The 144,179-nt window shown below is 38.7% G+C and overlaps 1 protein-coding gene across 4 annotated transcripts; it reads left to right on the forward strand.

Annotated features, from left to right (window-relative positions):
* The first annotated feature begins 7,681 nt into the window (after positions 1–7,681).
* On the forward strand, positions 7,682–56,193 carry TMEM144 (transmembrane protein 144). 4 transcript variants are annotated; one of them, XM_007184149.2, is made up of 14 exons: positions 7,682–7,757; positions 11,802–11,898; positions 12,993–13,142; positions 22,140–22,311; positions 24,416–24,538; positions 27,188–27,287; positions 28,920–29,000; positions 35,766–35,847; positions 37,694–37,770; positions 38,827–38,945; positions 41,855–41,974; positions 43,492–43,589; positions 47,923–47,976; positions 53,457–56,193. In XM_007184149.2, the coding sequence occupies exons 4-14, from the start codon at positions 22,203–22,205 to the stop codon at positions 53,538–53,540; spliced, it is 1,047 nt and encodes a 348-aa protein (XP_007184211.2). In that variant the 5' UTR covers positions 7,682–7,757; positions 11,802–11,898; positions 12,993–13,142; positions 22,140–22,202; the 3' UTR covers positions 53,541–56,193. The 4 variants fall into 4 exon arrangements, with proteins under 4 accessions (XP_007184211.2, XP_007184209.2, XP_057403008.1 ...); XM_007184147.2 differs by having other exon boundaries at positions 13,056–13,142; XM_057547025.1 differs by lacking the exon at positions 47,923–47,976.
* Positions 56,194–144,179: the final 87,986 nt, after the last annotated feature.

Below are 144,179 nucleotides of genomic sequence, written 5' to 3' on the forward strand. Positions count from 1 at the left end.
AACGTTTATAGCTTAAACGTTTCCATGCTATAAACATAGAACATTCTTGAGATCAAAGAGGAAGAAAATCGGTGTTTTTAAAATGAAATACACACAGATTTGGTTTTCTTTTGCTTTCCCAAAACCCAGCCTGTGCCTCTTATAATACAACAGTGATCAATAAAGTGTTTTTTCTCCTTAGTTGTATGACCGAGCAACGCTTAGTGACAACGACCAGCATCGCTTGAAAGATACTGAAAAACTTAAAATACTGAAGAATTTCCACAGCCTCCTTCCCAGTCCTCATTCTTAACGTATGACCTTATTTTCTACTTCACAGAGAATTAGGAAAAAATCAGAAGGGAATGCATACAAGCCTCCAGCGCATCTTCCCAACCTCCTGCAACTGCACCTGTGTACTTGTCCCTTGGCATCCAACAAGGATGCCTCCCTCTGCTCTGCACTAGGATTCCATCTGCTTGCACCCACACAAGGACATTGTTCCAGGAATTCTCTCCTCTCTTCTCCCTGGTGGTCCACCTTCAAGACAGCCCTGGATGATCCTCAACGCCTGGTACCTGCGCCGTGAGGCAGTCCCCTCTCACACTGAGTCAGGGATGGACTGTATAACCAGCAGAATTCTGCAGAAGCCCCAGTGTGTGACTTCAGATGCCAGGTCATAAAAGACAGTGGCACCTCTGCCTTCTTGGAGTTCTCACTGTGGGGAAGCCTCACCATGTCATGAGGACACTCAAGCAGTCCCCCGATGAGGCCCGTGAAGAGAAACTGAGGTCTCCCCCAAGCAGCGAGGGCCAACGTGCCTGGCCCATAAGCAAGCCTCCCCAGAGGTGGCACCTCCAGCCCGTCCACATCTTCAGATGCCTGGAGCCATGGCCAGCATCTCCATGCAGTTTTGGGGGAGACTCTGAGTGAGAACCCCACCCAAGATGCTCCCTAATTCCTGACCCACAGAAACTGTGAGAGAGGACAGATGTCCAGTGTCCCCCAAGGCATTGCATTTGGGATAATTTGTTACGCAGCAATAGATAACTAATACATCTCCCGTGATCACAGGACTTGAGCTGCTCCCCATCTTTCCCAGAGGAAAAGCCAGAGTCCCCTGCAGACCTTACAAGGCCCCTCCCATCCTGTTCACCCCATTCTCACCACCCCAGGTCCACCCACGGTGACCTCCTTCCCTTCCTCAGAGCCCTGAGATGGGCCTCAGGGCCTCTGTCCTCACTGTTCCCTCTCCCCTCTCCCCCCAGCCATCCCTCAATGTCTCCCTCTCTAGGAGGCCTTCCCTGATGACCCTTCCAGAAACACAGCTCCCCACATACACCCACACCCACATCCACACACATTTGTCTTTCTCCCTCCTTTATTTTTTCCTTAATACATATTACTGTTTAATAGACCACATGTACTGTTTATGATCTGGCTGCCCTCATAGCTGAGAGCTGAGCTGGTGCAGGGATTGTTGTCTGTCCCCAGTGCCTATAACACTGTCCAGTTTACTGTACCTCCTCCATAAAGATGTCTTGAATGAATGCATGAATGTTAAGGATGCAAAATTAATAGTACCTTAAAAATGCCTGACATAGGCCTTTGTGATCCGACTCCACTTTATAAACCTGCCTCTAAAATTTACCACTAGTTTATATAGCAAATATAAGGGTCCTTAGAATCCACACATTTTGTTTCATCTTGATTTTCTTCTAAGTTCTCTGTTTTTTAACTTTTATTCCTATTATTATGTCCTCATTCTACACTGCTTCAAAGACTTCATGAAATTAATATAAATAAATGAAAGTAAGTAAGTAAATAGTGTTAGTGTTCTCCTAAACTCAAAATAGGTGATTAAAACTATCACTGGTCCAGTACATTAGAGAATTGTAAACTTTTTAAGGAATAAAGATCTAATTTTTTGTGAACCCTATTTTTAAAAGTTAGCAAAAGGTAATAGTTTATTTTTCATTGAGGTAAACTTTATTGTGAAATAGTTTACATGAAAAATAAACTTTGGATCAGGACAGGGACATTTATTTTTAACATTTTGCCTCAATTCTCAGTATCACAGAGTATTTTTTCTAATGTCAGGTTATTCTTGGAAAATTTCGTTTGCTTTCGGGATATAATAAAACTCTTCTTGAAAATTATTTTTGATAAATTGATTCCTTCTTTTCCAAAGAACCCAGGAAGAGTTATTTTAAAGACTACAGTGAATGATTACACTATCTAGTGAATAAACAGGTTTTTTCTGCCTTCACACAATTCATAATTTCTCATTATGTATAGAATCCTCAAATTTGGGAGCAGGAGAGCACAGCCAGTAGGATCCTATACGAACATTTAGCAACTACCGGAGGGAGGGAGAGTAGCCTAGATTTTGGAAAGCCCTTACAGCCATACTTACCCCAAAGAGTCCTAAAATGATAAACATCTGCTCAATGATCAAAATGGGAAATAATTGGTTTTGATTCTAAAGGAAAGAATAAAATAGTACTTCTCAGGATATGTTTCACCTTGTAAGTACTTCTCTTATTTAGTGAATAGCTGAAAAAGACAATCAAATTAAAAATATATATATACGTATATACCTTATCATATTTATGTGATTGATAAATTTACCTGGCTGAGGAAATAGTGTAATTGCCATAAAATAATCACAAACTTAACACTTTTGTAGATTTTTTAAAATTTACTTTTGTATTGAAGTATAGTTGATTTACAATGTTTCAGATATACAGAAAAGTAATTCAGTTTTATATATATATATGTATATATATATATACACACACACACATATCTGTATATATTCTTTTTCAGATTCTTTTCCATTATAGGGTATTACAAGATACTTAATATATTTCCCTGTGCTATACAGAAGGTCCTTGTCATTTATCTATTATATATATAGTAGTGTGTATCTGTTAATCCCAAACTCCTAATTTATCCCTCCCCCCTCCAACTTTATTTTTTAGAACAGCTCTAGATTTACAGAAAAATTAAGCAGATAGGACAGAGTTCCCATATACCCTGTCTCTCCTCTCTCACAGTTCCCGTTAATAATATCTTGCATTAGTGTGGTACCTTTGATACAATGGATGAACCAATACTGAAACATTTTTATCAGCTAAAGTCTGTAGTTTAGAGTTCACTCTTTAGGCTAGTTCTATGGGTTCTGACAAATGTATAATGTCAAGTACTCACCATTACATTATCATACAGATAGTTTCACTGTCCTTAATCCCCTGTGCTTCACACCTTCATTTCTCCCCTGCTCCGCTTGAACTTCTCACAACTACCGATCTTTTTACTGTCTCCATAGTTTTGTTTTGTCCAGAATGTCATGTACTTGTAATCATAGAGTATGGAGACTTTTCAGATTGGCTTCTTTGACTTAGAAAGATGCATTTAAAGTTCCTTCATGTCTTTTTGTGGTTTGAGTCTTTCTTTTATTGGTAAATAATATCCCACTGTATGGATGTACTACAGTTTGTTTTTCCACTCACCTATTGAGGGATGTCTTGGTTGCTTACAGTTTTTAGCAATTATGAATAAAGCTGCTAGAAACATTTGTGTAGACATAAGTTTCCATTCATTTTTTGTAAATACCTGGAAGGATGATTGCTGGATTATATGGTAAGACTATGTTTATCTTTGTAAGAAACCACCTAACTGTCTTCCAAAGTAACCACACAATTTTGCAATCCCACCTGCAATGAAAGAGAGTTCCTATTGTTCCAAGGTGTTTCCATAATTTGGAATTGTCAGATTTTTGAACTGGAGCCATTCTAGTAGGTTGTGAAGTGTGATTTAATTTGCAAATGTTTTAACTTGTAATTGCCTAGTTACGTGATGCTGAGACTCCTTTCATATGATTATTTGCCATTTTTAAAACTTTTATAAGCTACCTGTTCAGATCTTGAGTCCACTTTTTAAGCTGTGTAGTTGGTTTTCTTACTGTTGAATTTTAAGAGATCTTTGTATGTTTTTGGATACGAGTCCTTTATCTGATATGTATTTTACAAATGTTTTCTCCCATATCAGGGTTGTCTTTTCATTCTCTTACTGTCTTTCTCAGAGAAGTTTTTAATTTTAGTAAGTTCAATTAATCAATTGTTTCTTTCATTCATTGTGCTTTTAGTGTTGTATATTAAAGCTCATCACCAGATCCAAAGTCACTTAGATTTTCTCCTATGCTTTTACAAGTTTTAAAGTTTCATATTTTACATTTAAGTGTATGATATGTGTCAAAATTTTGTGAAAAGTGTAAGGTCTGCATCTAGCTTAGTTTGTTTTGCACATGGATGTCTAGTTATTCCAGCACTATGTGTTAAAATACTGTCCTTTCTCCATTAAATTGCCTTCGTTTCTTTATCAAAAAGCAGTTGACTATATACATGTGGGTCTATTTAGGGCTCTCCATTCTGTTCCATGGATCTACGTGTGTATTCTTTCACCATTACCACATTGTCTTGATTATTGTACTTTCCAGTAAGCCTTCAAGTTGGGTAGTGTTTCTCTTTGTTGTTCTTCAGTATTGTGTTGGTAATTCTGGGTCTTTTGCCTTTTTGTATAAACTTTAGAATCAGTTCATCAATATTCACAAAATAAGTTTCTAGGATTTTGATTGGGATTGCATTCAATCTACAGATCAAGTTGAGGAGAAGTGACATCTTAACCATACTTTCTTCTATCCATGAACCTGGAATGTTTCTCCATTTATTTAGTTCTTTGATTTTGCTCAAAATAATTTTGTAGTTTTCCTCACATAGATCTTATACAAATTTTGTTAGATTTATACTAAATATTTTACTTTTTTAGTGCTAATGTAAACAGTATTTTGCTTTTAACTTCAAGTTTTATTGTCCTTTGCTGGCATATAGAAAACAATTGACCTATCTATTAACCTTGTATCTTGCAACCTTGCTATAATTGCTTACTAGTTCCAGGAATTCTTTCTGGCAATTCTTTGGGATGTTCTATATATACAGTCAAATCATTTGTGAACAAAAACAGTTTTATTACTTCCTTCCCAATCTCTGTAACTTTTACTTCTTTTTCTTGTCTAATTGTTTTAGCTAGGACTTCTAGTACAGTACTGAAAAGCAGCTGTGAGAGGGGCTATCTTTATCTTATTCCTGATCTCAGTGGGAAAGCCTTTAGTCTCTCACCATTAAGTATGATGTTAACTGTGGGTTTTTAATAGATGTTCTTTATCAAACTGAGGAAGTTCCCCTTCCTCAATTTCTAGTTTACTGAGCATTTTTATTCTAAGTGGGTATCGGGTTTTGTCAAATGCGTTTTCTATATCTATTGATATGATCATGTGATTTTTCTTTTTTAGCTTGTTGATATGGTGGATTATATTAATTGACTTTTGAATGTTGAACCAGGCTTGCATACCTGGGATAAATCTCAGTTGGTCATTGGGTGTAATTCTTTTAATATATTGTTGGCCTCTATTTGCTAATATTTTGTTGTGGATTTTTTGCTTGTATATTTGTGAGAGATATTGGTCTGTAGTTTTCTTGTAATGTCTTTATCTGGTTTTATTATTAGGATAGTGCTGGCCTCATAGAATGAGTTAAGAATTGTTTTTTTTGTTTCTTTTTTCTGCAAGAGTATAGATTAATTGGTATACATTTCTTCCCTAAATGTTGGTAGAATTCACCTGTGAACTTATCAAGGCCTGATGCTTTCTGTTTTGAAAGCTTATTAATTATTGATTCAATTTATTTAATATAAGCCTATGCAGACTGTGTGCTCCTCTTTAGATGACTTTTGTCACATTGTGTCTTTTTAGGGATTGGTCCATTTCATCTAGTTTATCAAGTGTGTAAGCATAGAGCTGTTTATAATATTCCTTTATTACCCTTTCAACATCCGTGGGATAAGTAGTGATGGCCTCGCTTTCATTTCTAATAATAGTAATTTGTATCTTTTTTTCTTCAGTTAGCCTAGCTAGAGATTTAGACATTTTATTGATCTTTTCAAATAAACAGCTGTTTCCTTTATTTTCTCTATTGTTTTGCTGTTTTCAATTTCATTGATTTCTACTCTAACTTATTTCTTCTGCTTACTTTGCATTTAATTTGCTCTTCTGTTTCTAGTCTCCTATAATGGGAAAATAGATTACTGATTTTAGATCTTTCTTTTCTAGTGTATGTATTAAATACTATAAATTTCCTTCTATGCACTGCTTTTACTGCATCCCATAAACTTGATAAGCAGTATTTTCATTTTCATTTTAGCTCGATATAAATTTTATTTTGAAAACTCTTCTTTGATCCCTTAGTTATTTAGAGGAGTGTCGTGTAATTTCCAATATTTGGGGATTTTCCAGCTATCTTTCTGTTATTTATTTCTAGTTTAATTCCATTGTGGTCTGAGAGCATACTTTGGGTGACACATATTCTTTTAAATATGTTAAGATGTGTTGTACAGCCTAGAATGTAGCCAATTCTGGTTAATGTTTTATTTGAGCTCACTGAGCTTCTATGTGAGGTTAGTGTTTTATGTGTTGTCTCTTGTGATTGAATGAAATACACAACTGTCTTTTAGATCCAGATGATAATGGCACTATTCAATTCAACTATATCCTCACTGATTTCATGCCTGCTGGATCTGTCCATTACCAATAGAGGGGTGCTGAAACTGCAAGTGTAATAGTGCGTTTATGTCTCTTTCTCCTTGCAGTTTTTTCTGGTTTTGCCTCATGTACTTTGATGCTCGACTGTGAGGTTCGGACACAGGATTGTCGTGTCTTCTTGGTGAGTTGACCCTTTATCATTATGTATCCCTGAAAATGTCCTTGTTCTGAAGTCTGCTTTGTCTGAAATTAAAATGGCCATTCCAGCTTTCTTCTAATTAGTGTTAGCACTGTGTATCTCTCTCCATTTTTAATCTGTGTCTTTATCATTAAAGTGGGTTTCTTGTAAACAACATGTAATTGGGTCCTATATTTTATTCACTCTGTCAGTCTTTATCTTTTAATTGGTGTATTTAGATAATTCACATCTAAAGTGATTATTGATAGAGGTGGATTAATATGTACCATATACTTTTTTCTATTTGTTGCCCTTCTGCTTTGTTTTCTTTTTTTGTCTTCCCTCCCTTTTTCTGGTTTTCATCAGGGATTTATATGATTCTGTTTTCTCTCCTCTCTTAGCCTATTAATTATACTTTTTAAAAGATTTTAAGGGTTGCCCTAGAATATGCAGTAAACATTTATAACTATTCTAAATCCACTTTCAAATAACACTGTACCTCTTCACAGGTAATGCAGGTTCTTTATAATAAACTATTCCCAGTTCCTCCCTCCCGTCCCTTATAACATTGCTGTCATTCATTTCACTTACCCATAAGCTATAATCACCCAACTTATGGTTGCTATTATTATTTTGAAGTTATCTATTAGATGAACTAAGAATAAAAAATAAGGTCTTATTTTTAATTTCATTTATTCCTTTTCTCATGTTCCTCCTTTCTTCATGTAGATCCAAGTTCCTGACTCTACCATTTTTCTTCTCTATGAAGAACTTCTTTTAACATTTCTTCCAAGGCAGGTCTACTCATGAAAAATCTCCTCAGTTTTTGTTGTCTGAGAAAGTCTATTTCCTCTCTACTTTCAAAGGATAATTACACTGGATACAGAATTCTACATTGGTGGATTTTTCTTTCAGCACCATAAATACTTCATTCCACTCTTCTTGTTTGCATGGTTTCTGAAGAGAGAAGTCTGATGTAATTCTATTCTTGCTTTGCCATAGGTAAGGTATATTTTTTCTTCCAGCTTCTTTCAATATTTTTTTTTTTTGTCTGATATTCTGCAACTTGAATATGATATGCCTACATGTAGATATTTTTGTATTTATCCTGTTTGGTGTTTTCTGAGCTTCTTGAGTCTCCGGTTTGGTATCTGCCATCAATTCTGGAAAATTCTCAGCCACTATTACTTCAGATAATTCTTCTCCTGCCTCTCTTTACTGTCTGGTATTCCCATTACTTATATTTTACACCTTTTTGTAATTTTTTCATAGTTCTCGAATATTGTTCCTTTTTCAAAAAAAATCTTTTTTCTCTTTACACTTAAATTTGAGAAGTTTCTATTGACATATCTTCAAGCTCATGGGTTATTTCTCAGCTGTGAAAAGCATTCTTCATTTTGCATTGTTTTTGTTTTCCAGCAGCTTCTTCTGATTCTTAGAGTTTTCATGTCTCTGCTTATATTACACATCTGTTCTTGCAAGTTGTAAACTTTCTCAAGTAGAGCTCTTATCATGTTAATTATTTTAAGTACTTTAAATTCCCAGTCTGATCATTCCAAAACCTCTACCATATCAGAGTCTGGTTCTGATGCTTGCTTTATCTCTTCAGACTGTGTTTTTTCTTGCCTTTTAGCAAGCATTCTAATTCTTTACAAGCCACACATGATGTATCAGATAATAGGAACTGAGGTAAGCAGGTCTTTAGTGTGAGGTTTTATGTTAACATGGCCAGGAGTCGGGCTGTGTTTACTGTTTGCTGTGTCAGAGGTTTCACTTTCCTTTAACATCCCTTGTTCTATCTGCTCTCGTGTCTTTGGGTTTACTTAGAAACTCCTTTCTGAATGGTGTCTGTGTCTGCAGCTCTCTCAGTTGTAATCCACTGTTACTGTACTGGAGAACTTTTAATACGATCAGGTATTGGGAAGGAGAGGCATTCTATAATCTTATGATTAAATCTCCCTTTTTATCCGGCCGGAATCCCCAGGCTATGTCCTTCAGAATAGTTGTTCAGGTTTTTTCTTGTTGTGATGACAGGCATGACAACTTCCAGCACCTTCAAATGTCCAAGTGGGAACCAGCAGTTCTTTTTTCCCTCTTGTGAGACAGGCTAGAAGAGGCACAACTTATCTAATTGTTCTCCCTGGAGGTCAGATGGAGCTCTGATATTGAAGTTTCCCTTGCGGGCTAGCCTTTGTTTCAGGAAAAGGAAGCTTTGGGTATATTTCAGAATGAGTGCTTTTTCCCTCCCCTTGCCAGAGGCGAGAGAGAATTTTTCTCTGATCTTCACAGGAGAGCCTGTGGGGCTCCTGAAGGTAAAACTCCTGAAAGTGTGGGTGCTCCCCTGAGGCTGGGTCCTGCTCCCCCAGAGTTTTCCATTCTCAATTAAGTCCACACTCAGTCTCCAGCTATTCACAGATTACTGCTTAAGTGTCCCCACCCATTACTGGCTCTTGTTCCTAGTCAGCTGGGATTGTCTGCATTCACCTATTTCTTCAGTTTTCAGGGAGGTGATTTGTCCTGAATTCTCTGGTAGATGTAAGAAGAATTGTTGATTTTCAGTTGGTTCAGCCTTTTTCTTGTTGTGATGGCAGCAGTGACAGTTTCCAAGATCTTCATACGTCAGAGTGGAAACCTGAAGTCCTAATAATAATATTTTATATCCATTATATGTTTTGATGACACGAAAGGGTGCCAATGAAAAATTAGTCGATCTAAGAAAGAAATGGAAAATTTTATTCAAGCTAATTTTGAGGATTATAACTCAGAAAGAGCATCTCAGAAAGCTCTAAGAACTATTGTCTCATTAGAAGTCAAGGCACAGTTATATAAGTTTCTTGAGACAGAGGGCTGTACATCAAATGACATGTTACTGGCAGTTTACATGATCCAGATCTAATTGGCATTGTGGCGGGTCATGTGATCCCCTACAAGATCAGGAAGGAATGTTGTCTTTTAAGGAGTTGTCTTGTTAATGCTGGGAGAATGTTGCTCGTTGTGGTTGAGCAGGTATTCCTACAAATGGGGGAGGTCTGGTCGATGCATAAGGCAGATACACAATGCATAGTGCCGGGAGAGAGGGGGCCAAAGGTCAGAGAAGGCTTTTTTATGTTTAAATTTTTCTTGTCTTGCCATTAAATACAAATCTTTATTTCACAAGTTACACAGATCTTATTATTGGCATTTAACCGACAAGAAAACTGAGGCTGAAGGAGATTAAATAACTTTCCCAAAGACAAAGGGCCAGTAGGTGAAGCTAATCTACATCTTCTGGACCCTGCCAAGACTCCTCCAACACAGACACGTATGTTCAGTCATTAATGCACCTGCAACAGTGTGAAAGGAAAACTTCCGTGTAAGAGAGGATTGCCCACATTTCAGTTGGCTCTGTGGCCTGATTATAAAAAGCCCTGCCCTGGGATATTCCATAATAAATGTCCTCAAGCCTGACTCAGACCCCAGCTCCCATTTAGATTTTAGGGGATTCACAACAGTGGGAGTCTCAGTTTCTCAGTATGAATCTGGAGCAAGAACTAACCACGTGATCATTCATTGAGGTCTCTTGCAATCACAAAATGAAGCAGCGCTAGGTTGTATTTAGGCTTCATATTTTTGGAAGAGAGAGTTGGTATATGTGTGTATCTGTGGGTCTGTGGGTATGGATATGTGAAAGAGGAAGTTATGTCTTTACAATTTTTCTGAACTGCTAAATTAAGCCTCTCCCTTAAGTGAAAAGCCTTAGCTTCTTTAATTCTTTAAATGATATGACACTTTACCTTCCCACCTGCTTAAATACACTATAGCTTATGAATGTGAATAATATTTAAAGCAGGACTTCCTTCCGGGATTTCCTTTGCCTTTGGATTGTCCTTATGTTTTCTCGTGGTAACTCCACAACCATTACCAACAGCTGAAATGTCTCAGTGTGCAATGTCACTTCCTCAGAGAGGCCTTCCTTGAACTCTTGGACAGGACAGAACCCAGCACTTCCTCTTTCTGAACCTACGTGTTCATATCTTTGTCCCTTGCTATTCTGGAATCTTCATGAGGGTGGATTCTGCATAAGTCACGGCTGCACCCCCAGGGCTGACAGTCTAGGATGGCGCTGTCCACTAGACCTTTCTGCAGGATAGAGATGTTCTATCATCTGCAAGTGATTGCTGAGCACTTGAAAAGTACAGGTGAACTACTGAATTTTTAATCCCAATTTAAATTTAAATAGCTATAAGCTGCTAGTGGCCCCGTATCAGACCGTGGAGGGCTAGAGCAACGTGTTTCAAAATCTAAATCAAGATGTCAGGAGTCTGCTTCTTGATCCATCCTCCAGGTAATTCTTACCAGCAGTAAAATGTCACAACTGTTGGTCTAGAATGGGATTCTCAATCCTGGCTGCACATTAGACTCGCCTGGAGGAGGTGTTAAAAGAGAACGTGTCCCAGCCACGCCCCTAGAGATTCTATTTCAATTGGTCTGGTGTGGGGTGCAGGTATTAGTATTTAAAAAACGAAACAAGACAGAAACTCTCCCCTGGGGACTGTTACGGGCAGTCAGGCTTGAGTGTCTAGAAGATCTGTTCTCACTCGGCCCTCAGAATAGACCAAATAAATATACAGATAAATGGTCTGGGGGCGTTTATAAAGGATTAGTGATTGCAAGTGAAATCTGGTGATGTCGCAAGAGATAATTAGTGACATTAGTGGTTCAGATGAATTTCTTGACGTTCCATGAAAAAAAAAAAAATCAGCTTTAGATAATCTCTAACGACTGTGTGAAATTCCTTGTCCTTTTATCCATAAACGGTACAAATCATACCAAGCTCTGCGACACCTGGAGAGGGTGACACGCTCAGAGTTCCCTAAGCAATCATCTCTTAAGATACACAAAAGCCTCTCTAGTTTGCTGGTTGATTGACAGAGGGCCTGGTGACTTCACATGGAGTCACGTGACCGTCCACTGCCCGGCAGCTGGAAGAAGGTGTTTTCCAACCTGCCGCTCCGGGCAGGTCCCGGGTCTCCTTTGCTAAGCCCTCCCCCCTCCTCCCCCCGCCAGGTGCGTCGGTCACCGTCTCGGCGGTCAGGAACGGCGCCCGGACTAGCGCGGGAACGTGGGTGCCGGAGTCCCGCCCTCCCCTCCGGCAGGTGCACAGGTAAGGGTCCCGCAGGAAGTCCAGGCTGGCCGGGTGCCCGGCGCAGAGGCAATCAGGCGGGTGCAGGCTGGGCGCCGGCGCGGGGGAGGCGGCCGCGCGGGTGCAGAGCCCAGGGAATTTAAGCCCCGGCCCCGGGCGCGGCGAGGACCGCAACTCAAGGAAACCCGAGCAGCTTTGCAGGGGAGTGTCTGATAAATTTTCAAAACATGCTCCTGATTGAAAAGAAAAAAAAAAAAAAAAATCAAGGCTCAGAATAAGTAGGTTCAAGCACTGCTAATTTTAGCCAAGACACCGGAGGAGCTTGCCAGGGGATTTGAGGAAATTAACACGAAACTAAAACCGAGTCTTAGGTGAAGCGGAGCAAGGAATATTGATCAGCACATACTAAATGCTAACAAAAGGTCTCCAGAGAGAGCGGTTCACAGGAAAAAGCTTAAACTACTACGAGAGATTTAAGGGAGAAGTACTATTCAATGAGACAAAAGTACTAGAACAAAAAGAAATGAATATAGTTTAACAATATATCAGCATATACTTAAACATGTGAAAACCACTTTAGTCTAAAGTATATTAAGTTAATTTAAATATTATTCAAAAGTAGTCTGAGCCTTGTTAACTCAACAGGTTTGCATTTTAAAAAACTGGGTCTAGAGTGTGCTGGAGTGATATTTTTTTCCTTTCCACAGAACTTGATTGATTTAGAATGAGGTAGATTCTTCCTTAAAGATAGTAAACATTGCCAACCCACAGTGAAATTAGATCACATGCTTTCTGAAATGTCCCAGAGGGGCATGCAATAAACTTCATTTATCTGCAGGTAATAACTAAGTAACACTGGTTAATGTTCACTCAGTAGTCAAAATGCAGTGTATGCACCGTGATTAGCACGCCATATTATTCTTTCAGGGAAACCTGAGAAGTTTAGGGTTGTCAGTATTCTTCAGTAGACACATCGTTTTGCTCATGTTGCTATTTTTTTAAGGGTAGGCATTCTCTTCGCAATGTGCTTATAAAGGGAATTTTTCGCTTAGCTGATTTTAGTTAAAATGGAAACAAAATTAGTTTCTTAGCTGAACTTAATCATGTGTCCTCAGTCGTGTGATATCCTTCCTGGATACCTCCTGCTCCTCTGACCTATTGCAGCTCTGGTATTTTAGCAACAATCCACCAGCTTGACCCTTGAGCAAAACCCATGGAAGCCATTGATGGAAGTCACAGGGCTGAAACTTTCTTTGCATCTAATAGTAAGACTATTATTATTTTTATTGAAGTAGTGTTACTGTGTCAGTGTTTAAATGTCTTAGCATCTCTTCCTCAACTACGGTCCCATGGAGGATATTGTCTGAACAGCATTCTGTTTTATTTTAAGAAAACACACAAAATTTTAAATAGATATCTTTTTTGCTAAAATTTATTCATCAATTTGAAGTTATTCCTGTTTTGGGTTAAACTATGTTTAATAATACCAAAGAAGATATATTGTAGGTAGTTGTATATTTGATAATTCTCTGCAAAGAACACATAAGGAACAATACGTGAAAAAAAATGAAACACCTTAAATGTAAAAATTTATCATTGTAAAATAAAATAATAAGGAAAGGTAATTTCAGATGTACTTTGTTCAATACATATCCACAAGACGTTATCACTATAATATTAAATTTGGGGGGAAAAAAACCACTGGATTATTTTAAATTCCATTCCAGAAGATTTATATAGAGAAGTGAATGAATCAAAAGGTCAATGTGCAAAATGATTTCAAAATGGTATTGTGGTATGACTCTGGTTACCTCCTGTGTTAAAAATGACTGTGTTATTTTTTTCTCATGTAGCTTGTACAACTAAAACAGTGAATTATGTTCAACACCCTTTTCCAGATGTTATCTTATGAAAAATGTCTGGTTCTTAGCTATTTGGGTTTTGGTCCTTTAGGAAACTAGAACTTTCTAATAAGCTTAGCAGTGTTGCCCAGTAGAATTTTCTGCAATGATAGGCGTGTTCTACATATAATCTGCTCTGTCCAGTATGGTAGCTGCTGATTATATGTGGCCATTGAGCACTTGAAATGTAGTTAACTTAGCTAAGGAACTGAGTTTTTTTCTTTTACTAAATTTTAATTGATTTTAATGAAAATTTAGTTACCCATATGTGACCAGTGGCTACCGGATTGCACAGATATCTGACTAGCTGCTCGCCTTTGTTCTGCTGGCTGGTTGATAGTATTGCGCAAGACACAGCTGCTGACCTTGTACTGTCAGGGAGTCCTGAAGGTATTTTTCAAGAGCCTTAATCTGGAAGGGATTTAAGAGATATGTTTTTTTCATTTCATTTTTGATGACATTTATTGCTTTGTTTTCATATTACGAGCAATACATGTTCACTGCACACTACCAGAAACACATAAAAGCATAACGTAAAAATTTGCAATCTCCCATAATCGCCACCCTCCAGAGATAACTATTTTAGCATTTTGACACATTTCCTCCCAGTGTCTACCTATTTTTTTTTTCAATTGAGGTATAGTTAACCTACATCACTCCGTTATTTCCAGGTGCACAATACAGTGACTTGATATTTCTATGCATTACAAAATAATCCCTGCAATAAGTCTAGTTACCATCTGTCACCATACAAAGTTACTACAATATAATTAACAATTTTCCCCATACTGTACATTTCATCTTTATCCCTGGGACTCATTTATTTTGCAACTGGAAGTTTGTCCCTCTTAACCCCCTCACCTATTTCACTCACCCCCCGACCCTGTTCCCCTCTGGTGACCACCTATTTGTTCTCTGTATCTATGAGTCTGTTCTTTGTTATGTTTGTTCCTTTGTTTTGTTTTTCAGAGTCCACATATTAGTGAAATCATACGGTATTTATTTTTCTCCATATGATTTATGTCACTTAGCATAATACCTTCTAGGTCCATCCATGTTTTCACAAATGGCAAGATTTCCTTATTTTTATGGCTGAGTAGTATTCCATGTTTTGTGTGTGTGTGTGTGTGTGTGTGTGTGTGTGTGTGTGTATATATCACATCTTCTTTATCCATTCATCTGTTGCTGGGCACTTAGGATGCTTCCATATCTTGACTGTTGTAAATAATGTAATGAATAGAGGTGTGCATACATCATTTTGAATCAGTGTTTCAGTTTTTCTTCAGAATGATACCAAGAAGTGGATTTTCTGGATGATATGACAGTTCTATCTTTAGTTTTTTTGAGAAACCTCCATACTGTTCTCCATAGTGGCTGCACCAATTTACATTCGCACCAACAGTGCAGGAGGGTTCCCTTTCTCCATACCCTCTCCAGCATTTGTGATTTGTAGACTTTTTGATGATGGCCATTCTGACAGGTGTAAGGTGATATATCATTGTGGTTTGATTTGCATTTCTCTGATGATTAGTGCTGTTGAGAATCTTTCCATGTATCTGTTGGCCAAGGGTGTGTCTTCTTTGGAAAAATGTCTATTCACGTCCTCTGCCCATTTTTTAATTAGGTTATTTGTTTTTTGATATTGAGTTTTATGAGTCCTTTGTATATTTTGGATATTAACCTATTATGAGGTATATCATTTGCAAATATCTTCTCTGATTTAGTAGGCAGCCTTTTCATTTGATTGGTAGTTCCCATGCTGTGCAAAAGCTTTTTAGTTAGAGTAGTCACATTTGTTTTTGTTTTTTAAAGATTTATTTATTTATTTATCTATTTATTTTTGGCTGCGTTGGGTCTTCGTTGCTGCGTGCAGGGTTTCTCTTGTGGCGGTGAGCAGGGGCTATTCTTCATTGTGGTGTGCAGGCTTCTCATTGCGGTGGTTTCTCTTGTTATGGAGCACGGGCTCTAGGTGCGTGGGCTTCAGTAGTTGTGGCACATGGGCTCAGTAGTTGTGGCTCGTGGGCTCTAGAGCGCAGGCTCAGTAGTTGTGGCGCACGGGCTTAGTTGCTCCGCGGCATGTGGGCTCTTCCCGGACCAGGGCTCGAACCTCTGTCCCCTGCGTTAACAGGTGGATTCTTAACCACTGCGCCACCAGGGGAGTCTACCATTTGTTTTTTAATTTTGCTTTTGTTTCCCTTGTCTGGAGAGACAGATTCAGAAAAATATTGCTGAGGCCTGTGTCAAAGAGTGAACAGCCTATGTTTTCTTCTAGGAATCTTATGGTTTCAGGCCTCACATTTAAGTCCTTAATCCATTTTGAGTTTATTTTTGTACGTGGTGTGAGAAAGCAGTCCAGTTTGACTCTTTTTCATGGAGCTGTCCAGTTTACCCAACACCATTTATCAAAGAGGCTTTTTCCCCATTGCATATTCTTGCTTCCTTTGTCATAGATTAATTGACCATATGTGTGTAGGTTTATTTCTGGGCTCTCTATTCTTTTCCATTGATCTATGTTTCTGTTTTTGTGCCAGTACCATATTGTTTTGACTACTGTAGCTTAGAAGTATGCAATCAGGGAGCATGGTAACTCAAGCTTTTTTCTTCTTTCTCAAGATTGTTTTGTCTATTTGGAGTCTTTTGAGTTTCCATACAAATTTTAGAATTATTTGTTCTAGTTCTGTGAAAAATGCCATTGCTGTTTTGATGGGAATTGCAGGAAATCTGTAGATTGCCTTGGGTAGTATGGTCATTTTAACGATATTAATTCTTTTGATCTATGAGCATGGTATAGTTTTCCACTTGTTTGTATCATCTTCAATTTCATCAGTGTCTTGTAGTTTTCCAAGTTCAGGTCTTTTACCTCCTTGGTTAGATTTATTCCTAGATATTTTATTCTTTTTGATGCTATTGTAAATGGGATTGTTTTATTAATTTCTCTCTCTGATAGTTCATTCTTAGTGTACAGAAATACAACAGATTTTGTATATTAATTTTGTATCCTGCAACGTCACTGAATTCATTTACTAGTTCTAATGATTTTTTGATTCATTTTTAGGATTTTCTATATATAGTATCCTGGCATCTGCAAACAGTGACAGTTTTACTTCTTTCTTTCCAATTTGGATTCTTCTTATTTCTTTTTTTGTCCACATTGCCATGGCTAGGACTTCCAATACTGTGTTCAATAAGAGTGATGAGAGTGGACATCCTTGTCTTGTTCCTGATCTTAGAGGAAATGCTTTCAGCTTTTCACCATTGAGTATGATTTTTGCTGTGGGTTTGTCATCTATGGCCTTTATTATGTTGAGGTAGGTTCCCTCTCTATCCACTTTGTTGAGAGTTTTTACCATAAATGGATATTAAATTTTGTCAGAAGTTTTTTCTGCATCTGTTGAGATGATTATATGGTTTTTATTATTCAATTTGTTATGTGGTGTATCACACTGATTGATATACAGATATTGAAATATCCCTGCATCCCTAGAATAAATCCTACTTGATCAGGATATGTGATCCTTTTAACGTGTTGTTGAATTCGGTTTGCTAATATTTTGTTGAGTATTTTTGCATCTGTGTTCATCAGGGATGTTAGCCTCTAATTTTCTTTTTTTGTGGTGTCTTTGTCTGGTTTTGAAATCAAAGTGATGCTGACCTTGTAGAAAGATTATAGAGCATCCCTTGTTCTGCAATTTTTTGGAATAGTTTGAGAAGGATAAGCATTAATTCTTTTTAAATGTTTGGTAGAATTCACCTGTGAAGCCATCTGGTGCTGGATTTTTGTTTGTTGGAATTTTTTTTTTAACTGAGTAAATTTCATTTTCATAATTGGTCTGTTCATATTTTCTATTTCTTTTTGATTCAATCTTGGGATATTGTACATTTCTAGAAATTTGTCTATTTCTTCTAATTTGTTTATTTTATTGGTATATAATTGCTTGTAGTAATATCTTATGATCCTTTGTATTTCTGTGGTATCAGTTATAACTACTGTTTCATTTCCTTTTTTTTTTTTTTTTTAAAGGAATTCCTTTTTTATTTTTATTTATTTATATTTATTTATTTATTTATTTTTGGCTGTGTTGGTTCTTCGTTTCTGTGCGAGGGCTTTCTCTAGTTGCGGCAAGCGGGGGCCACTCTTCATCGCGGTGTGCGGGCCTCTCACCGTCGCGGCCTCTCTTGTTGCGGAGCACAGGCTCCAGACGCGCAGGCTCAGTAGTTGTGGCTCACGGGCCTAGTTGCTCCGCGGCATGTGGGATCTTCCCAGACCAGGGCTCGAACCCGTGTCCCCTGCATTGGCAGGCAGATTCCCAACCACTGCGCCACCAGGGAAGCCCTGTTTCATTTCTGATTAATTTATTTGGACCTTTTTTTCGTGATGAATCTGACTAAAGGTTTATCGATTTTGTTTATCTTTTCAAAGAACAAGCTCTTAGTTTCAGTGATCAAATCTTAGTTTGATTGGTTTTTTTTTTTCAGTCTCTGTTTCATTTATTTCTGCTCTGACATTTATGATTTCTTTCCTTATACTAACTTGGGGTTTTGTTTTTTATTCTTTTTCTAGTTCCCTTAGGTTTAAGGTTAGGTTGTTTATTTGAGATTTTTCTTGTTTCCTGAGGTAAGTTTGTATTGTTATAAACTTCCCTTTTAGAACTGCTTTTGCTATATCCCATAGATTTTGGATCCGTGTGTTTTAATTTTCATTGGTCTCCAGGTATGTTTTGATTTCCTCTTAATTTCTTCAGTGACCTATTCGTTGTTTAGTAACATATTGTTTAGCTTCCAGGTGTTAGTGTTTTTTGCAATTTTTTACTTGTAGTTGATTTCTACAATCTCAGAGCATTGTGGTTGGAAAAGATACTTGATATGATTTCAGTTTTTTAAATTTAATGTGATTTATTTTGTGGCCCAGCATGTGATCTATCCTGGAGAATGCTCCATTGCACACCTGAAAAGGATGTGTATTCTGCTGCTTTTGGATGGAATGGTCTATAAACATCTCTCCGTTTGTCTATTTATCTAAATCCATCTTACCTAATGTGCCATTTAAAGCTTGTGTTTCCTCATTGATTTTCTGTCTGGATGATCTGCTGATTGATGTAAGTGGAGTGTTAAAGTCCCTTCCCATGTATTTAGGTGCTCCTGTGTTGGATGCATATGTATTTACACCCAGTATCTTCTTGTTGTATTGACCCATTTATCAATCTGTAATGTCGGTCTTTGTCTCTTGTTACAGTCTTTATTTTAAAGCCTATTTTATCTGATTTGAGTATTGCTACTCCAGCTTTCTTTCGACCTCCATTTGCATGGAATTCCTTTTTCCATCCCCTCACATTCAGTCTGGGTGTGGCTTAAGATCCGAAGTGAGTTTTTAGTAGACAGCATATAGATGGGTCTTGTTTTTTTAATCCATTCAGCCACGCTGTGTCTTTTGATTGGAGCATTTAGTCCATTTACATTTAAAGTAATTGATGATTAGGTATGTACTTATTACCATTTTAAAAATTGTTTTGGGATTGTTTTTCAGTTCTTTTTTGCTCCTTTTTTTTTTTCTTTTGCTCTCTTCCCTTGTGATTTGATGACTACCTTTAGTATTATGTTTAAATTCCTTTCTATTTTTTTTGTGTGTGTGCATCTATTATAGATTTTTGGTTTGTGGTAACCATGAAATTTATATATAGCAACCCATATATATATATATGTGTGTGATTTTTTTAAGTTGATGATCTCTCAACTTTGAATACATTTTAATAACCCTGCATTTTAATCCCCACCAGATGTTTAATGTTTTTGACATCATCAAGCTTTTTCTGCATCTTTTGAGATGATCATATGGTTTTTATTCTTCAGTTTGTTAGTATGGTGTATCAGCTATTATTTTTTTAAATATGTTTTCTGCCCCTTTTCTCTCCCTTCTCATTCCTACACCCCTTCATGTGAATGCTAGTATGTTTGATGTTGTCCCAGGGGTCTCTTAAGCTATCCTTATTTTTTTTAATTCTTTTTTCTGTTTGGCTTGGGTGATTTCCACTGTTTTGTCTTCCAGTTCGATGATCCCTTCCTCTATATCATCTAATCTACTGTTATTTTTTTCTAGTGTATTTTTTATTTCAGTTATTGTGTTCTTCACCTCTCTTTGGTTCTTCTTTGTATTTTCTAACTCATTGTTAAAATTCTCACTGTTTCATCCATTCTTTCCCCAAGTTCGTTGAGCATCTCTCTGATCATTACCTAAACTCTTTATTGGGTAAATTGCTTATCTTCACTTCACTTAGCATTTCTTGTGGAGTTTTATCTTGTTTTTTCATTTTGAAAATATTCCTTTGTCACCTCTGTTTTTCTGGTTCTTTGTTTTTGTTCTTCTCTGTATTAGATAGGCTGGTTATATCTTCTGATCTTGGAGAAGTGGCCTTAAGTAGTAGACATCCTATTCATCCCAGCAGCACACTCCCCCCTGGTCACCAGCCATGTATTCTTTAGGGGTGCTTCTTGTATGGGCTGCATGAGCCCTTTTGCTGTGTTAGGGCCAACTACTGTGGGTACACTGTTAGGTGTGCCTGGCCCTCAGCCCAGTTGATTGCCAGGCCCTGCCTAGTGCAGTGGCTGCTGGCCACCGGTGGAAGGGGCCAAGTCCCAGCATGGCTAGCTGTGGGGACCATGTTGTCCCAAGGCTGGTGCCCACTCACTGGTTGGTGAGGCCAGCTCCTGAGGCAGCTGGCTGAAGTGCACCAGGGGGTCATGTGTCTAGTGCCAGCCCAGTGTGGAAACAGAGACGCCACTCTTAAAGAGAGAATGCAAAATCTCACATGCTGTACTAGTGGTCTAGCACTAGTTCCATGACCCCCTAATGCAGAATCAAGTCCTGCAAGCCAGGGGGTCCTGGAGCTAGTCTTGGCCTGCTGATAGACAGGACCAGGTTCTGCGGATACTGGGGACTGAGGGGGGCTACCTATGGCTTCTGCTGGCTTGCTAGTGGGTTGGGCTAGTCTCTGCGTTGCTGGCTGCTTAGCCTCGGGCATCACAGGACTGGTGACAACTGGCCTTTGGGCGAGGCCAGATTCCAGTGCCAATAGGTTAGTGGGAGGACTTCAAAATGTTGCTTGCTAGCACCAGTGTCCTAGTGGCAGCATGAGCTCCTGAAAATGGCTGTTGCCAACATCTGTGACCCCAGGGTGAGAATTGCTTGCCTCCTGACTCTCCAGGCAACTCTCTAAGATCAGCAAGAGGTCTGACCCAGGCTCCTTTCATATTACTGCCTCGGCCCTGGGTCTTGGAGTGTGTGAGATTTTGTGTGCGCCCTCTAAGAGCAGAGGCTCTGTTTCCTACAGCCCTCTGGTTTTCCCAAATGCAAGTCTCGCTGGCCTTCAAAGCTAGACGTTCTGGGGACTCATCTTCTCTGTGCAGGATCTCCGGTCTGGGGAGCCCAATGTAGGGCTTAGACCCCTCGCTCCTTGGGGAAATCTCTGCAATTGTGATTATCCTACTGTTTGTGGTCACCTACCCATGGGTGTGGGTCTCGACTCTACTGTGTCTTCACCCCTCCTCCCATCCCCTTGTGGTTCCTTCTTTATATCTTTAGTTGTAGAAGATCTTTTCTGCTAGCCTTCAGGTCATTTTCATTGATAGTTTCTTTGTAAATAGTTGTGATTTTGGAAGGAGGTAGGCTCTGGGTCTTCCTTCTCCACCATCTTGGCCACCTTCAAGAGATTGTTAAAGAGATCTTTAGGAGATTCTTCTATCTGTTCAGTTTTTTAAAAAGTCACAAATATAATTTCATGAGCTATTTAAACTAGTACACACCGAGGTGGTGCTACTGTTGAAGAAAAGGGCCTTTAGCTCTAGGGGATCCTGAGTATGTAGCAACAATACAACTTAAATGTGCCCCTAAGCTCGTGTTAAATAGTAGAACAGCTTGTGCTCAGAAGGCACTGGTAGTTTGCAAAGTCTTCACCTGTGCTCTGTCATTTACTTGTCACAACAACCAATTGAACTGAACAGGATCCTGGTACACAAATCTTCATTATACAATCTACCCACACAGAAGAATTTCTTTACAATGTCATACAAATTGTACCTAGGTCTTGGAAGAAGTTAGGTTTTCAAGCTCTGAAGACAAATTTTGCTTGTTTTTCTGTTTGTTTTGTAGGTCAGTGATCAAAAAATATTTGTTGACAAAACAAATGAAAAAATGAATGAATGAACATGGGGTGTGAATGTAATACATAATTTCATAATGTCCTAACTTTTTATCTGGAAGAAGGACTCTTACCATACTTTTCAAAAACTCAATAAGTATCATGTATTGATCACAATTTGCTCACAGATTCACAACTTTTTGTTTCTTTTTTATTCCTTTCATTTCAGAAGCTCTTGAAAAGTACAACAAGTTGAAAGTGAACCAGCTTGCTCTCGGGCAGGACCAGAGCCATGAGCAATAACGGAACAGACCTCACCACTGGTTTCATCTCCTCTATTGCAGCCATCCTTTTGTTTGGCTCAAACTTTGTACCACTTAAAAAATATGAGACTGGCGATGGTAGTTATGTTTCCTTCATTGTTAGTCTTAAATTAATTTTAAATGTGAAGTTCACTTTTTCGGTCTTTTATAAATGATGGCTATAAAAATGAATTTTGCTGTACCTGAAGCCAAATGAATAGAGCTTAAAAAAAAATCATCTGACAATGCCTATGCCACAGGTTATCTGACTGCTAGTCAGTATAGGATAACCTTAAGATTGTGTTTCATCATAAAGCCAGGATGGGGAAAGCTTTTTAACCATGTCTGTTATGTTTAGAAAAGAAGGACGTTAGCTCTACTGATAACACTTGTTTTGCAAACACAAATTGCCAACACAGTTGATATAATAGAAAACAATTTGCACATCACACGACATTTGTTTGCCTATGAGCAATTTTGACTCTGACAAACATTAGGTGAACACAGAAAACTGCACCCAGATGAACAAAGATGCACAGTAATGCACAAAATATGCTCACACACACCCCTTCACACAACCACCAGGTCTGTTACACCACACCCATACACATCTGGTGTTCAAACCCTCATTCACCACCTTCCCAATAATTCACAAGCTACAACACTTCTGACATCCATTTGCATAAGCCAACTTCAGATCTTTTTTAAGGTAAAGTTCCATATTTATTGCAGCATTTGTGAATGTCTTAACCACTTAACCAGTGTAAAACTGCACTACCATTTTTTTAGGCTCCTATCTTTTCTTAATAAGTTGTTGATGAAGCTTCTGAGTGTTGTGTCCTTAGCCCCATTTTCCCCCTAAGCTCTGCAGGTTTTATCACATGACTTTACACAGTGTGGTGATGTTTAGGAACACACTTGTCGCATTATGGTAGAACTGACTGTAATGTGAATTTTAGGGAAGGAGAAGCAGTAGTTGTTTTTATCTACCTGCCTTTCCTGTTAAAGCCAGGAGAAGGAATTGGGGTTGTTATGGTGAAAGCCTGGTGGGAAGCATTGTGTTTTCACTCCAATTTATGTCTTTTGTTTTTCAACTTTATCTCAGGCTTTTTTCTTATGTCTTTATACCACTAAGACAATAGAGTTACAAATCTTTTCCCTCCAGAGCCTTTCTTCTTCTTCCCTTTGGAGTTAGAACAGGAATGAAAAGTACTAAAAAAATAACAAAAAACATACTAAGGGGTAGAGGACCTGACTTTTGGGTGTTCTACAAGAACTGTGTGATCCCAGACAAACCTTATCCGCTCTTTTGTTCTCAGTTTCTCATTTGTAAAATGAAGTTCCCTTTCATCTCTGTGTTCTTACTTTTTTTGTCTTAGAGGTTAACAGCCTTTTTTTCCTCTCCTCCACCGTGAGATTGAATAGAAATAGGCAAAATTTTCCAATAGAGTCAAAAGTGCTACACTAAGTTATAACTACCTTAGTATTTTTTCCAATGTCGATGTTTTCTGTATCCTTTTAATCCCTAAACACTCTTTCTAAGCCTCAGAAAAGTACAGATCCACCTCATATCACCATGTGACCTTCAAGTAACTGGCAGATGGTAGCCCAGAGCATAGGAAGGGGAGTAGCCCTGACCTAGAAGGGTAATTCTCAGGTCTGGAATGTCTGACTCATTGCAGACACTCAACTCCAAGTGCATGAGACCTACATATGGCCATAAAGGACTTTATGTTTATCCCAAAGTGGCACATATGATCCCCAAAGGTTTAAATTACTATCATGCTATTGTGAAGTTCTTAATGCCATGTCTTTGGTGAGGAATGGCACTAAGTATAGCATCTGAATAAAAATATATGGTCTTGGTCTTGCCAACATTCTTTGGTAGAAAACTTTTGATCCCTGTTAAGCAGGAATGCACAGTGTAGAGCAAGCTTTGGAGTCAAGTTAAGTTTAAATTCCAATTTTACAAACTGTTAGCTATTTGGACACGTTGCTTCATCTCAGATTCATTTTCTGTCTTTGAATTAGCGTTAATTATGATGCATAGTAGTTACAAGAAATATAATAAACATGTAAAGTGCCTGGCATATAGGCATGCAATAAATTGTGACCATTACTGTAATAATTCATTGATATTCCTAAGCACTAATTTCCTTAGATCAGTTTGAACCAATGACACCAATTTTTTTTTTTTTTCCAGGAATGTTTCTCCAGTGGGTACTTTGTGCTGCCATATGGTTGGTTGCCTTGGTGGTCAATCTGATATTACATTGCCCTAAGTTTTGGCCTTTTGCAATGGTTGGGGGCTGCATTTGGGCAACAGGTAATATTTGATATAATTTATTCTTTAATCATTTTGTGCTATGATCAAAATAAATCTGGTTCATAATAGAAGGAAACTAAATGAACAATTTAGTTTCTTTCATTTATATGCTCCATAAATATTTTTGGTACGTTTCCTGACTCTTTCCTTTTAATGATTTCTTTCTTAGTTCCTGGTAGATAATCATGATAGTAAAATTATTACTATATATTATATATATAATTATATAAAATTATTATAGGAAAAATGTTTCACTCGCTATCTGTTCAAGCATAACTCATATATAAGTTTAAGTGTTCTGGTCTTTCTTTCTTTCTTTCCCATTATGTTTGTCAGAAAATATTTATTAAACAGTCATTTCTACTACTATCATTTTTAGGACTTGTCCTTAAAAGTAGACAAACACAGACACATGATCATTTCAAAAGCACCGGCAGAAAAACAAAAGCAAACAAAAATCTTCCCTCTGTTGCCTTCTCACTGTTGCCTGAAGTTATATAACTAGAACTCACACCTTTGCTTGGCCAGTCAGGAATGTTTTTCTTCTATTAATATAAATACACCCCAGGAGAGTTTTCTTCTCTTTAGCAAAGAGAGTCCCAAGTATCAAGGCTCTCTAGAGGCCATTTGATTAAAAGCAAATAAATTTTTAAATGTTAAAAATGTATTGGGTAACTACTTAATTTGAATCTCTACAGAATTAAGTGATTTAGTGAAGATGATGAGTTGGAGGACAAAAGAGTTAACTTTTAAATTTCCACTAGAGTTGTAATTATTATAGCTCACTTATACCTTAGTATGCTTATGGTTGTCATGTCTAATGGGAGAGGGGAACAGAGAAAGCAACCATTCATCCTGCAGATCTTGACAACCGCCATAGTATCTACATTCACCCAGCAGGTCCCACTGGGAGTCGGTGGGTTAGAGTCTAGTTTGAGAACTGCTGCAGACGGGGATGCTATAGGTTACAGTAGCTGATTGGATGTGGGGAGCAGAGGAAAGGGAGGAGCCAATGGTGATGTAGGGGTTTTATCGTAAGTGATTAGGAGAGTGATGGTGTCATTGACTTGGATGAGGAAAACAGGGAAAAGAATGTGTCTGAAAGGGAAAATAATGAGTTCAGTTGGGAGCTTTTTAGCTGAAAGTTCCTGGTGTTGGAATTTCTTATTGGCACTAAGACTCTGGAGAAGGTCCAGGCTAGCACTGGGAGCATGTGACTCTAGCTGATAGCTGAAACCATGACACTAGTCAAGTACGCAAAGAAGCATACAGCAAGAGGTGGGGTGTGTTCTAGGGAAAATATTCAGAGGGCATCTAAATCCGGAAGGTGTGATGAGAAAGAGCAGCCAGAGAAAGAGAGAAACAGGAGGGAACTGGGAGATGGAGAGATCTTGGAAACCAAGAGAGGGAACCTTTCCAGAGGAGACTGACTGAGACCAGACAGCCAATCAAGAACTGGAAAGAGCAACCATGAATTTCGTCCTGAGAACGAAGCACTGGGTGCAGGAATCCAGAAGACAAGTTGGTGAGCACAGGAGAGCCAAGTCTGGGGCCGCACTGGCACAGGGACATCTGCCCGTGGTTGGCCCTGGTTCGAGTCGGAGGGGATGGTCACTAACGATTTTATCATTGACCGGCTTCTGCAAAAAGACACAAAACAGAGACCTACGCTAAGGATGAAGAGCATTGGTGCAGTTAGGCAAGGAGCTAATTCAACATTTTCTCTGTAGGATTTTGCCCTAAGCTTGGCTCTTTTAGCAGTCATAATCATGAGTTTAAATGCCAAAACATGTGGCTGTTTTATTTTTAAAATGATGAATTGCATTTTACTAAGTTTGTCCAAATCCCATAAGCTTTTTTTTTTCATTTTTATTAAATCTTTATTTTGTTTTATTTTTTTTAATTTTTATTGGGGTGTAGTTGAGTTACAATGTTGTGTTAGTTTCTGCTGTACAGCAAAGTGAATCAGTTATACATATACATATAACCACTCTTTTTTAAGATTCTTTTCCCATATAGGTCATTACAGAGTATTGAGTAGAGTTCCCTATGCTATACAGTATGTCCTTATTAGTATCTATTTTATATATAGTAGTGTGTATGTGTCAATCCCAATCTTCCAATTTATCCCTCCACCCCCCTTACCCCCTCATAACCATAAATTTATTTTCTACATCTGTAACTCTATTTCTGTTTTGCAGATAAGTTTACTTGTAGCCTTCTTTTAGATTCCACATGTAAGCAATATCATATGATATTTGTCTTTGTATGACTTACTTCACTTAGTATGATCATCTCTAGGCCCATTCATGTTGGTGCAAATGACATTATTTCATTCCTTTTTATGGCTGAGTAATATTCCACTGTGTACACATACCACATCTTCTTTATCCATTCCTCTGTTGATGGACATTTAGGTTACTTCCATGGCTATTGTAAATGCAAATCAAAACTACAATGAGGTATCACCTCACACCGATCAGAATGGCCAGCATCGAAAAACCTGCAAACAATAAATGCTGGCGAAGATGTGGAGAAAAGGGACCCTCCCATGAGCTTCAGTTGAAATTAAAATAAAAATTAATTCAATTGATAAACATGTTTTCTGTATTGGAAATAACACCTTTCTTCTGTATATTTCATCTACAGGAAACATTGCGGTTGTCCCAATTATCAAAACCATTGGTTTGGGCCTTGGAATCTTAATCTGGGGATCATTTAATACCTTAATCGGCTGGGCAAGCTCAAGGTAACACAAAACAAAGTGTTTCAACTATGATTCTCTGCACTCACACTCTGTGTAAGGCCAGTGCTAAGAATGGGACTAGCTGAGAGGAATAATGCTTGGTTCCTACCCTCACAGAGGTCACCACTGGTAAGGCATACACATAACATATGCTACCTTGAATTACCATTTCCCTTAAGTTCTAAAGAAGTGATCTAACACTCTGATCAAGATAGTAAAGAATTGCCTCTAGGGAACAAAGTAGGGAGGGAGAAAGGACACTGATATTTATGTTCCCTTTCTATGTGTGGCAATTTGCTGGACATATTATATACATTATTCCCATCTCAATTTCACAACTATATGAGGTAAGTGCTATCTTATAAGAGAACTGACACACAAAGAAGATGAGGAACTTGCTGAAGTTCACAGAGCTAATCAGCCAGATTCAAACCCAGGCCTGCTGGTTCTAAAGCCCACATTCTTCCCTCCAGGGTCTGAGCCAGTGTCAGCAAACCCTGGTCCAGCTTCCCAGCCATTTTTGTAAATAAAGTGCTATTGGAACACAGTCAAACACATCCGTTTAAGGAGTGTCTGTGACTGCTTGTTCCCTATAATGGTAGAGGTGAGTAGTTGCAAGAGACCACCCAACCCGCAAAGTCTAAAATATTTACCCTCTGGCCCTTTAAGGGAAAGTTTGCCAACCCCCAGCTCTAGAGCTGAGCTCTCCAGATAGGGTCACCGCAAGCCACATGTGGCCATGTGTATTTAAATTAATTAAAATGTGATAAAGTTAAGCATCGAGTTCCTCGGCTGCACTGGCCACGTGTCAAGTGCTCCATCGCCGTATCTGGCGGAAGCTGCCCTGTTGTCCGGTGCAGCCTGGGAACAGCCTTATCATCTGAGAAGATCCTTTTGGATTGCACCACCCTCACTCAGCATTAAGATGAACATTCAAGTTGAGTTTGGGAAACTAAATAGAAAGGGGGCTTTTACTCTAACCTTGCTTTCCGGGCTCCTCTTCCCGCTCAAAGCACTACAACGACCTCAGTTATAACAAAGCCAACTAACTTCCAGTACATTCTTTCCTGTCCTTTCCTCATCCCCACCCTGCTTTTTACAAGTGCTATTTTCTTTTTCCTGTCCTTGCCTCCTTTCTCTGGCCCTGGGTGGTTCACAGTGACTGTCGGTGATAATCACTACAACCTCAAGGCATGGAAAAAAAAAAAAAAAGAATTTAAAGGGATGCCAAAGAGCAGGGATCTTTAACCAAGCAGTTATTGAAGTCTATTTCAAGTATTATACAAAGTAGCCGTCAACTCATCAGCATTCGATTATCCACTTAATCTATTTTTTCTTCCTTCTTCCTTAGTCTTAACGAGAAAAGGACTTTTCTTTTAGACAAGTACTTTTACATATACTAGCTCATTTAATCTTAAGAAACCTGTACGTGAGGTATAATTATAGGTATAATTGTCCCAGTTTTAAACATGGGAAATTGAGGCACAATAAAGATAGTTGACTTATCCAAGTCACACGTAGGTAAGAGGCCTAGGATTTCAGTCCAGGAATCTGACCCCGAGTCCATGGCCTTAAACACTGTGATGAACACATATTCAACAATATCTACTTTGATATGACTCTTTCAATTTCCAGGTTTGGCTGGTTTGGAATGGATGCGGAAGAGGTGTCAAAACCACTGCTCAATTACATCGGAGCTGGGCTGTCAGTAGTAAGGTACGCGGCCATTTCTTATGATTTAACTCTTCTTCCCAACATTCAGAACACTTGTTAAAGATCCTGATGTGTTTACATTGCTTGACACCCACGTCTCATCAATCAACATGGTTTTTTCTCAGATTCTTCATTTACATTGACAGGCATGGCTTCAGAGGACAGAAAGTATCAGGTCTGGGGTTAGGGGCCCCAGTCTCAGTGGTCAAAAGCTCTGAGACCCTGGGAAACCTTTTAGCTGCTGTGAAGCTCATTTTCATTATCTGTAATATTCAGAAAAATCATAAGACATAGCTTATAAATGAGGATTGAATGGAATTAAAGTATTTTGTGAACTAGAAAATGCTATAAGTCAATGTTATTCTGGCTTCTTGATGCTCTGAAATAGCCACCGATTCTCTCTTATTACTCATGTATTCTTTGCCACTCACTTTCCACTTTCCTGTCACGTCACTCAGCTCTTCTCAACCCGCTCAGATAACCACTCTCTCACCTGTGACAACACACACTCATGTAAATACCTGTTTGGGGATGTCTAGTTATATTCACTGTATGAATGAGGATGAAAATGACTTTGAATCTCTGAATGGCAGTGTTCAGTCCATAAAACCATCACTGAATTAGGTCACCTTAGATTCGGTCCCTTTTCCTCTCTAGACTCCATCTGTATTTCCCGTCAGCACCTCTCGTAATGGATAGTATTGCCTGCGAAGATTTTAGTACTTTTTTATTCTTCAGGGAAAGAACACTATATTTCCCTTCCTCCTGTGGTTGATGGCTTTTCTCCAGCCACATTCAGGAACAATCTCTTTGTCGCTGAAACGTTAGAGAGTTCTTAGAGAGTTCTTCCAGGCCAATCGGAGAGGAAATAACATTGATTATTCTAAAATAGCAGATTCTTGACATTTTTGGTTAGAGGCAATTTTGTATATTTTGTACAATTCACATAGCATTCGAGCTCTGAAGAGCTCTCTCAAAAAAACATTTCTTTACACCCCAAAATTGGAATGTAGAATGCCTTAGTCTTGACTTAATGATAATTTGAGGCCAATTTATCCAGTCCACCAGGCTTTGTTTTTCTCCATATTCCTTCTTCCTTTAGAAAGTGTACATTCTCTAAAATTATAAATTATTCACGTTCTATCACTTCTACTTGTGTGACCTTGGGCAAATCACTTAACTTCTCTAAACCTTGGTTTCTTCATCTGGGGATAAGGTGGGGATAATAATTGCACCAGCCTCATAGGATATTTTGAGGATTAAATAAATATGTTCAGTGCTACGTATAGTGCTAGACACATGGCTAACGCTCTATATGGTGGGTAATTTTAATTACAATAGTCACTCTTTTAATTAATAACTATTTCATGTTCGGTTACTGTTACTCCTTTGGGCCTATGTTGTCCAACTCAACAGTTAACTAGCCAGCGTGTCTGGGAGTCACCCAGCTTAGTCTGGATCTTGGTCTGAGGCAGGAAAGTGCAGTGGTCTCTACTGTGGTGCAGCCTGGCTCTCTTCTAAGTTTCTTTTGTTGACCTGAAACAAATAGACAGCCAGATTGTCCCCAGCAAAAATGGGTTTATTCAGGATCAGCAGAGAATTGCAGTTCGGGGTCTGCAACCATGGCGAGCCAGTACAAGTCCCTCACATCAAGGGAAGGAGAACGCTTTTATAGAGGACACAAGGAAGTTGGGAGGGTTATAGCAAACAAGGAGTCCATGGCTGTCGACCGGCTGAGGCCTGGCCAGGAAGGAAGAGGGGGTCTTTCTCTTTCCTGTTGGGCTCTGCTATGATCACAGGGCATGTGAGCTCCCCATTCTGGTCTCTCGACTCGATTTAACTGAGGTTTCTGTTTGTTAATATTTTTTACCTTTTACTAAAAGGAATTTCTGGAACCTTTCCATTTTAACTCCGTTAAATCAGTTTGTTCTTAAGGGAATTCATTGAAATGACTTGGAGTTTCATAGCCACTATAAGGAAACTTGGAATCTGGTTACATTGGTTTAGGATGTTGCTTTTCTTTTTAAAATGGAAACAATCGCTCCCATCCTCTGTACAGTCAATTGTAGAGCATTGCTAAGGTCATGTCTAGCCTTATGTCTTCCCTACGAGTTATCGAGGGTAAGTATCCGTCAGTCTCCATATCCAAGACCACCCCAGGCGTCTTAAGCAGCAGAGGGTTTAGCACAGGGAATTGTTGACAAAAAGTGTTAATAAGCCCAAAAGAGCAAAGGGAGAAGGTGGCATCACCCAGAGCCCCAGGGCACCCACCCCAGCTGGCACTGGGGGGAGAAATGTGTCTGCCCTGAGCTGCTGACACGCCTGCAGCCAGCCAAGGCAGGATGATGCCCGCCCCCCCCGCCCCCCCCGCCACCGCTGGCAAAGCCGACATGAAGCACAGTTTGGGCAAATGTAGTTGTCAGTCTTCTGGTCCCCGTGGTTCAGGGTGGAAGTGGAGCGGATACCAAGAAACAAAGTGCAGGACACTCTCTTAGACACACTTCAGTGAAGATCCAGGAGTCAGAGTTCACAGGAAGACAGATTTCCTTTTCTATTAAAGAAAGGCTTTGAGGACTTCCCTGGTGGCGCAGTGGTTAAGAATCCGCCTGCCAATGCAGGGGACACGGGTTCGAACCCTGGTCCGGGAAGATCCCACATGCCACGGAGCAACTAAGCCCATGTGCCACAACTACTGAGCCCACGTGCCACGACTACTGAGCCCATGAGCCACAACTACTGAGCCTGCGCCCTAGAGCCCATGAGCCACAACTACTGAGCCTGCGTGCCACAACTACTGAAGCCCACGTGCCTAGAGCCCGTGCTCTGCAACAAGAGAAGCCACCGCAGTGAGAAGCCCGCGCACCGCAATGAGGAGTAGCCCCCGCTCGCCGCAACTAGAGAAAGCCCGCGCGCAGCAATGAAGACCCAACGCAGCCAAAAATAAATAAATTAAAATTTAAAACAAAAAAAGGCTTTGAATTATCCTTGAATCTACTCTCCATTCTTTTCTCTACTTCCTTAACTTGCTTCCTCTGTAGAGTTGCGTTGTGAGGAAACCCAGATCTTTGGTCCTAGCGGTTAGCTTTCTTCAGAGCCACAGTCCTTACATAGAACTGCGGACCAGGCTAAACATCTCGACGTGCATGCCCCCCGGGTGCCTCCTGCTCCATCTCAGGTGGGGCCACCTGTGGAAGGGGACCCTGCCAGGTCAGGCACAAGGTCAGCCCTGCACATACCCTGGGCTGGTGGTTCCTTTCTATCTGCCTTCAACATTTCCCAATCAGAATTACTTTTCTTACTTTAGCCTTCCCTGAAAACTGGTCCCTCTTCCTGCGTTCCTTCTCTCTGTAGAAGGTATTAGCCACAGTCATTCAAATTCAGAACCTCAGGCATCTTAAATTTTTTTCCTTTGTACCTGACCCCAGATCAAATCCTGTAAAATTCTTTCTGAATCTTTCACAGGTTCCTCCTCTCCTTTCCCTCAGTCCCATACTACCTACCCACCTGTATACAGTTGTAAAAATCTCACATCTTATTTCCCTAGTTCCATTCTTTCCTGTTGCCAGTATGACTTGCTTGTATCTGCTCTCAAATCAGGACATCACTCTTCTATTTAGGAACCTCTGAAGGCTCCCCACTGGATTCAGAATAAATCTGTCTCCTTAATCCAGCATGTCCTCCACAGTTAGAGATTCAACACTTCTTCTTAGCACAGTTTCGCCCTGGGTTGTCAGTTCACTGACCCAGGATTACTTATCATACCCGACACTTCCCTCAGCCCCAAAAGCCCTTTCCTCTGCCTCCCTGAAATATCAGTTAAGATTTCCCATTCTGTATGATGTTTTCTTGATTTTCTTCTTCCTAATTATCAATAGAATGAGTCGCCCCTAAACTCCCATTGTATTTTGCACTTCTTCTATTACCCACATTCTCAGGGTCTGTGTTGTATTATTCAGACAACCCTCTCTATCCTTAAACTATGAGATCCTGAAGGACAAAGTCTGTTATTTTCTTTGTGCACCATTTCTCCCACCATCACTATCAGACTTCGCTGCACAGTGTTTGACATATAATAGATGCTTGTTGAAATCAGTTGTCAGTGTAAACACACACATGAGTTTTACTAATAGTAATGTGTGTAGGGTTGCAAATCTAGGGAAATTGGAAAGGTTGAATGTATAGAGAAGTACCCTTGCGTATAACATATTGATTTATTTTTAAAGTTTCCCATGCTTTTGAAAGCATTCACAGACTCGATCATGGAACTTTGTGTTTGACACACTGTACCAAGTTCTTCAAGTCTGTAGCCCAGAAGACCTTGTGATCTATTTGGCTTTATGTTCATATCCATAAGATACATCTCATTACCTTGTCCTAACTCAGCACCACCAGATCCCCTCTTGACCTAATTGAGCTGGATTCTTCTTTCTGGCTCACCCATTTTGTGTCAAGTACACGGGCTCAGACCACTGATTCCTTAGTTTTCATTTCTTCCTCTTGCTCAGCACCCCGTCTCCCATCCAATTTGCAGTTAAACTTCTCAACTGACTAACATATTTTGAGATTTTATCTCAAAAAGTACCAAAAAGTGCCAAAAAGTACCCTGAGAATTTTGTAGCCATTATTATTTAATTCTCATCACAGTTCTGTAAAGTGGGTATATCTCCATTTATTTATTTATTTATTTAAAAAAATTTTTTTGGCTGCATTGCGTCTTTGTTGCTGCATGTGGGCTTTCTCTAGTTGCAGCGAGCAGGGGCCACTCTTCTCTGTGGTGCGCGGGCTTCTCATTGTGGTGGCTTCTCTTGTTGCAGAGCACGGGCTCTAGGCGTGTGGGCTTCAGTAGTTGTGGCTCGGGGGCTCAGTAGTTGTGGTGCACGGGCTTAGTTGCTCTGTGGCATGTGGGATCTTTCCAGACCAAGGCTTGAACCCGTGTCCCCTGCATTGGCGGGCAGATTCTCAACCACTGCGCCACCAGGGAAGTCCCTCCCCATTTTTTAGATGAAAAAAGTTGAGGGTCAGAGAGGTTAAGTGATTTGTTGGAGGGTCACACAGGTGTTTGAAGAAGCACTCTAGGGCTTTTCTCTGTGTCCTTCAAGTATATTTCTAACATATCATCCTCTTGAAAAACAGACGGGTCTATACAAAGTAGAGGGTTTTCATGGTAACTTTGAGAAAAAAATGCAGTTGCAGTGTCTAATGTTAGCTTTGCAAATTAACATATATATGAGCGCACACACATGCCTATTTAACAATTAAGATAGACACATATAATCAGGTTTTATGCATTCAATTTTACTGAGTGTCAGGTACTTCAAGGACCTTGAAGCAGATGGAAAATGTGGTTCCTATCTTCTATTGAATTGGAAAGTCTTTAGAGAAAAAAGATTACATGGACCTGTGGCAGATGGTCTGGACCGTGTGATGACGATTCCCAGTGTTTCGGGAATTCAGAGAAGAGGAAGATAGGGGAGCACTGGCCGGGGGTGGGGCTCCCTTCTCACAGTCAGCACTTCACATCTTTTCTAGTTTGGGTAAGAGGTGAGGACACGGTGTGTCCAGCTAAGGAAGGCTCACAAACAGGACACACAAGCTTGGAGCAGGGACTGGTCAGGGAAAAAAGTCCATGGGGGGATTATGTTGAGAAAGGTTGAATGGGGCATGAAGCAGAGAGCAGTAAAAATCAAAGCGAAACTTGAATTTCCTATGGAAGGGAATATGGAACCATTCAAGTTTATAAAGCAGCCAAGAGACTGAACTAAGGAAGCTAACTCGACATTTTTAATTTTTGTATAAAAGATAGCATATCTGGGTTCACTAGTCTGCACTCAGCTACCCATACTATTTCAGTCTCATGTGTGCTTTGAAAACTTGTTATATTGCTTTAACTTTTGAACCATGCAAATGTTTTTAAAAAGGAATATCAAAAGTATACCAAAGTTGTTAGTTTCCTTAAGTTAATTTAATATTTTAACACATTTTAGCATTTTTGCATGGTTCAAAAGTCAAGGTCAGTGAGGCATTTGTTACAAAGATACTGCACATGAACAGTCAGTGCCTTAGGAGAGAGAGGCATTAGGCTTAAGCGTGTGTTTTTATCTCTTAAAATATACTCTGGAGGTCTTTCCATGTCAGAGCACAGAGGGCATCCTCATTCCTTTTTTATGGCTGTGTCATATTCCACTGGACGATCATGAGGGTCGGCTCACCTGAGTGTGGCCGTACTTGTGTTAGAGGTCCTGGACCAGGACCGGTAGGATTACGAGTGGACACACCTGTGCCTTTGGTCCATGGCCCCAGGGTCTCCTCTGTAGGGGTCGCACAGTTCTGCACTCACACCAGTGGTACTTATCTCCTCGAGTTTGTCCAATTGAGGATGTTAAGCTTTGGGGGGGTTTGTCAATAGAACAGGTGAGATATATTATTTCAAGGTGTTTCCATTTGTGTTTTCTACCATGTGATTCCAGGGTTAAGCATGAATAAAAAGAAAGATGGGACCATTGAGTGAAACAAGAAAATCAGGAGAAAGATCTGATTTGGGAGGGAAGCTTATGAGTCTAGCTTTTAAGCTGTTGTAATTAAGGACAAGGAGAGATGTCAAAGAGAACGGCAGCGCTGGAGAAATGGCAGGACCCCTGAAGAGGCAGTTTGGAAGTAACCATCGTATCGTTAAAGACTTAATTTAAGCTGTGTTTTCCCTTAAAATTCAGGCAACTTAATGTGAACCAGGGTTATGATAAATGTCACTAAAATTTATTTTCTTTGCAGTGCTTTCATATTTTTGTTCATCAAAAGCAAAATACCAAATAACACATATTCTGTGGACACCACACCATTAATAACAGAGCATGTGAGTAGAGAATGAGAACCACTTTGATCTGAAACATATAATTAAGATAAAAGGATTTGAACGCAGATAGGAGGGTAATGGGGTATTTTTTTAAATCAGAGCTATCTGAAATATTTTAGCATATTAATTATGGCTGGGTCTATGTAGCAATCCATATTTCCACAGTAAAGATGCTCAACAAACACAGAGGTCTACTTATTTTTATTAACGGTAGATCCCTACTAGGAGGTGTGCACACAAGCCCATATTCTGGAACAACTTAAGGATTTCCACAGTACGGGAACGCTAAATACTGAAGAGGAACATGACAGTGACTTTAGAAAGGGGGAGGAAGGAGGTTTTAAAGTAGGATTGGGGGAGGGCAGGGGCCACAGATAAGACAAAGCCAGTGAAAGGGCAAATCAAGTCACACAAAAGTGGGAATTAGACTTGACTTTCCTCTATTTCTCTTTTCTGCCGTATCCCATTCCACTCAAGGGTGAAGACGGGAAATATGTAAGGAGTCACTGTTTTGACCCTGAAGAACATAAATTAGTCTGGAATAGCAAGTCCAGGTTAAACAGGGGCAACCTTTACAAGACAGCCCGCAGCACTAGCGCCAGTGGCTCTGTATACAGACGTGGTTCCCGGGCAAACGGCCACGGCCGTGAGCACAGACTCCGGCGCCTCGGATGCTGAGTGTCCCGTGCACCTGCCGAGCGCCCAGTGCTGGCTGCCGCCCTTGAAATCCCACCTCCCACCCACACACTGAGGCGCTGCCTCTACTCCTTACTTCAAAATGAATCGTTTCTTCCCCTTCCTTCTTCCCCTATCAAAACTCTTATCAACTAAGGTGACAGAAACCTTAGTTAAATCGACACTAAAGTCAAATAATAAGTAGCTTAGGTGTAAGAGGAAAGAGATGTATTGATCCATAGGCCTCTCTGATCAGGGAGATGTTTCAGAGAGAATGAAGGAGTGAGACGGGGAGAAGGCGTCTGATGTTCCTTGCCCACTTTAGGGACCCAGATACCTCCTAACCAACTTTCCTGCAAACAAAAGGGGAAGAAAGGAAAATAAATGCAACTTGGTAAAAGCTACAGAGTAGGCTAATGGCCTTAGATTTTTCCATCAAGATGGAAGTATGTAAGCAAACTGAAGTTTAAGGATACATAAAAAGTATTGGTTACCATGCTGCCATACATCACGAGCTGCTCGTGGGGTGAGAAAGCATGATTGCCAAAGGAAAGCTTGATTTAGCACATAACGTAGAATTCAAATGTACAATAGTTTCTCATCTCTTACGAAAGCATTAGGAGTATGGCATCAAGGAAACATCAGCTAAGAGACAAAGATGATTACATTCAATAGTAGAAATATTATGAATTTGCTTATAACTTTTCCTGACTTAGAATATTAGCTAATCTTAAAACAAGGCTGGAAATGTTTCATTAACTAATTTAGTTTAAAAATCTGGATAAAAATATGCCTGTTGATCTTAGGTATTCCATAGTGGAAGAGCCTAAGTTCTAATTTCTTTACAAGTTATTAAAATTTGCAAATAAAATGCAAGCATTAATAACTTTTGTTAGCTTTGACAGGTGTATCAAAATAGCCATTTAATAAGCTGTGAAAAACATTTAAACAGAGAAGTTGCCCACTGCCAGACCATTCTAAGTGAAAGAAAAACAGAATCAGAAACATTTGAGTCTAGAGATGCCCACAGAATCAGAATGCAGGGTGACATGGTCATATTTTAAAGAGTGTTTGAGAGAGAAGAGAAAAACACTGAAAATCTTCTTGTCACCAGTGTGGTTATCAATTGAATGCTGTTTTCCTTTTGATTTTTGCTTTTTGTTTTCAACAGGTGATTAACAAAACTCAAGATCCCGATCCTGATTATTCCTGGGTGGATAAACTTTCTACAGTGCAAAACCGCTTAGTGTAAGAAGAGGTTCTCTTATTCTGTTTCATATTTGGTTAAAGCAAGAGTGAAGTAATATTCATCTGAGTTCAAGACGAAAATGGTAACACAAGCTTTGACTTCCTAGCTCCATGGTAGAGAGACTTTCAGGTCGCTTGCTGAATTTTAAGGTACAGAGGGTCTTGGTCTCAGTGCTCCAAGGAATTTCTAAGCCACTGCAGTGTCTCTGGCCAATAAGTAGCTGACAAAAGCAATCTCATTTTGCAGGACTTTCGTGCCTAAAGTAAAAGTAAAGTTAAAAAAAAAAAAAAAGCAAAGTAAAGTAAAACTATAGGCCACAGAGTATAATGGCCAGTATGCTCCCAGCAATCACAATCGAATTAGGTCCGCGTCTCCATTACATTACCCAGGATGCTCTCCACTGGAAATCCCTCCACTCATGTGTCAGACAGTTTTATAATCCCAAGATATTTATTGTCAAATATAGTAGGATATTTTGTGTCCATGTAGGTCCTAGCGCCCACCCCCAATTCTTTGTATCAAGACCAGGAGAGTTAAGCTCAATGACAGCCCTTATATTTTAGGGTTTTGGGGGCTGGCAAAGAAATATGAGAATATTTATGTTTTATGTGTGAAAATGTATATTTTATGTAAGAAATATGAATGTGTAATAGTATGTAGCTTGCATTTTTCAGTTGAGGGCTGTTTTAGACTTTCTGTGGTGACACCTCAAGGATAGAAGGCATGTCCTCTGTTAGTGTATACAATGACCTCACAGTGGGAAAGAGGCAGTACTGGGCACATAATAGATGCTCAATAAATACTTGAATCATGTCCTTCCACCATTAGACGGTGGAGGACTGACGCTGCATCACAGCAAGGTGGCATCAGGTACCTTGACCCTGCAGGGCACTCCTGGGACTTTTGCTTGTCACCCCACTTGAGATAGATGGGTGATTGCTACATAATGCCTTGTGATTTCCACTTTGAAGCATGCTTTTGATATGATTCCATGTGTGCGTTTGGCAGAAACATTGCTTTGGGCCCAGGTGAATAGTGATTTATTTGTTTTTAAGGGGCTGCAGTCTCGCGGTAATATCTGGAATACTCTATGGATCTACATTTGTGCCAATCTTTTACATCAAGGACCACAGCAAGAGAAATGATAGTATATATGCAGGGGCAAGTCAGAACGGTGAGAGGAAAAAGTTATTTTACTTTATAAATAAACTCAATACCCATGTTTCTAGTTAAGACTATAAAAAGAATGGGACTGTGGTAGATATTGGTACATAGATTTGTCGATGAAAATTCAATTAACAGTCAAGTTCAGAAGCGAAAAAAGGGAATTTTATCTGAGCCAAACTGAGGATTATAACCCAGGAGACAGACCCTCAGAAAACTCTGAGAACTGTTCCGCCTGTTAAAAGGCAAACGCACTGTCATATACTTCTTCGAGACAAAGGATCGTACATCAAAATGACATACTGATATTTTACATAAAGTTCACCAAGGATACATAGTCCAGGTAAGCAGCTACAAACCTCTGTAGCAGGTCACCATGACCTGCTACAGAGCTGGGAAAGAACACTCTTCTTTTAAGAAGTTATTATACATTGGTAGCATCCGAAGCAAAAAAGAAATTGATCTTTACGGTCAAGCAAGCACTCCCATTTTGAGAAGCTCCAGTTAAAGTGTAATGCAGATGCACACCTCACATTAGGGAGGAAGGAAGCCCAGACAGACCCAGAGAGAATTTTATGTTTAGATTTTCTTGTCGCGCCTTAAAGTAAAATTTCATTTCATCAGATTTGATCTTACTTTGTCATTGCAAGTGGTGAGTTAGAAGGGCAAGGGAAACTAAAAAAAAAAAAATAAAGGACTGTTTGAATATTTTCATGGAATCTTTAACATACAAATAGAATCAATTTTAGTCAGGATTCATTTCAGCTACTTGGATCTTAACACATGGTTCCTGGCTTTACTGCAAGATTTGGAGATTATTTTCCAGTTTGATGATCTCTAGGAAAATATGTATTCCTCTCCTCTTTAAAAAAAAAAGACAAGAAAAAAAAAACCTGAAGTGTAGCACATAGTACTTTAAAATCAAATAAAGGTCAAAATATAGCCTGCTTAGTATATTATTTTTCGAGCACAGAGTAACGCATTGAAAGGCCCAATGTAATGCTGCCAAATTATCTCAGTTTCTAGCGCTAGAATTAATCTCTCAAGATGTCACTTCCACATACTGTGCAACAGCCTTCTGCAGGCTCTGAAGGAGGTGAGAGTGTCTAATTCAGGATTCTGTGATTATACTGAAACGTGGCTTACACCCACGAAACGATAAAAGAACGATGTCGTGGTTAAGACAGTTCTACATCCATGGCACAGGAAATGAATGTCATCTGTGATCAGATAAGGGAGACTTCTGGAGGGCAAGCCATGAGGGAAAGATTGATGGAGAAGCTGGGATTTGAACTCTAAATGAGCAGATAGACTTTGAGTGACTACCATGGTCTGTTTCTTCCTTTTTATATTCAGCCCCACGAACAGTACTCAAACTTTTATTAATTTCTGTCTTTTTTTAAAGATTTTATACAAATACCTTTTGTATTTTTATTCTTTTCATTTTAAAGGATAAAAACTAATAAAAATAGAATAACATAGGATAAATTAAGAGAGAAGGAAAAAAGAGTGACAAAATAAAACAGAGCCATGAATGAGTCGAAAAACTGTGCTACACTTGTACACTTGCTAGTAATGAGTCATAATTTGGCTCTAAGATTCCTTACAGCCACAAAGGAAATCAGATCAGCCCCAGAATTCAGCAAACACAAGATAAAAACAACTAATTGTTCAGGAGTACAGTTGTTCTTGGTACTGGGACATAATAAACAAGGTCCTCAACAATCTCTTCCCGTAAATAGTACAATCAGTTCTTAGGGATCTTTCTTATGACAACTCAAATGTCGTCTGATAGAGATACACTTTATTCCAATTTATTCAAAAATAATTCAAGGGGGGAATATTTTTTTAATCTCACTTATTTAACAATCACATAAATAGTATATGCTCTGTGCTGGCCACTGTTCTAGTTACAGTAATAACTCAAGTGACCCTCCTAGCAACCTTACTGGTTGGATACCATTATTATTCCGGTTTTACAATTGAGAATATTAAGACAGAGAGAGATTAGGTAATTTACCCAAGTCTCCAAGTTAGCAAGTGGTGGATTGATGAGTCCCACCAGGTTGTCAGTGTTTTAATCGCTAGATTATGCTGCCTTTTCTGGTGGTCTTTGGGTGGATGTGTTGTTGTGATATGACTCAGAAGCAGGATTTAAGACTTTAGAAGAAGAGACAAACCCTTTGACTTTCAAGATTTTCTGGCTAAACAGGGCCACTCATCTTTCTCCAAATTTAGTTGAGAAAAACACTGAGCCCAATGTGACCTTCCCAGCCAAGAACCTGCATTACACCCATCTGTTTGGCCAAAGGACCCTCTTCTTTAAATAGTCAGTGGAGTTGGGTTTCTCAGATATTGGGCCACCATCTGTGTTATTAACTCCCCCCGTGTAATTAGGTTTATAGAAAACAAATAAAATCCTCTTTGGAATAACTTCCTGAATATCCTTCTGTATAGCTGCCGGGGTAGCTGTCATCTGCAACCTGGAAGCTGGTTTCCAGACTGATCAATACACCATATAAAATTAGCACTTCTAAAATTTTTTTACACACCATCCCCCAACTACAGTCTACTTGGAGATTTGCTACAATGGCCATAGCCATCAGTAAAATTAGGTCTGATACCTGTTCTTAAAAAAGGAGATATTAACGTGATATTCACATAATGTTTGTTGTTTCCTTTTTAGCTTTCCAAGATAATCATAAAAGCCAGTCTTTTAGATTTGATTATAGTAACTAACTTCTTACTATTTTAAGTATGTTAATTAAAATTCTATGTAAATAACATGTAGATGATAGAATTAATGCTTCCTTTACATTTAAGGTTGATTTGAGTGAGTTTGTTTTATTCTTAGAACTCTAGATGTATTTGAAATGACTAAACTGATATGCTTGAGAGTTTTCTAACCTGTATTTCCAGATTTAGACTATGTTTTTGCACACTTCAGCGGCATCTTCCTCGCAAGTACAGTCTACTTTCTGGCCTACTGTATAGCCATGAAAAATAATCCTAAACTATATCCCAAAGCAGTCTTGCCAGGTAAGAATATTAACGACAGAAACTCTTCTTACTCCGTGAAAGTATCATGCCCTATTCATTTAGCTTGAATAATCGTCTTCTGGAAACCAAGCCATTCTCTGTGTGTGTCCGTTTTTGTGTGTCTGTGTGCGTATGTGTTCATTCCCTCAGTGACTTTGGCCCAGTTCACCACCAAATATGAAGGATTTAGAAACCATGAAACTGGGTTTGAAATGCGAAGTCATTATTACAGAACCTAGAACTTGAACAATGAATCTAAGATTGTTTCCTGTGCTGAAACATCTTGTGTATTGAGAATCAGACTTTAGTATTTCTTCTTCACCAGCTAAGGATGTATATTAAAAGCCAGAGTCCTGGGGCTCTCCCTATATTTTTATTTATCTATCTATCTATCTATCTATCTATCTATCTATCTATCTATCTATTTATGGCTGTGTTGGGACTTTGATGCTGCCCTCGGGCTCTCTATTTGCAGTGATCGGGGGCTACTCTTCGTTGAGGTGCATGGGCTTCTCATTTTGGTGGCTTCTCTCGTTGCAGAGCACAGGCTCTAGGCACGTGGGCTTCAGTAGTTGTGGCTCGTGGGCTCAGTAGTTGTGGCACACAGGCTTAGTTGCTCCACAGCATGTGGGATCTTCCTGGACCAGGGATCAAACCCATGTCCCCTGCATTGGCAGGCGAATTCTTAACCACTGCACCACCAGGGAAGTCCTGTATATATTTTTAAAGTGTCAACAAATACGAATCTCCAGTCACTTGGGAAATAAACATTTTCTCCAAAAATTTAGGGGAAATTATTTTAAAGTTTTAAAAAGTTATGTTAAATGCACATGCTTTTGGATTTAATCAGTTAGGCATTGGTTAAAAAAAAAAGTGTATATATAATGAAAAGTTATAATTTCTCATTTAAGAGTTTGCTATAATTCGATATGGAATATAGGTCCACAAGTAAAGTTTTTTAAAGAACAAAATAAAGCATGTGTCAGAGATTCACTCTGAGTGCCTAATTCATTGAAGCCAAAGTGTGCCACTGTACCACTATACCAGTTTAGAAAATGGTAGAATATTTACTGAATGCCTAGCTAAAGTATCAAACATTTTAGCTGATATTTTTATTCAAATTCTAGGAGTCTTTTTCCCCTTAGCTAAGCATCATGCTGAATTTCACAGATTTTTATGGTCATGGTTTAGAGTAAATGGTGTTTGCAGAATATGTTCAGACCCAGTATCTTCCCTAGGTCCCCCTCCACTACCCAATCTTTACCTCAACTACTAATTTGGGTACTTGATTTCATGTCAATAAGGTAAAAGGTGATCTTTATACCTACAGCAGTCAAGAAAAGAGAAATCATTTCGTTTCCAAAATGGTCCTAAAACATGGCTAAAAATCCCATGTTGGCCGTCAGTGTTGATAGGAGTGTGTTGGTCTGAGCACTTTAACATTCCCACTCTACCTGGCGTGTGGGTTTTTCAGGAGGGGAGGTGGTTGGTAAACGTGTGGTGTCTGTGTGTTTCAGGATTCCTGTCTGGAATACTCTGGGCCATTGCTACCTGCTGTTGGTTCATAGCGAACCACTCCCTCAGCGCTGTGGTCAGTTTTCCAATCATCACTGCTGTAAGTAGCTGAACTGCTTTTCCAAATTTTTGTTTTTCAAACGTAAATCTAATTTTTCTCAAGCATTCTTAGTGAATCACTGAAGCCTGTCATGGAGTTTGAGTTTTCAGGAGTATAATTCGTATAACAGATTCATGTAGATAAACTGATACCCTCTAATCTCATGTCCTTGATCTCTAAGGGAATATTACTAACCTCATTTTAGCAGGTTTGTTCATCTTTGATACCCTTGCAGTTTTTGTTTGGTCGTTTTACCTAATTTCGTTTGGGATACATTGTAATTTGCTATTGATAACAATATTCGTCTCTATATAACAGTTTATTGATGTAAACAATGCTTTTGTGTGTATTATCCCACTTGAATCTCATGACAGCCTTGTGAGACAGAAAGTATTTCAGCCCCTGTTCACAGGGCTCGTCGATATTTTAAGGAAGGCTTTCAGAAAGTGCTGAAGCAAAGTATTGTCTCTGGAGGGTACCATCTATCACGCATTCATAATGCAGTTGGCTTCATCTGACTTTTTTAGGTGCCAATCATGTAGCGCATAGGTAGCAGAAAACCAAAAATGTTTCTTTTGACATAGGCAGGACAGGTATTTTCAGGCTTGTCCCCATTTTGAAGACGAGAAAATTGAGGCAATAGCTGACAGAGTCGTCTGAAAGAACATGGCTACGTGGATATCTCAGGGCTTCTCAGGAGAGAGTTTCTTTTCTGCAGGGCTACCTTTTGCCTTTAGTATAGAATCCAATTTAGAATGTTTCAGGTTCCTTATGGTACTGGGACCGAGACACACACACACACACGAGTTAATTGCTTTAACGTTGGGCTCTTACTTCTACTCTAGTATCTTAGATTGTTAAGTTGTTTACCTGCCTCCCTGCTTCCTAAATCATCATCATAAACAAAATTTGCCTAAAACATTTTAGCAGCACACCTGTGCAAGCCTACAAAACTGATATTTTTAAACACATTGTCTGGTCTAAAATACAATTGCATAAAAGTTTGAAACATCCTTAAATTTTAATTTAAATTCTGGGTTTTAAACAGCATATTTTGACAGTTCTGTGTTCATAAAACTGTTGGCTTTATTTTTTATTTGAATTTAGTGGTACACTAAAGTGAACTATTTTAATAGGTTAGTTTTTTTTAATTTAAAGAGCTCACATTTTGACATTCTTAATTTCTATTGAGGGAAAATGTTATCAAAATTGAGCAAGTTATAAGGAATATTTTTAAGTTTAAGTCCTCATCATTGGAATGGCAAAAGACCCAAATTTTTTCACAGAAAAGGTTTGTTTCTCATTATTTCAAAGATATTTAATGCTAGAAGTGACCATATAACAGGAAAATGTAATGGGCAATGGGATATATCACTTACCAGTGAAATGCTTAAAAGTAAATTTGTAGAGCAAAGTATACAGTATGATATGCACCTCGACTAGGGATGCAAATGTTATTTGACAGTCATATCCCACTACGTAAGGAGGAATGACACATTAAAATAGATGCAGTCATTAATCACATCAAATTTAAACGTTGTCACATGATAGTGATTTTGTCTTTCAATGAAATTATATTCTTGAATAAATGTGGATTCTTCAAAACGAGTTTGAAGCAACTTTTTGTATAAAATACACAGATAGAATTAAGTCACACAAGACAAACAGAAATACAAACACAAATAGAAAATGAAAACTATGATAAAAGTGAGAAAGTAAGCAAATAACACAGAGAGTAAATAGTTATGTGATTAAACATTGTTTTGCTTTTGCTTGCAAAATGGGGTGAGACAATGTGATAACTAATTCTTTTTAGCTGGTAACATTATTTCCTCAGAAAAGACCAGTTATTTTCTAACACTAATATTTTTTTGCTTTTGTTTTTTAAACACTAAATTCTTAATAGAATTTATCCTATGGGGCCTTATACAGGGGACGTGGAACAATAATAAATAATATTCTTCACAAAAATTTTATAGTAGATAGAGACATGGTTTTCCTCCACTGTTTCTTGTATTAAGTTATGGTAAAGACTTAGGACAAGACATTAAAGCCTAATTCAGTGGAAATAAATGGCTGAGGCAGGTGGGGTGTAGGCGAAGGGCCGGTGGAAGTGGTCACTGTGGCATTTGGAGACTCGCCCATCAGAAGGATGATTCTCAAACACTGTGATGAAATCAGGCGCCTCACCCACCAAGTGTGGCTTCCTCTGGCCCCTGAGGATTGTTTCCAGGAGGGACAGGTATTTCTGGGAGGTGAGGGCCTAGGTCTTTATTGCTACTGGGCTCTTGCTTGGTTTCACTGTCATTAGTTCAAAGACAGCCTTATCTGTATGCAGAAAAGATTTGGCCCTGCCCTTCAGGATCTTACCTTCTTCTTTATTTTATTTTCATGGCAGAGCTAGATTGGTTTTAATTTTAACTTTTTTTGCTGGAAAATTTCAAAGACACCCATCACCCAGCTTTAACAATTACGAATATGGTCAGTCTTGTTTCATCAAGAGTACATTTTTCAAATCCCAGCAGCATACCCTTCTTCCCTAGGACATGTATTTCCATTCTTAGGACCCATTGGTGACTAGACCAAGAGTTCCTTGAAAGCAGCACCTACATTGTTTATTGGCAAATGTTCAATTAAAAAGAAAAAAAGAAAAGGAAAAGAGAAAGAAAGAAGAAAAGCCCACGTAGCAGGACAGAGGGCTGGGTACCTCTGCTCCCAGTCTTCCTCAAGGAATTGAACGGCCGAATCAGCTTCTCAGGAAGGTGAAGCCTCTCCAGGTGGCTCAAGCTCACCTTCTTTTCCAAGGCTGATTTATAAATGTGTAATTTGTACTCACTTACAATAGAAAAATACGCAATCCCAGCGCCAAAAGAGTTGTGACTCTCATTTAAGATGCCCTTCTTCGTTGACTGTCCTTTGCCAAACCAGGGTCCGTACACACTTTGACTTCTGCTTGGGTTACATCTAGCAAAGCACCGCTTCCAGTAACCACAGTGCTCCTTGAAATAACTCTGAGGCCATGTCTAAACTCATATTTAGAAAGTCATCAGCCAGAAAGCTTCAGAGGTCAGTGGTACCTCTTGGTATTGTCTTCTCCCGTGTACTCTGAAGGGATTAAAGAGGATAAAATTCTTGAGCGATTGGCATGATAGCATTAATATTTACACCCTATTCTATCATTTCCTCCCATCCTGCCCCAAGTCACTATGAAACTGCTAAAGGGCCCAGGTGCTTCTTGTTCGGTTTGGATTTTGAGGCTTAGGACCATACGTCATTGGTAGAAGACAGTTCCTTTGACCTATTTCTCTGGCTCTTTTGATCTTGACTTTTCCAGATCCCAATAAACAGAGAGTAATGTGTTCCTATTGCGTTGCTCACCTGCCAGGAGTGAAGTCCAGCTTTGCTGAACCAGGCATGTAGACAGTTGGAGTGGTGGAGGGGAAAACAGGCTGGGATTGTTTATTTGAAACTCTTCCAGAGTGTGTGCAGGGTTTGACAAGGAATCATCAAAATGCTGATACAGTACGCCTTCTACACAAAGACTGCAATTAATCTAAATTCCAATGTTTTCCTTTCTCAGTGAAAAAAATTAATAAACTTGAATAGCTTAAAGTTTTCAGATTGCAGAATCATCCTTTTTCCATCTCATTTCTTCTCTTTTGTGCTATATTATCTCATTCCTGTCTTTGTCTCCTGCTTACTAACCCGTTGTTTATTTTTCCTTTTTCCATCTTCCCATAATACTATCTGTAGCATTCACTAGAGCATAATGTGAGACATAGCTGATTACTGTGCAGTAATATCAGCTAAAGAGAACTTTAAAGTACATGCTGCTCCCATATGCACATTATTTTTCAGGTCCAAAAGAACATACTAAAATTTCTTTAGTTATGATATTATCTAATGCCAAAGGAAGTTATAAGTTTATTCATACACTTTTTCCTCTTAAGCCCATTTCTAGAATCCTAAGGAAGTAGTTCACTAGAAAAAATAAACTACTTGCTTATTAAAATATTTTATTATAAATCACATTAAAGAAACACATTGTATGGCATAAAATATTATAGCATCATCAAAATAATAAAAATGAAAGCCATAAAGAAAATAAAGGAAAGAAGTCTTCATTTTTTCACCTAACGCTACTTAGTTTAACTCAATGTTGAGCTCAGATTGAGATTATGAATAGTTTTTCCTGACAATATTGTTATATTGTTTTTACAATAGAAATTTATTTGAGGAAAGTGTCAGGTCAGCTCTCCACCTCACTGTATTTGTGTAGAGTACAGTCACAGAAAAATAACCAATTTAAATAAAGTTCTTATTTTTATTTAAGGGTCCAGGATTTATAGCTGCAATGTGGGGTGTCTTCATGTTTAAGGAAATACAGGTATGTACACGAAAGGTGTAGGTCCAGTTGAGAAGGGTATTTAATACTATGCGTTATTTTCTGAAAACTGCATGCAACACGAATTAATTTGATAGATCAGATGTTCAAAGTGCTATTATCTCTAACTAGGAAAGAAAATATTAATGATATGACAATTATTATGAACATGTTTTTCTCCACCCCAACTTCAGGGAAAAATGCTTTAGTTGACTTTATTTTCCTGTAAGAGATTTTGGTTAAATAATCCAATAAAATATGATAGAGGGGAAATTTTATCTAGTGTAAAATATGGTAGATAAACAAGATGAAAGATTTTTTATCCCAAAGATTAAAATATCCCTGAGGGGAATTTGGGAATAGATTTTCTGTTGACTCTCATGCCTCCCAAGGTCCTCCATATCCAACGACCAACTTTACAGGAAAACAGTGTGGTAGCAGGTGACAACTGCCTCTTCCCTCTCGAGTGTAAATGGTGCTGACATTTTTTTTTTTTTTTTAATTTATTGGGCTGTGTTGGGTCTTTGTTGCTGTGCGCAGGCTTTCTCTAGTTGTGGCAAGCAGGGGCTACTCTTTGTTGTGGTGTGTGGGCTTCTCATTGTGGTGGCTTCTCTTGTTGTGGAGCACAGGCTCTAGGTGCACAGGCTTCAGTAGTTGTGGCACGCGGGCTTAGTTGCTCCGTGGCATGTGGGATCTTCCTGGACCAGGGCTTGAACCCATGTCCCCTGCATTGGCAGGCGGATTCCTAACCACTGCACCACCAGGGAAGCCCCCAGTGGTGCGGACTTAAAATTGCATTTATCAAATAGTTCTAGGATGTTTGTGTGTATTCTCATTCAAAATTGTTTTAGGATTTTTCCCCTTTACCTTTATTTGTGGAAAAAGTCTTCAGTTGAGCAATCTATGTGAATAGTATTTTGTAATAGTTTTTACTAAAAAATATATATAAACTAGAGACACTGTCAAGGCATCATAGGTATAATACTTTTTGTCTTAATAAGCAGCAAATAATTCCTATTTCTAAGAAGATCTGATGTTGCTAATCTCTGGGAGCCATAAAGTGAACATGTCACTGGATAATTCTTAAAATGATTATTCAGTTTTACATTTAAAACATCATTTCATTCATTCCAAATGAAATGTTTTGACTTAGAAAGCCATAAGATGTTAATACAAGTAAGGTTTTCAGATTGAAGAAGTAATAAATTTGTTTAGAAGATATTTGGATCGCGATCTTAATTTTTGTGTTTTTAAATTTACAAGACAATTTAAAACATTTATAGACCCATAAGTTACTTTTGTGCACATGTTTCTTACTTATTTTAGTTAGGGTTGCTTTCCACAGAAAGTAATTCTATGCCCAAGGCACACTGTAAATCTCTTTGCAAATATTTCATCTGCCTCATGAAGGATAATGATTTCTATTTAAGAATTGGGTATTATCCAGCATAACACTCTGAAGCCTTAGAAAAGAACAAGTAAGTAACCATAGCTTATTTACAACTATAGATATAAATAAGCACAAACTAAGAATCGATTTATTATGAAGCATTTAAAAATTATTTTAGTCACTACCACAGTAATAACGATACTGAATTTAAAATCTTCTTCCCTAGATACAAGAACGCCCTTGAGAGAGAGAATCCCTAACCATTGGGCCTCGTGTTAATTCTTCAGAGTCCTCTAAAAAGACACTAAGCACATTCAAAGAAATGTTTTTTTAAGACACCTTTTAAAAAAACAGCTCAGACCAAATAGAGGAGGAACTTTTAAAAATGATAGAACATGACCAAGTAGGGTTTAATTCAGGAATACAAGAATGGTTCATAATATGCAAGTTAATTAATGTAATTTATTATACTATTAGATAAACAGAAAGAAACTCTGTGACAATATATATTCAAAAGGCATTTACTAAAATTAAAAACCAGTTTTTAATTAAGAAAACAACCTCATACAATAGTAGAAACCTCTTACAAATAGGAGGAAGCTTTAGTTGATACAAGATGTCTATCAAAAAACAATAGCAAATACGTAACTAAGGTGAAACATAAGCGTTCTCTGTCAATTCTACCTCAATAGAACTGAAAAAAATAAGAGTTCTCTGTAAGTTGGAAGTCATAGATTTTCCATCATTGCTATTTTTCAGTATTTTCTGGAGATCCTAGCCAGTGTGATAAGATAAAATTAAGAAATAAGAGGACTAGGTATAGGAGAGAAAATTGTCATTTGCATATAGCATTCTCTTCTTTAAAAATTTAAGAGTATCAGCTGAAAATCTTGAGACCCACTAAGATCATTTACTAAGGCACTGAAATATAGGATAAATATTAAATCAATAGCTTTCCAATATGCCACTAAGAACCAATTAAAAAGAGGAAAATAAATGCTATTAATACCTACAAAAATTATAAAAATAAAAGAAAATAATTAACAAGAAATGTGCTGGATTTATAAAATCTTTTCCTTTACTGCAGAAGTTTACTACAAAACATAAAAGACTATCAGAATAGATAGGAGACTCATATATCCCTGATGGAAGAGCTCACTATGGCTTAGGCAGCACCTCCAATTACATTCAGTGTAATTCGGATAAAATCCCATTGTGTTTGATCTGCAGATTTGAGAGTGAGTGCAAAAGTTTGGCCAAGTATGTAAGTAAAAATAGAGAGAGGGCAAAGCTGAAAGCACAGTGAGTTTTGCTGACCTTTTAACTCTAGTTTAAAAAGCCTTACAAATCTGTCTACAAACAGAACTTAAGGTGTGTCCAGTGATACTTATTCAATGCAGATACTGAGTTGCCTCTTGACAGCAACTTTAAAGGAAAGTTTTAAATACTTCCCATGCCAAGGAGTTTAAGAAAGAGTTAGCAACTAGACAGTGATACCAAAATCCTATTTGAATTTTAAAAATTATTTTTCTTAAAAAGAAGATAAAACCCTAGAGGAAAACAAAACCAAAACGTTTATCTTTATGACTCATAGGTCCTATCAGCTATGTCTTGAAGCTGTCCTAAAAGACACATATTTAAAAGTCTACAACCTGGAGCAATAAGGACTTAATCGGAGATCCAAGCACTTTTTGTGTGAAAGAGTTTAACGATTTTATTTCATTTTAATGACATCAGTGCTCTGGTTTGTCCTCTTTGCCCTTGAGACATTCTTTTATATCTGATATCTGTTCTTCTTTGGGAAGTTTGTTTTAGAATCTTATATTTAGCTATTTTAAACTAGACAGACATTATATTTTTAGCAACACATTATAGTCAGTGTGTCCACAGTAATCCCAATGCAGGGGATTGTTACCACAGCAATTGACAGGTCCGTAGCAACACCCAGATAAAGAATGAGATGATTTGTCATTTTAGCAGCTGTCTCAGAAATCCAAGTTAAATACTTTTTTTGCTTTGGGAAGGAATGTTAGCATGATCTTTCTAAGAGTCAACATTCACCTTTGACAAACGAAAACTATTTTGCCCAAATATAATCATTCTTTTTATCTAAGACACTAGGCAGTTTGGACAGATTCTTAACCTTAGAAGGGAAAAAATTTTACCCCCTAAGAACATTGTTCTTCTGTCTACATAGACAATAAAATAGAGAGCTTATGAAGTATTCACATTATTAGGTGGTACAGTGCTGATAAATGAGGCCCCATATATTGTTTTTTCTTATTTCAGTGATTGCATCAATTGGCTAATTCACAAAGCACATTTGGAAATTGCCCTAGTGTATTGATTCTTTGAACAAATATTTATTGAGCGCCCACTCTGCACCAGTACTGGTATCTAGGCAAAGGCTGCAATCTTTAAGACTAAGAAAAAGATGTCAGGGACCCTTAACGCCCTCATGCAGGAGTGTGTGTGTGTGTGTGTGTGTGTGTGTGTGTGTAAATAGGCTGCCCTGTGCCTGGCAAGGATTTGTGCTGCCTTTCACTTGTAGAACTTGAATTAGAGTGGCTTCTGGTAGAGTTGGTGCTGACAGTGAATCAGGTAATTCAACCAGCCCAACCCGACTTGCAAAGACCACTGTGGTCATCAAACAGACGCAAAATCACCCACTTTAACCCAACTGTTTATTAAGATGAAAAAAAAGGGGATATACATTTTTGACTATATATTAATTGTCATTAATCTTAAAAAAAGCTGGTAATAGTATCATATGATTTGACTATCAGGAGATCTCAGTGTAATTGAGATCCTATATTACTTGCCTCAGAGTATTGGGTCTATATTTAAAGAGCTATATAGACAGCCTGGCAATCATTCAGAAGGGAACATCCAGGACCGTGCAGGAGCTTGAAACCATTCCATTTGAAAGATAGCCAAAGGAGCTAAAATATTGACCAGGGAAAAAGATGCTTCAGGGATAAAAGACATTTATTTTTCAATGTTTGAGGGTTTATCTTGTGGAAGAGAGATTAGAATTGATCTATCTGTACCCCTAGAGATGGAGCTTATGAGAAATACAATATTTCTACCGTGCACAGGATGGTATTTCTTTGTTAAGGTACAGATGGAGTGGCTGCGGTGGGAGGTGGTCCTCCGTGCTTCCATCTTTAAGACAACATAGCTGGGCGAGTAAACTCCATCTCTGTTTCTCCCTTGCGCTTTAGACTGGTCTCTGTCTCTCCATCTGCACTTCATCCTTTCTGCCCAGGAAGACTGCGATCACCTTCTCATTGGTCCTCTTGCATCCATTCTGGCCCCCTCCGATCTGTTCACCATCTGCAAAAGCGTGGGCTTTACAAAATGCAAATCCCGTCTTTTCGCCACACCCAGCTCTGGCCATTCCTCTGATGTTTTCCCACTGCTTGGAAAAATAAAACCAAAAGTAGAGCATGGCCTCTAAGATGCCTGTGTGCTCAGGACCATAGCTTCCAACCTCATCGAGCTCCACCTAACTCACTGCTGTAGCCCCTTGGACCTTCTTTTAATCCTCTCGGACCTTCTCTTAATCCCTGGCGAGTACCATGTTTCTCTTGCAGCAGAGCTCTGCACACACATTCCTTCTACCCAGGATCTCTACCTGCTGCCCTCCTTCCCTGCTCAGTTCATTGACACTTAGAAGCTCAACTCAACCTCAAACCTCCCTCCTTAAGATTCCTTGGTAACACACAAACAGCCTTGGGTGTTTGCTTATTAGCCTCTTTCTGGCTTTTAACATGCCTTTCTGCAATGATTTTATTCATTCCTGTCTCCCATATTATGTGAGTAGCTGAATAGGGGCACGTTTCTGTTCACCATTTTAACCCCAGCAAGTGTGGATGCATAGTGGGCGTGCACATGTGTTTACTGAATGGTTAAATGATGGAGGATCTCCGGGGTTTCCAGAGAGTCAGGGAGATCAGGCAGAGGGGTAGCGAAAAACATACAGGAGGTAGACCAGATGGTTAGTAAGGTCCGCAGCAATGTTGAGAGTCTGTGCTTTTTGCATATTTGGTTCAGGTTTTCTTAATGACAGTTATTCATTTTTATTACTTAGGGTCGACAAAACTACCTGCTGATGATACTTGCATTTTGCATCATCTTGGCTGGAGCCTTATGCACAGCTTTTTCTAAAATCTAACAACCACAAGGCCAGCAGATGGCAGCAGTGCTTGAGAACACGCCTCTCCTGGACACAGAGACTGTGCTGAGAACAGGGTTCATGTTCATACGGCAAATGGATCTCCATCCATCCCGGATTAGGGTAGATGATTTTTTTTTTCCCCACAAATGTGAGAATGAAGGAAAACACTTTCAGTCGAGCATAAAAATGAGAAATTCTTCTAATGAACTTATTTATGAAGAATTATATCTAAGGATGCTGCTTTAACCACAATTATGTATTTACTGGTGCATAATCTAGAAAAGAGTGTGGATTTCGTATGCAAAGAACTTGGTATATGTCCAAATTTCCAACATATGAACCTCATTAGTGAAGATAGGCATAAAAATGTTTGGGGGGGGGAGGAGTGGGAAGAAGACTTATAGTGGCATTAGAATCCAAAGATATCTGGGGCCTTTGCGAGAAAAAGTAAATGTCAGAGTTGGTAACAGAATGTGAAAAGGGCCATTTCATTATTTTTAGCCCAGACTTATTTTTACCTCAGATTAATGTTGCCCACTTCTCCATCACCCACCTGACTTAGCTCAAAATGCCTTTTGATTATCTCCAGATAAAATCCATCCTCAGAGAACAAAAACTTCCACCATTGAGAATATGTGTGTAACACATATACATACATAAACAAGTACACACATGAATACACATGCATATATGTATGTACTACTCCAAGTTGGGGGGAGATTCTAGAATTGGTGAAGTGAGATTCTAGCTTATCGGAGTGAGAATTTTAAGGGACCAACACACTCCTTTAGATGTACAATTTAATTTTTTTTTCTGAAATATACTTTTCTAAAATCCCTCTTATAACCGGTGGTTTTCTTCCTGTTTTAACTGGCGGTTTCCACTAGGTAAAAGAAAATCACAGAAAATGATAGTGTTCTTTAAGAAAACTGAAATGGAGTTGCTAGTACAATGTTTATCACAGTGGTTCCCAAACTCTCAAAATAATCGAATTAAAAAACCTGGAAGAGTGCGGTGTCAATTTCACCCACTCCCTCTCCTAGAAGCAGTTCACTTTGCTGCTAGGACAGGCAGAAAGTGTGTGTGACTCCCAAGCTAATCTGTATGGGTTCAAATCCCGCCTCTGCTTCATCTTAACTGTGTGACTTTGGATAAAGGTCCTGCACCCCCTCTATCAGATTTCCCATCTGTAAACTGGAGATAATGGTAACATCCATCTCACATGGTTACTGGGAAGTTCAAATTAGTGAAAATCTGTAAAGTATTTTCATGAGTGTCTGGCGCTTGGCAAATATATAATTCTTTTTTTTAAATTAATTTTTGGCCGCATTGGGTCTTCGTTGCTGCGTGGGCCTTTCTCTAGTTGCAGCAAGCGGGGGCTACTCTTCATTGCGGTGCACAGGCCTCATTGCGGTGGCTTCTCTTGTTGTGGAGCACGGGCTCTAGGCACGCAGGCTCAGTAGTTGTGGCACATGGGCTTAGTTGTTCCGCGGCATGTGGGATCTTCCCGGGCCAGGGCTCGAACCCATGTCCCCTGCACGGGCAGGCGGATTCCTAACCACTGTGCCACCAGGGAAGTCCCTCTAATTCTTAGCTATTATAATATGTCTTGTTTGAGAAAGAAAGCCTGTGTCTGTAGATTGGAGAATACTTTGTGAGAGCTACTCCTCTCACCACCACCCACACTCAAACAACTCCTTATGCCTCTCTATGAGTTCAATTTAAAAATGATACTGGAGTCCCTGTTTAATTGTTGAAGTGTGAATATAAATAAATATTTGATTGCAACATCTTCCAAAAATTCATTTTAATTTTAACCTAAAATGTTGATATCTTTGAATCAATTGACATGATACGAAGCTATTTTTCTTGTTTAAATGTATTTTAAAATTTTATATTAATGGCATTGAATTATTCTTTAGCAGAGGTTGCCAGTTTGTATGTAAAATTTTAAATGTGAAGTAAAGCAATTGCAGAGGAAAAATGAAAAATGTTATTACCACTCTACAGTTTCTGCTACCAGGTAGTGACTATAATGTTAGTACAGTAGTGTGGGAGAGAACAAGCTTTTTCAAAATGCTTACCAAACAAACAACTTTTTATGTAGAGGTTAGTCTAAATGGGCAATTTCCAAATCTCTACTCCCTTCGCTTACCTTAGGAAGTTAATGCCCACGGTTCTTAAAGTTTGGGGGTTTCCTTTTTCCTTGTCTAATATGGTCAGATTCTTGTGTTTGCATTAATTTTGGCTTGGCTTTCTGTCTCTGTGTTCAGAGGGCAGTACCTTAGAAGGGCATAGCCCCCAGTGAAGCTGGCATGCAGATTATGATAATTTTCTACTATCAGAAGAAAAATGCCTGATTACCAAAAATCCCTAATGAGTTTTAAAGAATTAATAGTACAGACTTTCCCCTGAGCTACCAAACCTCCTTTTAGTCCTGTTATACTGATTTGTTTCTACTTATAGAGTTGCTACCTACTAGCCTTGTATGTATCAATATTGGGAGAGCTTCTGAAAAACACACTGAGCAAAAACGGTGAGTTGTAGAGATGTGTGCATGGTATGATACCATTTAAATAAATTTTTAAAAATCAAAGTAATATGTACATTTTCTGTGAATTCATATGTATGCAACATATTAGAAAAACATATGTACCGAACTCATAATAGTGAGAATAAAATGGTGACACTAGGTCAAGGTGACCTTGAGCACTACCTGTAATACTCTAATTTTTATGGCAATGAATTCATCTATGTGTTCTTTAATATGTGTTAAAAAATCAACGGCAGAAAATCTCAGAAGCATATGTCTAAATGTTAAAGTAATTAAACTAGGTACTGTTTAAAATATCAAAGCAAGAATGCACACACATGAACACACAAACTAAAAAGACAAAGATCAAGACAAAGCTGGGAAATTTTCCAGTGTGGGAGTCCCACCTCCTAAAGGTGGAAGCCAGAAACTCGCTTTCCTAGCCTCCCTGTGGTAGGATCTAAGGGTTTTTCTGACCGTGGATTCTCCAAGCCCAATTCCATGGTCCTGCTGGAGATTCTGTGAGCTACCTAATATAGTTGTTGCAGAAATTTGGCCTCATTAAACAACAACAACAAAAAAACTCGCAAATACCTTTTAGTCTATTTTAATGAACTTTAAGAGGTATAATTTGCATCCATAAAATTCTCCCATTTTAAGTGAACAGTGCTATAAGCTTCAGTGAATATACACTCATGTAAACACCACTACACCCTAGATACAGAACACTTCCAGCAACCCAAAAAGTTCCCTTCTGCCTCTTTGTAGCTAACCGGTGATCTGTTTTCTGTCATTCTAGATTACTTTTGCCTATTCTAAAATTTCATATAAATGGGATCATATACAGTGTACCCTTCATATCTGATTTCTTTCATCTTCTAGCCATTTTCAAACAATTTTTACTGATCTAAAACAATTATAATGCATTCTCAGTTATTCTCCCTAGTGGAAGAAAGCATATGTGTGTATTCAAAATAACAACTAAAGCAAAAATGATTAACATTTGGAATTGTCATATTTAAGTGTGTGATGTGTCACGTTCCAGAAAGTCACCATTTTAAATTAATAGTGTAGTTAAGAAGAATTCTTAGCTACCCTTTGAGTCCATCCCCAGTCTATAATGTTCTCTTTTGAGGGGCTGTAAGATATTAAACTGCTTAAACTAGATGACCTCCATTTTCTACATGTTGAAAAAAAAAATGCCTGTTCTTGGGTTTCTTACAATGACCTAATGGATTATAATCTCTGGGGCTGGAAAGTATGAATTTGCATTTTTTACAAGTACTCTTGGTGATTCTTATCACACTTGTGCTCTAAATTTTTTCTATTTGTGACTTATACCTTGCTATCTAATAGATTTCAAAGTACTAGGTTATTACAACATAAAAAAGAATATTGTCTTCCACTCCTAGAAGAAAGAGAGAAGATATAAAAGAATAGGTATCCACTTAATTTTATGAAGATTTTTAGGAGAAAAAAATGAAATGCTTGAAACCATTCTGTTTAAGTGGATTTTTTGGCAAAAAATAACAGTAATAATGACTGAACATCATATTATCTTTTTTGGCTCAAACCACTTAACTTCCACACATTGAATAATCTCTGCCTGGTGGCCAAGTCTATTTTCACTTCAGATTATGCAGACTGATTCTTTCTCCAGTATAAAATCTCTAACACAATTCATGTTGACAAGATCCCATGAAAACAAACAAACAAAAATTCCAATTTCCAAATGGAGATTTTGCAACAAGATCTAGTGAAACAAATTTAAACACTTGAATACACTGTTTGGTAATACTGTCATGTGGAGATCTTTATGATGTGTCTGAGACTCTAGTAAAAACATGTGTATTATAAACACACAAAAGAACATGCAATTCTTAGGAGGTTTTCCTCTGGATCATACCTGATCTGACATTAATTCGAATTTCACTCACTTATATTGAAGTCAAATTAAGCTCTATAGAAGTAAACATGTGGAAGCATGTAAAAAACATGGTTCAGCCTTTTAAGAAATTTGTGCACAGTCTGAAAAAGGAAACTCAATAGATTCTCTGCACGTGTGTAACACATCTTTCAGCTGAAACCTGACACAGAGCTGTTGAAATACAAAGGAGTAGGGTAAGTTGTCATTTACTTGACTGGTCACAGCATTATGAGCTTGGTGGTCAGTTCATTCACAATAAATTTTTTAAATACATGAAACATTTTAGTAAGTGATAAAATTCCATAAATTTTGAGGGAGAAAAACATGGTAAGACTGTGTTCGAAATAGTGTTTCTGTTTGGTTCAAAATATGATATAGTAAGAGAAAGAAGCCTTGGGGAAACTCTGAGGTTTACTTTTATTGAGGCAATTTGTGAAATTTGCTGGGTGATAGACCATGCGTAAGAGGAGGTCAGTTTGTTTGTGTGGACTGAACTTATGCTTCTTCACAGCAGCTCCTAACAGTGTCTGCTGTATGAGGCACGGAAGCCAGCAAAGAGCAAGGGGGAGTTGCCCTTGTCTGACTTGCAGACAGCTCTCCACTGGTTTTCAGTGTATAAACATCTACAGAGAAGCTTCTTCATCTGTGTTACAGCCCCAGTGAAGAGTGGACACCCACTAATGACCCCACTGACATGCTGGGGAAAGGCACCCAAGAGCAACTCTTTTGAGGACTTCCCTGGTGGTCCATTGGTTAAGACTCTGCAAGGGGGAAGGGGAGGGTGGGATGGATTGGGAGATTGGGATTGACGTATATGCACTACTATGTATAAAATAGATAACTAATGAGAACCTACTGTAGAGCACAGGGAACTCTACTCGGTACTCTGTGGTGACCTAAACGGGAAGGAAATCTAAGTAAGAGGGGATATATGTATACGTATAGCTGATTCACTTTGCTGTACAGCAGAAACTGACACAGCCGTGTAAAGCAACTATACCCTACCCCGCCCCCCAAAAAAAGACTCCATGCTTCCAGTGCAATCCCTGGTCGGGGAACTAAGACCTCACTGGAGGTCTAAAGCCCCATAGCCGAGTACTCACCCCAATGGGATTAGCATCTGAGATACGACTGAAAGCAAATAGGAACAGCACATTTTAAAGAAAAGAAGGTTCAGAGGAAACGTTACATTTTTGTTAGTAACAGGAAATATATCATACTTTGAAGACTATAGGGAAAATCGCTGGATAGTGTTAGGACCCCTACATACTACCAGCAGTGAAACTGTGGGCAGATCATTGGATTCCTCTGGATTTTATAGTTTTGCTTTTAAAGAAATACTTTTTATTGTGCAAGTAGTAAAGTTCAAGTTTGAGAAATTTAAAATTGTCAATCAGAAAAATTATCTGACCACAGTAACCACCGAGAGCACTAGGTATGATTGCTGGGTTAAGAGCCTATAGCCTGATACACCGTGATAATAATGTACATGTCTGTGTTGCTAAGATATTCATTTCAATATGCCTGATAAATATGCATGGTAAAATTATTTAAGGCACTAAATAATTCATTGTCTACTTTTTAAGATTAAGTAGTGTAACAGATCGAGGAAAATATTCTTTCTTATTATTTCTGCATAAATTGTAACATATATAAATACCCAAATCCCAAGTATATAAGGAGTATTATCCAATACAATTTACTACTTACAGTTTAGAAAAGTGTAGAATTGGGACCTCTCCAAAAAAGAGCCATTCAACCTTAATAACTAGGGGAAATGTAGTCAGGTGAGTTAGTGAAAATGGGATATTCATACAAAGTGAGGCACTTGGTTGCTCTACCTTTAGTTATTTTGATGTATGCTAAATAACCATTCATTTATTTCATCTGTATAAATACATTTTCATATTTGACCACCAGGAGGCAGTATAGGCTTAGTTGTGATAGTCTTTAGGTTAAAACATGTAAACTTTATTTTTTTAAGTTTGGGCTTCCTCACTCTTCCCCGTCCCCACCCCTGACCTGCACCTCTCTTCGGAAATGACTATAATTTGCCATCAATGGATTTTAAAAATCTGAACTAGGAAAGAAAACTACTATCTGCCTTTTGTCTTAACATGTATCAGTCGAATCCCCAGTGTGACGTCTGCTTTTCAGTCTGCAAGTTTTCACGCCTTTTCAGCTTTATTATTTGGACTTTATCATTTGGTTTCCTAGAAGTTGAACACATCACAAAATAAACCCACACCCAGAGTTGTTCAAACAGAAGAGTGTGTCGCCTTAGAATATTCAGGACCTAGAAGAATTCTTGCAGCCCGCGCTGCCAACACCGTGAGTAAGGCTGAGCAAATACTGAGCTAGAAGTCTCATAATTCTCTGAGCCAGTGACAGAACCGTCATTACTAAATCGTCAGGCTGAATTGCCTCAGGTTTCTCTAAGATGCTCTAATAATTCTTCAGCTTCATTGGACATTTTAGGTCACAGAGACCTGGGACTATTTGCCCTGCTATTTTTGAATAACTTTTTGCAACCAAGAGGCAGAAATGTTTTCCCAATAGGCTATTAAGAAATCCTATGCCGTATCTGGATGGATTCTAAATATGGATTCTTAAGGGTCTTCCCATCACTGGTAGACTGGCTTGTGGAAGGCGTGTTCTCAGTTCCCATTTCCTGGGTACAGAACGATGTCTTACTAAGGTGAACTGTTTGACGTAAATGGAGCAGCAAATGAGCCTGTTGTCTGTTTCAGCTCTGAAGTGCCTAGTGGAAAATTACCGTGAAACAAGTTCCACGGAGATAGGAAAACTGGACATGTCTAAAATGCTCAAATCAGAAACGGAGATATTTTCCAGAATCTTCTTAATTTCTCTTCATTTACACAACAAAAGTCATTTAGAATCCTGTCTCTTCATTTACATCATCTTGTGATGCTTCCTATTGAGGACCTCAGGTCTGAAATTCCAAAATCACATATAGGTGTTGTCTTAGTAATAAAACCTTCAGCGTTCACATGGAAATATAACATAGTTCTTAAATAGGTGGTAAGAATATATATATAATTAACTCTCACAATATATTCCAGTAGGATTTTGTGCATTTTATTGGGGGCGGAGAGGTTGAATGACAACTTGGTATTTATTCCAGCACCATTTGTTGAAAAATTCTGCTTTTCTCTGGTGTTCTGAAATGTTTTTAATGAATGCCAAATTCCTATAGGTACTTGAATAAATCTGTGGGTCCTGTAATCATTTTTTGTGCTAGGACCACAGAGTTGTAATGTACTTTTTTTTTTTTAATGTAAGTTTCATTTATTTATTTATTTATTTATATTATTTTTGGCTGCATTGGGTCTTTGTTGCTGCGCGCATGCTTTCTCTAGTTGCGGCGAGCAGGGGCTACTCTTTGTTGTGGTGCGCATGCTTCTCATTGCAGTAGCTTCTCTTGTTGCAGAGCACAGGCTCTAGGCACGTGGGCTCAGTAGTTGTGGCTCGTGGGCTCAGTAGTTGTGGCTCGTGGGCTCTAGAGCACAGGCTCAGTAGTTGTGGCGCACGAGCTTAGTTGCTCCGCGGCATGTGGGATCTTCCAGGACCAGCAATGGAACCCGTGTCCCCTGCATTGGCAGGCGGATTCCTAACCACTGTGCCACCAGGGAAGTGCTGTAGTTACTGTCTTAATAACATATATTAAAATTCTTTAGCTTGTCCATTATTGTTGTTATTCTCTTTCAGGTTATTCCAGGCTATTCTTGCATGCTTACTTTTCTGGATGAATTTAGAATAAGTCTATCAAGTTCCAAGCAAACGCATATAACAGCAATGAGACATCTGTTTGTATTTTGTTTGGATAGCATCTGAATTTGTAGATTTAATTCAAATATTGAATTATATTTTAATAACAATTCAAATAATTCAATATATAAATTTCAAATATTGAGTCTTCCTATTCAAGAGCATCTAATATCTTTGCACATTTTTTAAATATTTTGGTTGTGCTACTGCATGATTTTCTATCTTATTATTACTGTTTTGAAGTACCAGTTCTTGGTTTTATTTATCAATTCTACTACTTATCTTTCATATATCTGTTGTAATCATTTTAATCCTCTTTATTTTTAATCTGAGTTAAGTGGTTAATTCAATGTTTTATTCTATCTCTTTTAGTAAGTATAAGTTCCTAGGCCTATTAATTTTTCTATAAATATGGTTTTAGACAAGTCACATAACTTTTGATATCTAGAGTTTTTATTTTCATTTTCTAGGGATTCTGTACTATCCATTTCAGTATCCTGCTTTACACAAGAATAATTAAGGCAGCACTTAAAAATGTCCAGGTGGTTAAAATTTTTAATTTTTATTTTTCTACTCTCTATTTTTCACATAATTAATGCAATCTATATTCTTTCTATTTATTAAAATATACTGAAGAATTTTTTGTGTGCTAAGATAGGATCTTATTTCTATAAATCCTTAATGATGTTTGAAAATAAGATGTCATAACTGTTCTCAGACTATTAAAGTCAGTGTATACCTATTAAATCAACCTTATTTATTGTCTTTTCATAGCCTTTAAACAAATATTTGGGACCCCTGCTGTAGACAACTTAAAAGTATAAAAGAATATTAAAAAGGAAATCACACACCATCCCATAAAACTTAGATTATTATTATTAATAGTTTATTTTCAAGTGTTTCCTAAGGAGATTTTATTTAATCATGCTATGAAGTGTTAAATATTATTTTTCATTTATTTCTACATATTTCCTATGTTGTGAAAGAAGAACATTTTAATTAACATTAACATTTTAATGGCTATACGGCATTCCAATATATCCAAGTCATAACTGACCTAACCCTCTCCCTGTTGTAAAACACTTGGGTTGTTTCCAAGTGTTACTATAATTAATCCTGTTATGAGAACCTCTGTACTGGATCTTGGAAGTATCTCTATTTTCTTATATTAAAGTCCTGGAGAGTGAATTATAGGGCCAAAGAGTACAAACAATTTTAAGACTTAAAATATATTGCCAAATTACTCTACAGATAAATTTTACAAAAATATACACCCACAAATTCTTGCTTCACTGCACATTTACCAGCATTGAACCTGAACACTATTTTAATCTTTTCAGTTGGATAATCAAACCTAAGCTCATTGTCATAATTTCCATTTTCAATGAGCCTGAATATTTCCTTATGTTTGTAGCCATTGACCTCTTCATAGGATTTATGTTGCCATAATCTTAATGTAATTGGTCCATAGGGACCTGTATTCAAAGTTCCCACCAACTTGCAAGTGAACTTTCAGTGTGCATCTCATTTGTAAGTTAGAAGCTATTTGTATTAGCTATAGGTTAGAATGGAACAAGAGAGCTGGCACAATACCAAGCTCTACCAGAACTACCCAGAAGAACTTTCTGCAAAGTTGGAGATGCTTTATATTTGTACTGTCCATTATGGTAGCCACTAGCAACATGCGACCATTGAGCTCTTGAAATGTGGCTAATGTGACCACAGAACTGAATTTTTTATTTCATTCCATTTCCAGTAATATAAATTTTAATTTTAATGGCCACAAAGAGCTAGTGGTTATCACATTTGACATCACAGCTCTCAGCCATTTGCCCATCTTAGGGAACGGGTCAGTCTAGGCTTTGTAATTGGCCTACTAAATCCATAAGCAAGAGGGGAAAAAATAAGATCACGGGGCAAACTACAGAGTGTGAGTCAAGCTCAGTAAATGTAGTATAGACGCAATATATTTTTGTTGGCTTTTGAACTGAAGTGGCCATGTTAATCTAGCGTATTCAGGTACAATAGTAATTAATACTTCTTCAGTGCTTACCCATGTGCCCATCTGTGTCCCAATGCTTTTCACATATTAACACACAATCCTCACAGTAAGTCTTTAACATAACTGCTCTCAGTTTCTCCATTCTACAGATTAAACAACTGAGGCACAAAGAGGCACTTGCCTAGGGGCCTACAGCTAATAAGTGCCAGAGCCAGGATTCAAGCCCAGCTGGTCTGACTCCAGAATCCATGCTTTTATTTTATTTATTTTTTATTTATTTATCTATTTTTGGCTGCGTTGGGTCTTCGTTGCTGCGCGTGGGCTTTCTCTAGTTGCGGCGAGCAGGGGCTACTCTTCGTTGTGGTGCGCGAGCTTCTCATCGTGGTGGCTTCTCTTGTTGCAGAGCACGGGCTCTAGGCGCATGGGCTTCAGTAGTTGTGGCTCGTGGCCTCAGTAGTTGTGGCTCTTGGGCTCTAGAGCACAGGCTCAGTAGTTGTGGTGCGTGGGCTTAGTTGCTCCGCGGCATGTGGGATCTTCCCGGACCAGGGCTCGAACCTGTGTCCCCTGGATTGGCAGGTGGATTCTTAACCAATGCACCACCAGGGAAGTCCCCAGAATCCATGCTTTTAACCACTGCTTTATATTGCCTGTTGGTACATAATCACTATGGGTAAATAACACCTATTGTACTTAATGAAATCAAATATGCTATTGTCTGAATGTCTTTAATAATAACGCCTGTAATAAGGGGCAAACCTTTTATTTCACGGTTTAGAGTCAACAGGCTTACAAGCAAATCCCTTGCTAAAAACAAGAATTGTTTGTGAATGAAAATGAACTCGCTACAAGAAAGGCAGTCAGCACGTACAGGAACAGAACTGGCTATCATATCATTCCCTGAAGTCTTCACAGAAAACAAATATAAAAGATTTCACAGCTTGGCCAAGAGGGAGGGGGGAGGGAGAGGGATGGAGTGGGAATTTGGGGTGGGTAGATGCAAACTACTACATTTAGAATGGATAAACAGGGTCCTACTTTATAACACAGGGAACTATATTCAATATCCTGTAATAAATCATAATGGAAAAGAATATAAAAAAAGAATGTATATATGTGTATAACTGAGTCACTTTGCTGTACAGCAGAGATTGGCACAATGTTGTAAATCAACTATACTTCAATTAAAAAAAATTTTTTTAAATGGCCTTGTTTTGCGTCTACTGGGTGAAGCAAATAGAAGAAAATCTCCGTGTTACTCAGCTGCTCAGGAATTGCAAGATGCATGATTTATGAAAGTCGTGTTTGTTAAACGTTTAGAAGCTTTGCTCTCAGGGGATTGTTTCGTTAAGGCTGTGTCCTTTCTCATGTGAAATGTCTGTTTAGTGTTGAGAATAATATATTGGCTGACTCTTTTAATCTATAGCTTCCCAAAGCACAAAATTAGTCTACACTAAATTAGCTCAACACGAAGCCAATTACAAAGGGATCAAAGTTCTCAAATGGGCATCAAACTTCTTTTGAGGGGAAAAATATTTTAAGACGTACACACTTTTTAAAACACATACTTCCAAAAGTGGTACTGCCGACATTTTAAAACTTTTAAAGATTTGCAAAAGGAAACGTTCAAGTGTCCTGGGAAATTTAAATAACTGATGTGCAAGCAGCCTATTCTGATGAGTCACATATCCCTTCAGCGAGTAGCAGGGCTGCCTATGTTGTGCGCTCTGCACACACCTGTGTTGGGCAGAACTTGAAGATGCCCGTGTGGTGATGACTAGTTGATGGAACTGGTTGTGGTGACTCCTAGTTGATGGAACGGCTCGTGGATGAGAGACAACTAGCAAGAATACAGACGATCCTTGGACCGGGCTGAGAAGGTGGCTTTGACAATTTACTACACCCACTGCTCTCTGTCTCTGACGTGGAAAAGTTACAGCTGAGGTTGCTTGAGCTCTGGAAGCATCATTATTAAAATTAATACAGAGTGAGACAGGCTGGGACCTGGGACCCTTTGCTGCAGTGCTGCAATGCTTGCACCTGGACAAACCTCTCCTTGAGCAACAAAATACTGCGTTGGCCAATATGTTCATTTGAGTTTGGCCGACCCAATACAAAGAAGCTATATATATGGGACTAAAAACAACTGTGTGCACGCACAGCTGGGACAAATTCTGGACAAAAGATGCAAAGAGACCAAAAAACCCAACTGCCGCTTCTGAAGAGCTTGGAACAAAACCAGGGTGCTGGGAGCAAAAGCAGGGAGCTGCACACGCCCCCTGAACTCAGCACCACCCCTCCGGCCCGACCTCTGGACACACCCCTACCCCCACCCCATACAAGGAACAAGCTCGCCCCCCAACTCAGGAGCTGGCGAGCGCCTAATACAGCCCTGCCTGAATTTCTTGTCTGGCCTCTGATCAGTTTCTGTTGACTGGGGGAGGCCAAGACCCCCAGTCGGTATCAAACACCCTGTGCAGTCATATTCAAGACTCTAATTTTCAGTATTATTCCAAACTCAGGTCTGGCTGCTTGCCGGTCCAAAATCAATACTGGAGAGAGGCAAATGCTGGTGGACGGGAAAGTTGCCTTTAATCAGAATGCTGGCAATCTGGGGAGATGGTAGACTCACTGTCTGCAAAAAAACAACGCTGAAGATTCTGCTCAGCCGTGAAGGTTTTTAAAAGCAAAAAGGGAAGTGATCTCAGTGAATCACTGAGATGGGGGGTCACGGCTGTCGCCGTCCCCCACTGTGTACAGGCTGTGGACTCCTTGTGAACTTTCTTGAGATGCTGTCTTGTTCACACAGTTTGTTCATGAGACTACTGAAGGGGAGGCTGGGGAAGAGACCTGGTCCTCTGTTAATTATTTATTCTCCATTTCTACTTCTTTGATCTACGGAAACAACCAGCAAATTGGGCAAGGTGTTGTGTGATCAAAAGATTTTGAAAGGTGTGCTAGGGCCAGAGATGAGTAGAGCATGGGGTGCCTCGTTTAAGGTTAGTGACAAGACCAAGGGGCCCCCTGCAGAGAGCTCTTTCCTGCCGAAAGCTGCTTACAATACCAGAGAGGCAAAAGTTTAAAACCCCATCCTGCCACCTACTAGTAGTGTAGTACTAGCTCATTTGATTAACCTCCCTGAGCCTTGGTTTCTTCATCTATTACGAAGCCATATTATTGGCCAGAGTGCTGAGGACAATCTGTGCGACAGCAAAGTTCCAGAGGCTTGTCACACAAAGAGAGGATGAGCCCAGAGACAAAATGGCATCAGCAGTCATCAGACAAGGATGAACTCAGGAAAAGACCAGACCCCAAACTGGGTTAACAGGGTTGCAGGGACAAAGCAAACGCAGCAACAGCTAGGGTGAAGAAGTAATTTCAGATGCACGCCAAAGCCACAGTAAAAGCAAGATGATGTACCTGTCAGAACTCAAAACAATTTTTTCTGATGGCCTCATGCCATATTCCACATCCAGGATTGTTTAAAGAGGTCTGAGAACCGCTTCTGACAATCTGAAACTCACTTTTCATAATGTAAAATGAAAATTTAAAATACCAACCCCGCCTGAGGACATGGGGAGGGGGAAAGGTAAGCTGGGACGAAGTGAGAGAGTGGCATGAATATATATAAACTACCAAACGTAAAATAGATAGCTAGTGGGAAGCAGCCGCATAGCACAGGGAGATCAGCTTGGTGCTTTGTGACCACCTAGAGGGGTGGGATAGGGAGGGTGGGAGGGAGACGCAAGAGGGAGGAGATATGGGGATATATGTATATGTATAGCTGATTCACTTTGTTATAAAGCATAAACTAACACACCATTGTAAAGCAATTATACTCCAATAAAGATGTTAAAAAAAATTAAATTAAAATAGTGGAAAAAATAAAATAAAATACCAACCCTGCCTAGCACAGTTATTTGGAGGAACAAGGGATTAATGCAAATGAAAACATTATTATGCAAACTAACATCCTGTAACATTAAGTGCCCATTAGTGTGTTTTCAGTGCCCTAATCAAGTCTCTTAGGAGAGAGATTTTACTTACCTCATTATCCTAGGAAATATAAATGTAACTAGTACTCAAATTAATAGTTATTCTAAGAGGATATCTTTGCTGCATCAATTAAACAGGATTAAGACATGAAATCTCAGCACTTGTTTATTATTTAGGATTTTTATGTGTTCTACTTTCTCTGATGGATATTTACTTTTGTCAGGGAATGGGAAATTTCCCCTGGACCCCTCTTGAGTTCTTGTGGCTAGACTAATAAGAAAATTAACACAAGACAGATTAGCAGGTGAAAAAAAAAAAAAAAACAAGTATTAATTCATGCTCATGGAGGTCTCATAGAAATAGGACCTAAGAAGTGGCCAAAGCAGGCAGGTTTTATAATTTTTAGACAAAGAAACAATACATTTGTGAGGAATTGACAGGACAAAAAACTTAGGCTTTGGGCGCTCAATTAGTGAAGAATCTAAACAGTGTTTGGGCTTGGGGTAGTAAATTCAAAAAGAAATATGGTTTGTTTATATAGGCTTCTCCACCCAAATTCCCTGTCTCTGACAGTAAGGATGTCCTTCCACCTCTAGATGCAGGGAGATCACCTTTCACAGGGGAGGTTTATTTCCTGCTTTTCTGGGAGACAGAGAAGGGTCAAATTTCTTCTTGGATTGGCTGCTTCTCCAGCAACTTCTATTCAGAGTAATCCATATGCAATTGTGGCATATTTGGGGGAGGCCTGGCCTGAGCCCCAACTCTTTGGTTTTTAATATATAGCAACTGAGTTGTTCTTATACTAGATCAAGCGTCATCAATCATGTATGCCAAAGTTAGCCACAGGGAATAACGATCTGTTGTGACTTTAGGCTGCTTACTTCTTCTAGATACGTCAGCGCCACTTACGAAAGGGTGTGCAATGCAGTGACTGATACAAACAGACTAGCATTTTATTGATCAGTCCTCATTTTTTGATGAGTCTGGTTAAAATTTTATCAATTTTTTTATCTTCTCAAAGAACCAGCTTTTAGTTTTATTGATGTTTTCTTTCTTTCTATTTCATTTATTTCTGTGCTGATCTTTATGATTTCTTTCCTTCTGCTAACTTTGGGTTTTGTTTGTTCTTTCTATCGTTCCTTTGGGTATAAGGTTAGATTGTTTATTTGAGATTCTTCTTGTTTCTTGAGGTACGATTGTATTGCTATAAACTTCCCTCTTAGAACTGTTTTTGCTGCATCCCATAGGTTTTGGATCATCATGTTTTTGTTGTCATTTTTCTCTAGGTATTTTTTTATTTCCTCTTTGATTTCTTCAGTGATCTCTTGGTTATTTAGTAACGTATTGTTTAGCCTCCACGTGTTTGTGTTTTTTACGTTTTTTTCCCTGTAATTTATTTCTAATCTCATAGCGTTGTGGTCAGAAAAGATGCTTGATATGATTTCAATTTTCTTAAATTTACTGAGGCTTGATTTGTGACTGAAGATGTGATCTATCCTGGAGAATGTTCCATGCCCACTTGAGAAGAAAGTGTAATCTGCTGTTTTTGGATGGGATGTCCTATAAATATCAATTAAATCTATCTGGTCTATTGTGTCACTTAAAGCTTCTGTTTCCTTATTTATTTTCATTTTGGATGATCTGTCCATTGGTGTAAGTGAGGTGTTAAAGTCCCCCACTATTACTGTGTTACTGTCGATTTCCTCTTTTATAACTGTTAGCAGTTGCCTTATGTACTGAGGTGCTCCTATGTTGGGTGCATATATATTTATAATTGTTATATCTTCTTCTTGGATTGATCCATTGATCATTATGTAGTGTCCTTCCTTGTCTCTTGTAATATTCTTTATTTTAAAGTCTATTTTATCTGATATGAGTATAGCTACTCCAGCTTTCTTTTGATTTCCATTTGCATGCAATATCTTTTTCCATCCCCTCACTTTCAGTGTGTATGTGTCCCTAGGTCTGAAGTGGGTCTCTTGTAGACAGCATGTATATGGGTCTTGTTTTTGTATCCATTCAGCAAGCCTGTGTCTTTTGGTTGGAGCATTTAATCTATTCACGTTTAAGGTAATTATCAATATGTATGTTCCTATGACCATTTTCTTAATTGTTTTCTGTTTGTTTTTGTAGGTCATTTTCTTCTCTTGTGTTCCCCACTTAGAGAAGTTCCTTTAGCACTTGTTGTAGAGCTGGTTTGGTGGTGCTGAATTCTCTTAGCTTTTGCTCGCCTGTAAAGCTTTTGATTTCTCTGTCGAATCTGAATGAGATCCTTGCTGGGTGGAGTAATCTTGGTTGGAGGTTCTTCCCTTTCATCACTTTAAATATATCGTGCTACTCCCTTCTGGCTTGTAGAGTTTCTGCTGAGAAATCAGCTGTTAAACTTATGGGAGTTCCCTTGTATGTTGTCATTTTTCCCTTGTTGCTTTTAATAATTTTTCTTTGTCTTTAATTTTTGTCCGTGTGATTACTATGTGTCTTCTCATGTTTCTCCTTGGGTTTATCCTGCCTGGGACTCTGCGTTTCCTGGACTTCGCTGGCTATTTCCTTTCCCATGTTAGGGAAGTTTTCAGGTATAATCTCCTCAAATATTTTCTTGGGTCCTTTCTCCTCCTTCTGGGATCCCTAAAATGCAAATGTTGGTGCATTTAATGTTGTCCCAGAAGTCTCTTAGGCTGTCTTCATTTCTTTTCATTCTTTTTTCTTTATTCTGTTCTGCGGCATTGATTTCCACCATTCTGTCTTCCAGGTCACTTATCCGTTCTTTTGCCTCAGTTATTCTGCTATTGATTCCTTCTGCTATATTTTTCATTTCAGTTATTGTATTCTTCATCTCTGTGTGTTTGTTCTTTAATTCTTCTAGGTCTTTGTTAAACATTTCTTGCATCTTCTCCATCTTTGCCTCCATTCTTTTTCTGAGGTCCTAGATCATCTTCACTGTCATTATTCTGAATTCTTTTTCTGTAAGGTTGCCTGTCTCCACTTCATCTAGTCGTTTTTCCGAGGTTTTATCTTGTTCCTTCATCAGGTACATAGTCCTCTGCCTTTTCATTTTGTCTGTCTTTCTGTGAATGTGGTTTGCTTTCCACAGGCTGCAGGATTGTAGTTCTTCTTGCTGCTGCTGTCTGCTCTCTGTTGGAACCATAGGTTTCTATATATAATTTCTTTCCTCCTGTTCTGCAAACATTATACTGTATCAAAATTTAAGTTACCCATAATCTCATCAATTCAGATCCTATTAATCCAGCCCCCCAAATGGTATCTTCCATTTGTTAACTATGTTTTATTCTTAAAATTGTTATCTTATTCAGGATTTCTATAGACTTCTGTTGGCTATATTTGGAATCCAAGGGAAGAAAGTATTTATTAAACAGTTTCAAATGTTTGATAAAAATGAACAACTAGGGCTTCCCTGGTGGCGCAGTGGTTGGGAGTCTGCCTGCTAATGCAGGGGACACGGGTTCGAGCCCTGGTCTGGGAAGATCCCACATGCCATGGAGCAGCTGGGCCCGTGAGCCACAATTGCTGAGCCTGCGCGTCTGGAGCCTGTGCCCCGCAACGGGAGGGGCCGCGATGGAGAAAGGCCCGCGCACCGCGATGAAGAGCGGTCCTCGCACTGCGATGAAGAGTGGCCCCCGCTTGCCGCAACTGGAGAAAGCCCTCGCACGAACCGAAGACCCAATACAGACAAAAATAAATTAATTAATTAATTAAAAAGAAAATCCTTAAAAAAAAAAAAAATGAACAACTAATAAAAAGGCTAGGGTTTAATTTTTTAAACATTCAACAAATATTTATTGCAAGTTTACTTTTTACAGAGCCAGACAGTATTCTAGGCTCTGGGTTCAAAATAAGGTTTGTCAGTTAGAAATGACCAAGTGGCCAAGCATTCAGTGAAGGAAGAAAGCCATTGCACACTTGCATGGATGGGGAAGAATCCATCATTTCTTTGATGTATATCAGTGTGCCCCTCTGCCTATTTAATCTACCAACCCTTTGTAGGACACCTTTAGTGGAACAAGCCTGTTCTCAGGTTCTGTGTAAAAGACAACACAAAGAACACAGATTATCTGCCCAGAATTCAAATTTAGAGAGAAAAGATGAAGAGGGGAAAATATATATGTGTGTGTGTGTGTGTGTGTGTGTGTGTGTGTGTATAATTATGGTAATATAATGGAGACCCAAGAACCGGAGCATTTGAAAGAAAACATAAGGAAGAAAATATTAATTCTCACTGCCAGATCTGTTGTAACTTCTAGAAGAAGGGGAGGTGATTCGCCCCTTTAAGGATGCTTCCTCTATTTAAAGCTATAAAGACAGGCTAGGTTGATCTAGACAGAAGGGAAAGCTTTTTAAAAGAAAGTCTGAAAAGTACATATTTTTAGAAAAGAGAGTAAAATCATAGGGTCATGTCGTAAACAGGCCAGTCAAGTATTCTGCCCTGCTTTGCTATTCTTTAAGAACCTGTAAATTCAGAGACCCCTTCAGTCTCTGGAAGTGTAGAAGTCAAGCCATCTCTACAAAATAATATGAAATCATTTGTTTTCCTTTATCACATAATTTCAGGTTGACACTCATCAGATACAATCATGAGGTCATAAAGGTTGAACCTTGGTGATCATAGTCATAATAAAAAGTGAAATTTACTAGACCTGAACTTGGAACTTATATCTGGCATAAAAATAATTTTTGTAAATAAGAGTTAAAGTAATGACATTTTGGTTTATTGTATGTAAACAACACATCCATTTCTAATCTGTATTAATATAACATTAAGTGCAAGAATAATGTTTTGTAAGATTATTTTTTCCTTTGCTTACTAAAGTGTAAAATGATTTCTGATTTTGGTAGTTGCCATTCATAATAATCTATTTTAAGGAAATTCTATTGTGTGAAAGTTTAAAATCTCTAAGCATAGACAATGTTATATAAATATGTGAGCATGTAAGTTGTAATTTAGACTCAGGATAGTTAGTTAGTATTTGAAAAACTCTAATCAGAGCCCACACACAAGAGATAACTTGTGCAACTGTTTCATCCCTCTTGTTCTCCAATACTAAAGGGTTTGTTATATAACATAAGGAATATAAGATGTTTTTTCCTATTGGTAAAATAAGTCGTGTTCAAGATGTGAATCAACTAGAAATACTGCGCAGGTACCTCAGCTCTTGCAAGAAGGGAGAGTATTTAGCAAGGCTAAGAGCTGTTCCCTAGGCCTAAGGACTCTTCTAAATCTTCTACCGAATTAGACAGAGGCCGCCCTCTTGGGGCCCTGGCTGAACCCAAGCCCCCCGGTCAGTGGGGGAGTTCTTTCTGGCTCAGGTTCCTGCTGCCAATAAGGAAGGTGAGTTTGATGCAAGCAAGATAGGCTTTTATTCCATGGCCGGAGGATTAAGAGAGGGTTCATGCTCTAAAGGTGTCTTGTCCCTGATGACAAACGGGGACAAGCTTTTCACAGAAAAGGATGAAGGAGGTTATAGGGGGCAGAGGTCTTTTGTCGTCCCGATGGTGGAAATGGGTGGCGACTTCCCGGAATGAATGCCTCTTTCTGCCATGGTTTGGCCCCTTGGTGTCCGGGTCTGAAGCATGTGGAAACAACATGGCTCGGCTGGCAGAGATCTTAATATCATGAGATGGTAATGCTCTGCAGACCGACCTTTGTCCTAGTTTTGAAGCTCAGTCAGCTTACACTGGCGTCTTGCGGTTAAACCCCTTGTTCCCATCTTGTAGACACAGCTAGAAGATACAGTTTTGGTTTTCTGCAAGTTTGCCCAGAGTGAGGTTTTTATTAGCAGTGGGGGGGGGGGGGACTTCCTTGCCTAAGACAGGTGTACTTGTTCTATAGAGACAGTTGAGGCGTGGGTTAGGGACCCTCGGGTTGCTCCCCTGGGTGACAAATCTTTTGAATACCCATCCTTGAAAGACTATGACCGCAAATCTTTTGAATACCTATCCTGATGTGACTTGAGGTTTAGCTGAATGAAGATGTAAGCATCGTGTTCCCACTGTCTTAAATGAACCGTTCATTCGTGGTGCTGGCAGAATGCCCAGAATAACAGTAAGCTGGGACTTCATCAGTCTTGCAGACTCTTTGCCCTTTTTCTGGCATCTTTGGTAATAATGTTTATATATGTGGCAAAACTTGGCCCGAGACAATAGAGGTTGTCATATCCCACCTATAAGCAAGATCATGGACCACTGTAGCTCTCAATGACCATTAAATTCTGGAGGTCACCCATATCTGCCAAAATAATGTCATAATCTTCAATGACCAAATTGTCTTCAAGCAGTTTGTAATAAAAGATCTCCTATGAAAATCTTCTTTTCAATAGCCCTATAAACAATATAATATTTGGAGACAAGTAATAATGTTTCAACAAAGCCTGGAGGGGCTGGACATTGAATGCTTACTGATGGTGGGCAAAATGCTGGAGGCCTGGGGATACCAAGGGGAGGGATAAGATATCAAAGAACTTATGGTCCTTGGGGGGAAATTGATGCTTAATATATTTAATTATGAAATATAATGCCAATTATATTTAAGTATAATACAATTTGATGGGTGTAAAGACAGAAATATACATATAGAACTGGGGGTGGGAGATCCCCATTGATGGAGATTGGCAGGTTCTTAAGATAAAGAAAAACTTCCTGGATAAAGTAATCCTTGATTTGGGTCTTTAAGGAAAAATAAGATTCACCAGTGAAAAGTTAAGCAGTAGAGAAAGGGTTTATAGTGGCAAAGGCACATAAAAGAAAAATACCATGTTGCATAATGCGGGACCACAAAGAGTTAAGTGTCCCAGGTAGGTGGTTATAAAATGAGGCAGAAGAGGTAACTAGGAGCATAGGGGTCTGGTCATAGATCTGTAAGTCATTTCTAGAAAGCTTAGAATTTAGTCAAAGGCTGCCAACTTTTTCAAATGTCAGCACCCCCTTTTAACATGGATGAATTTAGGGCCTCCACATGATGGTAACTGCTTTTCATATTCACATACATTAAAAATACACAATGTCAAACATTACCGCAAGTTCACCACAACTGAGGAAATTATTATTTATATTACTAGTCATAACCTGCATCTACAAACTTTTGAAAAACAGTCATGTAATTATGTATGACATATTATTATTTTTGTTGAAGTATAGTTGATTTACAATAATTGTGTTAGTTTCAAGCAAAGTGATTCAGTTACATGTATTTTTTCATACTATATTCCATTATAGGTTATCACAAGATATTGAATATAATTTCCTGTGCCTATGCAGTAAATCCTTGTTGTTTATCTATTTTATGTATAGTAGTGTGTATCTGTTAATCCCAAACTCCTGATTTGTCCCTCCTTCCCTCCCTCTCCCCTTTGGTAACCATAAGTTTGTCTTCTATGTCTATGACTCTGTTTCTGTTGTGTATGTAAACTGATTTGTATTATTTTCTAGATTCCACATACAAGTGATATCATATAGTATTTGTTTTTCTCTATCTGACTGACTTCAAAGTATAATATTCTCTAGGTCCATCCATGTTGCTGCAAATGGCATTATTTCATTCTTTTTATGGCTGAGTAGTACTCCATTGTATATACAGAACACATATTGTTTACCCATATTCATTTGTCCATGGACACTTAAGTTGCTTTCATGTCTTGGTTATTCATGTCTTGGTTATTATTGGGGTGTATGTATCTTTTCAAATTAGAGTTTTAATTTTTTCCAGATATATACCCAGAAGCAGGATTGCTAAATCATATGGTAGCTCTATTTTTAGTTTTTAAAGGAACCTCCATACTATTTTCTATAGTGGCTATTTTTTCAGATTATAATCAAATTTTGCATCCAGCATAGATCTGCAAACATTAACCAAAATATCAAAATATCATCAAAGGTTTATAGGCTACAAACTGGGTACTCTACTCTAGTCCATGAAAAGTCAATGAAGCTTTCAAACCCTAGAGAGAGATGGTCAGAACTGCACGACAGAGCAAGACCCTGGACAAGGAGAGCAGAAGTGGGTAGGGGGTCAGTTGTTCGTTTGAGATTTCCTGCATGAGGGCAGTGAAAATGTGAAATGCTCAAGAGTTAACTGATAGCATAGGAACGGTGAAGAAAGGGGAAGAGTCAAGGCTAAATACAGGAGTGACCGGTAAATGCTGATGACATCAGCAAGTAGGAGGAGACTTAGAATGGAAGGTGGTCAGTTCGTTCTGGACGTGCTGATTGGAGCTGCCATGAAGTAGGAAGATGCACGGCGGACAGCAGATAAACACCCCAAAGCTGGAGGAGTCCCCAGCGCAGAGTGATAGCCTCAAGCTTATGAGGTCACACGGGGAGGTGCATAGAGTGAAAAGGAGGGATAACAGCATGAATTGTGGGAAAGGCCAAGATGTAAGGGGTCGGAAAGGGAAAGGAGAGTGTGAATGAGACAGAGAAGGAATAGGGGCATCAAGGAAAGCCAGGAAGGTTTGGGGCCCTTGAGTTCATGGTGAGGAGAGAGTCTGAGTAGAAAGGAACAGTGCAGTTCCTGCAGGATCGTGTATCACCATGGGCGGCCGCTACAAAGTAAGAAAATGAGACTGATGGAGCGAGAAGCAGCTCTAGAGACAACCTAGGCCAGTCAGAGCCCTCACTTTGCAGATAGGAAGTTGAAGTTCAGAGAGGTTTGGTGTCCGCCGTGGGTGAACTATAAACGGCAGATCTGGAATCAGGGTCAAGTCCTGTAGCAGCAAGACCAGGACTCACCAACTGGTACTGAAATCTGAGGGTATCAAGTGCCTGAGAGAAGTAGCCAGGTTGTTCTAAGATCAAAACTAAAGATGGTATAGTCCTTACGAAACCACTTTCATTTCTAGGGATTTTTTAGCCTGAGCATTTTATCAAATTCAGCTTACTGGCTTTGCCTAATTTGCAAATCTGTGAAAGCTGCACTGGTGTTTTATCCCAACACAGAGACACTGTGTGTCCCTCACATGGCTCCCTGCCAGGTCCAGGTCACAGTGACAGCAGAAGCCACTGCACAGGAAAGAGACAGTGGTACCTATGAGACAACTAACGCATAATTGCAGCACCTGCCTAGCACTTAAGGCCTGGCCTGGCCTTCTCTCTCTACCCCCAAAGTGTGCGTGTGTGTGTGTACGCACACGCGCGTGTGGGTGTCAACAGAGATGTTTAGATATATGCAACACTTTTATATTAGGGAAATTCTTATGTTGAATAATCCTGTGGTAAATATAAACAATTTGGAAGGGGAATGCCAAGTTTGTTTCCACTTTTTACGACAAAGCTAGTGGAGTGAATGTATTGCAGTCACTGTAAGTGTATACCTTTCACAGCTTTGACAGATATTTATGAGAATTAAACATCTTGATTCAAAAAGTCTGAATATCATAAGTTTCATAAAGTTGAAACATTTTAAGGTCTTCCTTTTTGAATGGTGTTTGTGGACATTTTTATGGAAAGTATATGAGTATTTTTTTTTTTTTGAGAGCACAAAATATTTTATTTAACAATTTGCATTTAGGAAACATAGCAGCTCCCTCCTCAGAGGAAGCTTCTTGAGTCAAAAGTCGCTGGCAATCAAGGGCGTCAGGTGGGTCTCGGCCCAGGAACTGCACCAAGCGCTGACCCTGGGACGCGAGCGACTGCCCGTCAACGAGGTCGGCCTCTCCCAAAGGGACGAATCAGCGAAACATTCTGGAACTGAAATGATAGTTTCAAAGTCCCTTCTGGGTTTAATCTTATGAAATTCTATTCACAGTGGATTCTGGGAGGCCCTAATCCCTATGGCTGTTTAATAGGGAAATCTTATCAGAATCTAAATTTCACATAACATCTATACTTAAAATGTCTCCTTGCAGAAACTTCCTTACAATTATTTTCTCAACTCCTGGACTAAGAATCATTTTATAAGCAAACACTATCACTTCCCTACAAAGTAGCTTTGCCTTCTCTCTGAGCTTTTTAGCAATATACCAATTTCATTTGGAACAATCTTCTGACTTGAACATTATTCTTTTGATCTTTTTTTATATTCACCAGCAAAAAACAATGCAAGGGCATATCATTTACCTTTTGACTATAGAGAATTTTGTTCTGTCCAGTAAGTCATTCTGTAGCCTCAAGTCACCTAACTTTAAAAAAGGCAGACTGCTTCAGAGAAACCAGCTGATCTTCCTAAAGATGCACTATTCATGACCCTAGCTCTTCAACTAAGCTGCCTTGGATCTACGTGAAATAAACACAACGCGTTTCAAAATAAATTCCTGGCTACTGAACTGAGATACTGAAAGCACACCCCTCTCCTGCCAGGGCCGTCGCCTCGGGCGTAAGTGTGTAAACCAACCGGAGTGTCAGGAAGCACCTGGGAGTCTATGCTCTGCCCACAGTCTCCCTCACGGCAACTGCTAAGCGACGTACCTATCAGACTAGGGGACACCGGACACAAAGACAGCACAGACTCCAACTTGTCTAAGTACAGAATCATACACACTTAGATGTTAAAGAAGGGAGTGTCTAAACCCTGCCAAAAATGACAAAGAGCAAAAAGGACACTCGGAAAAGATGTTTACAGAAGCAAGAAGGAATCGCATTAAAATCTGCACACCTACCCTAGACTACCCTAAACTTTCCGTACAGTTTTGAGACTTACAGCAGTAACTGCTATTAAGGTGTATGAGTCACAAAGAACAAGAAAGAATTGATTTTTTTTTTTTTTTTTTGCCTCTGGCTGTATCGTTGTAAGATAACAGCGCCTGGAACCCTAAGAAAGGGCAGGGGGAAAAAAAACTGCAGGGAGGCTGAAACTTGCAAAAGTATCAACCTAGGAACAACTGTCTGTGACTCAGTTTACTTCTTGCCGTATCCGGGGATGGGAAATACCTCTCTGGTTAACATCTGCATCATATGTATTTAAAACAACATCTTAATAAGCAACTCACAATCTCCAAACCAGTTAACGCTTTTCAGGTAAAGGGGCAACAACTGATTTTAAATGGCTGTGTCACGTCCAGACGCTCTGCGGTAGTACTTCCATCACGCGAAGGGCAGGCCGGCTTACACATTCTTCTGCCCCTTGACATAAGACACAGCGCCGGACCTCGGCTGCAACCTCTCGGTCACCTCGATGAACACAGAACTTCAGAACCTTGGAAGCCACGGGCACGCTGAGCTCCTACCGAGATTCCCTGTTCCTACTGCTTAAAAAGTTGCAGGTCTGGCTTTTCTTAAGGCCTTTGCAACACAACCCCACGCTGAGGCCACCCCGGCTAGTGTCCGCGCAGCTGGGCCGCCAGCCCGTGCAGGCGGGGGCCACGTGGGCCGGAGCCGGCAGGCAGGCAGGGGGTCCGCCCGGTCCGCCCGGCCCGCCCGGCCCGCAGGCCCCCGCGACCCGCGCTCCCGGCCTCCGGACACGGCAGTCGCCTCGGCACCTCCGGCTCCGAGTTTTGCTTTTGATCTCGAGTGCAATGGAAAGAAGTAGACTGGATACTGCGGATTCCAGGTGAAACGAGCCTTCCAGAAGAAAAGAAGTCAGTTCCTGTCCCACAGATTCTGAAAAACGCACGGAGCACGATGCACAAAAAAACAAGCCCCCCGGTAATTTGCAGGGAACAAAAACACAAGGCAAGGAGTGTAAGAGATGTCTTGCCTTCACTGGGAAACAGGAGTGTTACTGAGTGCAAGCTCCTACCGCTGGCTGCACGACAGGCCGGGAAATCCAGAGACAAGGCGTTGGGACAAGGAGCTGTGACTTTATTCCGAAAGCCCGCAGACGGAGAAGATGGTGGACTTGTGTCCCAAAGGACCATCTTCCCCGACTTAGAGTTCAGGACTCTTTTGCATTGAAAGGGGAATCCTGGTTCCACCAGCCTCCGGAGGAGGTGTGTGAATTCCTTCCTTCCTGCGGCCGTTCACCGGTGGGCCGGGTCAGGATGTTTCCTGGGAGCTAAAGGAAGGTATTTACTTAATGCTCACTACCTGGGAAGCAGGGTTAGGGTTAGGGTTAGGGTTAGGGCCCCCAGAGACGGGCCCTTGTGTGTAACTGAAGCTTCCAGGCGCCACCCCTTTAGTGATGAACTTGTGATACAGCACAAAGGTTCCTCCCTATTGCAGAAGCCGCTAGGGTGAAGCGTTGTACTCTGTTACTTCGGCAGTGGTGGCCATGGTAGCGGTGCTGTGGTTTTCAGGGGAGGGGAGTTCTCTCTGATTTACAGAGCAGTATTTACTGTGAAGTGATGGCGCTTGTTTTGCTAAAGTTTCTCATATTTTCTCACATAACCCCGATTGTTTCATTATATTTTAATATAGCTATTCAATGATAAAGCACACTATAATCAAGAGCTATGAAGCCTTTATACAAACTTGCTATTTCCATTTCCCCATGGTTTTTGAGGGGGGGGAGGGGGCTTAGTAGCAAATAGTTTTAATTCAATAAAGGGGAAGAAAGATGTCAAAACACTGTACCAATTTACAAGTGAATTTAGTTAGGTTTCACAAATGTATTGAAGATAAGTTATTTCCATAGGTTGAAATTTTTAAGGTCTAAAATTATATTCAGCTCTTGGAGGAATCTGTGTTCATGGCAGACTCTAAAACCTCTTCCACACGGAGAAAAGGCAGTGGCTTTAAAAATTGACTAAAATACACAGATCAAACCAGATATCACAAGTAATACTCTTTTATTGTCACCATGTTACTGCAGCCTTGGCCTCAAATGAAATAAATTTCCAAACATAAATCACCTAGAGATCAGTGCTGTTCCTGAGCATTTCTCTGTGTTGGAGAGAAAGCACATGTGTGGACTGTTTACCCTGAAAAAGGCACTATATTGGTTCTCGTGGAATACAGCTACCCCTGCCCCTGTAGTTACAAGAGAAGTGACAGTGTGTCTCAGGAACTACACGGTAATCTGAGCCCAAGCCGAGTCTGGCTGCTGCTGTCATACTGATGACGTTCCAGGTCAAATCCCTTCACTCACTTGTTTCGTTATCTTAAAAAAATTATAGTAGTACATCACTGCAGCAAGAGCCCCAGTGTTATATTTATAACTCTAATTTCCTGAGAAAGGTACAAGTTCTTCTAATTGGTCCACTAGCAGAATTCTCCTAGTCTAGTGTCGTGAGAGGTAATTTCCTTATGGGCTACTAAGAAGATGCCTTAGCAAGACTGACGTTTATTTGAAACTTTAGAGAAAAAATTCTTCCCGAAGACACTTAACTGATACTTTAAAAAAATAGGATACTCCTTAGTATATTGGAAAAAGCAGATTAGGTCACTGAGGTGATATCTTTAGTATGAAACCATCTATAAAATTTTGTTAAGAATTAAGCAATTTATTTCTCTTGAGGTATAAAGTCAAATGCATAAGCTAAAGACTATTCAGTTACATTTTCTCTAACGCAATGAATTAGAATAAACAACAGAATAGAATAAATAATTACCATTGCGATTTCCTAAGATAATAAAAACACAACAATTTTTCAGGAAAATTTTAATTTCTTTGAAAGAAGTTTAAATATTCCTGGAAAATAGAAACGTTGCCAATCTCAACATTCTTTTCAAGAAATTTTTATCTTTCCAGTTAACTGACCAGTCTAAATTATAACAAAAATCGTGGTAGTGACTCTGGCCCCTGCTAAGATATCATATGTTAAAAAATACAGTTATGTATTAGGAGGCATAGTGTACACTGGGGAATCTTTGAGAGCCATCGATTTAATAGCACTTGGCCTATAATTAAAAGGTCAAAAGTTGACCAAGTTTATTATTTATTTATGATTATCATAGTTTATAACTTGCATATATCTTATAATACTTTTTATTATGTATAAAATAATGATTATTCATTATTATATATATCTGGATTAAAAGACAAACCTCAACACATACAGAGAATAACCACAACAAAATTCTGCGAATCACTTTTTTACTTTGAAAAGTTTAGAAAACACAGACAAGGTCCGAGAGTAACGCAATACATATTCATCTACCCACACACAGAATTAGCTAAAGTTAATATTGTATAAAAATTTTTGTTCCAGATATTTGCATACACTTGTGTAAGAACAAGTTTTCCTTGCAGCTGGGCTGGGGCAGCACTCTGTTATCTCTGGGGATGCAGGGAAGTCGGCCAGGACCCTCGGCCCGGGCAAGATTCAGTTTTCTAGCTAGTGACCTACACTGTGCTGTTTAAAATTCGAGACCCTTTGTTTTTAACTTTTTATTTTATATGGGAGTACAGTTGATGAACAAGGTTGTGTTAGTTTCAGGTGTGCAGCAAAGTGAGTCAGTTATACACATACATGTATCTGTTCTTTTTCAAATTCTTTTCCCATTTCGGTTGTTATGTAATATTGAGCAGGGTTCCCTGTGCTGTACAGTAGGTCTTTGTTGGTTATCCATTTTAAATATAACAGTGTGTGCATGGTTAGATCTCATATGGATTATGAGATGATGAATATTCACTAAATTTACTGTGGTCGTCATTTCATGATGTGTGTAAATCAAATCATGGTGCTGCACACCTTAAACTTATACAGTGCTGTATGTCAATTATATCTCAATAAAACTGGAAGAACAGATAAAAATAAAATAAAATAAAATTCGAGACCCCCCTGGAGGTACAAACTTGCCTGCTTTGTTTAAGGCTGTATAAGTTGACGGTTTTCACCTGGTTTAACCAGTTCCACAGCTTGGCTGTAGCTACGTGGCCAGTGGTATATAAAAGCCCTCTCTGCAAACTTGATCCTGGGCTCCGCTAAAACTGAGAGCCCTTAATCTGAAGATGAAGTACATTGTGCAGTTGAGAAAGGACCCTGAGGGCCGTGTGGGGAAGCTTTCAGACCTCCCCATGGTTGCTGGCACTGTCTTCCTACTGTTGGGCCAGAGCTTGACCGTACCTCTGCCTGTTGCTGGTATATAGAGATGCGATTCTTTTGGTACATTTATTTTTATATCCAGGAGAGACAAGACAAGATGTGGAGTAGGAGAAGCTTGAGCTCACCTCCTCTCCCGAGCACACCAAAACACAACCAACTGCTGAACAACCGTTGATAAAAAAGAGTGGAACCTGCCAAAAAGATATTCTACTTCCAAAGACACAAAGAAGGAACCACAGTGAGATGGTAGGAGGGGTGCGCTCATGATATCATCAAATCCCATCCCCCCTGGGTGGGCGACCCGCAAACTGGGGAACAATTATATTGCAGAAGTTCTCCCACAGGAGTCAGGGCTTGGAGTCCCATGCCAGGCTCCCCAGCCTGAGGGTCTGGCATTGGAGGAGGAGCTCCCGGAGAATCTGCCTTTGAAGGCCAGTGGGGCTCGATTGCAGGAGCTCTACAGGCCTGGGGGAAACAGACTCCACTCTTAGAGGGTGCACACAAGGTCTCACATGCACCAGGACCCAGGGCAAAAGCAGTGACCCCATAAGAGCCTGGGCCAGACCTACCTGCTGGTCTTGGAGGGTCTCCGGGGAGGCGGGGGGCAGCTGCGGCCCATCCTGGGGACAAGGACACTGATGATGGAGGTACCAGGAAATATTCATCAGCGTGAGCGCCCCTGGAGGCTGCCATATTGGCACCAAGACCTGGTCCCACGAAACAGCCTGCAGCCTCCGGTGCTGGGACGCCTCAGGCCAAACGACCAAGAGGGCAGGAACTCAACCCCACCCACCAGCAGGCAGGCTGCCTAAAGTCTTCCTGAGCCCACACCCACCTCTAGACACTCCCCTTGACACGGCCCCGCCCACCAGGGGGACGAGACCCAGCTCCGTCCACCAGCGGGCAGGCACCAGTCTCTCCCGCCAGGAAGCCTGCAAAAGCCTCTAGACCAGCCTCACCCACCGGGGGGCAGACACCAGAAGCAAGAGGAACTACGACTCTGCAGCCTGCAAACGCAGATCAGAACCCACCCTGGGACCAGCTTGCCCCTGGCCCTTGGGTGAGGAGCGGGGAGTGTCCTGATGAGGCATATAGGACACCCCCTACAGAACGCCACTTCTCCAAGGTCGAGAAAGGTAACTAAGCTACTACATACATAAAAATACAAATAGAAATTTAAACAAAATGAGATGGCGAAGGAATATGTTCCAAACAAAGGAATAAGGTAAAACCCCAGGAGGACAACTAAGTGACGTGTACGAAGCCAGTCTACCCAAGAAGGAGTTCAGAGTAATGATCATAAAGATGATTCAAGAACTGGGGAAAAGAATGGATGCACAGAGTGAGAAGTTACAAGAAGTTTTTAGCAAAGAGTTAGAAAATACAGAGAACAACCAAACAGAGTTGAAGAATACAGTAATTGAACGAAAAAACACACTAGAAGGAATCAACAGCAGAATAAATGAGGCAGAAGAGCAGGTAAGTGAGCTGGAAGACAGAGTGGTGGAAGTCACTGCTGCAGAACAGAATAAAGAAAAAAGAATGAAAAGAAATGAGGACAGTCTCAGAGACCTCCAGGACAACGTGAAATGCACCAACATTCACATTATAGGGGTCCCAGAAGGAGAAGAGAGAGAGAAAGGACCTGAGAAAATATTTGAAGAGACAGTAGCTGAAAACTTCCCCGACATGGGAAAGGAAACAGTCACACAAGTCCAGGAAGCACAGAGTCCCATACAAGATAAACCCAAGGAAGAACATGCCAAGACACATAGTAATCAAATTGACAAAAATTCAAGGTAAAGAGAAAATATTAAAAGCAATACAGGAAAAGCAACAAATAACATACAAGGGAATCCCCATAAGGTTATCAGCTGGTTTTTCAGCAGAAACTCTGCAGGCCAGAAGGGAGTGGCAGGATATATTTAAAGTGATGAAAGGGAAAAACCTTCAACCAAGAATACTCTACCCAGCAAGGCTCTTGTTCAGATTTGATGGAGAAATCAAAAGTTTTACAGACAAGAAAAAGCTAAAAGAATTCAGCACCACCAAACCAGCTCTACAAGAAATGCTAAAGGAACTTCTCTAGGTGGAAAAGAAAAGGCCACAACTAGAAATAAGAAAAGTACAAAATGGGAAAGCTCACTGGTAAAGGCAAACATACAGTAAAGGTAGGAAATCATCCTACCTAATATATCTAAACCAGGAGTCATGAGGAGAGTGCAAATGCAGGATATTGGAAATGCATTTGAAATTAAGAGACAAGCAACTTAAAACAATCATATAGAGAGAGAGATTGCTATATTTTATATCCAGGAAAACTGATCAACTCTCACTAATTCTAAAACATAGCTACAAATTATTTTGAGTATAAATACACAGTCATATCACCTGTAAAGAATAGCAATTTTCATTTGCTAGCCTTATTTCCTTTATTATTATTTTCTTTTCCAGTGCAACACTGAATAAAGTGGTGACAGCAGGTAATGTTGTCTTGTTCTTGCTATTAAAAGCCACCATTGGGCTTCCCTGGTGGCGCAGTGGTTGAGAATCTGCCTGCTAATGCAGGGGACACGGGTTCGAGCCCTGGTCTGGGAAGATCCCACATGCCGCGGAGCAGCTGGGCCCGTGAGCCACAATTGCTGAGCCTGCGCGTCTGGAGCCTGTGCCCCGCGACGGGAGGGGCCGCGATAGAGAAAGGCCCGCGCACCGCGATGAAGAGCGGTCCCCGCACCGCGATGAAGAGTGGCCCCCGCTTGCCGCAACTGGAGAAAGCCCTCGCACGAACCGAAGACCCAACACAGCCAAAAATAAATAAATAAATAAATAAATAAGAAAATCCTTTAAAAAAAAAAAAACAAAAAGCCACCATTATTTATGATATTTGCTATAACATTTCTGATAGCTACTCTTATGAGATAAAGGAATTTTATTTTATACCTAATTTGTTTGAGGTTTTCTTTGTTCTTTTTAGTCACGACTAGTTTTTGTACTTTATCAATTCTTCGTCAGAAATAATGATATGATTTTCCTTTTTATATTTTTATTGTAGTAATTTATGTTAATTTTTCTAATGTTTAACCTTCTATTTTTTGGATAAACTCAATTTGGTTGTGAATATCTACCCTACACATACTGGTTTCTCCAATACCACTAGATCCAGTGTAGTAATATTTTAAGATTGTATGTTAATTATAGGCAAATTTGGCTTGTGATTTTCCTTTTTTTATACTGCACTTGGTAGTTGTCAAGGGGATGATGAAATATAGCTCATGTGCTTCTGGCTGCATCTGATGGTTTTATTGCCTAACCTCTGCTTCTCTGGATTCTGCCGTTGCCATGGGAACTGAGAAGCCTAGTCTGTAGCAGACCCCACCTGTCAGCTCTAATGGAGAGAGTTGCAGTGCGGACAGCATTACTCACCCTCCCATGAAGCCCAACCCACCCTCAGGGAGATCTAGGGGGCCTGAGCACACCTGGAACGAAGGGAGTGAAAAACAGATTCGGGTCATGCATGCAAAGTCCAACCTTTCAATTTTATCCATTTAACATAGATATACCTATACAGAATATAATATTTGTATATATGAATTCTATATTTCTTTAATTTGAGCCATGCAATCTAAACCCATGTACAGGTGTACAATGAGAAATTTAAATGCTTAGTTATTTTTCCCAACAAAGTATAAAATAACCCTCGTCCGACAGCGGGATTTGCAAACTTTTGATGTTAATGGCTTTGCTCGCTTCCTGGCGGGGCAGTTCAGTACCCAATTTGTAATGGAGCCCGGAGGTTGAAAGTTACCTTTAAATACATGTGCAAATAGTTGTCAAAAGTAATGTTATTAAAATACATGTATTATCCCTGAAGAAAAAAAGAAGAAGATCCATCACCACAGACCTTCTCAGTGATGCTGGTGTCCCCTCACCGGTGGGTCCTTCCTGACCTGGGGAACTGTGCCCTCCAGGTCTTCTGAGGAAGATGTTACCATTCCTCCTGCTCTGAACGCACCCCTTCCTCCTCATTCTGGCTCTTTACTTCTTTAGTGCAGCTCATAGCTTTCCAGGCTTCTGGGTGCCGATCTAAAAGGTATTACAACTGGTCATGCCAGAGAGTCAACACCTTCAGGGTAGAGATGAAGGCAGATGCTGAGGACAAACATTGTTTCTGCAGCTTCTGTCCTCAAACAGGAGGAAACAGGCCACTTCTGCAGAGGGTGCAAGGGGGTCTGTGGATTGAAGGTTCTCAAGTGCATCTACTCAGACAGATCCATCTCATGTCCCAAGTGCCACTCTCCCCGAACAGAGCCCTGACCTTGGCACAGAGACTTCTCTGGGCTGAAAACTCAGCCTCCCAACATCTCTTCCAATTGTACTTTAAGTCCTGTGCCTAAATCACGGTTTACCAGGACTTCCGCTTGCAGAAAGTGAAAGTCTCTTGAAATATTGTCAGAAAGGTTCTTTGGGCTTCCCTGGTGGCGCAGTGGTTAAGAATCCGCCTGCCAATGCAGGGGACACGGGTTCGAGCCCTGGTCCAGAAAGATCCCACATGCCGCGGAGCAATGAAGCCCGTGCGCCACAACTACTGAAGCCCACGTGAGCCCATGCTCCACAACAAGAGAAGCCACCGCAATGAGAAGCCCGTGCACCACAATGAAGCTTAGCCCCTGCTCACCGCAACTAGAGAAAGCCCGCGCACAGCAACGAAGACCCAACACAGCCAAAAATAAATAAATTAATTTTTTAAAAAAAGCTTCTTTGAATATCACACTAAACTTGAGGTTGTTAATTAATATATCCGAGTCTGCCATTTCTTCTTGTCAGTAAATAATTGGCAGTTAGCAGCAGACATCTAATTCCATCACCCTTATAGGTACTATTTCCCCCAACCCGTTCAAATGCTCAAGAAATTTCAATATCTAGTACGTCCTCTTTCATCTGTAGCCCATCCCAATTCACCACAGGTGAAAGTCTTTGCAAATCTTATTGATACAGCAGTCTAGGGGCTATCAATATTTCATCCACCACCAATAATGGGATTCCCTTTTGCAAGCCAGTTGAAATTAAGCAAATCCTATCTTTATGGTCTGTTTCATAGGCCCATGCATTGCACCACCCGTCTTAGATGTGATTCCCAAGAAGCAGAGCCTGACAAGAAGATTGTTGTTCAAGATTCACTGAGTGAGTGTTCTCATGAGGAGAGGAAGGAAGACGGGGTGAGGAAGGGAAAAAAAGCTAAGAGGAATGGGGTTTCAGCCTGATCTCACAGGAAAGCTTGAGTGCACAAATCACCCTATAGGGTTGGTCACCCTTGAGGTAAGAAGACTGGCCTTTTGTGCCCCCTTGTCATTCAGACATCGACTGCGGACTGCCCCTGGAGAGGGCGCAAAAGTTTCCAGGTGACCTGGGTGCCGTCATCACAGGGCATTTCTTCAGAGAAGAGGGGAAGCCCTGAGCTGTCAGTAGCCAACACTCACAGCATCTGAGTCATGGGTGTGTTAGTCAAATAACTGCAGCAAACACCGTGATTGCATTTCTAGGGTTGCCACCTATTCTACAATCAGGAGGCCACTTGCTTCAGAACTATCCTTTCACAGCTATAATCTGTCACCACAGTGAGAAAAAGACCACCCACAAGAAGCCACCACAAACAGAAAGTCCCTGTAACTTTGCTACCACTCTTGTCTCAAGATTCAAGCCCAGCTGCTACAACCTGCATCCCAAAAAAAGACACTCTCCACACTGCCTCTCAACATTGACAAAAAAGTATCTCATGGTCCCTGGGACTCCGCTAACACTCCAGCAAGGGGAAGAAAGTTCCACATCTCTGCTTGCCAACAGAAGCAGCAGAAACAGCCGATCCAGATTGCTTGTGGGCACGTGTGACTGACTGAGCTTAAATCAGGGCTGGAATCTAATTGCGTGGAGCCTGGTAAACATTGTTTAGCTTCTTCAGCCTCTTGGTTCTGGATGTCTCATCAAAAGGTGGGAGCAATGATGGTCAGCATCAATCCAAAAGTCCACCTTTGTCCACTCTTGTTATTCAGAATCTATCTCCAGTATTTCAAGTTCCGAATAAGAACATCAGTACCAACAACAGGCTGGCATCAAAAATATAATAATTCAACTTATCCCCAGGAAACATGTCTCAATCTTTATATGGCAGAAAATGTCTTAATTTTGCCTTTGCTCTCAGGTTAGAGTTTAGCTGTGTAGAATTCTAGGTGAACAACAATTTTTACATCAGAACATTGAAATTATTATTTCACTGATTTGTAGTATTGATAGCAGCCCCTGAGAAATCTGTTGTCCGTCTAATCATCCTTCCTTTATAAGTTAGCTGGCTTTTCTCTCTGGCAGAAGAAGTTTTTGTCTTCTTATTTGGTTCTGCAATTTCACTGTGGTTTTTCTAAATGTAATTTATTTTTCTCTTTCCTCTTGGATCTTGGTGTACTCCTTCAACCTGAGAGCTGTCTTCAGTTCTAGGAAGTTCTCAGCCATTATCTCTTCTAAGACCACCCTTTGTCCTATCTTCCTGTTCTTTTTTTCCTGGAATTTTATCTGCATATGCCTATGGCTCCTTTTATTTTCTCTTCTCTGAATCTTAGCATCTCTTTCATATTTTTCATCTCTTTATCTCTATGCTTAACTTTTCTCTGTGCTTCCATCATTAATCTTTCAATGAACTTTTTCAATTCAATGATTACACTGTTCACACTTTTAGTTGCATTTTTAAAACTTCAGTTTCTGTAAATTTAACTATTCTTAACATTTTTGGGGGGAAGGGGTGTTTCCAAAATTACCTGTTCTTTCCTCTACGCCTAGTTTTGACCCCTTGGTCGCTCAGATGTTTTTATGTCTACAGTATTTATGCATGTAAATGTTCCCATTTATTGCATTTTCTGAATCTTGTTAATGTCACTTGTTCCTGCTGGTTGTTTGTCATTTTTACTATATATGGGGGATGAGCTTACTTTCCAAAGTAGTTCAGTGTCAAATCTGCTTTGAAGCAACTTGAACCAGTACTTCTGCTTTCTACTCTCTTACAAACTTCCAATGTCATTAAAGGAAAAAACAAAACAAAAATGAAAACTTCAAACTATAGAGATAAAGGAGAACCATGTATGCAGCAGAAATTAACACAACATTATAAATCAACTATACTTCAATAAAAAAATTTTTAAAAAGGAGAACAATAAAATAAAAGTCCTTTTTAGTTGAAAAAGAAGTAGTTCAGTGTTCTCTGTGTTGTGGGAGAATTTCTAGAGTAATTTTGAGTTTCTTCTTTCAAGGGTCTGGTGGGTTTCATAAGTCTAGGACCAGCTTTGTGCTAAGTTTGCACCTCAGTGCCCTGAGTCCCATGGGGAGTTCAGCTCCAGCCCTCTGCACAAAGCCACTTCTAGCCCCAATTCCCTTGGCTGGCCCTCATGCGTCAGCTAATTCACTGACCTGGGCTGGAATTCCCTCTTCATTATTTTACCTGATGGTTCTCCTTGCTTTGAAACTCAAGTATACACAAGGATTTGGGGATTTTGTTGTTGTCCTATTTATTTTTGTAATTTTTATATATGGAAACTTGCAAAGGATTTCCCATATCTGCTCAGTCTGTCCTAGCAATCAAAAGTATTCTCAATGACCAATGGTCTTCCATATCCTGGAAAAGGTAAAAAAGGCAGTGTCAGTATCCCTCTAGCAATTTGGTGATGCAGAATTGTTAGCAATAAAACAGTTTCTTGAGCTGATCGTAACTTCCTAGATAGGAGATGGATGGTCCCTGGAGGAGGAGAAGGAACCCCGTTGTACTTTACTTCCCCTTACTACACCCTCAGTTGTTACTGGTAAAATCTTATTTGGGTGGAAGAATAAAGCATCTGTCTATGCCAAATACATTTGCAGTTAAGATGCAGACGTTATACCATCTTGTAGTAAGAAAAGTCATTTCTTTTTATTCTATGACCAAGGTCTTGGATAAACAAAACTTAGTGAGAACAGGCCCAGTTGCTGGAATTCCTGATAATCTGAAAACGTATTTCTCACACAGAGAATCCTTTCAGCCCCTTGTCATGCTTCACGCTCCTCCTCAGCCCCCTCTCCATCCTCCCCGCTCAGCACAGGGGTGTCATCCTGCAAAGCTGCTGCATCTTCCCAGAGCCTCGTCTGCCCAGCCCCCAAATGGCAGCAGATCAAGACAAGGCCAGCAGCCCCACTGCGTAATGAGTAAGGATGCTGATTTCAGGGACCACTGACCTGCCCTGTGGAACTGCACCAAGGCTGCCCAAGACTCCTGCTGACGTTGTTTAGGTTTCTGCAGCTGGGAAGTGCAGCCATCCCAGATGTGCACACACATTTCTGTGATATAGAAACCCTCGGAAGCGGGCCTGGGGGAGCTCTCCCGCCACGTGACATGAAGTGGGCATTACTATTTTTTCCCCCTTAAAAAGACGGAATAATCAATAAGTCTGGACCCTCCTGAGCCCAAGACCCCCTTCTACCTGCTCTACACATGTGTGCAGCAAGTTAAATATTAAGGTTTTAAATTATAGAGGGTTTTCTTCCTTCATTTTCTATACTGATTTGGTTTTGACACCATTCCTTAAATTATTTTTTGTAGATGTTAACTCACTATTTCTTCTTCAGTCTTCTAAAAATGCTAGGATCAAGTAAAATAGGATGGAGACTTTTTTTTCCAAAATGAGTTTCTTTGTTTTGACATCAACCAGCTACAGGTCCACGACAGGTGGGCTGACATCTAAAAATATGTTAGCAGATACACTTTATATAATACTAAATTAAGGAATCCACCACTAACACAAATGCCTTTGCAATTAAAATGAAACATTTGTTCTTGTTGTTGTTGTTCTTAATATCAACCAGTATATAGAGAATTAAGTAATTTTTTAGAGGAACTAACATGCCCTGATTGAGAGCAAACTCCAGGATTTTTTCTTAGGAAACATTCTTCTATATTTTAAGATTAGGCTCGGAACTTAATCTCCTTCTCAGTCCTGGGAAACACACTAGAACTTGAAATCGGGTGTTTTGGAGTGGGAATATGTGTTCTATTTGAAAACGCAATTTGAATATATGTCTTAACCATGCTATAACTCTGCTGCTTACTTTGGAGATTGTTTTTCCTAAGTGGATTTAACTTTAGCAGGACTCAACACTAAATTTCACCTCCTTGAAATGTGTTTGTGTGACTGACCAAGAAGTTCTAAACAGGTATCAGTCAGAAGCTGAATCTCCTACTTGATTATGGATTCAAGCTCGATGGTAAAGTTTAAGAAAGCATTGGGGGTTTGGCTACACTTAGCATATGTGACTCAGAGATGGCTCTAGATAGAGTCATAAAAATGTTCACATACCAAACACTATTCTAGGTTCTGGGGTCTGTGCTGTGCTCTCATATTTAGTCTCATGGAGGCTACCTTCCAGTTAGAGAGACAGAAAATAAACAAGAAAACAAAGGCACGCACATACACACACACACACACACACACACACACACACACACAAACAAGAATGTCAAATAGTTCTAAGATCAATGGAGAAGATGAAACACGTAATGTGATGGTGAAAAGACAGGTGGAAATAAGAGACTATTTGAAGTGGGTCATCAGGGAAGGACTTCCTGCAGAGGCGCTACTGTGCTAAGGCCTGCTGTTAAGAAGAGGCCAGCGGGAAAACCTGGCGGAAAAGCATCCAGGCAGAGAGAACCACAGGAGCAGAGGCCCTGAGCAGAAACAAGCCAGGGAAGGTGAGAGGTAGAAAGATGATCCGTGTGAATAAATATGTGAGGCAGGGAGGAGGTAGTTATAAGTGGAGATTGGACAGGTGAGCTGCAACAGAACTGTACGGGGCCTTGCACCTGTCCATAAGCACTTTGAACCTGATTTTAAATGTGACAACATGGAGAGGGTGTGGAGAAAAGGGAACCCTCCTACACTGTCGGTGGGAATGCAAGTTGGTGCAGCCACTGTGGAGAGCAGTATGGAGGTTCCTCAGAAACTAAAAATATAGCTACCATATGATCCAGCAATCCCACTCCTGGACATATATCTGGAGAAAAACATGTTTTGAAAAGATACATGCACCCCAATGTTCACTGCAGCACTATTTACAATAACCAGGACATGGAAGCAACCTAAATGTCCATCGACAGAGGAATAGATAAAGAAGATGTGGTACATATATACAATGGAATATTACTCAGCCGTAAAAAAGAATGAAATAATGCCATTTGCAGCAACATGGATGGACCTAGAGATGATCATACTAAGTGAAGTAAGTCAGAGAGAGAAAGACAAATACCATGTGATATCACTTGTATGTGGAATCTAAAATATGACACGAACAAACCAATCTATGGAAAAAAAAAAAACAGAATCAGGGACAGAGAAAACAGACTGGTGGTTGCCAAGAGGGAGAGGTGTGGGGAGGAGTGGAGTGGGAGTTTGGGGTCAGCAGATACAAACTAGGGTATAAAAGATGGATAAACAACAAGGTCCTACTGTACAGCACAGGCAACTATATTCAATATCCTTTGATGAACCATCATGGAAAAGAATATTTTAAAAAAAGAATGTATACATATGTATAACTGAATCACTTTGCTGTACAGCAGTAACTAACACCTTGTAAATCAACCATACTTCAATTAAATAAATAAATAAATATGACAGCAAGTCCTTTGGGGGTTTTAAGGAAGACGTTTCCATGGTTGTACTTATAGGATCCCAATATATGTGAGAATCAACTCTAATATTTTTACACTTGTTATTTTCTTCGGAGCATTTATTATAACATTATTTAATTGCTGGTGGGTGTCTTTTTTTTAATACCTGCCTTCTCCTTGGAAGCCCCATGAGGGTAGGACAGAGAGAATGTTTTGCCTCCCACTGCGTATCCAGAAGCTGAGCGAGAGTCTACACATACGTCATGGGCGCTCACCCAACATGTGCTGGTGGATGAATGACTAGATGTTAGATGTCTATGTCCAATTCCTCTTAAGGTCACAGGACACTGAAATCGCCCTCTCCAAAATAACTACAAGACAGCTGCACCAATGAATCGATTCCAGGCACCATCCCAACGTTCTCAGCAGGAGTGCACACGCTGAGCCCAGAAAATACAGATTTTTATGTACTTTTCAATATCTGAAATCAGTGAACTTGTTTCTGATAAAACATAGAGAACTCAAAGAATAAAAAAATATTCCCCACACAGAAAGAAAATAAGACAGAGCTCAACAGATAGGATTTTAATAGCTATTGTTTTATGTGGTAGAAGCTCTGGAATGGCTTCTATCAGTTCAGTGAATTGAACAGGCCAAAACTACATTTCTAAATAAAAGCACTGAAAGGGATTTTATGGCCATTTCCTTCCAGCAATTCTGCCCTGGATAGAACCATTACAGCCTAAAACTCTGAAACAGTAAACCCACAGTAGTTTTGTTCAAGGAGAGACTGAATCTTTCTGCTCTAAAGATACTTAGAATCATTTCAGAAAATCAAACCTGTGTATGCCTTTCTAGAAAGAGATCATTATAGTAACCATCTTTATGGCCACTGCCAGCCTCTCTCCTCAAGTGGATACATGCTGACTCCACCCAAACCTCCAATTCTCGTGTGTGTGTGTGTGTGTGTCTGTGTGTGTGTGTGTGTGTCTGTGTATTTCAGCGTTGGGATGGAGTAAGCTTTTTCACTTCTTTATTTTTTAATTCCACCAGCCACCAAGTCATATTCAAAACTGCCAAGGGCGACCACTAGAAACAAATAACAGACAGGTCATAAGAATGTGCATGTCAGCATTTATCTTTTGTAATTTCAGGATATTGAAACATATCATTGTTTATAGTAGTCATAAGTTTGCTCCTTTTCGGCTGAACAGGTGATTTATAAACAAAGAGATGTATCAGAATCTCCCGAGAAGTATTTTTTGTTTAGTTTTGGTTTGATTTCTTGTTTCAAAATACACATGCGCCTCTGTTCTAAGTTAAACCTCTGAAAGTAGGATCTGGGCATGGGCACTTCTTTCAGTTTTTGTTTTGATATCATTTTAAACCTACAAGAAGGCTACGAGAATAGTACAAAAAACTGCCACCTACTCTTTTTTTTTTTTTTTTAAAAGAAGTCCAGTGAGCACACTCTTTTTTTTTAACTTTTGAGTTTATTTATTTATTTATTTTTGGCTGTGTTGGGTCTCCATTTCTGCGCGAGGGCTTTCTCTAGTTGTGGCAAGCGGGGGCCACTCTTCATCGCGGTGCGCGGGCCTCTCACTGTCGTGGCCTCTCTTCTTGCGGAGCACAGGCTCCAGACGCGCAGGCTCAGTAGTTGTGGCTCACGGGCCCAGTTACTCCGCGGCATGTGGGATCTTCCCAGACCAGGGCTCGAACCCGTGTCCCCTGCATTGGCAGGCAGACTCTCAACCACTGCGCCACCAAGGAAGCCCGCCACCTACTCTTTATTCAGAGTTCTGGCTGTCTTTTGCTGCATAACCAGTCCCCCAAAAGTTAGTTACTTAAAATAGCAGTGGTTTTTTAGATCGCAGATCTGCAACCTGGGCAGATCTCAGAGAGAAGGCTTATCTCTGCTCCAGGCAGGATCAGCTGCGGTACTGACCCAGCTGGACCAGCTCCGGGATGGGTCCTCCTTTGGCTGGCAGGTTGGTGCTGCCGTGAGCTCCGAGCCCGGCCAGCGCTGGGCTGTGGACCTCCGTCCCCTCCACGGCGCTCACCACGTGGGCTTCCACACGACCTGCTTGATCAAGCCACCTCCGAGTGTGGCGGCTGGTCTGAGACTGAGCCAGGCACAGCGGTACTGCCTTTTATTATCCACCCCGGAGAGCCATGCCGCATCATTTCTGCCACGGACATGCCCACCCAAATACAGAGGGAGACAATAGACCCCTTATACTGGTAAAAGAATATGGGATGCGTGGTATTATTGTCAGCATTTTTGCAAAATGCAATGTTCCACACCTGCAATCCACAATGATTTACATTGTGCCCCATTTACTTTATCATTGTCCCTAACTATCTATATATTTATCTATCTCTACAGAAATATAGAATGTCTATATATACATAGACTACATATACTTAAGTGTGTATTTCCTAAAAACAAGAGCATTATCTTTTGTTACCAAAGTCAGGAAATTTAATATTGATCCATGACTGTTATCTAATCCACAGTCCACATTTAAATGTTATCAACCGTTCCCTCCCTTTCCTCTGTACCCATAAAGGATCTTATCAGGCATGTGTATTTCTTAAATCTCCAAAGGTGCGTCTGGTGGGCACTCTTAGTCTAGAATAACATGTGAATATTTGGAGACAGACCCAAGTGTAAATCCCAGCTTTGTCACCGACCAGGAGCATAACATTTGGCAAATTACTTTAGCTCTCTCTGTCTCAATTCCCTCATTAATAAAACTGGGGAAAGTGTTGGCTACACCACAGAATGGAGGGGAAATCTGCATGATGCCTGCTTCTCAGCAAGTCTTAGGTTTATCTCTTTCACTCGTTAAAACTACTAACTGATCACACAGAATGGGGTGCTGGAGGGCACAGGGACATACCACCTTTCAGCCCCCCTCACTTAACTCTAACCTCATAGGACAGCAGTTCAGCAAGAATTCAATCGTGCTTTTACCAGGGCTGCAGTCGCTTATGTGGGGTGTAATGTTTGGAGTGTAATTCACCGATTCCCTCCCGCGGGAGCCAATTAGCTTTTGTTCTGCGCGCTGATCTCAAACCCCACCAGCTTGCTTTCCTGCACAGACAACTAGAGAACTAAGCAAGAGCCTCTGAATGAGGAAGGGTAACGAAGTCATGCCTTCTTAGTGCTCACCAAACAGCAGCAGCCCCCAAGCAGGAAGATGGTTTTTCATGGTTTATTAGATAAGTACTAAAAAGAAAGAGCAAGTATTACTTCCTCCCTGGGTCTCTCATTACTATTTAAATGTAAACTAAAGGAAGAAATTCTTATTGCTTGTTTTCTTCCTATTAAATATGCCCTAGGATGCCCGCTAGTATTGGCTCGGCTATTTACTCATAGCTCATCAGAGCTCTATGGGTTTGTCCTGCCAGAGATGTCACTTGAGGTGCCTTTATTAATTTTTACATGCCTTGATGATGTCATCACTAAATAACGCTTTTTACTATATATAAACATTTTAGTTAAAAGGTCCCTAAGCAACTTGATCCATTTTATCAAGAGCCATCAGACTTTGGAATGACTTAATTCTTTTTTTAACATCTTTATTGGAGTATAATTGCTTTACAATGCTGTGTTAGTTTCTGCTTTATAGCAAAGTGAATCAGCTATAGGTATACATATATCCCCATATCCCCTCCCTCTTGAGTCTCCCTCCCACCCTCCCTATCCCACCCCTCTAGGTGGTCACAAAGCACCAAGCTGATCTCCCTGTGCTCTGCGGCTGCTTCCCACTAGCTATCTATTTTACATTTGGTACAGTATATATGTCCATGCCACTCTCTCACTTCGTCCCAGCTTACCCTTTCCCCTCCCTGTGTCCTCAAGTCCATTCCCTACGTCTGACACTTTATTCCTGTCCTGCCCCTAGGTTCCTCAGAACCTTTTTTTTTTTTTTAGATTCCATAGATATGTGTTAGCATACAGCATTTGTTTTTCTCTTTCTGACTTACTTCACTCTGTATGACAGTCTCTAAGTCCATCCACCTCACTACAAATAGCTTCATTTCTTTATATGGCTGAGTAATATTCCATTGTATATATGTACCACATCTTCTTTCTCCATTCATCTGTCACTGGACACTTAGGTTGCTTCCATGTCCTGGCTATTGTAAATAGAGCTGCAATGAACATTTTGATACATGACTCTTTTTGAATGATGGTTTTCTCAGAGTATATGCCCAGTGGTGGGATTGCTGGGTCATATGGTAGTTCTATTTTTAGTTTTTTAAGGAACCTTCATACTGTTCTCCATAGTGGCTGTATCAATTTACATTCCCACCAACAGTGCAAGAGGGTTCCCTTTTCTCTACACCCTCTCCAGCATTTATTGTTTGTAGATTTTTTGATGATGGCCATTCTGACCAGTGTGAGGTGATACCTCATCGTAGTTTTGATTTGCATTTCTCTAATGATTAGTTATGTTGAGCATCCTTTCATATGTTTGCTGGCAATCTGTATCTCTTCTTTGGAGAAATGTCTATTTAGGTCTTCTGCCCATTTTTGGATTGGGTTGTTTGTTTTTTTGTTATTGAGCTGCATGAGCTGCTTGTATATTTTGGAGATTAAGCCTTTGTCAGTTGCTTCGTTTGCAAATAAAATTTGCAAGGGAGGGGGATAAATTGGGAGATTGGGATTGACATATACACACTACTATACATAAAACAGAAAACTAATAAGAACCTGCTGTACAGCACAGGGAACTCTACTCTGTGCTCTTTGGTGACCTAAATGGGAAGGAAATCTAAAAAAGAGAGGATATATGTATATGTATAGTTGATTCACTTTGTTGTACGGCAGAAACTAACACAACATTATAAAGCAACTATACTCCACTAAAAATTAATTTAAAAAAAAACACAAAAAAACACATAACATTGAATGAAAGAAGCCATACAGAAAAGAGTGCATATTAGATGATTCATTAGTGTAAAGTTCAAGGCCATGTATAACTAATCCATGATGCAAGACATGTTTCTCCTGGAAGAGGGTAGTGACTTTGCCGAGGTGGAGGGGATTTGAAGGGAGTTTCTGGGTATATATTGTGATATGTTTCTTGATCCTGGTGCCGTTCACAAGTTTGGTTCATTTCTGGCAATTTATCCATCTGCACACATGTAGGGTTGGTGTACTTTTCTCTCTTATGCTATCCTTCAGTAAAAATTGTTTTTAACTTTATGGTGATTTCATTCGATTAAGAGTATTTTCTAAGTTTACTAACTAAGAAATAATGTGTGATTATTTGGATGGAAAAGTGTGTGTATTTCCACTGTGCATCAGATTTTACTTTTACTTTCTCTGAGACAAACTCACATATTTAGTATGGTACAGAGGAGTTATTGATGCAAATGCTTATGCCTGACAAAGCCTCCCCCATCACTCATTTCTTTTTTTGACTATTTTATTATATAGTAAATATTTGATTTTAAGTAAGAAAACGATATGTTCAAGATGGAAAGAATAACACTTTTTATAGCTTCTCTTTTCTGAGAAACCAGATGTCAGGCAGAATAAATTAAATAAAACTAAAATTATATTTATGGGTGGGGAGAATCTTAATTCCACTGTGATTATTGACTACATATTTGAATGCCCCCCTTTCTAAAGTATATATCATTACATTTAAATTACTTACATACTTTTAGAACCCACAAATGACATAAACTGCACTGAGAAATATTTTTAAAGTAAATTATGTGAGAGTATATTCCTTAGTTCATAATACATTAAAAAAATGAGTCTTTTCTCTTTGAACCAAGGAAGCTATGTTTCAAACACATGTACATAAAATAAATCTCCATCACCACAAAGGGGTTCCCTTGAGCCCTCTCATGGTTAATTCCCTCTCCCCACCCCAAAACCCTGGTAACTAACTACTTATCTGCTTCCTATTACTACAGTAATGCCTTTTCCAAAATGTCATTAAGTGAAATCATAGAGTATGTAGTCTTCTGTGTCTGGCTTTTTTCACTGAGCTTAATATGTTTGAGATTCATACGGGTTGTTAAATGTATCCATAGTTTATTCCTTTTTATTGCTGAGCAGTGTTCCATTATATGGATTATCACATTTGTTTATCCATTCACCAGTGGATAGACATTTGGGTATTATCCAGTTTGGAACTATTATGAATAGATAAATAAAGCCTCCATGAACATTTACATATAAGTGTATGTGTGGATAAATATTTTCATATCACTTAAGTAAATACCTAGGAGTGAGCTTGTTGGGTCATACAGTAAATGTATTTTTAACTTTATAGGACGCTGCCAAAATGTACTGCAAAGTGACTACGCTATTTTGCATTCCTATCAGCAACGTATGAGAGTTCCAATTTCCTCACATACCTGCTAAAACTTGGAATTGCCAGGCTCTTTAATCTTGTCATTTTAGTGCATGTATGGAATTCTCATTATGGTTTAAATTTGCACGGCTAATACTATTAGCATCTATTCATGTGTTTGTTTGCCACTTGTATGTCTTCTTTGATAAAGTGTTCAAATCTCTTACCCAGTTTTTAAATTGGGCTTTTGACTTCTTGTTATTCAGTTGTAAAGTTGTTTATATATTCTGATAAAAGACATGAGTCTTCTATCAGACATATGTGTTGCAAATAAATTTTTTTTCCTAGGCTGTAGTTTGACTTTTAATTTTCTTGACCTTGTCTTGACGTTTTCCCTTCTGGTATCATGCTCCTTCATTCATTCATTCATTGCTCATTCAGCAAATGGTGTGTTTGGTGCCTATTATGCCTCACAGTACAATCAAAATTTTTTATAAAAAAGCTTTCTCCTTTTCCATGGGAAAATGACCCTGGGTTAGCCATCTCACACTGTTTCCCTGGAAATGTGAAATGTCAGCTATGTCACTAGTCAACACAATTTATGGCAAACATGATGCCTGGTTGGAAACAATATTAGCACGGGAGGACAGGAGTGGATTACAGACACCTGGTGGAAAGCCACAGCTTCGGGGCTTCCCTGAGGGCACTGCTCTGGAATGGGCATACTTTTTCTTGGGGGTTTCTAGAAGACATTCTCATGGGACAAATACTATGGGCCGTGGACCTGCTAAGCGAGGGTGGTACCTGCACCCACCCCTGTGGTCTCTTTCCCTTGAAGAGCTAGAGAAGGGGTTCCCACAGGAACTCCTGCTGGTGACGCACTTGATGCTGTTCCCATCGACTCTGATGTGTGTCTGGTGCTACGATGGCTCATCGGATCCCACACGCGTAACTGGCTCGCTGAACCCAAGACCACTGCCGCTGGTCAAGCAGAGCGTGTGGTTTGGTCCCCAACACACGACGCACAGAAAGTTGGGTGACTGCAAAGCCCTCGCTTCGGTCTCCATCATCTGACCTCCTCGAAGGGGAGACAAAGACTCAGCATCACGGCAGGGACAGCGCTCTGTTGACAATGAAGCCACGTGTGGGAAATAAGGACGGTGAAGAGGAGCTGGCGTGTTGTAGAGTGTGCAGGGAGGGCCTGTGACAGTGACCTCTGAGCAGAGATTGCAAGGATGTGAGGTAGCAGTTTAGGTGGATATCTGTGGGAGAACTTTCCAGGCACAGAAAACAGCAAGGGCACGGTCCTTAGCAGAAGTGTGCTTAGCGTGTGCGAGAAACAGCAAGGAGCTGGCGTGGCAGAGCAGAGATGGACCTGGGAGGCCGTCAAGCTCTGGGAGGGCAGATCTTATTTATAGGGCTTTGTAAGCCAGCTGAGTCCAAAGGAAGTATCGCAGGTTCTGAGAGGGGGTGGGACCAGGCTGCTGTATGGAGAACAGACGTGAGACCCAGGGCGGAGGTGGGCGAACCAGTGACGCTACTGCAGTGATCACATGAAGGCAGTGTGGGAGCCAGTAGACACTGCCCTCCAAGGGGTGAAAAGTGGTCAGACTCCAGGTGTGTTTTGAAGGCTGGGTTTTGTTTCCAGATTAACTTTTTCTTATGAGGAAAAAGAAAAATGAGTCAAGGCTGATTGTAAGGCTTGTGATTTAAGCATCCAGAGGGGTATGTTGCCACCAATTAAAACGGGGAAAATCAGAAGAGGAATTTTGGAAGGAAAATTAAGAGTCCCTGTTGTACATTTTAAAATGCCCATTAGACGTCTAACGAGAGATGCTGTACAGATGGTCAGATGGAAGAGATTCTGGAAAGTCTGAGAATAAAGGTATAAATTTCACAGTCATCAGGATATGGGTGGTGTTTGAAACCGAAGCAGTCCAAGATCTGGGTCCAGATACTTATTAATTGTTAATTTAATCGAGCACAAAAATTTCAATGGATTTACACATTTTTCAGGTTTTAATTCTGCTTGAGAATTTCATAATTTTTCAGTAAAGCAGTATAAGCACAAACAGGCCTATAAAAATATGTGTAGAGCACAGAGTCTTTGCTTTGCATGTGTGTTACTAAGAAAAAGATGACTCCAAAAATGCAGTGCTCCCATCAGGACAGGGACCTTAGAAAATACTTTTTTCTCAATTTGCTTCAAAGGAAAAAAAAAAGCCTTCATTCTAGAATGCTTACATTCATGGCAGGATATGGTTCACATAAAAGTGTACTGTTATTCAACATGAAACATTCTAGACAACTTAATTTTTATTGTCTCCAACACCTGTTGTTAAGAAAGAGAAAATAAAATGTGCATAAATGTCACATGTGCAGGGTCACCGTGACCAGTGACTTGATTTACATTCTCTATGAAAACAATCAGAGCAAAGACTGCTTAGAGCCAACATATCTAGACTCAAGCACCAAAAGGTAAAAGTTGCCAGGCTACATAAAGAGAGAGCTTCCAGCTCTGCCTGGGAGATAGGAACTGAGGGTCCAGGAAGAGCAAAGTCTTACTTTTCACTGTATCCCCTTGTGCTCATCCTGCCTACATTCCTTTTTTAAGGAAACACAGTGTTTGATAAAGTATAAATCAACTTCAGTTAATTAAATCAAAATGAAGCCTAAGATGTTAATGGAACTGGAGGTACTGATGTCATCAGCTCCTATGGAGCCAAAAAGTCCTGATGGCTTCTATCACCATTAAGTTTATGGCTTTAGGTGCTATCAACCGTATAAACGTTTCCTTTTCCCCCTTTCTTTGGCCCCCGCAAAACAACTTTTAACTTCAGTGCTTTAGGTGCAGTCAATTTGTTTTCTTTTCCTCTTTTCTATTAGCCCCTGCAAGGCAAGCTTCTAAGTGGATTGAGAATTCTAGCTAGATTGACAACCTTAAGGAACATAAACATTTGAGAGATTATGATTTCTTACCATATGTAGCTCAAAAAATAAATGACACTAAACAGCAAAAGTATTTCTGGTTGGCTGTTGAACAACACGGGTTTGAATTGCTTGGGTCCACTTGTAGGGGGACATTTTTCCATAGTAAATACTACACTGATCCATGACTGGTTGAATCCATGGTACAAGGAGCCCAAGGTACCCAGGGTGACTGAAAGTTAAAATGTCGGGGGGTGGAGTCCCCCGGAACCCCACGGTGTTCAACGGTCAACTGTATTTTTTAAATGAAACAAAACATGCATGTGTGGGGAAAACTATCTGGCTTCCTTCTATGTCTCCAGATTATTCTTTGGGGGACACTTTGCAACATGCTTTAAGCACCTACTCAACCCAGCACACAGACCAGTGCGGTTCTAACTGATACATCACGGAGTTGTTATCTGCATGTTATTAATATCTCTCTCCTTTCTGCATCTTTTCCCTTTGCCTCTTCTCTAGTATTCTGTACACATCTGTACACATGTGTATTCTGTACATACACTCATGCGCCCAACCCTAGATAATAATTTGTGAGGAGGCTAACGGACAATTCGCATCACCCTGCTGTGTGACAATGACAATCTGACAAGCAAAAGGTACGGCACAGGGCATTGAAAGGTAAGGAAACGATTTCACCGTGAGCGTAATATAACAGATAAGCCAGCTTACCTCCATAAAAGATTAGTTCAAATACTGAGTGATGATCTGTTTGAATTCATTTAGGGATCCTGCTGACGTCGGGGGATATTCATCATCCCCAAGTGATGACGAGCTATCTTGCTTCTCCTCCCCTGGGCTAGAACACCAAACATCTTGCCGTTAGATTCCCTTTGTTTCTTCAACTTTTCAAGCTAATTATTTTAGAGTATCCTTGCTCACATCCTGTGTCTTTTGTCTGTAGAATCGTTTTGCTTCCTTCTGTTAAAATTGGATAATATGGGGTCTGCAGATGGAGATCCCACAGCAACCTGTGACACTGCTACTTGGCTTTGCTGTTCTCTTCTAGGTATCCCACCCCACCCCTCTCCTGTCCCAGATGTTTGTGTTTAGATGTGTGATGGGAAGGGACTTTTTAAATTTTTAAGCTTATAAAATCTTTGTGACAGCCTGTTTCTCGGAGTCAGAATGAAACTGGGACCTGGTGTGACCCCCACGTCATCGGGCTTTCATGAGACAAAATCTTTTGGTCTTCCCACTGAAGAGTCTATATATTTCTTTAAGTTACTCAGGGACTCAGAGTCACAGCAACATATTCACTGGATTCTGGTTGTCATAATAGAAAATATCTTTGATTCTTTTCTGCCATTTCTTGGCCAGTTTCATGAAGCACCCAGAATAAGAGCACCACCCAAGCTCTTTTGCCACTTCTGAAATCACTTGTTATTCTCCAAAATGCAAAGGGAATTTTTTTTACTTTCTGGAAAACATATATCTGGGTAAAGCTTTTAAAACTAGAACTGGATATTTTGTTAATTCAAAATCAGTTTTGGTCTCCATCTTGTGGTGTCATAGCTAAAAAATCCAAGATCACAAGATCTCTTCCTAGAAATTTTACAGGTTTAGCTTTCATATTTAGGTCTATAACCCATTTTGAGCTAACGTCTGTATACTGTACCAGGTATGAATCAAAGTTCATTCATCTGCACACAGACGTCCCATTGTTCCAACACTATTTGTTGAAAAGACTATTTTTTTCTCCATTGAATTTTCCTTGTTACCTTTGTCAACCCTCAAATAACTATTATATGTGAGTCCATTTCTGGACTCTTTATTAAGTTCCATTGATAGGTCTATTTCACACCATGACTACAGTGTCTTGATTCCTATAGATTTATAAGAGTTTTAAAGTCAGGTAGTTTATGTCTTTCAACTTTATTATTCTTTCCAACATGGTTTGATCTATTCTCTTCCTTTACATTTCAATATGAATTTTAGAATCAACCTGTCAATTTCTACAAAAAATGTCTCCTGGGGTTTTGATTGAAACTGCCTTGGATCTATTGATCATTTGGCGGGTGGGGGAAATTACATCTTAACAATATTGAATCTCTGATCCATGAACATGGTAAATCTCCCCATTTATTCAGGTCTGTCAATTTTCATCAGCAGTGTTTTGTATTTCTAATGACAGTACAGTGCCTGGAACCCAATAGTAATTTTGTCATCTTTTGTTGAACTGAATGGAAATAAACCTATAATGAGAGAAATCAAGCCTTATCTTCAACTTTTAATAAAAATATACAATGTATAATAGCCCTGCAAAAATTATCCTAATTATCAATACACGTTAACAAGAATGCCATTTAGAATGTTATACAACTTCGTACTGATTAGATAACATCTGCTTAGACAAGCTTGGTAAATTCTCAAATCAATCTTGGTGTAGTTGCTAAATAGGTTAATATTTTAAATTCCCTTTTGAACCTGTTCCATTTCCCTTCTTAACTTCTCTTTCCCTGGAGGGGCTGGTATAGAGTTAGCCTTTCTTTATGTAAATCTCACTATTAATTCTCCTTTTGTGTATTCTCACAACCAATAACCACACTCTCACCCATTCTGACAACCAATAACCACACTCTCACCCCTCTGCTCCTGCTTCATGAATAAATGACTCCATAACTATTACCAGACCATCCTACTCAGCGTGCCGCAACGTTCACGAAGCATAGAACTGAACTGATTTCTCCCATGCTGCAATTCGCATTCAGTACCTGGAACAAACATTATAGGTCCTTGTTTCCCTTCTCTTACTCCACAATTATACATGAAGCAGGTTTATACATATTTTAACTGATGCAGACCATCGTGCTTTTCTTTCTTAAATAAATTCCATCTTGAAATGGATCACTGATTTCTTTCTTTCATCTGAATAGAAATTATACCATATAACTTTAAATTTTTATTTTTTAGATGCCTTAGTTAGGGATAACAATATAATCTATAGGACCACATAATAAGAGAAATGGAAAAAAACAAACTTAAATCATTAAGTTATGGTACTACTACCTACTAGAAGGAAACAGAGGAATTTGAGAAAACTTATATAAGAAGGGTTTAAATTACTATAAAAACCTTAAGCTGTGAGTTCTGATTTAAAGATCAGAAGAAAAAAGGCTACCGGGTGGTTGTATGCCTCTTGTGACTTGCTGACGGGAAGAACTAAAGTTATAATTGAGGTGTATATATAGCCCTGAAGAACAGATCATCTGAAATAGTTATTTTAAAGAAATATGCTGTAGTAGATTTTAACCAAGTTTTCATAATAGAAAGTAGAAATAAACAGACCAGAATCTATTAAGCACATATTGAATGTTTGCTTTGAGTCTATTAAGTGGAAAACCAGCCTGATTTTATAGTTTCCTGTTTTTTGCATTTGAAAGATTTTGCCCTTAAATGTCGTTGTTTTCCTTCAGCTAGTTTGAGCTGTCTTGCTGGAGGGATATTTTTATGAAATGGAACCTTGGACCAACAAGATAGGAATAGTCTTGGTTAGAGGAATTTACTCCCATCCAGGATGGGACACTTGTCATCTAGAGATAAAGGTAACATATTACAGGGGAGAAAGAAGAAATGTTTCAACACATCTGTTGAAATCTATTTGACAGTGGATAGAGTCGACTCTAAAATGACATCATTTTCTATAATCCAAAGAGGCATCTAGTTTATCTGGAAGCCAGTAGTTTTCACTCCTGATCATCAGTGTCTCCGAGATTCCAAAACCACCTCAGGGTCAAGGCTTAGTTGTTCACCTGCAGGGGTCAAGATTGGTCTTTATCAACTAATCAACCAACTCAGGGAGGATGAGAAGATAATGCAATAGTTTATGTATCTTAAAAACGATGAGTAAATTATAGTTTTCCATGTTTAGGAAAAATTAAAACAGGGCACGATTTCTCAGGGCACGATCCACAAGTGCCTTCAACAGAAGTATCTGAGGGAACTCTAGAATCTACTTTTGTATCAAGCTCCCCAACTAGCTGTCATGCACATTAAAATTTGAGGATCATTGTTCTGAAGTTTCTCACTTGAACCACTAGCAAATAGGAAAAGTACACGATGCTTCTTGTAGAGTATACACAGTACACAAGAAACAAGAAAGGAGTTAAAGGAGAAGTCTGTGTAGGCTGCTATCAGAAGATGTCAATGAAAATACAGAACTTAGGCTGAAACTTCAGAGAGAAGAAGAAGATGCTTCTTTTAGATTTTAGAAGCAGAATGATACAAGGCAAAGAGAGGCATGCGTAAGCCTGCAACGTGACAAGTCTGAAAAGAGAACGGCCAGAACCTTACATGGCACATAATCTGGGTGACAGGCGAGGTAAAATCATAGAGATCACGTATGGCTTGAGGTAGTATTCATCTTCTTAAATATGATGATAATTTGATTAAAAAAAACAGGTAAGGAATTAGATCTAGCAACGGTATAAATAATTATTTATATATATGTGAATAGTAATGGGAAAAAAAACAGAGGTAAGGAGTTTGGCTAAGTAACTTCTTTAGAAAAGATGCACTGAAGGGAAGAGAGAGGTCCAGGCTTGGTGTGTGACACGTCGTCTCAGTGTCCTGCTACAGAGATGGAATAAGTGTGAGAGAATGTATTCTATCTCCACTGATTATTCCTTATACCACAGAGTATAGCCAAGAACTGACTGGTTTTTTTTTTCATTTCAGTGGAAAAAAACATAAAAACAGAACAAAATCTAAAGGGTCAATTTGTTTTATTATCCTTAATAAATAACTCCAAATATTTAGTAGCCAAAAGATTTCACAAACATTATTTTTCCAATAAACAAATCAGACTTGAGAAGAGCCTTTGCTGTTAAAGATGGAACCCGATTAAGACAGTAAAGATACCAATTTTCCAGTCACTGCCATCTCACTGCCTATTAATGCACATTTTGAGTCATTGAATTGGCACATAACACATAAAATAAAGATTAAGTCACTCTTTAGTAATCCAGATGTTAAAAATAAACACATTCTGAGAGATTTCCTTTTCTGCATTACATGCCAGTCTAAAGGACTTCTTGGCTTCATAAAATTGAGTCTGTCATCTACCTTTTCTTTTAAAGACCCTATGCAAATTCACTCTATTGTCAATGCAGAAAAAACTCTTGCTATATTACATTTTTAGGACCTGATGTTGCATACGTTTTGGAAACTTTTCGCCTGAAAAGGAATTCTAAGACCAAAACACTTAGAAAATGTTGAGAAATACCATGGAAAATCATTTTAATGACTTGAGGCCACGTTGGCAGGGGAAAGCAATCAATCTAAAGGGAAATCTATGCAAGGAAATGGATGAGACTGTTTCTGGTAATGTGTGTGTGAAGGAACACCACTTATCAGTAAGGTTTTTCTGACCCAATACTAGCATTATGCATGTAGCAAGTGATGTTGACGCCTCTCCCCTCAGCCCCCATGAGTGCACCTGAAGCTGAGGTCCACACACCTGGGAAGCTAACTTCCTATCTCAAGGGTCTGTCTCTCTTCTATGTTTGAGGTTGATTTTTGACCGTTACAGGACCAGGAAGTACTGGAGGCCTGAAGAGTTAAGATCACAAGGACCACCTTCAAACAACAGGGGATGAGATTTGGTGGGTAAATGTGCCAAACTTCCTATCCTCCAAAGGGACAGGCCAGGGGTGTTCCGTATAGTTTCTGAAAGCATTTCCCACAAGGCTGAACCCCAACTGCACACAGCAATAGCCTGCTCATTACACAGACTCTTTTGGCGTTTCTTCTTTCTCTCTCCCTCTTTCCCACTTCATTGGCTTGGATCTCCCCCAAAGGTTCATTTCTTGGGGGAAATCAAACTAAGCAATGTACTAATACAAAATGAGAGATGAGTCTAGAAGGTGTCTCCAAGAAACCCCACTGCTACACAGAATTAAATTAAATCAGATCTCCAAGGGTATCCAACACATAAGGCGTAATTTATTTCAACACTTCTTTAACATTCATAGGCTATATTATTAATTTAGGAAATTAAATTTTCATGTTTATTACGCATTTCCAAAAATTTATTAGTGGTCCTTAGGCATATATTTTGTAAGTATTATAGTCATCAGACAGGACCTGGGTGTCAGCCCCTAATGAATATGGTCTGGAATATATTGGGAAAACTGCTTACCATTTTTAATAGCTAAATTGTCCATGCACAAACACGTCAACAATAGCATGTTTAAAGGGCTTGACAAAAATCTTGCTAAATGGGGACTTAGCTGGTTGAAGAGACATGCTGATGAGATAACTAGGGCTTAGAGTACAAAAGTTAAGAAGATGAAAGGGAATGTAGAGAGATCTATCTTCTTAGTTTCTTTAAGATTCTGTATATGCTTCCTCAGTGCAAAAGCACTCAGGATTAGAAGCTCTCTTGTTTCCCATCTTTATTTGATCTCTCTTCTAGGTCCACTGACCTAGTCTCTTTTTTCCATCAGAGCAGATATTAGAAATGGGAACACTAACAGGATAGTTGTGAAGGCAGAAAGTTATCGAACACTGGTCTGCTCAAACCACCCTCATTCCCTCCTCTTTCTTATCCCCAAATTTCCACCTTTCAAGCAACCTTTTCCCAACTTTTATTTATTTTTTATTAATATTAATTGGAGTATAGTTGCTTTACAATGTTGTGTTAGTTTCTGCTGTACAGCAAAGTGAATCAGTTATATGTATACATATATCCTCTCTTTGTTAGATTCTTTTCCCATATAGGTCATTACACAGTACTGAGTCAAGTTCCCTGTGCTATTCAGCAGGTTCTCATTAGTTATCTATTTTATACATAGTAGAGTGTATATGTCAATCCCAATATCCTAATTTATCCCACCACCACCCCTTCCCCCCTTGGTAACTATAAGTTTGTTCTCTACGTCTGTGACTCAATTTCTGCTTTGCCAGTGAGTTCATCTGTACCATTTTTCTAGATAACACATCTAAGCTATATTATATGGTATTTGTTTTTCTCTTGAAACTGTTCTGGTATTGGGAAAGTAGCATTTCACATAAGCAACAAGCTGCTGAAGACTTGGCATATTTCGAAACTTCGATAATCCAAACCTAGTTTTTCCAAATTGAGAATTGGGGGGTGGGGGTGGATAATATCTACCTAAAATGAATACTTTACAACAAATGTGCTTTTTTGGTTTTTTTGCTTTAATGTCTCCTTTTAATTTAGCAATATTACCTCTAATATTTTTGTAGAGGTCTCCAAAAATATGCCTAACGTATAATGACAATTATGAGGAATTCTTCATAGTATTTCATCACTTCTAACTTCCTTTCCAAAGTTACTGATTTCAAAGCTTGTTTTTCAGCACTAAAAGAAGTACCAACACTTAAACAGTATTTGGATACCTTTTTATGTCATCTAAAAATATTTTCAATCGTGATAACAGTGAATGGTAAAATAACAGCAAAGCGATCACCACAACCCCTCAAACAAGTCCCCATTCCATGAACAATAGCTGGGTCCCCAAGATGCTGACCTAGGGATGGACATTTCTATTTATCAGCTGAAGTGGTGTCATGTGACAATAGTGTAAACAGTTTGCAAATCACTTGCCAGACCAGCCTTGAAATATTCTTTGTTTTTATGTGCTATACATAATACACATTATTTCACATTTTTCAAAAAGAGAGATTGCACTAATATTTTATGTTACTTGGTTGACAATTCCCATAAAATAAGATAGACATTGTGTTTAAACGAACTTTTCAGAAAAGTTCTAAGTCACAAAATTGTCTGGGTTCAAGATTGATGGTAAATAAAAAGTTGGTCTCTAGTAATAAAACAATCCAAAATTTTTTATGAGTCTTATGACCACTAAGCATGAATTCTGATCTACAATATTAACATCATAAGAACATGTAAGAAACAAAGTAAATAAATGAGAAGTTTAAAAAATAAGTCGTCTGGATAACCTGCACATAGGTAGAGTTGGAATTCTGTTCCTGCTGGCTTTGCCAGGAAGTTCTTTGTTGGAGATAATAATGCTCAGTAAAAAAGAGTAAGTAAATAAGGAGAATAAGGAAAAACAATTGCCTAATCACTTCTGGAGTCCTGGCAATAAGTATAATGAGATGCAAAAATATGTGAGTATTCTGTTATAATCATAACTTTAACTAAACAAAAAACATACTTTACTGGTACTAAAATTTCCTCTAAGTCAATAAATTTTATATGTTTATTTTAGATGTAAGCTATAATATTTTAACAAGAAATCAACTTTATTCCCACATCTGTTTAGCACAGCATGGTCTTTGAAATTTTGATAAATAATTTGGCAAAGGTAAAAGTAAATTTGGCTTCCATTGTAGTTGTATCAATTTTCTGAACAAAAAAAAATTATTCAGGAAACATTTTGACTCTACAAAGGATACATTTCTCTATAATTATAGCGCCTTATCTTGCTTGGCTGAGCAAAGGTAAGAAAGAAACTGCTCTGCATGTATAAAGATAAGCTAAGTACACAGAAAATAAGAAGGTATGCTGGATATTAATAGAAAAGCTGGATATGAAAAACTATTCTCCATTTAGTTAACTATGCTATGAAATAATAAAATGATTACAAACTGGAGAAATTGACTTTGCAGGCATCTTTGGTATTGCCTATTTAAAAAGCATCACTTGCTCTTTTTCCATTTAGCTTTTAAGTGAAATGAACTAACATTAGAAATTCTTAGACTTTGAAAACCAACCTTTTTTATTTTTTTTTTATACAGCAGGTTCTTATTAGTTATCCATTTTATACTATTAGTGTATATGTCAATCCCAATCTCCCAATTCATCACACCAGCACCATCACACCGTCAGTCAAGTTCAGGAAGCACAGAGAGTCCCATATAGGAAAAATCCAAGGAGAAACATGCCAAGACACATTAATCAAACTATCAAAAATTAAATACAAAGAAAAAATATTAAAAGCAGCAAGGGAAAGGCAACAAATAACATACAAGGGAATCCCCATAAGGTTAACAGCTGATTTCTCAGCAGAAACTCTGCAAGCCAGGAGGTTGTGGCAGACATATTTAAAGTGATGAAATGGAAAAACCTACAATCAAGATTACTCTACCCAGCATGATCTCACTCAGATTTGACGGAGAAATTAAAACCTTTACAGACAAGCAAAAGCTAAGAGAATTCAGCATCACCAAACCAGTTTTACAACAAATGCTAAAGGAAATTCTCTAGGCAGGAAACACAAGAGGAGGAAAAGCCCTACAATAACAAACCTGAAACAATTAAGAAAACGATAATAGGAACATACATATCAATAATTACCTTAAATGTAAATGGATTAGATGCTCCAACCAAAAGACACAGGCTGGCTTAGTGGAGACAAAGCCAAAACCCATATATATGCTGTCTACAAGAGACCCACTTCAGACTTAGGGACACATACAAACTGAAAGTGAGGGGATGGAAAATGATACTCCATGAAAATGGAAATCAAAAGAAAGCTGTAGAAGCAATTCTCGTATCAGACAAAATAGACCTTAAAATAAAGACTATTACAAGAGACAAAGCAGGACACTACATAATGATCAAGGGATCAATCCAAGAAGAAGATATAACAATTGTAAATATGCACCCAACATAGGAGCACCTCAATACATAAGGCATTGCTAACAGCCATAAAAGGGGAAATCGACAGAAACACAATCATAGTAGGGGACTTTAACACCCCATTTTCACCAATGGACAGCTCATCCAAAATGAAAATAAATAAGGAAACACAAGCTTTAAATGACACTTTAAACAAGATGGACTTAATTGATATTTATAGGACATTCCATCCAAAAACAACAGAATACACTTTCTTCTCAAGTGCTCATGGAACATTCTCCAGGATAGATCATATCTTGGGTCACAAATCAAGCCTTGGTAAAGTTAAGAAAATTGAAATTATATCAAGTATCTTTTTCAACCACAATGCTATGAGACTAGGTATCAATTACAGGAAAAAAACTGTAAAAAATACAAACACATGGAGGCTAAACAATACACTACTTAATAACCAAAGGATCACTGAAGAAATCAAAGAGGAAATCAAAAAATACCTAGGAACAAATGACAATGAAAACACAACGAACTAAACCTATGGGATGCAGCAAAAGCAGTTCTAAGAGGGAAGTTTATAGCAATACAATCCTACCTCAAGAAACAAGAAACATCTCAAATAAACAACCTAAACTTACACCTAAAGCAATTAGAGAAAGAAGAACAAAAAAACCCCAAAGTCAGCAGAAGGAAAGAAATCATAAAGATCAGAGTAGAAATAAATGAAAAAGAAATGAAGAAAATGATAGCAAAGATCAATAAAACTAAAAGCTGGTTCTTTGAGAAGATAAACAAAATTGACAAACCATTAGCCAGACTCATCAAGAAAAAAGGGAGAAGACTCAAATCAATAGAATTAGAAATGAAAAAGGAGAAGTAACAACTGACGCTGCACAAATACAAAGGAAAATAAGAGGCTACTACAAGCAACTATGTGCCAATAAAATGGACAACCTGGAAGAAATGGACAAATTCTTAGAAAAGCACAACCTTCTGAGACTGAACCAGGAAGAAATAGAAAATATAAACAGACCAATCACAAGCACTGAAATTGAAACTGTGATTAAAATCTTCCAACACACAAAAACCCAGGACTAGGTGGCTTCACAGGCAAATTCTATCAAACATTTAGAGAAGAGCTAACACCTATTCTTCTCAACCTCTTCCAAAATATAACAAAGGGAGGAACACTCCCAAACTCATTCTATGAGGCCACCATCACCCTGACACAAAACCAGACAAAGATATCACAAAAAAAGAAAACTACAGGCCAATATCACTGATGAACATAGACGCAAAAATCCTCAACAAACTACTAGCAAACAGAATCCAACAGCACACTAAAAGGATCATACACTGTGATCAAGTGGGGTTTATCCCAGGAATGCAAGGATTCTTCAATATACGCAAATCAATCAATGTGATACACCATATTAATTAATTAGAAGGATGAAGACCATATGATCATCTCAATAGATGAAGAGAAAGCTTTCAACAAAATTCAACACCCATTTATGATAAAAAAAAACCCTCCAGAAAGTAAGCATAGAGGGAACATACCTCAACATAATAAAGGCCATATATGACAAACCCACAGCCAACATTGTTTGCAATGGTGAAAAACTGAAACCATTTCCACTAAGATCAGGAAGAGGACAAGGTTGCCTACTCTCACCACTATTATTCAACATAGTTTTGGAAGTTTTAGCCACAGCAATCAGAGAAGAAAAAGAAAAACAGGAATCCAAATCGGAAAAGAAGAAGTAAAACTGTCCCTGTTTGCAGATGACATAATATTATACATAGAGAATCCTAAAGAAGTTACCAGAAAACTACTAGAGCTAATCAATTAATTTGGTAACATAGCAGGATATAAAATTAATGCACAGAAATCTCTGGCATTACCGTACACTAATTATGAAAAATCTGAGAGAAATTAAGGAAACACTCCTATTTACCATTGCAACAAAAATAAAATACCTAGGAATAAACCTATCTAAGGACACAAAAGACCTACATGCAGAAAACTATAGAACACTGATGAAAGAAAGTAAAGATGATACAAACAGATGGAGAGATATACCATGTTCTTGGATTGGAAGAATCAACATTGTGAAAATGACTATACTACCCAAAGCAATCTACAGATTCGATGCAATCCCTATCAAACTACCACTGGCATTTTCACAGAACTAGAACAAAAAATTTCACAATTTGTATGGAAACACAAAAGACCCTGAATGGCCAAAGCAGTCTTGAGAAAGAAAAATGGAGCTGGAGAAATCTGGCTCCCTGACCTCAGACTAAACTAAAAGGCTACGGTAATCAAGACAGTATGGTACTGGCACAAAAACAGAAATATAGATCAAAGGAACAGGATAGAAAGCCCAGAGATAAACCCACGCACATATGGTCACCTTATCTTTGATAAAGGAGGCAAGCATATACAATGGAAAAAGACAGCCTCTTCAATAAGTGGTGCTGGGAAAACGGGACAGCTACATGTAAAATAATGAAATTAGAACACTCCCTAACACCATACACAAAAATAAACTCAAAATGGGTTAAAGACCTAAATGTAAGGCCAGATACTGTAAAACTCTTAGAGGAAAACATAGGCAGAACACTCTATGACATAAATCACAGCAAGATCTTTTTTGACCCACCTCCTAGAGAAATGGAAATAAAAACAAAAATAAACAAATGGGACCTAATGAAACTTAAAAGCTTTTGCACAGCAAAGGAAACCATAAACAAGACGAAAAGATAACCCTCAGAATGGGAGAAAATATTTGCAAATGAAGCAACTGACAAAGGATTAATCTCCAAAATATACAAGCAGCTCATGCAGCTCAATATCAAAAAACCAAACAACCCAATCCAAAAATGGGCAGAAGACCTAAATAGACACTTCTCCAAAGAAGATATACAGTTTACCAACAAACATATGAAAGTATGCTCAATATCACTAATCATTAGAGAAATGCAAATCAAAACTACAATGAGGTATCACCTCACACGAGTCAGAATGGCCATCATCAAAAAATCTACAAACAATAAATGCTGGAGACGGTGTGGAGAAAAGGGAACCCTCTTGCACTGTTGGTGGGAATGTAAATTGATACAGTCACTATGGAGAACAGTATGGAGGTTCCTTAAAAAACTAAAAACAGAACTACCATATGACCCAGCAAACCCACTACTGGGCATACACCCTGAGAAAACCATAATTCAAAATGAGACATGTACCACAATGTTCATTGCAGCAATGTTTACAATAGCCAGGACACGGAAGTAACCTAAATGCCCATCGACAGATGAATGGATAAAGAAGATGTGGCACATATATACAATGGAATATTACTCAGCCATAAAAAAGGAACAAAATTGAGTCTTTTGTAGTTAGGTGGATGGACCTAGAGACTGTCATACAGAGTGAAGTCAGAAAGAGAAAAACAAATACCGTATGCTAACACATATATATGGAATCTAAAAAAACAAAATGCTTCTGAAGAACTTAGAAGCAGGACAGGAATAAAGAACATAGAGAATGGGCTTGAGGACATGGGGAGGGGGAAGGGTAAGCTGGGACAAACTGAGAGAGTGGCATGGACATATATACACTACCAAATGTAAAATAGATAGCTAGTGGGAAGCAGCCGCATAGCACAGGGAGATCAGCTCGGTGCTCTGTGCCCACCTAGAGGGGTGGGATAGGGAGGGTGGGAGGGAGACGCAAGAGGGAGGGGATATGGGGATATATGTATATGTGTAGCTGATTCAGTTTGTTATACAGCAGAAACTAACACACCAATGTAAAGCAATTATACTCCAATAAAGATGTTAAAAAATATATATATATGACCTTATAACACATAGAATATACTTTGTATGTATAAGCAAAATAGTGAGCTCTGAAGTCTCTTGTAATCACACTTTTCTTTAAATGGTTTTGTCTCCAACTTGCAATGCATTTAGACTCATTCATTTTAGTGTATTTTTAATGCTTAAATATTGCTTTTTTAATTTTTATTTTGTGAATATACATATACTTACACACTCTGAAGTTGAAAATTTATAACTAAATATAAATTTAACCAAACATAAATAAAGTCTTATTTCCATCTCTCCCTTATTGACCTTCTTCCCCCCTACCATAGGCGGTACCATGTAAAAATTTACCATGTTAAATTTTTAGCATATCCTTTCAGTATTTCTTTTTGCAGATAAACAAATATACACACACATGCACACTCTCCCCCTTTCCTACACAAAAGATGATATGTCTTAAAGGTGTCATTCTGCACCTTGCTTTATTCACTTAAGAATGTATCTTGGAATCCACACCACATTGCTGTGTAGAGGATTTTCCTCATTCTTTTACATGTCTACCTAGTATTCCATTGTGAGGTGTACTACACATTTGGGTTGTGTTTGGTTTTTCTCTACTATTATTACATATATATGCATTTGCATTTGTATATATTTACTTATAAATATGTAATTCTTTACTATATTACACATACATCACACATTGTATATACAAATAACACTATAAATAATCTTTTGCTGACACCAGTTCTATTTATACTAATGTGTTCTTGGATTATATTCCTAGAAATTGGAGTGCTGCATCAGAGAATAAATGAATATGTAATTTGGAAAAATACTGCCAAATTTCCTTTTATGGGGGATATAACAATTTTGCATTCCCACCACACCATATGAGAGTGCCTAGTTCATCAAATCTTGCCAACAGAATGTACTGCCCAACATCTGAAATGTTGCCAACCTGATAAATGAGAAGTAGTATCTCGATATAGTTTTAATTTGCATTTCTTCTATTGTGAGTTTGAGGATCTTTAAATATCTTTAAAGATCATTAAACTCGACATATATACACTACCAAATGTAAAATAGATGGCTAGTGGGAAGCAGTCGCATAGCACAGGGAGATCAGCTCGGTGCTTTGTGACCACCTAGAGGGGTGGGATAGGGAGGGTGGGAGGGAGACACAAGAGTGAGGGGATATGGGGATATAGGTATATGTATAGCTGCTTCACTTTGTTATACAGCAGAAACTAACACACCATTGTAAAGCAATTATACTCCAATAAAGATGTTAAGAAAAAAGAAGATCATTAAACTCAATTTTTACTCCTTCTTGTGAACTGTCATATCATTTGCCCATTTTTATATCTCTATTTGTCTTTCTCTTTCCTGTTTTTAGTATCTTCTTTAAATATTAGAAATACAAGATACAAATATTTTCTTCACAATGTGTGGTTTTTCTTTTATTTGTTTATGGTTATTTGCCATGCAATTGTTTCTAAGTAGTCAAATATATCAATCCTTCCTTAAATGAGAGTCATGAAGTTTTAGCTGTTTTCCCAACAATGGTAATAAAGTTTGGATAATTCATTGTCTTACCCAGACACGATTGCAAACAATGAATAATGTCTCAAAACATGAATATAATTAAAAAACAGTTTGTGACACTAATGATATCACTATTCTACCTAAAGATCAAATTGAGAGCACAATTTTGACTTTATTAGTACGTTCATTCAGCCACATTTTATGATATTCTCATCTGCACCAACCTTCTCATTTTACTAAGGACATAACTGAGACTCAGAGAAGTGGGCTGGTTTACCAGCACTCACCCACTGAATTAGGGGAGGGGGTTCTTGGGTTGGAACCAGCGTTCCTAATTCTTCCCATACTGGCTTAACTTAGGGCTTCTTGGTTTCTATATTCATAAATCACCATGATAAGTATAAAGAATTATGTTCTTTATACTTTACTCCTTAATGAACAAACCTGCCTTTTCATAACTTCTTTTTTGGAAACCTAACCAGGAGTTATTTGGAGTTTTTCTTGCTTAATGGAGAAAAGGCCCAGGTGGGAACAGAAAGATGGCATTTGCAGTCTCTTTGTTATACATCCTTCTTTCCACATGCTGTAAAGAAAAACTGCCAGGTAGATATCATTTTCCAGGTTTCTTACTCCAACTTTCCCAATATGGTAGGCTGTGTTTTCCTGCAATTTCTCTCTCTCTAAACTAGATATTTAAAAGTAATGAATTTTCCTTGCGAAAACTGCCTGAGATAGTTTAAGTTTCTCATTTTGGTGGCTTTGTCTATAGGGCATCTGCATTCACAGTGAGGGAAAGTAAATCACTGATAGTAAGGTCTTTCTCACTGGAAAGTCTAAGGAAAGTAATCCAAAGCAAACCCAGTACCCACAAAATAATGTTCACAATATCCAAGAAGAAATACAAAATTACCTGATGTATACAGAACTAGGATAATTTGACCAATACTCAAGAAGAAGAAAAATAGCAATTAACGTGACTAATCCTGAGATAACCTAGATGTTGGGAACACAAGACAATAAATTTAAAACATAAAAAACTCATCACAGAAATAGAAAATATGAAAAGAACAAAAAAATTAAACCAGAAATAAACAGCACCTAAAATTTTAAAAATAAAAAGTGTTAGATGGGCTTAGTAACATAATTTAGTTAACAGAAGAAAAATATATTAAATTTAAAGAGAGATCAATAGAAAGGAGAGAAATTTTTAGAAAGTTAAAAACATGAACCTGGCATCAGGTGTATATAATAATATCAAAATTATTTGTCGTATATAAATTTACAAGTAAAAGAAGCTCGATGAAATCCAAGCATAATAACTATGGAGAAAATCACACGTAAACACATTATAGTCAAACTGCTGAAGACCAAAGATAACAAGAAAACTTTGAAGGCAGCCAGAAACAAAACAATCCATTAAATACTGGGAGAAAAGAAAGTTTTAGTCCAGGGATTACTCATCAGAAACCCTGGAGTCCAGAATATATTGGTACAATATTTAAAGTGAAAAATAAAATAAAAGTAATGAGTTTTCCTCTGTTCTACTAAAGTTGGCTCTTACCACACTGTTTAACCATATTATTATAACTTTTAATTCAGTCTAATCACACAAATATTGCTTTCAATAATTAATATGAGCACTCTTTAGAATGTGTTAAAAACCAGAGAAGAGAAAAAATTAATCAGTAAGAAGGAAGAATATTTATACTTTATCTTTAGCCAGCAATAAATTCAATCATCCATTTCCTACACACACACACACACACACACACACACACACACACACATCCCTACTTCTTCTTGATGACTGTTTACACTCATTCCTATGATTCTACTTTCTTTCTCTACTGCATTTGTTCCAACTTCACTGTCTCTGATTTTACTTTTTATCATATTTTCTAATCCAAAATTGCCCAGATGGTTAAGAAACCCAAGATACCAAGTGCTCCATGGATTTCTTTACAAAGCAGTAAATATGCCATGTGTTTTAGTTAATAAAAAGAGCCAAAACTGCTTACCATGATCTTTTTTACTGCCTTGGTCATTAATATTTTAAAATATTTCTTATTCACCACTTTCATAAAAACAAATTATTCAAACAATGACTCATTATTGTACAATTTCCTTAACTAGCAATTACACTTTATTCTCTTTTTAATAATAAGAACTTAACTATGTATTTTGCTTAAAACATTTTTTATTCCATAACCAAGCAAAGCATGCTTTAGAAGAATTCATCAAATCTTCCACTGTATGGAAGAAGTATCATAAATTATAGTGCTATGTTTTAAAAAATGTAAATACAGTTCTCCATTGCTAATGGAAGTTTAATAGACTGATTCATCACAGACCAAATAAATTACTGAGAGTAACTGAGGCACTTCCCTGGCGGTCCAGTGGTTAAGACTCCTTGCTCCCAATGCAGGGGGCACGGGTTTGATCCCTGGTCGGGGAAGATCCCGCATGATGCAAGGCACAGCCAAAAAATAAAATAAATTTCACAAGTGATTATGTGAAAATATTTTTAAAAAAAGAGTAATTGAGACTAAAGTGATCAAAATCTTATTCAATCATAAGTATCACTGACCAACAGAAGCTAGTAAGAAGAGCAAAATACATCTATTGTTTTTCTCATAACTGAATATCTAGAGTTCAATAAATGTCAACTAAATAACCCACTCCAATTAATATTTTAAATTGAAGAATTATAGATTAAAGTACAAATTCTAGACTATAATAAATAAAAACACATCCACGGTCAAGTAATTAATTTTACAACATCACAAGTCATTTTCACAAGTTACCAGACCTTTGGAATATTTTTGAGCCTGAAAGCCTTGCCTCTCTGTTCTTGTATAATGAGTCTCCCTTGGCCAAGCTATTATCTTATCGTTTTCTCAACTCCATGTCTTTTAAAACTAAGAGAATGTGCCCAAAGCATCAGACAAGTTTTCAAAGTATGTTTGGCCTAAAATATTCAACCACATGAATCAAAATTGACTATTTTACCAAAATTTTCCAGACAAGTATTGATGCCTCAATTTTTGAGCTTACTTCGCTTCTGTAACATATGCTTACTATATGCAAAATCTAACATGTGTTTTTTATGTAATGCAGGCACTTTTTAAAGCCATAGCTGGTGGAGTGAATTGAATTGTATTCCCCCAACAAATATGGCTGGGTCCTGACCCTGGTATCAGTGAATGTAACCTTACTTGGAAACAGGGTCTTTGCAGCTTTAATGAAGCTAAGGGTCTCAAGATGAGCTCATCCTGGATTTAGAGTGAGCCATAAATTCAATGACTGGTATCCTTATTAGAAAAATGAGAGAAGTTTGAGACACAGACTCACAGAGTAGAAGGTAACGTGAAGATGGAACAGAGATGCGTGGGATGAGCTAAGAGATCAAAGATTGCCAGCAGCTTCCGGAAGCCAGGAGACAGGCAGAGAAGAGAACTGTGGGGGAATATACATTTTTGTTGTTTTAAGCCACCAAATTTGTGGTAATTTGTTAGAGCAGCCTTAGGAAACTAATACAAATGGTTAAACAGTAAGACAAATAGTAGTTGCAAAAACTAGTTATTCATATGCGCAAGGTCTATAAGATACACCCGTTTCCAGTTTCTACCTGCAGTTTTACTTATACAAATTTACAAATCAATAGTTGCAATACTATTTACAGTTTTGAAGCTGGGTGGCTGACATAATCCTCCAAATTTTAGAGGCTACTTGGAAAATATCCTCTTTTCTTTTTATGGTAGCCTGCCTTATCTCTCAGATTGTTTCCTTTTGCTCTGTCTCCAAAAAAGAGTTTCACTCAGTTCTCCAAGGGCAAATTTGGAGAAGACATTTCCCCTGGTTCTCTAGTGAACGTCGTTGGCAATACAAAGAAAGAGATGTTTCTGATGCTGTCTGGGTGGAAGAGGAGCAGATATCTAGACAATTACTCTGTTCTCTCAGTCTCAGTTACAGAAGAAAGACCCTTGGTCCCTGGAAGAACAATATTCCTCAAAAACATACCTGAGTACTCTTGGTTGAATTCTCTGATAGTCTATGGCTATTTTGGGGCAGATAGCTATTCTCTCCTGAAGTGTAATATAGTCTGGGCAATATATTCTCATGAAAGAATAGTATAAATCATAGAATGTTCCCAATGCATCCATCTTAGAAGTCTTTCATTCATTTGTTCAGTAAACACTTATTTAGCCTCTGCTTTGACTCAGGCACTGCATTAGGTATAGTAAACACAAAACCATTCAAGAAATAACCTTTTCCTGGCCAACAGGCACATGAAATAAATGCTCAACACCACTAATCATCAGAGAAATGGAAATCAAAGCCATAATGAGATAGCACCTCACATGTGTCAGAATGTCTATCTTTAAAATGTCTACCAATAACAAATGTTGGTGAGGATGTGTAGAAAAGGGAACCCTTGTACAATGTTGGTAGAAATGTAAATTGGTGCAGCCACTACGGAAAACAGTATGGATGTTCCTCAAAAAAACTAAAAATAGCGCTACCATATGATCCAGATATTCCATTCCTGGGTATTTACCTGAAGAAAATGAAAACTATAATTCAAAAAGATACATGCACCCCAATGTTTATAGCAGCAATATTTACAGTAGCAAAGGTGTGAAAGCAAACTAAATGTCCATCAGCAGATGATTGGCTTAAGAAGATGTGGTATATATATACCATGGAATATCACTCAACCATAAAAAAGAATGAAATTTTGCCATTTGCAGCAACATGGATGGACCTAGAGAGTATCATGCTAAGTGAAATAAGTCAGAGAAAGACAAATACTCTATGATATCACTTATATGTGGAATCTAAAAAAATTTTTTAAATGAACGTAAATAAGAAAACAGAAACAGACTCAGATATAGAGAATAAACTAGTCATTACCAGTGGGGAGAGGGAAGAGGGGAGGGTCAAGACAGGGGTATGGGATTAAGAGACACAAACTACTATGTATAAAATAAATAAGCAACAAGGATATATTGCACAGCCCAGAGAAATACAGCCATTATTTTCTAATAGCTTTAAATGGAGTATAAGCTATAAAAATATTGAATTACTATGTTGCACACCTGAAACTAATATAACATTGTAAATCAATTATACTTCAATAAAATAAAATGACTCTGGAAAAGAGAATAAATGGGCCTTTCCCTCAAGTGGATAGAGGAATTGGAAAATAAGAAAATAAATTACAGTGTGGGATTAAAAAGAACCATTACAGAGATGTGGACAAAATGTTATGAAAACAAAACAAGAAAATGGAGCAATAAACTCTGCCTGAAAGCACTTAGAAAGAGATCACCGTCCAGACTTCCAGGAGGGACCCACGGAGGTGGCCGCTCCCATGTGAGAGATGAAGATGGTGGAGGGAAAATAAGGACAAAGGCGAGGGGTGTGCAATGTTCCAGGATTCTCACGCACCTTGCAAAGGGGGAGCGTGTGCTCTCTGGCACTAACGGGAGAGTTAGCCTTATTCAAATTAATCCAGTCTGCATACTTGTCACGGTGAGGATTAAGCTGTTGGAATCTGAATCGGCAATGCCAAGAGGGAGAGAATCGGCTAGAAACAGCCACGTTGGAGGCCGTAGGTCTCCCTCTGGGTCTCGGTGGCCTCTCTGTAGAGGCCCTTGGTGCTGTCGACTGAGTATTCCCCAGGAAAGCCTGGGGCCGCATACCCGGGACATGACACATGGCTTCACATTGTTGAAGAAGAAAATGTTCCAGAAGAGAAGCAGCTCTAGCCCAAACAGAGGGAAAAAAACCAAGCCCATCACAAAAAAGAGAGAGAGATTCTAAATTAAAACGTTCACATTCCTTAATGCTGAATATATTGAATTTCGGTTGTCAGATCACCTTGGTTAACTATCGCTTATCCCTGCACTTACATGCTCCTGTGTGGAAGGAGTATAGAGGCATTTCTATAAAGGGATGGAACTAGGTTTTAAACAAACCTGCATGGACCAGCAGCTGTAAGTGAAGGGGTCTCTCTTCATAACCACACAAGAAGGTCATCAACTATTGTGGTGAGATGCTCAGCTACAAATGAAACTTGGCTCTTTATCTTTTCCCCTTCTCTGGCTGGAAGTGTGGCAGATAGCCCCCCAGAGGTGGGGAATTGGAGGTGACTACAGTTCCAAGGGGAGCGCGGGCATTTTGGAATAATCAGAGGCTGACGCCAAGAACAAGAGATGGCTTTTGAGGCACAGAAGGTAGCCCCTTCAGAACGCGGGTGTTTCCGAAAATGAAAGCTTGCGAAATAATATCTTTTAAGAAGGCGTTTAATAGTTCCATGCTACAGTAAAAGGGAGTTTATTCAAACTTTTTAAAAGTTTTTATGGACAAAGGTGCTTGTCTCCCAGTGATCCCTGAGAGCATGGGAAAGGGGGCTTGTTGTTGGATTCCTGAGAGGGTGGTGCTTCACTCAACCATGGACCAGCGCCCCAAGCATCTGGGACCCTGGGAGTTGGGTAGTTACAGAGCTGAGCGGTGAGAACTGGAATTAAAGATGTGTTGCTTATAACTACATCAAGAGGGAAAGGGAGGGTGAACTCATCCAGCTGAATCTCCATCTACCAGCACAGGAAGTCAAAGAGAAGTTCTTAAATTGAACAACAAAAATAACTGTTGGCATATATCATTGAGAACTATGGAAATAAACACCAGAGGAAACAGCTGAAGGAGTTGTGAATGGTTGTCTATGGACACCAGGAAAGAAAGGCAGAGACAGTGAAGCCAAGAGGCATCCTTTTAAAAATATAAACCTCTATTATAAATAATGAGCATTCATTCCTTTTGCAAAAATGTTTAACTTTAAAGACCCAAAAAGAAAACATACTGTATTATGTAAAAAAAATCCAGAACTGATGTTTGATTTGACTAACGATAATGAGGTACATTTTATATAAACCAGTGTGCTTTCATCCCTTTAAAAAATCTAGTAATATAATATTTTTTCTATAACTCTTCTCTAACTGGTAAGAAATCCACATACTCTCAGATTTATAACCAAGCACAAGAGGTTAGCTGCTGAGGTACACTGGTCAGGGTTGATTAAGGATCTATCTCTCTTTTTTTTAGATTCCATATATATGTGTTAGCATATGGTATTTGTTTTTCTCTTTCTGACTTACTTCACTCTGTATGACAGATTCTAGGTCCATCCACCTCACTACAAATAACTCAATTTTGTTTCTTTTTATGGTTGAGTAATATTTCATTGTATATATGTGTGACATCTTCTTTATCCATTCATCAGTCAATGGACACTTAGGTTGTTTCCATGTCCTGGCTATTGTAAATAGAGCTGCAATGAACATTATGGTACATGTCTCTTTTTGAATTATGGTTTTCTCAGGATATATGCCCAGTAGTGGGATTGCTGGGTCATATGGTATCTAAAAAAAAGAAAAAGGAAATTGTCCTGGGGCAGGACAGGAATAAAGATGCAGACATAGAGAATGGACTTGAGGACACAGGGAGGGGGAAGGGTAAGCTGGGACAAAGTCAGAGAGTAGCATTGACACTACCAAATGTAAAATAGATAGCTAGTGGGAAGCAGCCGCATAGCACAGGGAGATCAGCTCGGTGCTTTGTGACCACCTAGAGGGGTGGGATATGGAGGGTGTGGGGGAGACGCAAGAGGGAGGGGATATGGGGATATATGTATACATATAGCTGATTCACTTTGTTATACAGCAGAAACTAACACAGCATTGTAAAGCAATTATACTCCAATAAAGATGTTAATGGTTCTGAAGAACCTAGGGGCAGACAAAACTATAATTCGAAAAAATACGTGCACTCCTATGTTCACAGCAGCACTATTTACAATAGCCAAGACACAGAAACAACCTAAATGTCCATTGACAGATGAATGGTTAAAGGAGATGTGGTACAGATATACAATGGAATATTACTCAGCCATAAAAAAGAATGAAATAATGCCATTTGCAGCAACATGAATGGACCTAGAGGTTGTCACACTAAGTGAAGTAAGTCAGACAGATAAAGACAAATATCATATGATATCACTTATACTTGGAATCCAAAATATGACACAAATGAACTTATCTATGAAACAGACTCACAGACTACCATCTTATGGAAAAACCCAAACGAAATTTTTGGCCAGCCTAATACATATATGTGTGTGTGTGTGTGTGTGTGTGTGTGTAACTGAATCACTTTGGTGTATAGCAGAAATTAACACAACATTGTAAATCAACTATACTTCAATTAGAAAAACAAAACAACAGTGATACCTAAGCCCTATGCCTGATAAATTAAATTCAAATAACTGGGTGTAGGACCCAGGCTTTGGTATTGTTTAAATCCTCCCAGATGGTTCTAGAATGACCGTAAGTTTACTAACCACTACTGTAGACATTTGTTTCTGTGGTTGCTCTGGTGTCAGGTATGCAGTTTGGTGATTATATCACAGAGGGCCCAGAAGAATATTTTTATCTCTGCCTGGTCCTTCCCTGTGCCAAGTTCTTGAAACATGCTACTGTAGACTGAATGTTTGTGTCTCTCCAAAATTCATATGTGAAACTCAATGTGATGGTATTAGGAGGTGAGACATTTGTGAGGCGATTAGGTCATAAGGGTGGAGCCCTCATGAGTGGGATTAGTGTCCTTATAAAAGAGAGTCCAGAGAGCTCCCTCTTTCTATCCACCATGTGAGGATACAGTGAGAAGGCAGTCATCTCTGAACATCTATGATATCAAACCTGTTGATGCCTGTGTCTCAGGATTCCCAGCCTGCAGATCTGTGAAAAATAAATGCTTGTTGTTTAAGTCAGCCAGTCTAAGGTATTTTGTTATATCAGTACAAACAGGCTAACACAATGTCTACTCCAATAATGGAATCTATATTTATGCTTCTTTTATTACAAAGGCTTTTGTTGCTACTTCTTTGTTTTTGTTTTCAGAATATCCAATGTTTGGCTGGCCCCAGTAAAACAGATAGAATGGAGAGAAACAATAAATAATTAAGGAAAATAAAAATGTACACCTGACATAGGCAGATAATAGGAAAAATAAAAAACCTCCCTCATTAAAACTTATGAAAATTGTCTCAGTTCCTTAATTTATTTTGCTTGCACCAGTCCCCAGACACCCCAGATCTGAAACCAGCTGCCTTGGGACCCACAGGCCCATAGTCAGCTCTGCTATGGGACTTAACCCCACCCATGAGTGGGCAGGCACCAGACCCAGGACACGCTGGTCCATGCAGCCAGCTGCACCAGCACTTGGCCCTGCCACCACTACCTACAGTAGTCCACACTGCCACAACAGAATAGAAGGGCCCACTCAACCCACATAGAGGGCACCCTTGGTAATATAGCTCTGGTGACCAGAGGGGTGTGCACTGCTGGGTCCCCTAGTATGTCTCCTACACAAGGCTATTTCTCCAAGATAGGGAATTATAACCAACCTACCTAATACATAAAAATGAACACAGAGAATTAGGCAAAATTATGCGACAAAGAATGTTCCAAATGAAGGAAGAAGATAAAACCCCGGAAGAAGAACTAAGTGAAGTAGAGATAAGCAATCTACACAATCAAGAGTTCAAAGTAATGATCATAAACTCAGGAGAGGAATCAATAAACACAGAGAGAAGTTTAACAAGAGTTAGAAAATAGAAAGAAGAACCAAACAGGGCTGAGTTAGAAAATAGAAAGAAGAACCAAACAGGGCTGAAGATTACAGCAACAGCAATGTAAAAACACACTAGAAAGAGTCAACAGTAGATTTGATGATACAGAGGAACGGATCAGTGAACTGGAAGAGTAGTGGAAACCACTGATCTGATGGAAAAAAAAAAAAAGGAATTTTTAAAAATGAGGACAGTTTAAGGGACCTCTGGGACAACATCAAGAGAGCTGTCATTCACATGATACGAGTCCCAGAGGAGGGGAGAGAAAAAGGCAGAAAACTTACTTGAAGCAATAATAGCTGCAAACTTCCCTAACTTGGGAAAGGAAACAGATATCCAGGTCCAGGAAACACAGAGAGTCCTGGTCAAGACAAACTCAAAGAGGCCCACACTGAGACATATTATGATTAAAATAGCAAAAAATAAAGATAGAGAGAAACTTAAAAGAAGCAAGAGAAAAACAACTAGTTAAGTACAAGGGAAAAACCGTAAGACTGTCAGCTGACTTTTCAGCAGAAACTCTGCATGCCAGAGGGGAGTGGCATGATATATTTATAGTGATGAAAGGAAAAAAACTACAACCAAGATTTCTCAACCTCACGAGGATGTCATTCATATTTGAAGGAGAGACAAAGAGTTTAACAGACAAGTAACAGCTAAGAGTTCAGAGCCACTAAACCAGCCTTACAAGAAATGTTAAAGGGATTTTCTAAGTAGAAGAAAAGACCACAACTTAGAAATATGAAAATTACAAAAGGAAAAATCTTATTGGTAAAGGAAAATACACAGTAAAGGTAGTAGAACAATGACTTAAAAAGCTAGTAGTAAGAATAAAAGACAAAAATAGTAAAATCATCTATACCTGCAAAAATGGTTAAGAGAGACACACATCCCAAAAAAAAAAAAAAGATGTAAAAGTTGACATCAAAAATATTAAGCATGGCGGGTGGTAAGATGCAATGTTGTTAGAATGCATTTGAACTTAAAATATCATCAACTTAAAATAAGCTATATATATGTATATAACATATATATTTGGCTAAATATAAACTTCAGGGTCACCACAAGCCAAAAATCTATAATAGATACACACACAAAAAGAGAAAGGAATGCAAACATAACACAGTAATAGTCACCAATCACAAAGGAAGAGAGCAAAAAAGAAAGGAATAGACAGAAACTATGAAAAAAAAAGGAAAAAATTAACTGAATGGCAATAAGGATATACCTGTAAATAATCACTTTAAATGTAAGTGGACTAAATGCTCCAATCAGAAGACACAGACTGGCTGAGTGGATACAAAACAAGACTTGTATATATGCTGTCTACAAGAGAGTTACTTCAAATCTAAAAACACACCCAGACTGAAAGTGAGGGGGTGTTAAAAGGCACTCTATGCAAATGGAGACAAGAAGAAGGCTGGAGTAACAAGACTACAATCAGACAAAATAGACTTTAAAAAAAAGACTAAAAGAGAAAAAGAAGGACCTTAAATAATGATAAAAACATTGATCCTACAAGAAGATATAACAAGTGTAAATATATATGCACCCAAAATAGGACCACCTAAATACATAAAGCAAACATTAACAAAAATAAAGGGAAAAACTGACAGTAATACCATAATAGTAGGGGACTTTTAACACCCCACTTACAGACAGAAAATCAATTTAAAAACACTGACCTTAAATGACACATTAGTCAAATGGACTTCACAGATTTTATATATATATATATATATATATATATATATATATATATATATATATATATACATTCCATCGAAAAGCAGCAAAATATACATTACTTTCAAGTGTACATGGAACATTCTCCAGGATAGATCACATGCTAGGCCAGAAAATATGTCTCAATAAATTTAAGAAGGTTGAAATCATATCAAGCATCTTTTCTCACCGCATTTCTATGAGACTAGAAATCAACTATAAGAAAAATAATGCAAAAAACACAAACACATGGAAGCTAAATAATATGCTACTAAACAACAAATGGTTCACTAAAAAAATAAAAAAGGAAATCAAAAAATATCTGGGGACAAATGAAAATGGAAATGCCATTTTCTAAAACCTATAGGATGCTGCAAAAGCAGTTCTAAGAGGGAAGTTTACAGTGATACACACCTACCTTAGTAAATAAGAAAATCTCAAATAAACAACCTAACCTTACACCTAAGGGAATTAGAAATAAAAGAACTAATAAAACCCAAATTTAGTGGGAGGAAAGAAATAATAAAGAGCAGAGCAGAAATAAATGAATAGAGACTTTAAAAAAATAGAAAAGATCAATGAAACTAAGAGTTGGTTCTTTGAAGAGATAAACAAAATTGATAAACCTTTAGCCAGACTCATTAAGAATAAAGAGAGAGGGCCCAAATATATAATCAGAAATGAAAAAAGAGATGTTACGACAGACACCACAGAAATACAAGGTATCATAAAGAAATTACTGTGAACCATTATATGACAATAAAATTGACAACCTAGAAGAAATGGATAAATTCCTAGAAATGTACACTCTCCCAAGACTGAATCAGAGAGAAATACAAAATATTAACAGACCAATTACCAGTAATGAAATTAACTCCATAAAAAAACTCCCAAGAAAATCCAAGACCAGATGGTTTCATAGATAAATTCTACAAAACATTTTAAAAAGAGTTAACATCTATCCTTTTCAAACTATTCCCAAAAAATTGCATAAGAAGCAATGATTCTGAACTCATTTTACAACTCATTTTACAAAGTTACTGATTCTGAACTTTGTCTGGTTTGGCATCACCCTGATACCAAACCAAACAAAGACACCACACAAAAAAAGAAAATTATAGGTCAATATCATTTATGAACATAGATGCACAAATTCTCAACCAAATATTACCTAACCAAATTCAACAATACATTAAAAGGATCATACACCATGATCAAGTGAGATTTATCCCCAGATGCAAAGATGGTTAATACCAGCAAATCGGTCAATGTGACACACCACCTTAACAGACTGAAGAATAAAAATCGTATGATCATTTCTATAGATGTAGAAAAATCTTTTGACAAAAATTTAACATCCATTTATGAAAAAAACTCTTAACAAATGGGTCTAGAGGGAACATACCTCAATATAATATAAGCCATACATGACAAACCTACAGCCAACATTATATTAAACAGTGCAATGCTGAAAGCATTTTCTCTAAGATCAGGAACAAGACAAGAATGCCCATTCTTACCACTTTATTCAACATACTATTGGAAATCCTAGCCAGAGTAATTAGACAAGAAAAAGAAATAAAAGGAATCCAAATTGGAATGGAAGAATTAAAACTCTCACTGTTTGCAGATGACATGATGCTATATATAGACAATCTAAAGTCTCTACCAAAAAACTATTAGAACTAATAAATGAATTCAGTAAAGTTGCAGAATACAAAAGTAATAAACAGAAATCTGTTGTGTTTCTATACACTAGCAGCAAACTATCTGAAAGAGAAATGAAGAAAACAATTCAATTTACAACTGCATCAAAAAGAATCAAATATCTAGGAATAAATCTAATTGAGGAGGTAAAAGACCTGTACTTAGAAAATTATAAGACACTGATGAAAGAAATTGAATACGATACAAACAAATGGAAAGATACATCATGCTCATGAATTGGGAGAAGTAATATTGTTAAAATGACCATACTACCCAAGGTAATCTACAGATTCAATGCAATCCATATCAAAATACAAATGGCATTTTTCACAGAACTAGAACAAGTAATTCTAAAATTTGTATGCAGCCACAAAAGACCCTGACTAGCCAAAACAATCTTGAGAAAGAAGAACAAAGCTGAAGGTATCATAATCCCTGATTTCAAGCTATACTACAAAGTTACACTAATCAAAATGCTATGGTGCTGGCAAAAAACCAGACATGTAGATCAATGGAACAGAATAGAGTCCAGAGATAGATCCACACTTATATGGTCTATTAATCTACAACAAAGGGACAAGAATATACAATGGGGAAAAGACAGCTTCTTCATGAATGGTGTTGGGAAAACTGTATGGCTACATACAAAAAAAATCAAAAAAAAATCAAAGTGGACTACTTTCTTGTACCATATACAAAAATAAGCCAAAAATTGATTAAAATTTAAATGTAAGGCCTGAAACCAAAAAACTCCTAGAAGAAAACATAAGCACTCTTTGACATCAATCTTAGCAATGATTTTTGATCTATCTCCTCAGGCAAGGGAAACAAAAGCAAAAATGAATGAGACCACATCAAACCAAAAAGCTTTAGCACAGCATTGGAAACTATCAACAAAATTAAAAGGCAGCCATTTAATGAGAGAATATATTTGAAAATCACATATCTGATAAGATGTTAATAACTGAAATGTACAAAAAATTCATCCAGCTCAACATCAGAAAAAAAACCCGAAAAACCAGAATAAAAAACAGGCAGAGGACCTGATCAGACATTTTTCCAAAGAAGATATACAGATGGCCAGCAGACATATTAAAAGATGCTTAACATCTCTAATCATCAGGGAAATGCAAATTAAGACCACAATGAGATATCACTTCACACCTGTCAGAATGGCTACTATCAAAAAGACAACAAATAACAAGCATTGCTGATGTCCACTCTAGCCACTATTATTCAACATAGTTTGGGAAGTTTTAGCCACAGTGTCACAGAAGAAAAAGAAATAAAAGAATCCAAATTGGAAAAGAAAAACTGTCACTGTTTGCAGATGACATGATACTATACACAGAAAATCCTAAAGAGGCCACCAGAAAACTACTAGTTCTCACCAATGAATCTGGTAAAGTTGTAAGATACAAAATTAATGCACAGAAATCTCTTGCATTCCTATACACTAACAATGAAAGATCAGAAAGAGAAATTAAGGGAAACTATCCCATTTACCATCATGACAAAAAGAATAAAATACCTAGGAATAAACCTACCTAAGGAGGCAAAAGACCTGTACTCAGAAAACTATAAAACACTGATGAAAGAAATCAAACATGACACAAACAGAAGGAGAGATATACAATGTTCTTGGATTGGAAGAATCAATATTGTGAAAATGACCATACTACCCAAAGCAATCTACAGATTCAATGCAATCCCTATCAAATAACCAATGGCATTTTTCATAGAATTAGAACAAAAAATTTTACAATTTGTATGGAAACACATAAGATCCTGAATAGCTAAAGCAATCATGAGAAAGAAAAATAGAGCTGGAGGAATCAGGCTCCCTGACTTCAGACTATACTATAAAGCTACAGTGATCAAGACAGTATGGTATTGGCACAAAAACAGAAATATAGATCCAAGGAACAGGATAGAAAACCCAGAGATAAACCCACAAACTTATGGCCAACTAATCTATGACAAAGGAGGTAAGGATATACAATGGAGAAAAGACAGTCTCTTCAATAAGTGGTGTTGGGAAAACTGGACAGCTACATGTAAAAGAATGAAATTAGTACACTCCCTAACACTATACACAAAAATAAATTCAAAATGGATTAAAGACCTAAATGTAAGACTGGACACTATAAAACTCTTAGAGGAAAACATAGGAAAAACACTCTTTGACGTAAATCACAGCAAGATCTTTTTTGACTCACCTTCTAGAGTAATGGAAATAAAAACAAAAATTAAAAAATGGGACCTAATGAAACGTAAAAGCTTTTGCACAGCAAGGGAAATCATAAACAATATGAAAAGACAACCCGCAGAATGGGAGAAAATATTTGCAAATGAAGCAACTGACAAAGGATTAATCTCCAAGATTTACAAGCAGCTCGTGCAGCTTAATATCAAAAAAACAAAAAATGGGTGGAAGACCTAAATAGACATTTCTCCAAAGAAGACATACAGATAGCCAAGAGGCACATGGAAAGCTGCTCAGCGTCACTAATATTAGAGAAATGCAAATCAAAACTACAATGAGGTATCATCTCACACCGGTCAGAATGGCCATCATCAAAAAATCTAGAAACAATAAATGCTGGAGAGGGTGTGGAGAAAAGGGAACCCTCTTGCACTGTTGGTGGGAATGTAAATTGATACAATCACTATGGAGAACAGTATGGAAGTTCCTTAAAAAACTAAAAATAGAACTACCATACAACCCAGCAATCCCACTACTGGGCATATACCCTGAGAAATCCATAATTCAAAAAGATACATGCACTCCAATGTTCATTGCAGCACTATTTACAAAAGCCACGTTATGGAAGCAACCTAAATGTCCATTGACAGATGAATGGATAAAGAAGATGTGGTACATTTATACAATGGAATATTACTCAGCTATAAAAAGGAGCAAAACTGGGTCATTTGTAGAGATGTGGATGGACCTAGAATCTGTCATACAGAGTGAAGTAAGTCAGAAAGAGAAAAACAAATATTGTGTATTAATGCATATATGTGGAATCTAGAAAAACAGTACAGATGAACCTATTTGCAGGGCAGGAATAGAGATGAAGATGTAGAAAACAGACATGTGGACACAGTGGGGGAAGGGGAGGGTGGGACGAATTGGGAGATTAGGATTGACATACATACACTACCATGTGCAAAACATCTAGCAGGAATGTGCTGTATAGCACAGGGAGCTCAGTTTGGTACTCTGCGACGACCTAGATGGGTAGGAGGGAGGGAGGTCCAAGAAGGAGGGGATATATGTATACATACAGCTGACTCACTTTGCCGTACAGTAGAAATTAACACAACATTGTAAAGCAACTATACTCCAATTAAGAAAACGGTACTAGACAAGAAGCCCTGGGGTGTAAGAGTTAGTGTTAATATTTTTTATCTTTATACCAACCAGTAGTCCTTGACCAGAGTAAATATTAAGATCTAATAATACAGTGGAGAATAAAATAAACTCATAGGGAAGAAAAAAATTACAATTCCTCCTCCCTATTATTAGCTGACAATATCTTAGGGTCAAATACCTGTGAATATCCAGGCTTTAAATTTCATTTCCAGGTGGTTGGATCAGGGTTTCTCTGTTAAACTATCATGTCTCCAACATTAAAGTTTGAGCGCCTGGAAATGAGTGTCAAAAATGGAAAGATATACAGGTATGTTTCTCATATTTGACCTAAAAAACTATCCAATTTAAAATGTTTATTTTTGGCATGAGGCATTGAAGACTCTTTTACATTAAAAATTAAGGTAAGATCTTTGAAGAAGATACTATGAGACATATCCTTTTGGAATGGGGGTAGCTAACAGGAGGAACCAAGGAAGGTTTGGCTTGGGATATCTTTTTGGAAAGTTCTCTTTAGAATCACAATTGTAACGCACAAATAAAATTTTCTAATATTTTGCTGAGCAATTGCCTCAGGTTTAACCACTGAAAGTAGGCAAAGCTTCCTAAAATGGGGGACTGGACCCTTTATAAGCTCTAAATAATAAGGTACTAGAAATATTTGTTGCATAAAGTAATAAATAAATGTTATAGCCATAATGTTTTTGAACCTATGTTTCAAGACTGATAACTTGCTCTGTATCTATGACTTGCAGTCCTGTTGACCCCTCTTATTACTCATCATCACTATCCAAATCTGCTCCTGCTTGGCCATGCCCAATTCTTCAGCCCATCTGGCCTCGCCTGGATTCACTTACTTTGTTTTCCAGCCTGGAAAACATGATAAATTATGTCAACTATTTCTGTACCAGCATGGTCAGTTCCTTACCCCAATTTTCCTTCCAGTTAACTTGCATTACCCGTCCCTTACTCTGGATTTAACCCAACATCTTCTGTCTCTTCACTCTGGCATCCAGGGTGAAGAATAAATATAAGCATCTGGATTGAAATAACAAATTGATAGTTTTCAGCCCCATCTGGGCTTCTTCTATAAACTGCCTCATTTCTTTTAAAGGGTATTTTGTTTTCAACCTACAGCTCTCAAAGATGGAATTCTTGTTATTCATCCTGGTTTGTGCACATATATATTCTCCTAATTTTCTTTTTTTTTTAAGAAAATTTTATCCTTTTGTAATTTTTAATTGAAGTATAGTTGATTTACGATATTATATTACTTTCAGGTATACAACAGTGATTCAAAATTTTTCTAGATTTTGCTCCATTTAAAGTTAAATAAAATCTTGGCTATTATCCATGCACTATACAATATATCCTTGTAGCTTATTTGTTTTATACATAGTTTGTACCTCTCAAACCTATACTCCGATCTCACTCCTCCCCTCTTCCCTCTTCCTACTGGTAACCACTAGTATGTTCTCTACATCTGTGAGTCTGTTTCTGTTTGGTTATATACATTTGTTTGTTTCATTTTTTTTTTTGAATTTTATTTATTTTTTATACAGCAGGTTCTTATTAGTCATCCATTTTATACACATCATTGTATACATGTCAATCGCCATCTCCCAATTCATCACACCACCACCACCCCACCACTTTCCCCCCTTGGTGTCCATACGTTTGTTCTCTACATCTGTGTCTCAGCTTCTGCCCTGCAAACCTAGATTCCATTTATAAGTGATAACATACAGTGTTTGTCTTACTGTCTGACTAAGCTTAATGCCCTCCAAGCGCATCCACATTGTTGCAAGTGTCAAATTTTCATTCTTTTTTATGGCTGAGTAATATTCCATTGTATATATGTGCCACATCTTCTTTATCCATTTGTCTGTTGATGGACACTTAGGTTCTTTCCATTTCTTGACTATTGTAAATACTGCTGCTATGAGCATTGAGGTGCAGGTATCTATTCGAATTAGTGTTTTCTTTTTTTTTTGTCTATATACCCAGGAGTGTAATTGCCAGGTCATATAGTAGTTTTATTTTTAGTTTTCTGAGGAACCTCCATACTGTTCTCCATAATGGCTGCACCAATTTACATTCCCACCAACAGTGGAGGAGGGTCCCCTTTTCTCTGCATCCTCAGCAATGTTTGTTATTTGTGTTCTTTGTGATGATGGCCATTCTGACAGGTGTGAGGTGATATCTCACCGTGGTTTTGATTTGCATTTCCCTGATGATTAAAAATGTTGAACATCTTTCCATGTGACTGTTGGCCATCTGTATGTCTTCTTTGGAAAAATGTCTATTCATGTCTTCTGCCCATTTTTTTAATCCAGTTGTTTGTTTGTTTGTTTGTTTATATTGAGTTGTGTGAGCTGTTTATATATTTTGGATATTAACCTTTTATCAGTCATACCATTTGCAAATATTTTCTGCCGTTCAATAGGTTGTTTCATTTTGTCAATGGTTTCCTTTGCTGTGCAAAAGCTTTTAAGTTTCATTAGGTACCATTTGTTTATTTTTGTTTTTATTTCCATTACTCTAGAAGGTGGGTCAAAAAAGATATTCCTATGATTTATGTCAAAGAGTGTTCTGCCAATGTTTTCCTCTAAGAGTTTTATAGCTTCTGGTCTTATATTTAGGTCTTTAATCCATTTTGAATTTATTTTTGTGTATAGTGTTAGAGAGTGTTCTAATTTCATTCTTTTACATGTAGCTGTCCAGTTTTCCCAGCACCACTTATGGAAGAGATTGACTTTTCTCCATTGTATATCCTTGCCTCCTTTGTCATAGATTAGTTGACCATAGGTGTGCAGGTTTATCTCTGGGCTTTCTATCCTGTTCCTTGAATCTATATTTCTGTTTTTGTGCCAGTACCATCCTGTCTTTATTACTGTAGCTTTGAAGTATAGTCTAAAGTCAGGGAGCCTGATTCCTCCAGCTCCACGTTTTGTTTTGTTTTTTTTTTCCTCAAGATTGCTTTGGCTGTTTGGGGTCTTTTGTGTCTCCATACAAATTTTAAGATTTTTTCTAGTTCTGTAAAAAATGCCATTGGTAATTTGATAGGAATTGCATTGAAACTGTAGAATGCTTTGGGTAGTTTAGTCATTTTCATAATATTGATTCTTCCAATCCAAGAACATTGTATATCTCTCCCTCTGTTTGTGTCATCTTTGATTTCCTTCATCGGTGTTTTATAGCTTTCTGAGTACAGGTCTTTTCCCTCCTTAGGTAGGTTTATTCCTAGGTATTTTATTCTTTTTGTTGCAACAGTAAATGGGATTGCTTCTTTAATTTCTCTTTCTGAACTTTCATTGTTAGTGTATAGGAGTGGAAGGGATTTCTGTGCATTAATTTTATATCCTACAACTTTGCCAAATTCATTTATTAGCTCTAGTACTTTTCTGGTGGCAGCTTTAGGATTTTCTATGTATAGTATCATGTCATCTGCAGACAGTGAGAGTTTTACTTCTTCTTTTCCAATTTGTATTCCTTTTATTTCTTTTTCTTCTCTGATTTCCGTGGCTAGGACTTCCAAAATTGTGTTGAGTAAGAGTGGCAAGACTGGACATAATTGTCTTTTTCCTGATCTTAGAGGAAAAGCTTTCAGTTTTTCACCATTGAGAATGATGTTAGCTGTGGGTTTGTCATATATGGCCTTTATTATGTGGAGGTAGGTTCCCTCTGTGCCCACTTTCTGGAGAGTTTTTATCATAAATGGGTGTTGAATTTTGTCAAAGCTTTTTCTGCATCTGTTGAGATGATCATATGGTTTTTATTCCTCAATTTGTTACTATGGTATATCACATTGATTGATTTGCATATGTTGAAGAATCCATGCATCCCTGGGATAAATCCCACTCGATCATGGTGTATGATCCTTTTAATGTGTTGTTGGATTCTGTTTGCTAGTATTTCATTGAGGATTTTAGCATCTATATTCATCAGTGATATTGGTCTGTAATTTTCTTTTTTGTGATATCTTTGTCTGGTTGTGGTATCAGGGTGATGGTGGCCTTGTACAATGAGTTTGGGTGTGTTCTTTCCTCTGCAATTTTTGGAAGAGTTTGAGAATGATGGGTGTTAGCTCTTCTCTAAATGTTTGATAGAATTCACCTGTGAAGCCATCTGGTCCTGGACTTTTGTTTGTTGGAAGATTTTTAATTACAGTTTCATTACTTGTGATTGGTCTGTTCATATTTTCTATTTCTTTCTGTTTCCATCTTGGAGGATTCTACCTTTCTAAGAATTTGTCCATTTCTTCCAGATTGTCCATTTTACTGGCATAGAGTTGCTTGTAGTAATCTCTCATGATCCTTTTTATTTCTGTGGTGTCCTATGTAACTTCTTTTTCATTTCTAATTTTATTGATTTGAGTCCTCCCCCTTTTTTTCTTGATGAGTCTGGCTAAAAGTTTATCAATTCTGTTTATCTTCTCAAAGAACCAGCTTTTAGTTTTATTGATCTTTGTTATTGTTTTCTTTGTTTCTACTTCATTTATTTCTGCTCTGATCTTTATGATTTCTTTCCTTCTGCTAACTTTGGGTTTTGTTGTTGTTTTTTGTTGTTGTTGTTGTTCTTTCTCTAGTTCCTTTAAGTGGAAAGTTAGATTGTTTGAGATTTTTCTTGTTTCTTGAGGTAGGATTTTATTGCTATAAACTTCTCTCTTAGAACTGCTTTTGTTGCATCCCAAAGGTTTTGGATCGTCGTGTTTTCATTGTCATTTGTCTCTAGGTATTTTTTGATTTTCTCTTTGATTTCTTCAGTGATCTCTTAGTTATTTAGTAGCGTATTGTTTAGCCTCCATGAGTTTGTGTTTTTTACCTTTTTTTTCCAGTAATTGATTTCTAATCTCATAGTGTTGTGGTCAGAAAAGATGCTTGATACAATTTCAATTATCTTAAATTTACAAAGTCTTGATTTGTTACCCAAGATGTGATCTCTCCTAGAAAATGTTCCATGTGCACTTGAGAAGAAAGTGTATTCTTCCACTTTCAGTTGGAATGTCCTATAAATATCAATTAAATCTACCTGGTATATTGTGTCATTTAAAGCTTGTGTTTCCTTATTTATTTTCTGTCTGGATGATCTGTTGATTGGTGTGAGTGGGGTGTTAAAGCCCCCAGTATTATTGTGTTGATTTCCCCTTTTATGGCTGTTAGCATTTACCTTATCTATTGAGGTGCTCCTGTGTTGGGTCCCTAAATATTTATAATTGTTATGTTTTTTGGGGGGGGATTGATCATTATCTAGTGTCCTTCCTTATCTTTTATAACAGTCTTTATTTTAAAGTCTATTTTATCTCATATGAGTATTGCTACTCCAGCTTTCTTCTGATTTTCACTTGCATGGAATCTCTTTTTCCATCCCTTCACTTTCAGTCTGTATGTGTCCCTAGGTCTGAAGTGGGTTCCCTGTAGACAGCATATATATGGGTCTTGTTTTTGTATCCATTCATCAGGTCTGTGTCTTTTGGTTGGAGCATTTAAACCATTCACATTTAGGGTAATTATCAATATGTATGTTCCTATTACCATTTTCTTAATTGTTTTGGCAACCACGGCTTGTGCCCGGCCCTGGAGCTCCTGTAGGCGGTGCCCTGCTGTCTGTGAGCGCAGGGCGCTAGAAGCTCCTATGGCCCGTCCGCCCTTCGCCTCATGCACCCTGCAGCAATGGTCCCTTGCCTCTATGGCAGGCCCACGCTTTTTCCCAGACTCCCTCCCGGCTAGCCGTGGTGCACTAGTCCCTTCAGGCTGTGTTCACGCCGCCAGCCCCAGTCCTCTCCCTGCGGTCCGACCGCAGCCCGAGCCTCAGCTCCCAGCCCCGCCCGCCCCGGCGGGGGAGCAGACAAGCCTCTCGGGCTGGTGAGCGCTGCTCGGCGCCGATCCTCCATCCGGGAATCTCTCCGCTTTGCCCTCCGCACCCCTGTGGCCGCGCTCTCCTCCGTGGCCCCAAAGCTTCCCCCCTCCGCCACCCGCAGTCTCTGCCTGCGAAGGGGCTCCTAGTGTGTGGACGCCTTTCCTCCTTCCCAGCTCCCTCCCACTGGTGCAGGTCCCGTCCCTCTTCTTTTGTCTCTGTTTTTCCTTTTCTCTTTTGCCCTCCCCAGGTACGTGGGGAGTTTCTTGCCTTTTGGGAGGTCTGAGGTCTTCTGCCAGCGTTCAGTAGGTGTTCTGTAGGAGTTGTTCCACGTGTAGATGTATTTCTGATGTATCTGTGGGGAAGAAGGTGATCTCCATGTCTCACTCCTCTGCCATCTTCCCCAAACTCCCCATCCCTTAAGACTTTGAACCAGTGATTTTTTTAAGCTGAAAGGCTTTATTCATTAGCATAAAGAGATGAAAAATATTGATAGAGTCAATTCAATAAGCATTTATGGTACATGAACAAGGCAAAAAGCATTTTTCTAGGCACAGTAAGGAATAAAAGTCTAAATAAGACGCAGTCTCTTCAGGTATCTCACTAGCTAGTAGAGGACCTGACACAATGACCAACTGCCATAGAAGGTGAACCTTAATTGTCATATTGGGAGCACATGCAGTGAGAGATTCTTCCATGTGAGATTTTTGCTGCAGAGATCATTATACCTAATGCTCTGATTTATGACTACATAAACCCACAGACAGATGGTACCCCACAGGTTTGAGAACTCTTCTCCCAATCTTCCCATAAACAGAGCAGTTCTCCAAATAGCTACCTTCCTTTTCACACCCTAACCATCAGTCAGACACCATCCACGAGCCTGATAATGTTTTCTTTTCCAGCAGACTGTGGGGCAAGCTGCACTTTTTAGGTGTTCCAAAGGATTGAGTCAGGATTAGCTGTCATTTCTGGAAGATGGCAAGACACCTGTTCTTTAAAAGAGGCTCTGCTCTTGAAATGGAAGCCTCAGATTTCAATGCCAACTGTCATATAGAGAAGTGAGATCAGGGAACTTATAAAACTCCCCATGCTTTAAAAGAATCAGAATGGGGCTTCCCTGGTGGCACAGTAGTTGAGAATCTGCCTGCCAGCGCAGGGGACACGGGTTCGAGCCCTGGTCTGGGAAGATCCCGCGTGCCGCGGGGCGACTGGGCCCGTGAGCCACAATTACTGAGCCTGCGCGTCTGGAGCCTGTGCTCCGCAACGGGAGGGGCCGCGATAGTGAGAGGCCTGCGCACCGCGATGAGGAGTGGCCCCCGCTTGCCACAACTAGAGAAAGCCCTCGCACAGAAACGAAGACCCAACACAGCCATAAATAAATAAATAAATAAACCCAAAGTTAAAAAAAAAAAAAAAAAAGAATCAGAATGAAGTAAAAATAAATAAATAAAAGACTTTACTGGGTGGTTTTGAAGGACTAGCTTATAACTGAACTAGCTTATCACAGGACTAGCTTATATAACAGGGCAACTTTTTTTCTGCCTGACATGCTGCCAGGCACCCAGTAATTTTTTTCCAGATACTATTAAATTCCCTCATTCTAAATCCATAAATGCCTATTTTTTTTAAAAAGGGGTGGATCTTACAGATACTAACTGAATTATTTTGTGCTATAGCCTCTCTCTCTGTGAAAGTCTCAAAAACATTGACAACAAGCCTTTATGGATCAAATCTATTAAAATCCCTTGATTTTCATCTCTACTAAATCAAAGCTACTTTACTGAGCAGGTAGGTCTCTAATCCTGTCTTCTTATCTGCAGACACTAACCAAACGTTGTTAAGTGGTGCTCAGGGGATGCAACTGTGAAGATCAAAGGACCACTTAGGGCTCATCTGTAAGCTGTTCTTTGAAGTTCCTCTCTGGACCTGATGTTTCTCTGACAGATTGGGGTAGATCACTGTCTTCACAGGTCATGTCCTTCTGCCACTTCAAACATTCGAGACAATAAAATCCCAAACCACTGGCCCTGTTTTTAATTTGAAGTCTATTAGCCTTTATTGTAAAGTAAGGCATGTTTATTATAGAAAAAGTGAAAAAAATGCAAATAAGCAAAAATAAAATACATTTTAAATATTTATAATTCCAACTACCCATAGCAATTATTGTTAACTCTTTGGTATATGTAGTTCCAGACTTTTCTGCACAGCAAAAAAAAATTCTAACACTATGTCTGTTGTTTTGAATCGCAGTATTCTGACAACTTTCATCTAACAAATATACTTGTACAGCAGACTTTTTACAAATGGCTGCATAGTATTCCACTGCACAGACAGACATACATTAATTTATTTAGCTAATTACCAATATTTTTATAAATACAAATAGATATGTCCTTGTCTTCTTATTACAAACAGTATTTCAAGGTATGTATCTGGTGCTAAGTATTTGTACATCTCTTTAGTTATTTCCTTAAGAATATCTATATTTTAAAACACTAGATTTTTCCATATGTTTTCTTATTTTCTTAAACAAGAAAGAGTAAGACAAAGTGTCATAGAATCTTTGACATATTTGAATAGAGCTCTGTCTCATGATTAATGATTTATTTGCAGTTTTTAAGTCATATGTTCTCAAAAGGTCGTTGAAATTATTTACAAGCAAATTTATATGCATGCATCAGAAAAGCATTAAAGGTGAAAGAGAGATGAGAAACCACACAGAGAAAGAAAAGAGTTAATTTTAGTATTCTTACAGCCAAGGTAAAAAGAATACATTACAGGTGAGGAAATTCTCATTGTCTGATAGAAAGAAGTGCATCAATTCAAGAGAGTCAAACATTTTGTCTGGCAATAGGGATAAAAATATGTATCCCATGGGTCTTTGTATAAAGATATTGACCAATGAAATTTTTTTTCATCCAACATGTCTTATTCATAAAGCCAAGGGCACGATATTAAATTTATTTCAGGAAAAACATTTTTATAGGAAAAGCTAATCTAGTCCAAGTAGATGGCTTTTGATCTAACTTGCTACAAGGATAGAACCTAGAGGAACTTATCTTAATGGTGTCCTATATGGCTTCTTTCCAACATCTCTCATTTTAATCAGAAATTGGAAGGAGCTAAATAAGCTAGGGACTCCAGCACTGCCTGACAGCAGGATAAACGTCTACCTCAAATCTTTGCATTTGGTCAGAAGCTTACATAACCACTATGCTGAGCCCCAGAGAGCAAGATGTAGGCGACTGGGCCTGGGAATATTTAAGGACAGCTATAATTGTCAACGAGCTGCCTTGACCATAGACGAATTTCAAGATAGTTTGGGTAGAAGGAAGGTTGCCAACTCAGAGGTCACTAAATGTGTAACGGGGCCAGGCGTGAACAGTGGGAAACTGGAGATGCTTACCTAAAAGCATTCACATTCAAAGACAACAGCAGTGTGGCAGCCAAGCCCCTGGCAGATTTGGGGCTGTAGGAAGCCAGCTGGACAAAGACCCATCTGGAGCAGCAATGCTTCCTGTTGAGCCAACAGAAAAGGAGTTCACTACAAAGTGTACAGCCAATTTGCTGAATAAAAATATTCCAAGTATTCGCTATTTGAGTATTGGACTTCATCAGCCAAGGAAACCTATTTTCGTTCTCTTATCAGTAGCAGGCAATCAGGAAGAAGGGCTCTTTCTAATCCATGATAGTACCTCCACATCCTCAGTAAAGAGGTTTGTCTGCTTTTCTAACACTTGCTGTAGCAAAGGGATACGCATGCAATTAATGTAAATAACAACAATAATCAGACTATTGATTTGTGTTAATAAGAAGAGAGAATAGAACATAGCTTTCTTTTATTTCCATTTGAAATGGATCAGAACACCATCTTATCCATCTTGGCTTTGGAGAGAGTAGCATGAAGAATTCTTAAGCCTTAGAAAGTTCCCTGTGCCATCTCGGCTTCCTTTGCTCCGTAGTTTAGCCATTTTTTGATGTAAACAGTCAGACTGAAAGACGCAATGCTGAGGAACAGAATAAACTTGAGAGAGAAGCGATGACTTTTAACCTTACTCTAAGGTCAAAGCAAATATTTCTGGAAAAATAACCCATGGGGAAATCATCTTTGAATAGAGATTTTCTATGGCTCAGTTTCTCACAGAGTTGATTCCAGGCATTCCATTCTTTCCGCACTTAAGTTAACAAATGAATCCTTAAACATGTGACATTTTTAAAACTATAAGATTTTCTT

Source organism: Balaenoptera acutorostrata, chromosome 5, assembly GCF_949987535.1.
Source record: "Balaenoptera acutorostrata chromosome 5, mBalAcu1.1, whole genome shotgun sequence".
Taxonomy (NCBI): Eukaryota; Metazoa; Chordata; class Mammalia; order Artiodactyla; family Balaenopteridae; genus Balaenoptera; species Balaenoptera acutorostrata.

Excerpts from the sequence above, each read along its gene's own strand:
- TMEM144 (XM_007184149.2), top strand. The coding sequence starts at position 22,203 with ATGAGCAATAACGGAACAGACCTCACCACTGGTTTCATCTCCTCTATT. Across the intron at positions 29,001-35,765 it reads GCTGGGCTGTCAGTAGTAAG|TGCTTTCATATTTTTGTTCA; the intron begins GTACGCGGCCAT and ends TTTTCTTTGCAG. Across the intron at positions 47,977-53,456 it reads TCATGTTTAAGGAAATACAG|GGTCGACAAAACTACCTGCT; the intron begins GTATGTACACGA and ends TTTATTACTTAG.